Below are 138,332 nucleotides of genomic sequence, written 5' to 3' on the forward strand. Positions count from 1 at the left end.
ACTCTGAGGTCTGGGAGAGCTTGGGGTGGCATTTATGTTATCAAATAACCAGTGGCTAAAGCCATTTCTTCCAGGGTTGTCATTTGTTTCTTCCAAGCTCGTTGAGAGTCTGGCTATGCCAACAATTCTCCAACACTCCTAGACATAGCTTTGTGCTTTCCTCCAAATCTCCCTATCTTTGCATTAAGCAGCAGTGAGGTGCATGATTTAGGATGCTGTAACAAACATATCTCTTGAGATGGCTTCAGTGGACCAGCCCCACTGATCACTAGCATCTGTTCTGAAGCTCAGCCTGGCAGTAGTGACAAGATGGCATGTGACTAGGATACTCACAAGGCCAGGCGGAAACTGTGTGGTTTGGGGTCAGGAAGCCAAGTGCCTGTTGTCAGGTGCAACCCACAGTCCAGGCCCCACCATCAAGTCAGGTGTCTCTGGGTTTCATCGGCTCTAAAATTATGAGTTGACAGCCGGCTGGCACGGAAGTTTGGAAACTAAGCTATCAGCAGATCATCCAGGCTTGAATGTGGTTTAGACATCCTGAAAGGTAGCAGGTGGAAATCACATCACCAGGATGAGTTACAGTCTCTGAGTCATGTGTGTGTGTGTGGGGGGGTGGGGGGTGCAAAGAACTGATCTTTGTTCTTAATAATCTGATAAATAAAGACAGATTAACAAACAAGATGGTTTTTATAACAACTTCCTAAGAACAAAGTCTACTTAATATTTAAAACAAATTCAAGATTTTGTGTTGTTGCCCAGCAGATAGAGAACTGATTAGACTCTTTAAATGCTTATTGTGTTGAACATCCTATACTGCACACACAGTTTTGCAGTTTGTTTCTCAGAACTCTTTCATAGTAAAATATCGGCCACTGCAAAGCCAAACTCTTCCTTAACTGCCTTTCACCACCACCGTGACTTTTCCTGGAGGTAAGCATTGTAGACATTTGGTTTGAAGCCTTCTCAAAGCCTTTCGTATACCATTATAAACAAACTATTATGGTAGTTTGTATTAGTGTGAACTTGGCAAGCTCTAGAATCACCTGGGAGATGGTCCTCTGAACACACCTGTGTGCTGGAGATGTTAACTGATGTAGGAAGACCAATCTAAGTAGTGTGTAGCACCATTTCCTGAGCAGGGAATCCTCGATTGTATAAATGTGGAAATTGTCCTGATCATTAGCATACTATGCATTCATTCATTGCTGTCTTCTATGCATAATGAATTTGATGTGACCAGATGTTTCACGTTCCTGCCACCATTTTTTACCATGATGGACTTCACCTTGAACTGTGAGCCAGAAAAAAAATACTTTCTTTTTAAAGTGACTCTTGTCAGGGTACAGCAGTAGGAAAAAAAAAACCTCCAACACATATATTCCCAGACAGGTTGACTTTGCAATTGACAATGCTAGCTCATTAAGCATATGGTATGCAAGTTGTTTTGATTATTCAGAGCCATAGGGATCTTTCCATATTTGTATAAGTTGACCTTCATCATCTTGTTTACTGCTGCATGGCATTTCCACAGGATGAATGCACTATGCTGTATGTAACCCTCTCCTGGTGATATTCCATCATCAGTAACATGGGCAAGGTTGTTGTCATCCACGTGAAGCTAGTAAAATTCTGTGAGCCAACGGTTAACAACTTTACATCTTAACAGATGTTGTCATAGTCCTTCCCAATGTGGCAGGACGAATTTTCACATTCTCAGGAATAGGTGAGAGTACTTGATTTCTCACCCCCAATATTTGCTACTAAGCTCAAAACAAGTGCATATTACAAAGATGAAATATTAACCTTGTTGAACATGCATGTCTACTTTCATGATTACTACTTGTATTGCGTGTGTGATGAGTGTCTGCATGTTCACATATGTGGGTGCAGGTGTGTACCCACGTGTGTGAGTGTGGATGTGGAAGCTTAAAATTGACATGAATGTCTTGGCTACTTTTCACCTTATATATTGAGGCAGGATCCCTTATTTGAACCCAGAACTTATTGATTCAGCTAACCAGCTTACCAGATTACCCTTGGGATCTCCTGTCTCCAATTCCTGAGTCCTGAGATTATAGAAGAGCCAACACACCTCTGCCATTCACATGGTGCTGGGGATTTTATCTCAGGTCCTCACACTTACATATAAAGAGGGTTACTCACTAAGCCATCTGCCCAGCCCCACAATTATTAACCTTCAGATATTTTTCTTTTCCTGCTCAGAAACTGTTCATACTTTTGCACATTTTAAAATTTGGATATTCTTCTATTTTTTTCTTGGTGGGAACTGAGTTTCTTTTTTAATAGAAATTGTGAAAAGCAGGCAGAAACCTACTGAACTAGAAAAGTCACAAAAACATTGTTCACGTAGGAGAAAAGAAAATCTGTGGTGCATGTTTGTGCGTGTTTTGTTTTGTTTCCATAGCGTGACTTTAACACCCACACATCCTTAGCAAGTGGAATGAAGCCCCCAAGACTGCAAAGGCAAAGATGAAAGAAAAGCCAGTAAGCCTACCACATGCTTAATTACCATTGGGGCAGGTTCCTGCCTCTGAACCCCACCTTCATGTCTTGCACAAAGCTTTATTCTATTCTGAGGGGGGCTCTCCTATAGGAATATGGAGTTTGGAATTTAGGCTAGTGTTTGTCTGTTGCCTGTTTAAGGAAATGACGTAAGCTCTTGGCCCCCGCCTGAAGTTATCTGAGGGGCTCATCATGCTCTGGTACAGAGCAAAAAAGCAGCCAGGTGGTAGCGGGGGGCCCAGGGCCAGGGTGAACCACACTCAACCACAGCTCAGCTTATCTCAACATCACATCTCTCAGGGAGAAGATGAGGGCTGGGGGTTTGAGAGAATTGTAGCATGGTGCTGAGGGCCAAGGAGAAAGGATAACCATGACAGGGGAGCCATTATTTTAGTGATAATTCTGTTACATGTCGACTTGTCAACAGGGCTCTGGAGCCAATAGGGATATATGGTAGATAAAAAGATCTACGTGTGACATAGCTGCTTTAAAAATTCTGTTTTTTTTTTTTTTTTTTTTTAATTTCAGACTGGCCTAAGCAGTCTCCCGCTAGTCTAGGAAATGGATGTGACTTAGGTGATGTCTGCACCTGCATGGAAGCAGCTATCAGGCTGAGCCTATCACTGAGGAGCCCCAGGTGAGATCTGTAACATATCCACTTAGTGATAATGTAAGGGCATCACTTTCCTGCAGGGTCTGTGAAAGCCTGGGTCATCAGTGTCTGCTTGGGAATGACTGAAGCATCACAGTTCTGGCAGTCTCTAGGTGACACTTCTTTGGTTGCTGTTGACCCAGGAAACAATGTTTGAGAACTGTCAAGTAGTAACTTGCCTGAGAAACCTTTAATTCGAGAGCAAAAAGATGGTTGGAGCTCGAGAAGGCAGCTGTGCCCGTGGTCTCAGCTCTCCTGCTGTTGAGAGGAGGGAAACAGACTCAGATCAAACTCTTCAACAGCTACATTTGCAGATGAGATGAGGAGCAGTGTTTGTAGTAAAGCTGGGTGTCCTTGAAACGGCACCCTACCCTAAGCTAAGGGCCTGTTCTCTTCTCCCCTACCCTAAGCTAAGTAAGGGCCCATTCAGGAGAAGCAGATACAGTGAAGCAACTGTGGGACACACTTTATATTTCTTACATCAGAAGGCTTTTGGTCATTTTTAGACATTCTTGAGATAAAATCAATCTATTTTCTAGACTTATCTTGAACTCCAGGATTCAGGAGACTCTTCTAGCACAACCTCCCAAGAACATGGTACTACAGATAGGAACGTCCAAGCCTGGCTTGATTTTGTTACTCCTTGAGAAAACAAGAGTGAGGATCTAATTCTTACGTAGCCTCATTTCCTGTCTTTACAATGTAGTTTTTGTATTTTTATCAGTACCAATGCATAGTTTATAGTGACACTAAAGTTGTTTACTGCAGAGTCATGTAACAGGTAGTTATGAAAATTCATTACTTAAACAGCCCTTTGTTTTTCCTAGCATTTCTAATTGTTTTTCTTTTCTTTCTGCAATATTTTATTCCCCAAAGTACCATTTCTGAGACTAGAAAGATGACTCAGCCCTTAAGAGCACTGCCTGCTCTTCCAGAGCATCAGGGTTCAGTTTCTATCACCCAATGGCAGCTCACAGCCATGTGTAACTCCAGTTCCAAGGAATCTGATGTTCTTCCGGTCTTCGTAGGCACCAGGCACTCACATGGTGTATACATGCAGACAAAACACTTATACACATAAAATAAAATCTTATTTTTAAAGCTTTTTAAAAAATATCATTTCTCCCAGTCCCTGTAATACACATCTATGAAATCCTCTTTCCTTTGTAAGGATTTCTACCTCTGTTCCTGTTACATTTTCCCCCTAAATTTACTCAATCAATCAAAAACAAACAAGCAAACAAAAAAGTTCTTCCTTCTCTTTCTATTTTAAAGTTTTTAAAACTTTTTTAAACTCCTTCTCTTTTTTAAAGTTTTATTTATTTATTTTGGGCATGCAGGAGTTTTTTGCTGTAAGAACTGGATCTTTTATTATAACTTTATCCTGCCCTTTCATACCATGTTTCCTTCTCATACTTAATTCTGAGCATAAGTGTCACCTCCGCAGAAAGGCTGTCCCTGTTCTCCATCCGAAGCAGCTCTGTCCCACTTTCTGCCCACCACCCACACACCTTCTGTCATATTATCCAGTGCCATTATGTCACATCACACATTAAGGTCATTGACTCCAATTAGTAGTCTCCTTATTGTTGGAACATAACTTGAACAAGATCTGCCAGACCCTGACTAAGACACTATATTGAAACTCCAATGCAATACCTATCAGTGCCATTGACAAGCATAGTCACCTCAAATAACTCACCTCCTGATATCCAGGATAAGGTAGTTTCTAAAGATAAAATGGCCTTGTCTGACAAACTACTCCAGGAGGGAAAAACTACAGACTTGTATGTAGCCACAGCAGTTACATTCCCCAAACCTTTATAAACCCCAAGAGTCTCCTTCTCCTTTAGCAGATACCCCCAAACCCAGCTGTGTCAGTCTGCCTCTCACTGTTTAAAATTAACAGTCCCTTCTGATGAAGTCATACTGGACTTTCTGCTTCCTGTCTCTTTAAGCTGCCTCAGAAATCATCTAACACTGTTTACCTTATAATTTTCCTCTTGAGAGGTAGTCATTTCTCTCTACCTTGAATCTGGAGTAATCTCATGACTTCCACTGACCCATACCATCTGACAACAGTGATGCTGTGCCAGCTCAGAGCTCAGATATTGATTTTCTTTGTATAGTTCTACCCTCTGTATAACCTGAGTATCACTGTGTATACAAGCACAGGTTAGCAAGCTGACGGGAGACAGGTTGAATCAGAGTGAAGTCTTAAACAGTTACCACTAGTAAGCTTTGTAGCTGACCATAAACACCTGGGATAGCAAGACCAAAGGAGTCATCCAGTTGAGCCCAGCTTAGGGATCACTTACAGGATTGTAAGTAAAATAAATGATTGTTTTATCTTAAGAGGTTGTTTTGTTTTTGTAGTAGTTTGTTATGCAGCAAGGACTGATACAACTGCTTCCTTATCAGCATAATCAGAGCCCTTATCAGTATGTTATATTGCTTATTTTCCCTTTTTCCCATCATCTCTTTAAATGTGAACTTTACTAGGATCTGCTCTTCTCTGGTTTGTTCCTATGTTCTGAGAATTTAGAATAGTCGGGGCATAGTAACTTCTCAGTCAGTGTTGGGTAAATGAATGAGTGAATAAACACACTTATAAATGCCAATGTATTGCTGTGTTGGAAAGCAATGGTCTCTGACACCAAGGTGACAAAAGAGGAGTAGGGCTTTGAATTAGGTCTAGATTCTAACCTTCCACCACTTACTAGCTGTGGCTAGAGTCTTCACTTCTTCAAGTGTCACTCTCATTATCTTAAGGTGTGAGGACAAGGATGATATTGGCCTTCCAGGACTGTAGAAATTACATACTCGGGTAGATTATTTAATAAGTTGTGAGATACAGCACTAATGTTGCTTGCTGTTTCTGTTTGATCTAGAGAAGAGAGCTTTATATTCTTCTTCTCTTTGGGTCAGTGGATGAAGAAACACCCTAACATAACCATCTAAATTTGTGGAACAGTTTTCTTGAAGGGTGTGAATTACAAGTAGGAAGGAAAAGGGAAAAGAATGGGACTTCTAAAATGAGTCACACTTATATTTGAATCCAAGTTGCCACTCTTACGTGAATTAAGGAAACTCCATGGGCTGCTCAAAGGCTCCTGATCTCAATCCTGCCAGAGAACTCAGTAGGAAGTCTGCTTCATGTTTTTCTGGTTACTCTAAATGTGGTTAATATGAAAACCGGGCTATTTCTAACCCCACAAACAAGATTAATTTCATGATAAGGTCTTTCTTTCTTAAAGTATAGTTTATTTTTTGTATAATTTTTTGACTAACAATAGTTGTAGGCATTTGTGTAGTGGGATGTGATGCTTAAATATAGGAATGCATCATATACACGCAAAGATTAAATCTAACTAGTAAATACCTTACCCATTCTGATTATGTGTGTGCTGAGAACGGTTAAAATATACTCAGGAATTTTGAAATGTAGAAACATTGGTACCAGCTAAGGTCCCCATGCAGTGTGATAACTGAAAGGCTGAGGTCTGAGATCCCAATGTGTCACCTGCTAGGAAGATGCTTTTTGGTACTGTGGGCTTAGCAACCGTGAGACTGAGAGAGAATGTTCTAGAAGAGGCCTCAGCCTGCAGTCCCCACCAAGAAGCTCCACTTTGGTTTTCTTTGCAGGACTGGAGATCTTTATGTGGTTGCTTTGATGTGGCCTTTTTGAGGCCGAGGACATTTTGACACACTGTTTTGATGCTGTGGAAATTTTCTGACTTTAAAAAAAAAAAAAGACTAGCCCATTGAACTTTTAACTTTTGAGCAAATGGTCACACGCCACAAGGTTGGGTAGAGCTACAAAGGTTAGTGTAGAGGGCATGAGGTCCATGTGCTCATAGAGAGACACTAGGGAAACCAGGAATGCTCGACACAGATGCTTGTCACTTCAGGGGAAGGAGATGTTTACTTGTTTTCCACCAGGAAAGCTGGGGATGGATGTAATTTATAGCCTGGTGGTCTTTGTGATAGGTAGGGTCAGGCCTCACCTACCTAGACCTCGAGCATTGCTTCTCAGCCAATACAATCCATTCCTGTGGGAGGTGCCACTTGTACTTTATAAAAGCCTGGGTGATCTCTGTGTTATCTTAGGTAGGAACAGACCAGTTTGACACCCACAGGCTATTAGTTTTACCACTGTTATTCTTTCTAGACCCTTACCTTGAGCATTGTTTCTGAGTCAATAGAACCCACCTTATGGAAGATGCCATATGTACTTTCTAAAGAGTTTCAATATCAACATGTCTATGGGTAACATAAACTGTTCATGGTCAGACTCTAAAAGTTTGACCCGACACCAGCTAATTTAGTCACATTGAACCAGATTTCCTTCTTGCCTTACACAGATTGTTTCTGTGCCAGTACTGATGTTTGCAGAAATCCCTACAGGTTGGCACCATGGAAAAAAGGTTGAGGCTGTGGGATAGATAAGGGATGTCTAGTTTTTATTTATAGAATGTAAACAAGTATATAATTGTGCTATTTTTCATTTTTAAAAGCTCCTGAGTATTAAAAGCCTGGTAAATAATTTTAAGGTAAATTTTAAGTAATAAAGACAGTATGATGTTAGCAAAAGGACAGAAAATGTAAATCCAGGGAACAGAAACAGAGAGCCCTGTGTTAGATCTACAGAAATAGAGCCCCCTGGTCTCTGACAAAGGATTAGAGGCAGTACCAGAGAAAATATGGCCTTTTGGCACTTGGTACTAATTAATTAAATATCCATACCCACGGTGAGTTCAGAAATGGAAATTGGACCTTTCTCAAAAGTTAAAATAGATCATAAATACACATGTAAAATGCAAAACCACAAAAGTCATTTGACAGCACAGAAGAAAAGCCCGTGGCCTTGTGATTGAGACAACTCTGTAGATAGAACACCAAAGGAACTGTGCGAGAGAGAAATCACTGAGAAATTGGATCTCATTAAAATAAAAATAAAGCTGGACAGTGGTGGCGCACACCTTTAATCCCAGCACTTGAGAGGCAGAGGCAGGATGATCACTATGAGTTCGAGGCCATCCTGGTCTACACAGAGAAACCCTGTACTGAAAAACCAACCAATCAACCAACCAACCAAACAAACAAACAAATAAAAAACCTGGGCATCACTGGGAACCTGAGCAGTTTCATGGACCTCCCAAAGTTTGACAATGGCCCCAAACAAATTAAAATGGCAGAAGTCCAGGAATGTATTTCACATAGTCAGCCAAAAATCCTTCAAGGTTAAAAAAACAAGGTAAAACTACTAATATTAAGAAGATAAACAATATGAAGGTTCAAAAGTTAACAGAGTGAACAGGGCTTTTGTAAATATACAGAAGGAACTTGCAAACTTTTCAAAAGCCTTCCTTTTAAATCTATGCAGAAAGAGCGGCAGCACCATGCAAACAAACCAGTTAATATTGACAAAGCAGCAGGGCAGTGTTGAGGGAGAAAACTGTGTCAGGGAAAGACATGCCAGGATTTTCTGAAACTTTGGAAAATCTTGTCTATGAACTAAAAATTATAAATAAAATAATTTACCACACCAGATCTCACTGCACAATTAGCTTCCTCATTGTGAATGTTCCCAGCTTCCCTTGCAGCAATGCAAGCCCCTGAATACACCCATGCCTCCTCAGAGGTTCAGTGAAGGGACAGCTGCAGCCTAGGCTGCCAGTGGCATCCATGCCTTTGGGTAGCCACAAAGATCTATAATTCACCTACTTGCTTCTAGTATCTGTGGTGAAACCTGGGGGTTGTGTTTTTAATTTTCTGTTGCTTCAGACACAGCTGCCAGTGATCTACTGAAAGTGGAACAAACTCAGTACTGGGTGTGGTGGCCCATACCAGTAATCCCTGGGGAGGTGGAGGAAGAACAGTGAGTTTAAAACCATCTTTTGCTATATGGTAAGAGCTTCAAAAATTGGAAGAAGGAAGGAAATAAGGAAGAAAGGAAGGAAAGAAAGGGAAAACAAGAGAAGAAATATGATGATATCTGTTACACAAATCCCTCTTTGCCTTCTGCCTTTTTGAATAAAATTATATCCCAAGGTAGCTGACCTCATACCCTGAAGTAGTCAGCTCTTCCTGTTTCTCTGGCTCTTTCCCCTCTCTGTACCCCATATTGGTCTTTCTCATTTGCGATTTGCCAAGTTTCTCCCTCTGTTGGGAGCAGTTATTTCATTTTTCACATTAGTCAGAATTTCATGTAATTGAGGTCTTAAAAACGTCACCTCTTTAGAACTGGCTTAAATTTAAACGTGCTTGTGACCACTTAGGTAGATCATATAGGTCTAGCGGACACTAATGTGCCCACCTTAGCAACAGTCTCAATAAGCTTAGGGTGCCAACAACTCTCTGGAACAGAGAAACTGAAGAGAGCTCTTTTCCCCCCACTAGTCTCACAGCTCACCTGCTTCAAACACAAACCTGCAGTATACTAGGCTAGCACTCTTCCCCCTTATCAATATCCAGTGTTCTGTGGTGGTAGTAAGATTCAGTCAGTTGAACTCTTAACCTTTCTCACCCCCAGGGCTTCCAACACCTCAGTTAGGCCACATCCAATGCTGAGAACACCACTGTCTGCTAACCAACTTCCCTTCATGCCCATGTCCCTTCTACTAAAGGTACTAAAGGTTGCAACCTCTCAGCAATCTTGCTGTCTCTGATGAAGCACTTGCCACCCTCTGTGTCACTTAGCCACATGTTTCCAGTCCCTACAGGTTACAGATCCCACTGTTGATGTGCACGTGCACGTGCACATGTGGTTATTGCCTCTGTCTCTGGCCATTACCTCCAGCCTGGCTTCCCAACCAGAGGCTAGGCAGAACGGCTAACCCACTTGTTCTCAATTTTTTTCCTGCTAATCAAATGGCATGAGGAATTTGAAGAGTCTGGGCATTCTAGGAATGCTAGCTACTAGTGAAAGTCAGCCCCAGCTCTGACCTTTCCGGGGAAAGAGAGGCTCTCTTCAGTTTCTCTGTCCCAGAGAGAAAAGCCCTGGTTAGTTGGCACCTTAACCCTATTGAGGCTGTTGCTAAGGTGGGCACATTAGTGTTTACAAACATATCAGCTAGACCTATATGATCTACCTAAGTGGTCACAAGCATGTTTAAATTTAAACCAACTGCAATCATATATATATATATATATATATATATATATATATATATATATACACATACACACACACACACACACACGCACACACATATCTATCTATCTATCTAAAATTTTTATTTATTTATATTTGTTTTTTCCAGACAGAGTTTCTCTGTATAGCCCTGTCAGTTCTGGAACTCTGGAACTCTGTAGGTCAGGCTGACCTTCAACTCAGAGATCTGTCTGCCTCTGCCTCCTGAGTGCTGCGATTAAAGGCTTGCACTACCACACTTGGCTTAATTTTTTTTTAAAGACCAGTTTCTCAGTCCCAATAACTTCAGAGTTATTTCTTGCAACTCTATGTGGTTGCACACTGGACAGTGTGGCTTAGGGATGTGTCTACTGATGCTGAGGCATTCATAACTCTCCTCTCAATTCCTAGGACTTGCACTTGACTCCTTTTGTTTTCCCTAATATATACAGAAAATGCTTAAATTCCTGGCATGTAATTCTGGGCCACAACCATAGCCAAAGTTCTGCCTGATCTCTGTCCACTATGACCTGTAGGGACTGACGGGTCCTTTCACACTCCTTAGGAGTTTGAACTTGGGACTCTCTCTGCTACACTGAGCAGAGCTTTGCCACCGAACTGCTCTTTGCTGAATCAGTATACCTTCTTCTTTCAGGTCAGCTTAATCAGTGGAAAGGAGACAGACAACAATGTCCTTCCGAAGACCCCTATGTGCTTCTGTGGTATGACTTTCCTAATATGTGTAAATATTAAAGAAGGAGGAGAGCCAGACTGTCAGTGCATATGGAGAGGAGTGAACTGAAGCAGACTTTTCTTTTCTGCTAGAGACAACTCCAGAACACAGTTTATGAGAAGGAGCAAAAGAGGATCAGATGAGTCTATTGGCTTCAGCAGCAAGGCCAATGTCAGCTTCTGTTATAGATACTGGGACTTGTAGTTATTCCAGTTATTCACTAGAGACCATCAGTTACTGGTACAACAGCTGTCCTGGTTACTGAGGACACGGTGTTCTGCTTTCTAGAGCCCATCTTAGGCAGGATGAAAGGGGGATCACCAGCCTCCTACTGTCACCCAGTTCTGAATTCTAATGGCCAATGCAGAAGTCCAGCAAAGACACTGAAAGAATGGAGCTTTCCTTGCAAGGGATGGACCAAACTAGACAACTAAAGAGGCACCTCAGTGGCCCTGGGTTCCTTTGAGAGTCCAGAAACTCTCTCTGGGATGTCCTTGCCTTTTCCTGACTCCCCAGCCTCTTCAATATGTCCAAGAAGAGGGTTGTTGTGAGTGAGAGTAGGACCTCTTCAGAACATGTGGAGGAAGGGGTCTGACTTTTATTCCTCACTGCATCCATCTCCTTCCATCTTTGAACCACCTCTTCTGGCTTTCTGATGCACTTGCACTGGTTCCTTGCCATACTCTAACCCGGTGATGAGACAGGTCTCAGAGAAGAAAGTCTTAACAATTTTAGTCTCTTCCTCCAGAAGGCTTTACAGGCACAAGGCAAACAGCAAGTTCACTGCTATCTCTGCCTAAAGGTGGCCAGAAGGTCAGGGCCTAGAGCATGCTCTTCCTGCTGCTCCCTTCTTTTCTGTCAGTAATTGACACAGCATTGGACACTGTCAGAGACTGGTAGTACCATTGTAGACACTACTTATGCACATGAATGTGGGTTGAGGGAAGGGAATTTCTTGACTTATTCACACCATGGTTCCCTGGAGGCTGATGAATCAATTGCATCTTTCATTCTTACTACTCAGGTCTTTCAGCCTTTCCTATGCTTATTAACCTTTTGCCACTGAGATATAAATTAGGACAAATCATGAAATCTCTTTGTTCTGTACTAGGAGGGGGTGATTGCTAGGCTATATGTCTGGGAGTAACACTGCACTTAGTGCACAGGATGCTAAACACATCAAGAGGAAATTAGTCTTCTAGAATGAGCTGTGATTTGTATATTTCAAATATAAAAAGGAGTTTTAAAAATGATGACAACAGGGAATCTTTACTATAACTGTGGCCCTTTAAGAAGATATCACCTGTGAGTTTCTATAAAAAATATAACATTTGCATGTTGAGACTTTTCAAAACTTTACTGAAACACCTGTGATTCATAAAGACACTTTAGCTCTCAATGTTAATGTATGTGTAAAACTTTTCTGAATTTAAGGTGTCCTTGGTCCTTCATAATCTGTTCCAAGCTGCCTATCACATACAGAGCTTTCTGAGGTATCAGCATCCGCAGAGTGCTCTGCCATGTCATAAATGTTAGGCATCTGTACTATCCGTCATCTGTAGCAGCCATGGGTGCATGTGTTGAGTGTCACTGCAGAGGTGCTCCCCATTATAGTTTCCATTTCAGTGGGAACATTTGGCTGGTAGTTATAGAACTGGGCAACACAGGTCTCTCAAGGCCTCATCTTTATAAAGGACATATCTTGATAAACAGTATAGAGGTAGTACCTCACATATACTTGTTCTTATAAATGTCCTCTGGCCAGGACTCCCCATGTCTCTGGCTCCTGTATCAGGGGCCTAGGAAGACTCCTGTATCAGGGGCCTAGGAAGACTCTGTGTGTACATTGTCCACACTGAAGATTGTTAATCCTTAACCTTGGTGGTCCTTAGCTTTGCATTTCTGGCTGCAAATGATAGATGTGTGTTACTAGAATCTGCAGCAGGTGGCTCCCCACCCTTCTGGGTTACTCCACCAGTGACAACACAGGCAGAGGTGGCCTGGCTTCCTTTTTGGTGTGTTTTAGCGGATAGCTGTCTGCTCAGAACCCACAGAAGCCTACTCATCCCAGGCAGCTGCAGTGGTCCTCTCCCTACAGACCCAGACTCTGCACTTCCCCTCCTGGTGAGTAGATCATTCCCTTCTTCTGTGCCTTAGGCGTCACCTGTGTACTTGGCTTTATGCTGCCACCAATGCATCTATATCCCATGAGTGCACTCATCTGTTCAGATGTCATGTGTACCATGCCCTTTGCTAGAAAGTTCCAGTATGGCTCAGGTTTCTTGTAGGGTGAATGAAGAGGCTCCCTCTCGAAACACAGTGAAGGTCAAGCTCAATAGCATTGTTTGTGATTTGTACCATCAAGGGAGGAGAAACAGTGTTGGGACAGGTAGCAAGGGGCTTTCCAAAAGTCTGAGCAGGGTGACAACCTTGGGTCTGAGAGACTGCCCACAGAAAGGACTTTTATAGCAGAGAAACCTTGGGAACCAAAAACTTGACAGGAGTGCAGTAGACTATGGCTCATTAGACAATGAAGTGCTCAGTTGTTTAACTCCATGTCATAACTCTGTGCTCAGTACATGAGGTGTGGCCCAGGAAAGACAGACTAAAACATATATATTTATAAAACTATGTGTGGTGTGATTCCCTTCCCACTGGTATATGTTTATGTGCTATTAAAGGGATAGTACGAAGACATGGCTCAGAAATTTAACAATGGCTAAACTGGAAAGTGATACTTGACTTTGAATTTTTCCTCATTTATTTATAAAGAGAGAGAGAGAGAGAGAGAGTGAGTTTGAAGTTTTGGATCTTTTTGTGCATTGTGAAAATATTCTTTGTTGATCAGAAAAGAAGCCAACTTATTTTAAACGACCCATCTATAGAAAATTGGCATGCCCTTTCTTTTACAACATGTCCACATTCTTCCATTCTAAAAAAAAAATTTAAAGATTTATTATACTTTTAATTATGCATGTGCACATGTGAGAACAGGTGCTTGAAGCACTGATGACTGGTTGTGAGTCTTCTAACATAGCTGAAATTCATACTTAGGTCCTCTTCAAGACATGTATCATATCTGTTCTTAGTTGCTGAGCCATCTCTCCATGACCTCCACACTCTCATTCTTCAGTTCTTAACTAGCCTGCTCTATAGCCAGCCAGTAGGTCATGGCAACTGTTGCTGAGCTAATGATCTGGACCTGCAGGCAACCACTGCCAAGGGAATCTGTTTCTTTAGTCTCTTTGCCAAACAATTCAAAATAATGGTCATTCCAGCATTTGGAGTTCCAGAGCCATCTTCTTCCAATTTCTGTCCACTCTTATCAATACTGTAGGCTCATGCTCACAGGTCCCAGGGAAGTGAGCTCCTGACTCAGACTTTGTGAATAGGTCTGATGGTAGATGACTCAGAGTCCTAGAGCTACACACCACACACACACACACACACACACACACACACACACACACACTAAAAGATGATTCAACTCATGAGTAGCAAGTAGGACAAAGGTCAAAGTATAGACCTGGGTTCATAGCTCCTATTCACAGTGTGAGCTACTATGATTGGTAGTAGCACTGGACGTGATATAGGCAGTGACAAGCCATCTCTATCTGATTTTTCTGTTAGTTTCTTAAGGGAAACAGAATAGGAAAGTAATGGCAGAGTAAGGATAGTTTTAGACTGACCTACCTCATAGGCAGTTTTCACTTCTGTAGAACGAGCAGCTTTCCTCTGTCTCCTGGACATTATGCTTTCAGGTTTCATGTCTTAGCTGATGAGTTTTTCCTACCACAGAGCAATGTTCCTCACCTCATCCCATGATTCTACACCCTTCAGACCTCCAGGGTCAGCAAGAGTTACCTTCTTAGTGAAGCCCTTCTACTCATACCCTGGTGTTGAAGGGAGGATTCCCTTTTCCTCTTTCCCATAATCTCTCAGGACATTGCTTTTGTGCCATTTCCAGCCTTAACCTCCCCACTGAGCTTGCATGTGAGCTCCTTGGGGGTGTGAATTCTCACACATAGTGCTTACACCTAGCTAGTATGTAGCACACCTAGCCACTGCTGTGAGATGAAGGTGATCTCAGCTCTCACAAAGCCATATTCTGAACAGAGCATTTGCATAGCCTGCTTCTCCATTGTCCACGCAGTCCTGGGACCAGGAGGGACTGCCATTGCCCCTTTTCCCAACTGAGAAATCCAGGCTCTGAGAGGACACGTCTCTTGTTGCCAAGCCTCACTGACAGAAAGGATTAATCAAAGATAGAGGAGCTATGGTATCTGGTCCAGTGCTCTCCCAGTAGTCTGGCCTATCATCTAGATAGACTCTGCTGTCAGGAGGTCGTAAGGAGAGTGAAGAGCAGGTCAGTGTGGAGTTGACGCCTGCTCAGTCCTGGGAGTTTCGTGGTTCCTTCCCTCTCTGTGTGTTTTGTCATATGTGGGCTTTCCTAGTTCTTCTTCCCCTCCGGCCCCCATCCCTCCTCAAGTCGAGAAGAAAATGAAAGCTGGGTCTGTGACTAGCTGTGTAGAATACATTTGACCAGTGTCTGGACAAAGATTAAAGAGTGTAAAGTCCATGGCTGCCTGTAGTTCATGCACTACTTCAGGGAGGAGTGCGTGTTTGTTTTCTCCTTTGGTTCTCTTCAAATTTCCTGTGTGCCAGAAGTAAACTCATAATGGAAGAAAGAAGAATCTTTTAAGAAGCTAGTGCTGGATTTCCACCACAGCTGGAGCAGGCTTTAGAAGCAGATGTGTTGAGCAGAAGGACACTTGGCTGTTACGTCTTTTCCTTCCTTCTTTCTCTCTCTCTCCTCCTTTAAAAAAAACTGACAAGTTATTTTTATGATAGCTCTTACAATTTCACACACTTGATAAACATTCTAAAATGCACTACAAAATTTATAAGAAGGATCAAGTCTAATTTTTCACTGTTGATCATGGGTTAGGCTCTTTCAGAATGGCTTCTGTTCCAAGAATGGTACAAGTTCTTGTATATGTATTTTAAAGATCATAAAGCATAGTCTTGTACAATTTACATTTTAATCTAACAATTTTAGTGACTTTGTTTTTAATGGGCCTGGAGCATTTTTTCTTTTTAATTGGCTATGTATGTTTTGGAGTATGTATATCATAATGTGACCAGCTGCTATGTATTTAGGTTGTTTCCAGACTTTTGTTCTGCAAGAAAATGCTGCAGCATTGACAGAACAGCTGCTGAACAGCGGTATCCTGCCCTACACATTTTGATACTGTTTCACCCCCCCCCAAAGGCTAATAAATACCAACAGCTACACACTCTGTACCATGAAAGTTTCTTCATTCTTCTACCCATACCATTACTGTCTGTTGCTGTCTTCACCCTAAAACCTGCTGTAATCAAAACCACCTTCCTTTTCTGGCTTCTTTCTTTTGAAAAATGTATTAGGAATCATGTGCTCACTGTTCAAACTCTTCATTCAAGGAAAAGTCAAGTGACATAAGAGACTGATACTAGAAATCTATGGAATGACTTATGACTCATGCTCCTCAAAGCTGGTTGCTTAGTTAGGGGGTATTTTTCATTTAGTTCAAAAGCAATTTTTATCTCCAAAAGGTTGCTTTTTGTTGTTTTAAAAAACAAAATTCCCAGCCGTTTGATTTTACCAAATGGAGACTCAGGAGCTAGATGCTGTAATGAAAGCTGTAGCTCAGAGGCAGAGAAAGCACCCAGCTGACCTTCCTACTCTACTGACTTCCCAGAAGGAAAAATCTTTCTCTTTTGCCAAGCTGTCTTAAACACCCTTCAACTCAAAGACCTTCCTTTCTGTTTACTTATGTTCACTCCCTATCAGCTGGTTGCTTGCTCCACCTCTTGACCTATGGTTTACTCACCTCAAGTACTTGTTTACAGTAAACAGAAAGCTCTAGGGGTAAAAGCTCAGCCATAGTTAGAAACAGATTCTTACAGTTCAGTCTCAGGGATTCACAATGTGATCAAATATCCTGCAACAGCTTTTCATTTTGTGAGTGCATTCCTATCTTAAGATTGGCTTAGTTATATCTGAAATGTGACTGAACAGAAATCTATCCCCTCCAAAAGAGCAAAGAGGTTACTTTCAAACTTAAGAAGAAAGGAGAAGAGTATAATTTTTTTTTTTGAAAAGATGCATGCCTCATTTCTATCCATTCAGAAGTATTTCAAAGTAATTATAAACAGAAATTGGAGATAAGATACCAGATATCCAGAAGGAAAGCTTAAATGGTATGAGCCAGTTCCTGTTAGAAGCCATGCAGCCAGATTATTTAGGTAGGGAAGAATAAATAATAAGACAAAAATGCCATAATTTGATGAAAAGAAAAGGGATAAATAGATGTGCATATACTCACAGAAACAAAGCCGTGAAGGAAAATACATTGATATCAGTTTTTGGAGATGTAAATGTTTGGGCATTTTGCTTTTTTTCTCTCTCAACTTTTGTATATTTGCCAAATATTTAAGCATTTGAAAGATTTATAATTTGGTGTGTTTGTACCTGTGTCGTCTGTGTGGGAGTATGTACATGTGTGCAGATTCCTACAGAAATCAGAGGTATTGGCTCCTCCCAGAGTTGGAGTTACTAATGGTTGTGTGCTCCCCGATGTGAGTGCTAGGAACCAAACTCAGATCCTCTTTAAGAGTGTTATACAGCTGGTGAGATGGCTCAGTGGGTAAGAGCACCCGACTGCTCTTCTGAAGGTCTGGAGTTCAAATCCCAGCAACCACATGGTGGCTCACAACCATCCGTAATGAGATCTGGCTCCCTCTTCTGGAGGGTCTGAAGACAGCTACAGTGTACTTACATATAATAAATAAATAAATCTTAAAAAAAAAAAGAGTGTTATACAGTCTTAACCACTAAGCTATTTCTCTAGTTCCATAGAAACATATTTTTAAAAGAAAAGTAAAAACCAAAAACATTATGTTTAAAGAAAATATAAAGATTTCCTCCTAATTAAAAAAAAAAAGCAATCCCCCCCCCAAAAAAAAGATTTTTCTCAGCTACCACCAGATAGAGTAAAATCAATGAGGTTGTGACCCAAGCTGAACCCCACACTGACTCAGATTCAGGCCCCCTCCAGGCTTTCTTCTGCTTGGGGTCAATATCCAAGACATTTTTTTTCTCTATTTTTTTGTAACTTTTTCAGATCTAATTACAAACATACAGAAGACACAGAGCCGTGGTGTTTATCTGTTTATCTTCAGTATATCTATCCATTTATCTATGTAATCGAATTTTCTTTTTAGACAGGGTTTTGCTATATAGGCCAGCCTTCCCTCACAATTGGGTCCTTTCTCCAAGTGCTGGGATTACAGTGCTACATCACCACACTAGTCCTCTATTTCACTTTAAAACTGTGAATTTGTGTGGCCCCCTCACTTCCAAAGCACAGCACTAGGTAGGCAGTTCGGTGCTTTGGAGATCTGCTGTACGAAGGGCAGGAAAGGAAGTTCAGGCAGTTTGTTGTGGGTTTGCTAATAATGAAGGTGATTGATTGCTGTGCAAAAGAGAGGGAGGGAGGGAGGGAGGGAGGGAAGGAGGGAGAGGGAGGGAGGGGGAGAGAGAGAGAGAGAGAGAGAGAGAGAGAGAGAGAGAGAGAGAGAGAGAGAGAGAGAACCTTATTTTCCTTGTTACGTTGGCAACTTCTTTAAGCCCTAGTAACAATAACGACAAATAGCAAAAGGAAAAATGTGTTCTTGTACACCTATCTATCCCTGTGAAACCATCACAGCCATGGGTCTCCCTCCTCCCATTCAGACTTTCCCCCTCACCTTTGCATCCTGACTGCCCTCATGTTCTCCTCTTTCCAGGAAATCTCTGGTCTGCCTTTGCCACTGGAGGCTGGTCTGCATTATCTTGAATTTTATGTAAGTGAAAGCAAACAGTATATACTTTTAGATTTGTCTCCCTTACTCGGCATAAAATTCCTTTGAGACCAATCTGAGCTCCTGTGTGAGGTGGCCATTCATTTCTCCTGTTATGTAAATGTTCCAGCAACTTTTCCATTCATTACTAAATGTATAGTTTGGCTGTCACCAAAAAAGCTGGTGTGAAGAGTCATGTGCAAGTTGCAGTGGGACATATGGCTGCATTTTTTCCTTAGGTAATTTCTTAGGAATAGGATAATTGGTTGTATGGTAAGCATATATTTGGGTTGGGAGACATCTCAGTTGTTAAACTACTTGCTGTGGAAGCGCGAGGACTCATTTGGATCCGCAGCACCATAGAAGCCAAGTACAGTAGTGATGTCTATAAGCCCAGCTCTGAAGGGGTATAGACTGGCTGATCTCTGAGTGAGAGGTTCTGCCATAACAAAACAAACAAACAAGAAAAAAGCAAAAGCAAAGAAACAAGGTGGGTGCTAGAGAGATGACCCAGCAGTTAAAAGTATTGGTGGGTGCTCTTCCAGAGGATCTGGGTTCAATTCCAAAGCCAGGGGATCTGATGCCCTCTTCTGGTCTTTTCTGGAATTATGCACGTATCTGGTGCAGTCCTATCAATAGGCAAACACAAATATGCATTAGAGAGAGAGAGAGAGAGAGAGAGAGAGAGAGAGAGAGAGAGAGAGAGAGAGAAGAGAGAAGAGAGAAGAGAGGCTTTCTGTTGACTTTTGGCCTTCACACACACACACACACACACACACACACACACGTAATCTGACAAACTGTTTTCTAGAATTGTTGTATCTCATTCTGTGTCATGAAGTCAGGCAGTGTGAAAAGGAAAGCCACAGGAAAAGAAGCAGCAGAACACACTGGATTCATGGAGCAGGTCTTCTAGCACCGAGATGTGTAGTGCTGACTGAGGGGTGGGGTGGAGGCATTGGCCAGGCACAGAGCCCTCTTCAAAGGAGTCCAGCTCTGGGTTTCTCTCCCAGGCTGGGTGCCTAGACACTCCTCTTAAGGGAGCTCTGACCTGGTATTGCTAGCTTACCAGGCTATATTGCTCAGGCAATATAATAAAGTGGGGGTGGAGAGAGAAGGAGTCATTCTCAGACCTTACAGAAGTTGAACCAGGAAGAAATGAACTATGGCAGAAGGATGGGCTGGAGACTACCTAAGAGGTTCATCATTCACAGATGCAAGTTGTGTGAAATACCTACGTTAAAAGAAATTAAGCATTAAACCCTGTGTCTATTACAGTAAAGAAGTAAGCAGTCACTCAGGAACTGTTGCTTTCATTCTATATTTTCAATAATATTCTGATATGCTGCTACAATCCGAAAAGGAACATGCATTTTAATACATACTTTCTTGTGATTTTTATCACAAACAAGTTTAATGTTGAATCTCCACCTTTGGTTTTTGGTTCCCAAAGTGCATCTGTAAATTTTTCTTCTTTCTGATTTTTACCCTTTCTTTCTAGAAGCTGATTCGCGTCCGACCCACCATGACACCCACAGAACTTACAGTGAGTATAGTCATGACCTCAGGTGCCTCAGAACACTTACTCTCTCTCCCTGGGCCTCCCTGCATGGGGCTATGGGAAGGAATCTGCTGTGGGGATGGAGTTTCCTCCAGGCTAAGAGCTCTGTCAGGAGTTCCCATCACTGTACAGGATGTTTCTGGCTATATCTACTCTCTTTGTAAACAAAGTAAGCATTGGGAGGGGCATGCTGTAAATACAGAAAACTTAAAATTTAAATTTTATTAATAGCAGAGGAGTTTTGTGCTCTTTGACTATGATAGGCTTTGCCCCATATGTTTTCTGATGCTCACACAAAGGAAAGAGAGGACCCACTTGTTTTGTTAATAAAAGCCTTGTGGTGGAGAAGTACTTGCCTTTCTCTCATAACCACTCAGCTCTTTCAAAAGCTGATAGTGGTATTTTCCTGAGAGGCTAAGAATGGAACCAAGTTAAGCAGGTCAAAGAAATCATTGTCTGGATTCCTTTAAAACACACACACACACACACAGACACACACACACAGACACACACACACAGACACACACACACAGACACACACACAGACACACACACACAGACACACACACAGACACACACACAGACACACACACAGACACACACACACAGACACACACAGACAGACACAGACACACACAGACACACACACACACACAGACAGACAGACACACAATGCAATTAAGCATAGGCTGAATTGATTCTAGAATCAAATCTAAGCACCTTGCAATATTTGAAGGCTTTCATTTTGCTTCTGTAAAAGGGAAAATATGTTTTACGTGTAGAAAATGGAAACTAAGCCACCTCAGTGGAGCGAACAGATTTTCCTTCAAAGTACCTTGTAGGTTCCTAAGACCTACAGAATGTGGTGGCCAAATTAGGGTGTCAATAAAATTATTTATGTCACTCCAATATGTCCTTAGCATTGTCTGGGAATATTTATATGATTGTACATACTGTTAATCTGATCCTAGTAAGGCGAGGAGGCAACCTTGATTTTCTCTGCAGTAGAATTTGGCTCTTGGCCTCTGAGGCTGAGAGACCAATGTTGAGCAGGCTTCTTCTGAGATGTCTGTCTCTTGGTTTCTCATTTGCGATTTCGGAAAATAGCTAAACATGAAAAGGCAGCCTAAATAAAAGGTGTGCCTCCCAACAGTGATGACCCTCCATGGTCAGAGAAGTCCTGATGGACCACTGAAGCCAGGTGCTGCATATGCTGCCAGCCCCTGTTACTGACCAGGAAGCTGAGACTGGGAGAGGTGATGGAGGGTTCAAGGTCTGAAGCAAATTAGAGTACAAGTGAGGAATATAGGTATTTTAATCACCAAGCCATCTTTCCAGCAGGCAATGGGTCCTGTAATCCTAGCCCAATAAAAAGCCTGGCTCCCTATCCTCCTCTTCAGGCATGCTGAGATGTTTGTCATTCCTCTTTGTATTCCAGCTTCTTGCAGAAGGCATTCAGCTTTCTCTGTGTTTGTGCAGGGACCCACCTTTCCTATCTTACTCAATTGCATGGGTCCTCCAGGATGCCCACTCGCTTGCTCCTCTCACTTCTCACCAGAGACCAGAACACATCTTGAACTGACCCTTCTCTTATGCACTTTTTCCTCATCCTTCCTTCCTTCTCTTGACCCCTTACTCATAGTGCCATTAAAATCTGCACATGTCCTGGGATAATTACATTTGTGAATGTGTGTGCCCTGGAGAAATGTCCCCATGGCTTGTGTGGAGGGGTTTGCTATTTGCTTTCAAGCCTTGGGATAATTTAAGAGTCTATTAAAGTTATTTTGAAAATACTTAAAACAAACAAACAAACAAACAGAAAAGTAAGAAAACCACCCCCCCCCAAACCCTGAACAACAAAACTCCACAAAAGCAGTTTCATTTCACCTCTATGTGAACTGCTAATTATCTTTGCTCATCTTCATAGTTTAACTGACATCCCTCCAAAATGTTATCTTTCCACCTGTAAGTCTTCCAACATTCTGGTTCTGGGTCTAGGTGCTCTATAGTCTAATTCTATCCCCAAAGCTTTTCCTTCAAAGTCTACTCAGGCCCCTCATCTGACAGCTTGGCTTTCCAGGGAGCTGAGACTTTTCACCTGGTCCCATGTCCAGTGTTGGCAGGACTTTTCTGGCACCAGAAATGGTTCCTTCTGATGCTGGGCTTTCAGATGATTGCATGGATAGAGAGTAAGTCTTAATTTAAATGAAGAATTTGTGTCTCAGACCTGGGGACCAATATATTTAAAACACAGAGAAGAGCTTTGTTGAGCTTTTCACAATAATGAGCTCTTTCTTAAGGAGCCATCCCAGGACGCCCATGATGCCTCCTGCTGTTTCCTACCAGTCAGGGTCCAAGCAGGTTGGATTTAGTGGTATGAGCTTCAGAATTCTGGAGGCATTAGCCTCCTACTATGTACTACTTTTTATCAGATCATTCAGTATGTTCTGGTATCTATCTAATACACACATACATGTGTGCATACACACATACATGTGTGCATACACACATACAGAGATAATATTCCATACTCAAATAAGTAAAGGAAACATTGCTAAGGAAAAAAATTTAAGGAAATCTCAAGAGCATTTTAATGTGCCAATATGCAATTAAAATAAAAAAAAGTTTTATGGAATTCTTTCCAGAGATGAATCTGCTTCGGATAATTGTGACTTTCAAAGATGAAAATGTAATATGCAGATTCTTCAGTATTCAACAACTGCGGGGGCTGGGAAAGGTTGGTTGGCCATCAGAAGCATATGGGAATTATATAGCACAGCTAATGAAAAGTGATGGAATTTTATTATTCAATACCAATATGTATGTACATAAACTAATCAATTACCCTTACATATTTACTAATATTAACTACTTAAAGTAAAAAAAAAACACCTCACATAGATTGTCTAGTTCTAATACAGACAGGCAACTTGAAAAATTATTGCACTTGTCTCAGGGAAAAGAAATACTATGAGATTGTCCTCTCACAAAAGAAATGCAGAGAATGTGCTTCAGGGCAAGACACTGGTAACTAAGAGTCTCTGTGAAATTATAAAGCCTAAAGGAAGCCCCAAAGAGGAGATAATAGGAGGTGAGCTTATGTGGACATGGGATGGAGGCTTCAATAATGCAAGTTATCTTGCTCTGGACCTTGCACCCTCCCTCCTACACCAACTATCTACCCACTCAGGTTTCATCCATCCCCTTCTCTAGCTGTGGTACCCACAAGAAGTACATTGACACATTAGCATATATGTGTAGATATGTTTATGCATGTGTGTTTGTGTGCATGAGTGTGTAGATGAGCATGTGAGCAGGAGGGTGGGCATGCTGAGGCATATGAGAGTGTGCAATATATGTGTGCCCCATGTATGTGACTGTATGTCCCAGTCAGAACCAGTTCCCTGAGTGTGTGACAGTTGTGATCACATGGGATTCAGGTGTTTAAGAATGTTTACACTTGAATTAATGTTCACTGTCTTGAAAAATGTAATACCTTTTTCCAACAAGGGTCCTAGGAAACTCTACAGCACTCACATTTATGTGTGCAATTGAGAGTGTCACCATGTGTGTGCCGATGAGTGTTTATACTTGTGGAGCTCTCAGGACACTCAAAGGTGCTGTGACTACAGTAGATTAAGGGGCTTCTGCTGACATTTTTATATTTGCAGATGTTGAATAGTTGGGGAAAGGACTGTCACATGTCACAGTCACTCACACAGTTCAAGTAAATGCCCATTGTGGTCCAAAAGCTCTCTTTCCTATCATATCAGAATACTTGTCATCTACACTGTGAGTGTTCATTTGCTTCTCTGTATCTTATACAAATAAGTTAAGTTCTATGAAAGTAGAAACCAGACTTGATTACCTGGTATCTTTAGCAGATATTACAGTAACTACTTTCAGATGGATAGTTAACATTTACTAAATAAACATTTCTTTCATTGATTAATTTCTATTGTTTTAACCAAACACTTTACTTAGGGTTACATATAAAGAAATTTCTTCAGTTACAGCTTGGGAGGCTGAAGGTCTAAGATTGGGCAGCCTTATCTGGTCAACTTCTGGTACAGGTCTCCTGGCTACAGTATGGCAGAAAACAACAACAACAAAAAAAGAAATATATAGCCATATGGCAAGATAGGAAGTCAGAGAAATTTGAGGGCCAGGCTCCCCCTCTTTTATGACAACAGGTTATTGTAGGAACTGGGATACCAAGAAAAGTCATTAATGTCTTCTATGGGAGTGTACCATTACATAACCAACAGTAAGCCCCACTTCAAATCATGACACTGGGTGACTAGTATTTTATAAACTTTACATGCTCAAGCCAAACTATATCAGAGCACAGTCCTCCTACCAACACATATGCTCCTCTTGCTTTATCATAGAGCTTTGGGTCAGTTTATCCTATCTACCATCAGACCTGATCACTCAAAAGTTATCCTTGACTGAATGCTATCCATATTCCTTACAGAGCCTTATTCCTGGCATGTTTGATGACTTCAGCTATGACTCCACTGCTTCCACAGATGACTACATGAATTTGAATTTCAGTAGCTTCTTCTGTAAGAAAAATAATGTCAGGCAGTTTGCAAGCCATTTTCTTCCACCTCTGTACTGGCTTGTGTTCATTGTGGGCACCCTGGGCAACAGCCTGGTCATCCTTGTCTACTGGTATTGCACAAGAGTGAAGACCATGACTGACATGTTCCTTTTGAATTTAGCCATTGCTGATCTGCTCTTTCTTGCCACTCTTCCCTTCTGGGCCATTGCTGCTGCTGGTCAGTGGATGTTCCAGACCTTCATGTGCAAGGTTGTGAACAGCATGTACAAGATGAACTTCTACAGCTGTGTGCTTCTCATCATGTGCATCAGTGTGGACAGATACATTGCCATTGTACAGGCCATGAAGGCTCAGGTCTGGAGGCAGAAAAGGCTGCTATACAGCAAGATGGTCTGCATTACCATCTGGGTGATAGCAGCTGTGCTCTGCACCCCAGAAATCCTGTACAGTCAAGTCAGTGGGGAATCTGGTATTGCCACATGTACCATGGTCTACCCTAAGGATAAGAATGCCAAGCTAAAGTCAGCTGTCTTGATCCTGAAGGTCACCTTGGGGTTTTTCCTCCCCTTCATGGTCATGGCCTTCTGCTACACCATCATCATTCATACCTTGGTACAGGCCAAGAAGTCATCCAAGCACAAGGCCCTCAAGGTGACCATCACGGTCCTCACTGTCTTCATTATGTCTCAGTTCCCCTACAACTCCATTCTTGTAGTGCAGGCTGTTGATGCTTACGCCATGTTCATCTCCAACTGCACTATTTCCACCAATATTGACATCTGCTTCCAGGTTACTCAGACTATTGCATTCTTCCACAGTTGTCTGAACCCAGTTCTCTATGTTTTTGTTGGCGAGAGATTCCGAAGGGATCTGGTGAAGACCCTGAAGAACCTGGGATGCATTAGCCAGGCCCAGTGGGTTTCATTCACAAGGAGAGAGGGTAGCTTGAAGCTTTCTTCTATGCTACTGGAGACAACTTCGGGGGCTCTCTCCCTATGAGATAACTTCTCACAGGGCATATGGTCCTTTTTGGAAATAATGAGATATATAGACACAACACAGTCTAAAGAGACAGTAAATAGTAAGAAAACTGGGGGTGGGGGGCAGGAAAAACAAAACAAACAATCTGGGATGAGCCTAAACAACTTTTTATCATGTTCAGTCAGAATCTATCAAAGTTTCCAAAACTGAGCACTCCAGAAGCGCAGCAGCTGGTTTTTGGTTATAGTAACTGCAGTTCTGAGGAGGACAGCCCAGCCTTGCACATGCTGATCATCAGTGCAGCTGGGTTTTGGAGGTAGAGTTTCTTTAGTGCTCCCAGTTTCTGTTACTTTAGATCTGGTGCTACTCCTCTTTAGAGGTGACAGAACACTGGCTGCCACCATGGTCCCCCCTCACAGCCCCCCCAAAAGGCTTATTGATATCCACCTCAGGATCTTTTCTCTATAGTCCTACTGGTGAGAAGACTGTTTGTATGTCTCATTACCTACAGATTTTATTTTATTTTCTAAATCTAGAATACACTCAAACATTCTGAGGTTGAATGCCATTCTGATTGATCTCTTTGATCTCTCTTGAGCCAGGGAGAAAGAAGCACTGTCCCTAGTTTGGAGCCACCTGTCAGACAGATTGGTCAGCCAATGTACAGCTGACCACATCACATTACCTGGAGTCTTGCTCCCAATCCACTTCTGTGTCAGGCAGAAGATGCCATGTCCAAACCTAGCTGCAAGCACAAACTAGGAAAGGATCTAGCCTGTTCCCTGGTGTGGCCCTCACAGAATTAAGCTGGAGAATATGTTAGGATGGTGGGAACCTAGCCTTTGGGACTTCCTCAGGCAAGAGGCACTTGCTACAGGTTCTCCCATCTCCTTGCCAGTGACATGGCCTTTCCTTCTGAGGCTCCCTGCTACCTCCACTTTCCTTACTCTGTAGTCTCAACAGTTTACAACCTTAAATTTTAGATTAAGAAGAACTGGTGGGTTGGGCATGGTAGTGTACACCTTTAATCCCAGTACTTGGGAGGCAGAGGCAGAATGATCTCTGTGAGTTCAAGGTCAGCCTAGTCTACAAATTGAGTCCAGGACAGCCAGAGAAACATCAACAAAACAAAACAAAACAAAACAAAACAAAAAAACCCAACAACCAACCAACCAACCAATCAAGTAAAAAAACAAAGGGTCGGAGAGATGGCTCAGTGGTTAATTCTCAACCAGGGTTCAATTCCCAACACCTACATGGCAGCTCAAAACTGTCTTCAACACCAGTTCCAGAGGATCTGATAGTCTCACACAGACATACAAGCAGGCAAAACACCAATGCACATGAAATAAAAATAAAATGAAAAAGAAAAATATGTAATATAATTTACCTTCCACCTATGTTTTTAATTACTTGATAAATTTATCACATTGGAAAAAAATCATTGCTTATCTTTAAATGTGTTTTATAATGTTTAGTTACAAATGTTCTTCACTTGCTATTTGTTTTACCATTTCTCAATATTGTATTTGTGAATTGTGAACAATTAAAGATTAGATAGAAATACAGTAATTGTAAAAGGTAAGGCTGGTAAATCTTTACCCCATCAAGCCAATTAAGTTTTTTTTTCTCTTTCTGACTTCCTTCATCTTTCACATACATATTAAGACACAAAGTGAACATTTCTGGGAAGGTCAGCAGGTAGTTTAGCAGAAAGAGATAAATGAGCCCCAAATATGACATGCACGGCTTCCAAAACCAAGGTCAGTATAAGGTCAGAGACATCTGAATCTTTGACTCATTTCTAGGAGATCCAGATGTCTGCCCTGTTGAGAAACTTGGACGAATGAGCAAGAAGTATAAGCTATACTGTCTTAGTTACTGTTGTATTATTTTGAAGAAACACCATGAGAGACAACTTATAGGAAAAAGCATTTGATTAGGAGAGTCACTTGTAGTTTCAGAGAGTTAGTTCATGATCATCATTGTGGGGAGCGTGGTGGTAGGCAAGGATGACACTGAGAGCTTATGCTTGATCCACAGATATGCAGTAGAGTGAGATTGGGCCTGGTGTGGGTTTCTGAAACATCAAAACCTGCCCTCAGTGACACACCTCCTCTATCAAGGCCACACCCCCTAATCCTTACTAAGCAGTCCACCTACTGCAGACCAAGCATTTAAATATATGACTCTGTGAGGGCCATTCTCATTCAGATCCCAACAAAGACCTACCCAGCCACAGCATTGCATTACACATTCAGACTACAACACACACCTACACAGTCACAGCACTACACATTTAGACTACAACATATGCCTATAAGTCACAGCACTACACAGGTGGCATTTTGTTTGCTCTTGAATGCTCATTTGATGTAGTTCTAACGTTTTGTCCTGGAATCATAATGGTGCTGAAGGCGAGAGGCAGAGAGAGAAGCAGGGTGAACCTTCAATGTATTTGCTTAATTTATATGCTTGCCAAGAATTACTTACCTAAAGGACCCTATGACAGAGACTTAGTGGGTGTTGAAGGTAAGTGCACATTAATTAGAAAATAATTCCAAGCTTTCCCTCCTGTGGTTTGTGATGGGGAGTTTGGGAACACCACAGGAAACACAGGCTTTGTACAATATCTAATGAAATAATTGCACTTAGTTTTAAGAAGCTCTTGGAAGTCTGGGAGATGCTTAGCTCTGGATTGAGTGACAGAACCTGTTTCAAAAATTAAGGTAAAGGAGCAGAGAGCCCTTTCAGATGCTCCAGGTTCAATTCCCAGAACCCATACGGTGGTTACAGCTGTCTGTAACTCAAGTTCCAAGGGATCCAGCATCCTCTTCTGGCTTCCATGGGCACCAGACACATGTGGTACACATAAATACATACAGGAAAAACGCAATATTAAAAAAAGATAATTCAGAGAGCATTGAAGGAAGACACCTGATATCAACCTCTGGCCTCCACAGGTACACATAGACATGCACCAATGACGAGGATCTTTATGGCACAGTATTTCTTTTAGTCCTTTTGTTCCGAACTTACTGTTTCATACAGTGGGGGATGATAATGATGAAGATGAAGAGTTCCTTACCCTCACGGGAGTGCCTAAGAGTTACAGAAAATGTGAATGATCCAAGCAGCAAGCACAAGAAAATCTAGGCAAGGGAAGATTGGAGGAAGGGAACAGGACATATGCTGGGGGGTGGGATTCTCAAGGGATGGGGTCCTTGGTCATCTAAAATGAGCACCAATTTAGGAACAGTGTGGGAGTGAGCAGCTCTAACTCTCTGGGCTTGTCTCCAGCCTCCCTGCTGCTGAGCAAATGCAGCACACACTGTGGCAGGAGTGCTGTTCCTTTTCTCTGCAAAGCATCAGTGCCACACATTCTTACTCACAATGAGCTTGAGCCGTGTGTGGCTTTTTTTTTTTTTTTTTTTTTTCTGTATTATTTTGGCAGGTTGAAAAGTTTGAGTGCTCTGATGTCATGAGAGAGGTCTGGAGCCTTATGAATGGCAGAGGATGGTAAGTGGAAGGAATCACAGACTTGGACAGGTCTCAATACCTCAGAGAGGACCAGGAAGTTTGCCAGGACCTATCAGTCACACTCTTATCTGCAGGGAGGTGGGGGATGGGGTGGGGTGGGGTGGGGTGGGGGTGGGGCTTGTGAGATGTTCTGCTTCCTGCTGGGTAGCTCTGTCACTTATTTTACAACTTATTTTTGTCAGAGGAATAAAAGACAATGCTACTCCAAATGCCACAGTATTTGCTTTATTTAAAACCTGAGGTTAAAAAACATTTCCAAATGGCATAGCACACACTATTGAAGAAGTTTACTCAGGGATCCCAGTCTCATCCCTTCGTGCAGGTGAAGTGCTGGTGTTTGATGTGCTTCTGTGTAACTCTTTGGCAGGCAAGAATGAAATGGGTCCCTTGACCCATTATTATAAGGCCACATGGATCGAGGATTAATGAATTAAAGTGCACTCTAACTCTTAAGCCTTCCCACGGAGGCTCAGTATCACTGCAGTCACCAAAAGAACATTGAGATTAAACACACATCAAAAGGCTCTAAAAATGACCTTTGATCAGAGGTCTCTGGAAATTTAAAAAGTGCTTGAGAGGGAAAAGGAAATTATGAATTAACTTTCCTGTTTCCTCAGGAGAAATGAAATGAGACAAGGAAAGTGTGCTAAGATTCTACCAAGTAGTGTTCGTTTTTTGTAAATGTGAGCAGCACTCAATAGTCTTTGTATTGCACTCCCTGGTTCTGAGGAGTCAAAGATGTCTCTCCTCTGCCTCCTTTTCCAAAACCTATGAGCCAAGAATGTTTTTTTTTTCTCAGTTTAAAGAATTCTCACAGGTTGAACCACTGAGTTTGAGTTTAAAAACAAAACCCTATGATCATCAAACCATATCTACACGATTTCCTTCTTTTTGGGCCAGGAGTGGTTTGATTACCTGGGGGGGGACAATTGAAATTGTTCAGAAATAACATCTTTGTTTATATATGGCTCTTCATTTATACTTCCAAAACCATATGGAGATTTTCAGTTCCAGATTCCTGTTTGAGAATTCCTTTGCCTGTTCTTGGTCTAGGACTAGCTAGAATCCTGGGTGCTTCTGTCAGCAATACTCTCAAAGTCCACTCAGACACGGAGGGCCACTCTGTCTCAGGGTGGGTGAAGTCTCGTAGTGCTTCAGTGGTATTGGCGAGCAGGCAGCTGGCAACACTACTGACCTGACTGTTAGGAATAGGCTGAGTCATTAGAGGAGAGGCTGCCCTTAGGAAGAGACTCACCAAGATCTCAAGGATGTTTCCTTATGATCTTTGGTGTAATTAAATCCAGCTGGGCCATCATCTTCCTTAATGATTCTTCAGTTGTCAATTGCATTTTTCAAAAATTTACTCCAATGACTAAACCCCAGTAAAACTGGGGACTACTTAAAACAATAAAGCTATGTATGAAAGGACAACTGTTCTCTAGTAACCTAGTGCTCAGCAGACTGGAGCATGTACAGTACAAAGCCCATTTAGCACAAAAATAGACTATTAAAAACAGAGTTGGTATATGCCTAGTGGAGTACTATGCAGTCAGCACTGGAGCCTCTCACCTCAGGTCTGAGCTTCACAAGAACCACATGGGCCTCCTGATGAGTGACTGAGTTCAGGATGAACTCAAATGTAAGGTCTCAGGCCCCTCCCAGGCCACCAAAACAGCAGCAACTCAGTGAATGATGGCTCTTGATGAAGATGGTGGCAGTGACACCAGCAGAAGGCCATGAGTTTGGCCAGTGTCTCCAATATACCCTGGAAAATCCAAGCAATAAAAATGAGTTCCTATTTGAAAATCCAAGCAATAAAAATGAGTTCCTATTTGGTGCTGGATGCTGTTGATCTATTGAACAAGCTGGCTTCAGCATTCCATTTGCAAGAGGGTAGAAGGGTTCAAAGTTAAGATAATTTGGCTTTTAGCAATCTCAGGCCACATACAGACCTACAAGAACCCAGGGTAGTCTTCAAAGGCTCAGCTGAACATGCTGGCTTCACACTGAACAAAGTTGCCATCAAGGGTACATTCTTGGTGGAAGAAGTAAAAAGGGGCCAGAGAGAACAGGAAGCTATCTAAGCTATCTATTTGCCTGTCCTAGAAAAGGAAACAGTAAACTGTCTACAGCATCAGATGTGAGCTAACTAGCAGGAAGTAGGCAAACAGGGAGGGAGTGACTGGGAGATGGAGGGCAAATGGAAGTTATGTCCTGTTCTTCCACTATGTAGCCTCTTAAGTTATCAAAGACTTTTCTTTCACAGAAAGGTTTCAGGTATTGACAGTAGGTCTTATCCCAGCTCTGCTCATTAGTAAATAACTGTCTGCAGCTGAGGCAGAAACTCTAGTTTATAATCAAAGATGGGCTATAGGCTGACACATGAGCTTTGGTGCCACTGTAGGGAACTTAGCCTGTATTTGGACTCCTGCTGTCCATATGCAGAGCTGAAGCCTTCATGTAGTAGCTGCTTTTTCCTAGACCTCCGTTTGGTTCCTGAGTGTATGTGGTGGTGGTGATTTAGATCTGCTGAGTGGCCTTGCTGAACAAAGCCCCTGAGCAGACAAAGGCTCAGGAGAACAGCACAACTCTGGCCTCCCCAAAGTTGCTGAGTGGAAGAAACAGACCCCACTCATGGGGAAATTAACGAATGGGGGCATCTTTGACATGATGACCCTGTAGTGTTTTTCTCCTAGGACTACCCAAGGCTTTACAAAGTGGCCAGGGCAGTGGCCCTTGGCCTATAATCTTGGCTGTTGAGAGTAGATATACTATCAAGACCACGTCTGGCCTGAAAAATACCACACAGTAGATTGTTACCAACTGTGATCCCAGGTGAGGCTAATGGTGTCCCTTTGGATGAAAAGGCTGAGTCTTGTACCTTGTTCTTAGGGGCTCTGGGACCTGAGAGTAACGGCTGCATTAGAGCCAAGCACACTGTGGAGCCCAAGGCCTCTTCCAAAGCTGCAGAACTGCTGAGCTGGGGGCACAGCTGATTTTCTTTCCTTTGCTTCTAATTTTTTAATATTTAAAATTTTGTGGATGAGAGTGTGTGTTCATGTTTAATGAGATAGGTGAGGAGGAGTAGTGTTTCCTGTGGATGATGAAGAGCTAATTAAAGTTCAGGTACTGATGCTATGGGAAATCGCTTCCATCGTAGATCACAGGCCGGTCAACAGTCAGGTGGTAAACCACTTTTTTGGAGATAAATCTGAAGAAACAAAAACGGAGAATGAAGGTGTTACTTTTAGTGCAGCTTCTTTTGGGGTCTCATGTCACTGATTGTGCTTGGCTGGGTGTAGGAGCCAAAGTCTCGAAGGAACCAGCCTTTGGGGACTGGACAACTTATGGATCACTTTAGTGTTTCTTGTTTCCCTATCCCATCATCTGCCCATCTAGTCTGGTACAGTTCTCTCTCTTCAGAAGGTCCCAGTACTCTCACTATGGGCTTCTTGGGGTTTGAGTGAAGAGTGGGGCCGCAAATCTCTGCCCTCACTTGTCTAGCTGCTCTGAGGTGCCAGTGGTCAGGACTGCAGGGGGAAATGAAGTAGGTGCTATGGGATGTCTCAGCAGAGGCCAGAATGTACAGGATGTTTGTATTGGGTCTAATCTTCATGTGCCAGGGGCAGAGTTCATTCTCCAGCGCACTATACTACCCAGGTATCCCAGGAGCCTGTGGGAGGCTTGCATGCTGCCCTTCACTTCTCTCTCTCTCTCCCCAGATCGAGGCTCAGTGAGACACTGACAAGTAGCTAGAGCTGCAGCAGGAAAAACAGGGCTAGATGGACCCTGACCCTTTCCTAACCCTGCCCCTCACTGCTAAGTGACTCCGCAGACAACTTCCTGAAAAGGCTGGCCGTACTCCATAAAGCCCTGCATATTCAGGCAGAGAATTCTAGTACCCAGGGCAACACAGGACAAGTGGGAAGGTCACTTCCAGCCTCTTGGGTAGTAGACAACCCTGTTCACAGGCCTGAGAGTTCAAGGCCTGAGGAGCTGAGGTAGTGTATGGGAATAATTTTTGCCTAGAGTATCCTATCAAGTTACTCTGCTAAAAGCCAAATGCCTGTGAGGGAGGCAGACAGTCACAGGCGAGACAGGTTTGTTTCAAGAGACAGCCCCAGTGAAGAAGGTGTCTGGAAACCAGAAGCTCGTGCTAGGGACAAATGTCTCAACTTATGTACAGGACAGATGCTGTTTATATGGGTGCTCTGTCTTGGTCCCTTTTCTAGCCACCTGCCTATCATTCCCTTTTATTGTTTCATGCTGACCATTCCTGAGATCACACCCTTGAGCCTGCAGCTGAGCCTCAGTACTGCCTGAAGCAACTGGGCAGCTCAAGATGGCAAAGGCTGCTCCTGTGACATACAACAAAGCCTAGAGGGTTTGTCCTTTTTTTGTCTCATTTTTTTCTTTTATACTCAGGTGCCCTTGGCTTTTCCTGGATTTCTCAAAGCCCTTCTATGGCGGGTGTGGCATTAGGAATCAACCTGAGAGAGGTGAGCACAACTAGGGTGAGGCTAGCTTAGAGCCAGGTGCTTGGTGCAGCTCTGGCACCTCCATTAGCCATGTGACCTAGAGCATCACTATTCTACCATTCAGTTCTTAGCTCTCTAGAAGAGGACAACGCTGAATGGCAGAAGTGGGTGGCTGGTATATGGTAAGACCTGTAAGTGTTGGCCTACTACTGGAAAGGAATGAAAAAAAGTCCCTTATAGGCTCACATATTTAAACACTTGGTGTCTGACTGGGGGCAATGTTTGGGGAGGAGGTCAAGCTTTGATGAAAGAATTATGTCACTGGGGATGAGCTTTGAGAATTTATAGCCTCGCCCTGCTTCCAGTTTGCTCTCTTTGTTTCCTGCATTTGAATACAGACTTGATCTGTCTGATTCCTGCTGGCTGCCTGCTGCCATTATGGACTCTGCCTCTGAAACTAAAATTGCTTCTTTTTTTAGTTGCCTTTAATTGTGGTGTTTTATCACAGCAACAGAAAAGTAACTTGACAGACTTGCTTTCATAAAATATACCATGAGCAGTGAACAGAGCAGAGGGGTCTAAATTACAGAATCACTAACAAAAAACTTTGACTCTTGATTCTGAGTATCTATCTCAATGCTAGAGAATAGAGGCAGCGATACATAGACAGGTGGACACATGATAGACAGGTGGACGCATGAGATGCCATGTCTAACTGAGGTACCCACCTGGAAAAGGTGTTGTCAAAGATGAGCAAGTAGATGCCAGGGATTCGGACCTTCAGCTGGCCCCGGATGTTCTCCTTGTGGGAATTGCATCGGGTGGTGGGAATGAGGACCTGGCAGGGAGAGCAATGAGAAGGTATCACAGAAGCTGAGGACCTGTGAGTCCTCTAGGTAGGCTAGTACTCTGAATGAGGTCATAGCTGTATAGGGCTGGGACTAGAACTTGGCTCCAGCAAGGGTGGGCTGTCACTGTAGAAGAATGGTGGGTATGAGTTTCTTCTTGAGTCATGAACTAGTCACCAACATCCCTGACTGTGTTGGTGTCAAGCTGCTCCACCACCTGAAGAAACAGAACTTCTATGCTTCAGGAAGTCAGGGCTAACTCTATATGTCCATTTGACCAGATGCTTCGAGTGGGCCCTAGTGCTGTCCTTGGTACTCATAGGACACTGAGTCCTTCTTCCATATTGACATCCAGGCTCTCTATAAAGCTCCTGGGTTCATTTTCCTCTGGGAAAGACAGCTATGGCTCCACCCCAGGCCTCTCACATGGCATCACCATGGAACCCTTCTTTTGTCTGGTCCTGGCTGGTCCATGCAATTTTTATCTTTCCAATCCTGAGTCTTAGCCTCCTGTTTATTCTCTCAGAATCACAAATTTGTTCCCAGAGGGCAAATCTGCACATACAGTGTGTGGAATAGGGCTAATTCTTGGATGGTCAACTTTATCGCCACTGGGACAAGGTCTTCTACCTGAGTATCAGCTAAAGCACAGGCCTAATCTTAGAACTGAAGTTATATGGGCTAGCAAAGTGGATCAGTAGGTAAAAGAGCTTGTCTTACAAGTCTGACAATTTGGAAACCATGTACAAAGGTGAAAGGAGGGAATTGATTCTATAAAGTTATTCTCTGTACATGCCATGAGTGTATCCCTTTTTTCCCCAATAATAAATAAAGAGAAACAAATAAAGCTGAAGATGTGACAGGAAGAGATACCAGTGTTCTAATTTGATAGCCCATCAAGTGCTCTCTCTCTCTCTCAGGTCCTTTGAGCTCCTAACATAGCAAATGATGTCAGAAATGACTATTTTTATTCAACCCCCTTAACTTGCAATGAGACAGTCTTAGTCAGTGTGGCCTTCACTGTAGGCACAGGGGTTTCCCCTTCCCTGGTCAGTATTCCCTTCCAGGTGTACCTATAATGCTTACCTATCCATATTGTGATTTCTACCTGAAATCACGGTGTTGATTTTTTTCAGGCCTCTGTCTGTCTGTCTGTCTGTCTGTCTGTTAATACTTAGAACAGATTTGGGTGTTATCCCATATCTCTCTGTCCCCAGCAGACTCCACAGAATCTGGGATACAGTAAGAGTCAATTAGTTGTCCAAGGACCCAACAAGGTTCCTATATGTTGTTATGAGATTTGTGTACAGCCATCTATTTTCTGAAAGGCCTAGGCTGTTCAAGGGCATGTGAGAAGTCCCCTGAATAGGTACTAAAGATGTAGACTAGGAAATAGGCTATCTAGGCTCATGACTTTTCGGGGGACCATAGGCAGTAAAAATAGTATCTTCTGTAGCTGACTGGTCAACTAGGCCTGGAAGGGCATAGGAACAGTTAAGTATTCTAGACATGTGCTTTCTATGCCCCCTTGTGTTCACTGCGGGAAAGGACAGTGGTGTCCATTAAACCCAAGAAGGACATCTTGGAAGTCTGAGACAAGGCTGGCTGAACCAGGTCCCTAAGATTCATCTGTCATGATGATTGGTGGGTAGATAACAGGGCAAGGGAGAAGCCCGTAGCTCAGAGACACTTAGACAGCTAAGGGCCTGGCACCAGAGGTCTGCAGGAGGACTATGACAGAAGACAGTGTCACTTGGTACTGCCTTATCTCCCTACTGCTGCCAAACACAGAGAAATGAAAATTAGCCCTGAAGAGCCTATTGCCTACCCATAATTGATTTCTATCCAAGTAGATCAAAAAGCCTCTGCCAGTTGACTATGTAGGACATCAACTGCCTATAACTCACTTTTTGTTCCAGCTCAATGTGTCTGATAGGCTTTACCACTCTTTTTTCTCAAGATTCAAATTTAACTTGCATTTCTACTCTTCATTATTCCTCTCTGTCTTATAAACATGGGAACTAAGATGCTTGGCATGGAAATTCCTCTTCCTCAACCCACAGTGAACCAGCACCCCCTAAGCTCTATCCAGCTCTTTTGTGCCTCTGAACTACTCAATTTGGGCTGCTCATTGGAGTTGCTGAAGGTTGGCTGCATACCCTGATTTAGTAGTTTCAGCTTTGGCCTAAGCATTAGGGTTTAAAGGCTCTCCATGGGTTTCCAGTGTACAGCCACATGGTTAAGTACTGCAGTCCTGCACTGTCAACATTTTACACCTAGAATAGTTTGGGTTTTATCAAGCTCAACTGCCCAAGTCATAGTGGGGCTTCCTTTGCTGTTGACCTTGTAGGTGACACATGGAACATTCAATAAAACAGGGGATGGAGCTCATACCTCCCAAAGCATCCCGATCCTGCTCTGTAGAGCTCTGTGAGAAAGTTATCACTAAACAGAATCCTATATCTTGCATGTCTCTGAGATTTACCTACAGCTCTATCTGAAGGTCAAACGGAACACATGAGGCACAGAGGTAACCTCCAGCTGTGTGAAGACAGCTCTCCTGAACTTGACTTCTGGGTCATCTTTCTCCAAGGTAGTCAAGCTTTAGGTGCTTTGCCTGCTCTGGGTAAGGTCTGCCCAGGCACCTGGAAGTTAGGGAGCCTGGCCTACCTTGCACTGGTCGAGTGGCGTGTCTTCTGTCTCTTGGAAGACCACACTGAAGGAGATGCTCTTGGGATCAGAAGAGAAGACCCAGCTGATGGTAAGGCCAGGCTCAGCCACGGTGATGGTAATCAGGCTGTAGGTACTGGACCTCACAAACAGCTCCCTGTTGCCCTCCCCAAAGCTGGTGATCTCCTCTACTGTGAGGGGTAATTTGATCCTAAAATAAAAGTTCAAAGACAGACCTGGTTTAATGGATTATCTGAGGCAACCAGAGATTTGAGACTCTTGGTAGATTAGGCCTGGCTATTCCTGACTAACATGCTTAGGAGATGTTCAGCTCAGACAAAAGGTTTAGTTTGAGTGCTTATCATTCAGTTAGCATAGTTTCTGACACTGAATCAAGGCTGTGAAAGATACAGGACAGCCTTGCCCACATGGAGCTGAAAGCTCACAGAAACTGGGGAGGGGGGTGGGCAGCGCAGGGCAGCCTGATTTACTCTGAGTCCCTTTTGGGCAGGGTTTGAGTTCGATGATATAGTCCTATTACACCTGTGAGGTTGCCCCACAGCTCAGCCACCCTCTTTCTCCCTTTAAGTTCTGCCTCTTCTAACTAGACATACCTCCCACAATCTCTCTTTGCAGATTTATGTGCAAGGGGTTGAAAGGCCAAACCTGAGAGAGTGTGGGTCAGATTTCACAACTGTTTTGAGTTTTATTTTCCAAGTCTGTAAAATGGGAACAACCATGTTTTCTTCACATGGCCATTGCAGTAACCCTGATGTCAATGCTCCTGACTTCAGAGTCATCTCTCCAGGATTCTTATGCAATCTTCCCCACAAAACAGGCCTCACTGTTTCTGCCTTGGCTGCTCCATGTCTTCCTTATACAACAACCAACCAACATAATCCTTTTTTCAAATGTAAATCAAGTGACTCTTCAGCTCCAAATATGATCTTTGGATTCCTGTTCCCCTCATATTAAAACCCAAGTCTTTATAATGGCTAATAAGGCCCCACTGATATGAACTTCTGTTAATTTTGGATCCTGTCTTCCTTATCCTCTGCTTCAACTTACACTGGTTCTTTTTCATACTCTTGTTAAGAAATATCAAATATGTGTCTTTTCTATCAAATACGATAAAACTTGTATTTAGGACATTGCCTTTAGGGCTTTTATCTCCTCCATCTTAAGACTTTTATGCAAATTTTACTCATCTTCTCCTAATAATACTTTTGCTTTGTTTACACAAAGGTTAACTGCTATATTCCAGAAATTTGATGGCCAGGAACAGGGACCCTTCTCTTCGAAAAGGGACCTCTTTCTCCTTCTTCCTTTATTTGCTGTGTAAGACTAGCCAATTGAATTAAGCCAATAGGGAAAGGACACAGTCTTTACCTGTATTATAATAAATACCAAACACACTTCCTGTCTCTTGTGTGTTTGCTCTTTCAAGCACACTCTCTTCATCAAGAATAAAGTTTGCCTTGTCCAGACACTTCATTTGGTGTGGTGGTCTCTTTCTATTTCTTTGCATTCCAGAACTTACTGCTTACACCTTTAACTTAGTAGGCAATATCTTTTTTTTAAAGGCTTTGTCCTGGCTGTTCCTTCTGCCTGAAATACTATTCCCTCAGGTGACTCTCTGGCAACTTCTTTACATCCTCCAAGTCATACCATTGTAATGCAGTCTACAAGAAACTGCAAATCCCTCCCTCTTTCTTCTAATCCTACTCTTCAGTTACATTCTTCTTTTTCAAACATCACATTTTATTTTCTTGTTTGCTTATTTTCCCTGTTCATTGTCTGTCATTACTCAGCACAACATGAAATTTTCCCCCAGAAGGGGTCTTTTGTCTTCTTTGTGTCCTAATGTGCTTGACGTAGTAATGAATAATGTTAGCAGAAGAGTGAATGGTTCTTTTCAGCAATGACAGTACAGCCACTGGAACTATCACCGGAAAAAAAGATTACCAGTATATATGTCTATAAAAGAAGATAGATGGCCATGGTGAAAGAAGTGAGAGTCATTTCAGTGCTGTGCCCCTCCCCCAGCCTCTCCTGCCCTTACTTGCTCTATCTTTAAGTAGAGGGTGAGATCTAATTCTGATTCTTACAGAGATTCCCATCCACTGCAAGTTTTTCTACCCTAAATAAAAAGCCTGCACTGTACTATACTAATAATACTAATAGCCCTGGCGTCACTTTTAGCCGAAACTTTTCTTTGGAAAGCGAAGCAGCAGGTCATAGAAGAGGAAACCTAATTCTTATGACGCCTGCTCTAAGAGCTAGCACAGAAGCCTTCTACAACTACAGAGTTTCACAAAAGGCCCCTGCAATCGCACATAACAGAACATACCTCTGCAAGGCCGTGCAGCTAACGGTGGACTGACACCACCCTTGTTCTGGAGCACGGTAGCTAAGGCTTCAAAACAGCCCTCTTGTTTCTCTAACAACATTCATTTGTCACACAGATTATTAGGTATTGATTCCCATTGTAGTGTTACTCCCAAATAAAGCCAGTTTCTGTTTGGTATTTAGGTAGATCAAAATAGTTTGGTTATTTTTATTTTCTACAACAAAAATTCATTGCTCTTATAATAAAATCAACAACAACCAAACAACAAAATGGGGCTGGAGAGGCTGCTTAGCAGGATTCTATTCCCAGACTCTACATCATAGCTCACAACTGCCTAATTTCAATCTCAGGGGATCCGATGATGCCTTCTTCTGGTCTCTGTGGGCACCAGTCAGGTTTGCATGTAGGTAAAACACCCATATGCGTGTGTGTGTGTGTGTGTGTGTGTGTGTAAAACAAACCAAAAAGCTACCACTGACAACACAAAAAGTATTATTAAAAAAAAAAAGGATAGAGGCAGAGAAGAAAGATTATTAAGAGGCACAGGGAACTTTTTAGTGACAGACTTGATTTCTTAGTCATGTTTTTTATGATATTACATTATTTATTAAAAATCTAACCATTGTACACTTTAAAGGACAAGCTTAATGTATGTAAATTATGCTTTAAAAATAAAAAGTACAAACTGAAGCCCCTGATGCAGTTAAAATGGATATCAGGGTTCAGCCCTAAAACACCTAGGAAGGAGAAAACAAGAGCTTACAGCTGGGTATGAGATAGCCAAGCTGAGCACATAAGAGGAAGGATGGGGCTCTGGGGAAAAGCCAGTGTCTATATGATCTGGTGTGATCTGGCTCTGGCTGGTTTCCACTTCCACGAAGGGATATGCACAAGACACTGGCTGGTTCCCACTCCACAACAGCCCTACTGAGAACATATACATGTCTCTGGCTGGTTCCCACTTCCACAAAGGCCCTAACAAGGCGCTGTTGCCCTTTCACATATTCTTGCTTCTAATTCAGCTAACTCCAACAGACGAAACTGTGGGTAAGAGCAGCTCCTAACATGAATCTTCCACGTGGTAAGAAAGGGTACAGGAAGAAATCTTATTCAATTTTGTAGACAAAGAGATGGACATGAGGCAATACAGAAAAACCATAGCCATATCTTAGTTGGTGTGACAGGAGTTGGTGTTAGCTCTCCACAAACAAGTATAAGAGTCCATGGTAAAACTATAAGCCAGTGGGGTTGGGATGTAGCTCGGTGTTAGAGAACCTGTCTCATGAGACTGAGTTCAAGTCCAAGCACTGTCTAAATCAAAAAAAAATGAAATAAGCCCTACAAACTGGCCACATATAAGTATGAACAATGAGAGGAGTCTAATGAACTACTAATAGACTCCATCAAGCTCTGAGACCAGCAACACCTGTAAAATCAACAGCTAGAGAGCTAGCAGCCAGCAGTCAGGACTAACAGCTGGCAAAACTAGTCAGAGATGAGCAGGAAGCTTCAAAACGTGATTACTTCCCCAGGTAAGCAGCACATGAAGAACACACAATTATCTCCACGGTTGGGTGAAGAAAGTATACAGAATGTGTGATTCTTCAATTTGCTTGGCTTGTGATATGCAATTTGCTTGGCTTGTGATAGAGAACTAGCCCATGTCAACAGAAGTCACCTCAGACTTTGTCTCACCCAGCTACAAGTCTTGCCTCCAGAAAATAGCTCAATGTTTTTTCCTGTCTTATAATTCTTCTCAATTTCTTTAAATTTTCTCACTTTTTGTTAACTTTTTCTTAATAAAGCCCGCTTTTGCTTTATTTACTCCCATATGTGTCTGTGTCTTTAATCGCTATCACTTGGCCTGATGTCTGTCCTTTGGTTAGTGATTGTCTGGTATCTGAGTGTTTGAGTCACATACATCTAGGCTAAAAAATGCCCTGTTACCCTCAAAGATCTGCATCATTCCACTGGGCGGGGCCAGCTCTGGCTCTGATAGGACAAATGTCCCTTCTCCAGACTCCATTCCCTGGGACTTCTGCACTGGCACAAGAGGCCCACTTAGCAGCTTGCCACTTACATCAGCTCTCCTGACTTCAGTAAGCAGATTTCAGCATCTTGCCCCATAGGCATGTCTTCAGTGTCTTCAGGGGTTAATGAGTTTGATGTGGTGTCCCTGAAACATCACAAAGGAGAACAGGCCATTAGCTATCAGCACTTGAAGTCCTATTGCCCGAGGTCTACACTGTGGTCTGCAATGAAGCAAGGAATTCAGTGGGGACAAAAGTGATGACAACAGGGCTGTAAGAGACTGCATGGAAGGAGTGTGAGTGCACACAAACACCAATGGGTCACTCTCCTCTTCCCACACCAGCAAATCCTCTACGGGGCACAATGGGGATGACAACAGAATCATTGCCTCCTTCCTTCTTGGTATTGGCCCCAGGGCACAAGAACCAACCCTTGCAGAGTTGGTTCCAGAATCAGACACCCCTTATAGCTCAGTCAGTAAAACAATAAGTCTAGGCAGAGATGAAACAGAGCCAAATATTAAAGAGGGTAGAGTGAATACCTACCTCCTCTTTCCTTCCTCATGTACCATCAGGAGTACAGAAGGAGCTGCCTTGGCACTGGGGCTGTTCCAGTTTCCAAAGTGTACTGTGTGGACCACCAAAACCCAGGGAGTGAGTGTTGTATACAACATCTCCCTCTTAGAAAGTTATTTTAGGCAGTTGTCTAGCTGCTTCCCCATTCAAACATTCTCTCTTTGATAGAGGAAATCACTCTTAAGACTCAGTATGCTAAAGTCAGAAGTGCATTATAGGACTCAGTTTGCCTGGTATGGTGGTACATGCCTTTAGCACTTGGGAAGCTGAGGCAGATGGATCTTTATAAGTTCCAGGCCTGCCTGGTTGACTTAAGAGTGTCCCAGGACATTCAGGGCAAGCTACATACATAGACCCTGTCTCAAAGAAAGAAGGAAAGAAGGAAAGAAGAAAGGAAGAAAGAAAGAAAGGAAGGAAGGGAAGAAGGGAGAAAGGAAAGAAGCAAGCAAGAAGGAAGGAAAGAAGAGGGAGGAAGGAAGGAAGGAAGGAAGGAAGGAAGGAAGGAAGGAAGGAAGGAAGGAAAGACGACGCCAAGTCCCATCCCCTGACCCCTCCACCCAAGTTTTAAAAGCAGCAAACGATTGCTGGAGAGAGGAGACCCTTCATGGAGCAATCTGAAAGCTGTATAGAGAACTCCAGAGATGTAGCTTTTACTAGTTCTTACCTATTCTAGTGTGGGCTTTTTGTGAGGCAACTCCCCACGTTACCCATATTCCTGTAAGGAACAGCACTAAAGTCACTGATTCATCAAGCTAGATTTGGGTGGAAGTTTCTTTGGCTGTTAGTGCCCTATCTGGTATGTTCTTGTATTTATCTGACCATGGAACATTGTGAACATCTGCCAAAATTACTGACCCTCAAAATACATTGGCAGATAGATAAAAGTTCCTAGATGGGGACATGAGCCACAACTGTTTCTCCAAGGCAGGGCTGGTGCCACAATCAGATGCTCTGACTGCAATTCAGTATGTTCCCACTCAGGGCTCTATGCTCAGTCTGGCTAGTAGCTTTCAGAAGTCTCATAATCCAACCAACAATTGACAGCTATGTTGACAACTATGCCCAGGAAGGCATAGGCCCAAAAGAAAATGGTCTGCTCCCATGTGAAGGCCTTAGTTAGAAGGTCTCCTGCCCAGCATGACTTCTCCAGATGTTATAACCCTTTTCAAGGGTTGTAGAGGATTCTTTCAAAATGCCCCAGGGCTATGGTCAGTATGTCTCAAACTTTCCTCTCACCAAAGGCTCTTGCCTGCCTGGACACCAGGCACATTCACTCCATCTTTACATGCTGGTTTGCAGCATTTTTGGGGGGAACTTTGGCCTTTCCTAGGTAGTCATGTAAATGCATTAAGGGACAAAACAAGTTTGAGAATGGCAGGAAACACAAGCAGGACCACTAGAGGACACTCTATCTCCTTCTATAGCTATGTTCTTTCTTTCCTGTTGACCTGGTTTTCTCAGCCTAGAAAAATCAGTGTTCTCAAGTGACCTTTTCCCTTTCCTTGCTCCAGCAGTAGGCCTACCTTTAGCTTTTCTGGCTTCTTAGGGTGACATGGCCACCAGTCTATTGCTGCGCTCTTCTCTCTAGGGCAGTGGATCTCAAGCTTCCTAATGCTATGACCCTGTAATACAGTTCTTCATGTTGTGTTGACCCCCAACCATAGAATTACTTCATTGCTACTTCATAACTGTAATTTTGCTACTGTTGTTAATTGTAATGTAAATATTTGATGTGACCCCCCCCCCAAAGGGGTTAAGACCCACAGGTTGAGAACCTCTGCTCTAAAGTAATGATCTCAGTGTTCCTAGGATTCCCATTGCATACACAGTCTATGTTTAACAAATGTCTGCATTATAAGCCTCAGTGTAAGGGACTTTTATACCCCAGATGCCCATGCAATCAATACTTCAGTTTACTAAAGAATAAAGAATGGGTCAAAGGTTCGGAGTATTTGCTATTCTTCCAGAGGACCCAACTTCAGTTTCCAGCACCCATATTAGATGGCTCACAACTGTTTGCAACTCCAGTTCTAAGAGATCTAATACCCTGCCCTCTTTTGGGTTCTTTAGCAGTCACATGCACATACACACACACACACAGATGTACAGAGGATGCAGGTTTGGATCTCAGTGCCCACATAGTGGTTTACAACTGTCTGTAACTCCAGTTTCAGGGATCTGACACTCTCTTCTGGCCCCCACAGGCACTACATGCATATGGTGCACATATAAATAGTCAGGCAAAATATCTGCACAGATAAAGTCAAAGTCTTAAGAGAAAAAGAATAAAGAGGCACAGAAACAAGAGGCTAAGGGTCCTACCCCTGAAGCTCATACCGCTCTGGGTCATGAGACACCTGGGTACTTCTAGTTAGGCCTCTAGCATTCCTTTGCCACAATTCCAAATATTGTAATTTGTTTCTCATTTTATTAGTAGATTACAATTCTCTAGGCTGCCAAGAACAGAAGCTCCACCTGAGAAATGCCCAGCAGCCTGTGATGTCTTGCTTATGGTCTTCCTCGGAGGTTTCTTTCCATTTTGTCACTTGCTCTACTGAATGCCAGGCTCCAGGAGAGGACTGGGAATCTTCAGTTCAGATTGCACTTCCCAACAGTGATCACTAGCCACAAGTTCCCATATAAACTTACATTAATTAGGATCAAATAAACTAAGAATTCAGCTCCTAGTTTGCAGTAGCAAAGGCTTCAAGGGTTCAGTCACCACACAGGCTGGTGTTGCACAGAGTGGCACAGAACACATTCACCGTGGTAATTGACATCCTTTCTGTTTAACAGACAAGCAAAAAGCAGCACTTCTAAGACCTTGGCTTCTGAACACTTGGTTTTTATGGTCTGATCAGAATACACAAACCTACCTACGGTGCCAATAAACAAGCCATTTCTAGCTCATTTGCAAATAGCTGGCTATTTCCTCAAGGACATTCAGCCACAAATTTGTCCTCCACAACTCTGCCACTCATCAGTGCCCTGTGCTAACTTCTCCTCCCCGAAGTAGCAGAAAATATAGAACAAAACAAAAACAAAAACAAAACAAACAAACAAACAAAAAACCAAAACCAAGTCTTGGAATTGATATCCTAATAGTTCTGACTTAAGAATGCCAAGTTTCTAGAAAAGATGATAGATCAGAACAACTGACTTCCAAGATAAGACTGAAGCAATAGTGCCTACCATGTCCAATGTCTTCTCAATTCTATTTTAGATTTCAAGTATTTCTGAGGAAATGCAAGACACAGGCAACAGGGTACTCACTCTTGAGAAGTTTAGATCTTTGAGTCAAAAAAACTTACGGAGCAATGCACACTACACATGTGAATGGTAAAAGGCTATTTATTTATGTGAAGTGGTCCCAAGTGGACTAGTTCCTTGAATTTACTTGCAAATCTTTTATTTTACACAGAACTTTCCATTGTAGCATAGCTATGACAAAAGTACCATACATTTTTAAATCTACACATGTAATCTCCCCACAGTCACCTATGCATGTGCCTTAGAAGTTCATGCATAATCATAGAGCATTGAGATGGGCCTCTCTGTTCTCCTTGTGGAAGACAAATAATTTTGAGAAGAGTACAGCAATGCTTGACAAATCTCAGGCCATTCTAGTACTATCCTATAAATGTAGTAAAACTGAAGGCTGTCTTGTCCTAAAAGGTATCTTTAAAATAGTTTTAGACTTATTTTATGTGCTTTGCTCATAGATATGAACTGAAGTCATGCATGGTTGTATGCTGCCATCTGGGTGCCGGTAATCGAATCTGTGTCTTTTGCAAGAACAGGAAGTGCTCTTAACTGCTGAGCCATCTTTCTAGCACCCAAAGGGTTCTTTTAAAAGGAGAGGTGTTTCAACTATCTCCCGCTCAGTATTTAATGCAGCCTATGCATCTGTTCATTTGTTCATTGTTCATTGCATCCATGGGTAGGTGAGTAAAACCCAACAGTTGTAAATGGAAGCCTCCATATAATACCGGTCTTACAATAAAATCAAATACTAGTTTTTAGATTCTGGTCCTGCTCCAAGTTCCTGACTTCCAGGCTAATTTTCCTGGAAGTCAGCAATGCTAGCTCATGGAAAGTAATATCCAGACTGCATTAAGATCATAGTGTCTATCAGATAGAGGAAAGTCCAGAAGGGTAACCTCAGGCAGTTCTAGCAAAGCCAAGCATGGTAGGTGGGCACTGCCTGCCAGAGGCCTGTGGGGGGGCAGAGTGTAGGGCTATACCAGGTCCTCCAGCACAACCAATCACCTAGAAGCAACCTGGTCCATTGGTCTGGGAATGATCAGAAACCTGAGCTTGTAGCTCTGAATTCATCAGTTATTTTGGTTCTGTTTCCTACATTCTCATCTGTAAATGGAGATAATACCTGGCCCTCAGCAATGTTTTAAGACATCTGTGGTAAATCCTGGATCTACATTCAACAGAGCCTAAGCCATAGCATGGGCTTTGTTGTTGGCCTAGAACCAAAATGTTCCAAAGACATGTGTGACCAGTAAACAAATTGATTTTCACTAACAAAGTCCACCATCTTCAGTGGACTGATAAAAGTCAAGTCTACTTTCTGCTCCCCTTTAGGAGAGCAGTAATGGAAATCCTATTAGTTTTTAACAGCAGAAAATGTGCCAAGCCAAGAAGAAGGGAGTATGAAGCATCAGAATCATGCTTCATCTTTGACTCTCAAATTAAGTGGGCAGGTTTGTCAAGCTTGTCATGTGGATTCTGCCTATGGGATAGAGACGGGGGCAGGTCTCTAGCTGAAGGCTCTTAAGTATTTGACGGAAACACAGACCACATCACAGAGAACCAGAGGCAGACCTTTAGTGAGCACACTTCACTCTGGAACAAAGCTACTGGGCTTCTCTTCTGGTGAGTCATTTGCTTTCTTTTGTTGCATCTCTCAGATTCCTGTCTGCAGCAGGACCTGTGTATATGGTGCAAGCTACTGAATTCAGCTACTCATGGCTCCCATCCCTCACTGCCATGGTGGCTGTAAGGGTTAGAGAAATGTGAGAAGTACTTCATTGGTTCTGGAATATAGCAAGTGGTTATAAAAGGATGGGGAAGGTGGTAATGGTATAATCAGACCCACCTAGGAATACAGAGCAGTCTAGTCACTGGTCTTCTATTTTTAATCAATCTTTTTCTATTTTGTATCTTAAAAAAGTTCTTCTGTATCTTAAAAAACAAGCTATAATCCACAATAACTATCTACTTTTTTCAATATAAATCAACGCACAACTGTAGACATTATAGACTACAAATAAGTAAATAAACAAAACAGATGAAATAAGTAATTTGTAATTTTGCCAAAGGCCAATGCTGACAGAATTTGGTCCTTTAAGACTATAGAGTCAAAATTACAAATGTTATTAAAGGGTTTTTAAACAAGAGCCTATAGAATATGTGGTTCACGAAGCCTTAGAATTATAGCTGTATGGACATTATTTCTCAGAGAAGGTCTACAGCTTCAATGAGATTCTCAAAGAGGTTTGTGATCACAAAAGGTTAAGTGCCAGGTGTGGCAGCAATCGCAGCCCTTTGGAGGTGGAAGCAGGAAGATCAGAAGTATCATCTATTTGTTGTAATAGTAATAGCCCATGGTGTTTTTTTTTTTTTTTTTTTTTTGTGTGTGTGGGTTTTTCTCATATTTTTTCATATTTTTAAATATATTGAAACTTCCAAAATAATTAGAAGTACTTCTTAAATATTTGGGTTACATTTTATGCTTTACATACAATTATAATTTGCTATTGGGCTTCTTAAAAAATATCAAAAGTTTCATTACTGTTTCATTTTCCTAAATCAATATTTCAATTATAAAGAAATGTTAACTTCTTGTATAAGAGACAGTGATTCTGTGTGCTTATGGTTGTAAAGCAAGCATTCTACTGACAGTCATCTCCCCAATCTAGTGAATTTCAATATTCTGTTTGTATAGTCTAGTCCCTATCTACTAACATAACAGTGAATACAGATTTGTACATGTTCTGAAGAGCCATGCTAAGGTTGGATTCAGAAAAGAATAGGACAACAAAAAAGCAAATACCAGTGAGATAACAACAGAGAACTGGAGGTAACTCTTGGGAAAGCAAAGGTGTTTCATATTTTAAAGGGTGAAAAAGAAATCATCCCCATGTGAGTCAATACAATACACACAAATACCTGACACTACTTTAGCACCTCAGAAGGCTATGGGGCAGGATGCCTACCATCAGCTTATCAAGACCAGAGATCTAGCCTGAGGTCCGGGTGTGGGGACTAGTTACTGAGTAGCCTAGTTTTAAAGGCAAGGTCCTTCCTTGATGGTGAGAAAAGGCATTATGGCTCTAGGGAAGGTATAAGTTCCAGAAGTGTTAGGGTGGACACTATTTCCGCTTAGGACTCAATTTTAGAGCAAGAAATGACCACATGGATTAAAAGGAGAGGTCTTCAACTTTTACATATCCTCATTTGACCAGGTAATATTTTGTCTTGGTAAATCTTACAGAAGTTTTGCCCAAACACTTCTTAAGGCATCTTTTAGAACCCTCACTGGCAGGATATGAATCTAGGACACTGGCAAGGTTGGCCTGGCACTCTCGGGCCAAACGCTGTCATAGTTGCCCATACAATCAGGCCACAGGTTATATTACCCCATGTCCTGCTTATGGTCCTTGGTAGTCACAGGGCAAAGCAGGGTCAGAAACACAACAACCATGGAGGATCAAGTCCTGGACAAGAAAGGCAGGCATGTGGCCTCTGCAGCAAACGTATTCAGCAGCCACCCCACCTCATGTGCCATTCTAACTGGCCTTCCATTTTGAGACTTTTAGGTCCTGAATGGCTAAAGGAAGTTAAAGCCATGCCTCCTTATGGGGACATAAACCTTCCTAGAGATTCCCCAAAATACAGGGATGTCCAGAATCTGAGGTTCCAACATAGATGCTGGGAACTGTTAAGAGGTGAAAAATGGAAAAGTTTAGTTTGGGGCGTCAGGGCAGTACCTTAATTCCCTGGTAACAAAGCCAGCTCTGTCAATGTTCTGGGCACATGGTTTTCCACGAGACAATTGCTCTTTTTACACTATACAGCTGAGGAGAAGCGTAAACAGGAAGTACTCCCCAGTCACACGCAGTCCTTATCATCCTCCAAGCCCCTGAGGATAACAGTAAGGACGCTTTTTCTAGAAGAGGCACTTGATTTGGCTCTTATGACTTTTTAACAATGAATAGGGCTTAGTTAGGGTTTCTAATGTGATAAAATACCAGACCAAAAGCAACTTGGGGACGAAAGGGCTTATTTTATCTCACGTGTCCTGATCACAGTTCATTAAGGGTAGGAGCTGAGAGAAGGAACTGAGCAGAGGCCATGGAGGAGTGCTGCTTATTTGGCTTGCTCCTTTCTAGCTTGAGTATTCTGTTTTGTTCTGTTTGGTTTGGTTTTGTTTTGTGCTTTTTAATAGCCCAGAGGTGTCCCCACCCAAAATGGGCTGGGCCATTGCACATCAATTACTCATTAAGAAAACACACTACAGACCTGCCTATAGGCCAATCATATGGAGACATTTTGTCAAGTGAGAGCCCTTCTTCTTAAATAACTATAGCTTATGCCACGTTGACATAAAACTGACCAGCATAGGGCATAGTGTGGTAGGCACGGCTATGATTCCCCAAGTAGATAGGGACAGACCTTCCTGATAGATAGCAGTCCTATGTTTCCAAACAGGTTTTGTGGACCTGGAGAGAGGTCAGCAGTTAAGAGGACTAGACAGTCTCCAGAGAATCTGGGCTTGATTTCTAGCATTGCACAGTAGCTCACAACCGTATGTAACTCCAGTCCCAGGCAGTCAAATGCCCTTTTCTGGCTTTGGTGAGCACTGCTCACACACAATTCAGACATACGTCCATACACAGGCAAAATATCCATATACATAAAATACATAAAAACGTAAAATACAAAACAAAAATAAGACAAACAAACCAAAAATGAAGGGCTACGGTGTCCACATGACTGACTCCATGTTACCTTTTTTTTTTTTTTTTTTAAACAATTGAGCATTTTATGGGACGACACAGGAGGAACCTGAGATTTTTAGGGTTATTGAAGAATCCCTCACTCTGGCTGGGCGGGTTTCCCCTGGGACAGGGCCATCTTCAGCATACTGCTATGACTAAGCATGATACTGAATGGGGTTAGAGATAATTTGCTTTCTATGTGGAGTTAATAAGGACAGTGGGAAGAAAGAACGTCACTCAGACATACCCAAATATAACTTTTAGGTTCTGACTCACAGATGTTTGCCCCAACAGATGCCATGGATGATGGGCATCAAGAGTCAGCTCTGTACGATGGGCACTACGAGGGAGATTTCTGGCTCTTCAACAATTCCAGTGATAACAGCCAGGAGAACAAACGCTTCCTAAAGTTCAAGGAGGTCTTTTTGCCCTGTGTGTACCTGGTAGTGTTTGTCTTTGGACTGCTAGGGAACTCTCTGGTTCTGATTATATACATTTTCTACCAGAAGCTGAGGACTCTGACAGATGTGTTTCTGCTGAACTTGCCCCTGGCTGACCTGGTGTTTGTCTGTACTCTGCCCTTTTGGGCCTATGCAGGCACCTATGAGTGGGTCTTTGGCACAGTCATGTGCAAAACTCTTCGAGGCATGTATACAATGAACTTCTACGTGTCCATGCTCACTCTCACCTGCATCACAGTGGATCGTTTCATTGTAGTGGTCCAGGCTACCAAGGCCTTCAACCGGCAGGCTAAGTGGAAGATCTGGGGCCAAGTCATTTGCTTGCTCATTTGGGTGGTCTCCCTGTTGGTTTCTTTGCCACAGATCATCTATGGCAATGTCGAAGATATTGACAAGCTTATCTGTCAGTACCACAATGAGGAGATATCCACTATGGTTCTTGTTATACAGATGACTCTGGGGTTCTTCCTGCCATTGCTCACTATGATTCTGTGCTACTCAGGCATTATCAAGACCTTGCTTCAAGCTCGAAACTTCCAGAAGCACAAATCTCTAAAGATCATCTTCCTTGTAGTGGCTGTGTTCCTGCTGACCCAGACACCCTTCAACCTTGCCATGTTAATCCAAAGTACAAGCTGGGAGTACTATACCATAACCAGCTTTAAGTATGCCATCGTAGTGACAGAGGCTATAGCATACTTTCGGGCTTGCCTTAACCCTGTACTTTATGCCTTTGTTGGCTTAAAGTTCCGGAAGAACGTCTGGAAACTTGTGAAGGATATCGGCTGCCTCTCTCACCTGGGAGTCTCAAGTCAATGGAAGTCTTCTGAGGACAGTTCCAAGACTTGTTCTGCCTCCCACAATGTAGAGACCACCAGTATGTTCCAATTGTAGTAGGCCTTGCCACACTTAGAGAAGTTAATAACAGAATTCTAGGAGCATGGCTGTATCATTTGGATGCAACAAGAAAAGCTTTGCTTATAGCATGTGGAGTATCATGGAGAAGTCACTGAACACCATGGCTGGTACACAAAACTTCTCAGATATAAATATATCCTATTCTTAATATCTAAGCCTAATGCTCAAAGGAGAATGAATATCTTGAGATTTTGAAGCACTTTCTCTCTTTCATCCTCAAGAATGCTGAAATCAAGGTTATGACGGTTAACTCTAGAGATCTCAAGTTCTCTTTTACCAAGTTTGGGCCTAAAAGTTGAAGAGCTGCATCAACAAAGATGTTGCTGGCAGATAACGTACAGGGCTCTTGAGTTCAGAAGACTCTTCAGTGGGCAAGCAGTTGAGAATTGAGAAGGCCCCACACAAATGCTGCTTGAATGAGACCAGGCTCTGACTCATCCAGGGGTCTGTCTGACTTTTTTATGGGTGGATGCTTATGTTTTACTGGAATTGTCTTGTAAAGTGCAGCAATATGGGACTGGAAACAGGCCAGAATAAATTAGCTGAATTTCAGTGGTCCATGTAATGCTAGAAAAATATATAAAACAGAGCATAAGACTATAACAAATACAAGAGGACTCTGGTGGCTTTGCTCATCTAAAAAAAAATGAAAGAAATTGTGACACATAATATGTACACACAAATATATCATGCATTTTGAGTTTCATTGCTAAGAAATAAAACCTTTTAAATGTTTTCAAACTGCTTTCATCTTTAGGTACGTTCTACTTAAATTTGGTATGCTTGAGACACAAAACAAAATAAACCTTCACAATCTGCACAAAAACAACCCAGTTAACTTCTAGGCCTAGAATAAAGGAAATAATTTAAAATGAAACTTTGGGGGCAGTGGTCTATGAAGGAAATAGATTACACCAATGGTAACAATCCTGCTTTCATGGTGGTTTCCTGCTCCTGCTCGAGATGTGAGTGAGGTGCAATTGTTCAACTCTGTAATACTGCTCCAGGACGAGGTGAGTTTACGTGCCAGACTAGACTGATGCTGACTAGATTCTGGCAACCACGTGAATAGGACTACAGGCGCTTGTTGGGTATTTGTACCACCAAATCATTCACCTAAATAAGAACATCTACCCAAAAAGGCTGAGAGAATGCCCAGGAGACTAGGTAAGCCTGGGCTTAGGGCCTGGAGAGAGCAGGCTAGGACTGCCCCCCTGCTATTCACTAGGTATGACCTCAATGAAACAAATAAATCTCCACCTCTCAACATGCTTGCACTCATGGTTCTAAGCCCTTCCCTTTCTCTCTCCTTCCTTCCTTACTATACAGTCATGGCCAATCTGGAACTTGCTATACAGACCAGCCTGGTCTTGAACTCACAGAGATCCACTGCCTCTGACTCAAGTGTGGGGTTGAAGACATATGCTAGGATACTTGGCCTGAACAAATCTCTTAGCCTTCAGCCATTTCTTTTTAGTGAGAAAGCACAAGTCTCTCAGTTGATTTGAGGAGGACTTGAGATAATACATATCAAACACAGCACTGGCTGAGGTGGTTGCTCAGTTGGTAGACACTTGCCAAGCAGCATGGAGTTCTGAGTTTGAACCCCAGTACTAGGTGTAACATACCTACTATCTCAGTATTTGGGCGGTAAAGGAAGGAGGATCAAAAGTTTAAGATTATTCTCAGCTAGAGAAAGTTTAAGACCAACTTAGGCTACACAAGACCCTGTCTCAAAACAAACCAAATAAAGAACAACAATCTCTTTTGTGGGTGAAAGATCTTCAAACTGGTAGAAATTGTTTCTTAGAAGATATAGTAGAGGTTCCTTATGCTATCTCTAAGGGCGGGTGCAGTGATACAGGCTGTTGTGTGTGTTTTTTCTTCCTGGACATGTAGGGCATGCCATATGGATTCTGGCTCAAAAAATTTGACCACGCCTTGGAGTACAGTCATGGCCCATGATCCCATGCACCATTTTATCAAACACACAATCAAGAGCTGTAGTCTTCTTCCTTGCTATGTGCAAGTGACATACAACACCAAGTGCTTACTCAAAACAACTAGGCTGCTTTATGCAGGGTGATAAGGTTAACCTTCAGTGCATTCATCTTTATTTGCAACATTGCTGATGGAGAAGGGCTGAGTCCCCTTCCTTCATATTTGACTTCCCTAACATCCCAGCTTAGGAAATGTAGGCTCTTAATGAGAAGAAGGATAAGTCAGGTGATAGGGCCCTGTAACTATCTACACAGGTATTCTAGAGGTATGGCTGGACACTTAGCACTTAGAGATAGTACTACCCTAGGTCAATCCAAGAAAGCCTTTTCCAAGGTCTGGCTCATCAATTCACACTGCTAGGTGACAATGCTCTCTGGGTTATTTCTAACCAGCTGTCTATCCAATGAAGAAATCAGATGAGATGGGAGAACTTTTGGATCATGCTCTCTTTCAGGCTCCCCACAGAAATGTTTATGCTGGCCTTTATGCAATTTAGAGAAGCTTGTTTGTCTGTTGCCAAGAAAATACAGCAATAGAACCTTCCTTCTCTCTGCCTCCTAAGCCACTATTCACCCCATTCTCTGGGTATCTTATTATACCTAGGGCAGATTACTATCTCCTCCTGTACCTATACCATCATTAGCAATAAATACACATGCATACCAAACCAAACCAAACCAAACCAAACCAAACCAAATCAAACCAAACCAAACCAAACCAAACCCGCAAAACCCAGCATGTTAGTTAGAGAGCTTGTGTCTGGCCTGCAGGCTACCTGCGCAAAGGCTGTTGCTGCAGGCTACATTCCTTCAGAGGTATTAGAGGTCTCAAGCACTCGCCATCTCTTTCTCCCACCTTTGGCTCTCCTTGCTCATAGCAGGAGATTATATCAAAGGACAGGCTGCTACGTGGAGTGCAGGTTGGAGCCAGATAAACATGGACCCTGCTTGAATCCAGACTGTTCTAGATGTGTTTCAGAGCCTGAGAACAAAGACTGTGTGTTCCCCTCTCACTGGGCTCCTCATTACTGAGGATAGTGGAAGTGCTTATGGGTTCTGGTTCCAGTTAAGACATATGAAGGCCAGACAATAGCTATGTTTTCAGAGAGGTGAATGCATGGTGACTCCCTTCTGGGGACCATCTGATTACCCAGGAATTCTTGGTGACTGGGATGAGGAGATAGTGCGACAAGACAGAAAAGGAAGCACAGAATACAGAAGCTGTAAGTCACCCTACCTTCCACAGGGCTTACAAAGTGGCATTTTGGACAGGTGCCCAGTTCTTCAGGTCCATAGTTACTAGTGCTGTTTTATAGGCAGCTTGGTACTATCACTTGGACCTTGTTAGCAGCCTCTCTGCTCCTAAACACTAGCCACAGAGCTTTCAGGTAGGTGTTATACCACACAAAGGGTCTGACAACTCTGTACTCCTCTATAGTTACAGGTTTTAGGTTAATACAGGCATAAGGTGGCTTTTGAACTTTAACCAAGATTACCATATCCTGTCCTTGTTTTGTTTCTAAGATAGCAGGCATCAAATCTCTTGGCTGGTGACCACAGTTTTCCTGTTAAGCATTCTGGCCACAAAGCCCTGGTTTTGAAGTGATTGGCAAGCAGGCTCTGAGGGAAGGTTTTAGATCATTTAGTGTAATCTGGGTACCTGAGGAGGAAGGCTTTTTTTTTTTTTGATGATAAGGCTACAAGTTGAAGATGCTGAGGAGCATGTGTACATAGTAGACATCCACAGCACAGGCTGACATCAAAATTCAACATCAACATCATAGAAAATCACATCTCTCCAGAAGAGGTTCTGGCTCAGGCACTGTCTCTGTCTTAAGGAAGGGTAAGGTATTCTAGCCTCCCTTGTACAACTTAAAGGTGCTGCATTGAGAGGCTGTATTTGCCACGGCCATGGGGCCTGAATGCTTATTTGGGTCTGGAGTTTATGCTCTTCACCCTGAATGGCCTATGTGTCTGGCACCTTGAGAGCCGGCCAGGTGTGGGAGGCTTTGGCTGTGTGTGGGCTGGGCAGAGGCCAAGGGAGCCAACTATCTATTACCTCAGTTCTGAGAACTGGAAATCTGGGTAGTGCTATCTAGGACACTGAAGGAGAGGGTACAGGCATGACTGAAAGGTACTACAGGTGAGGGCTGTGCTCCTTCGAAGTGTCACCATTCAAGATAAGCCAGAATGGGGAAAGGTTAGCAGTCAACAGGAGAGCCTGTTAGGCTTCTCTGGGAGGCTGAAGCTGGACTTGGAGACTTTTTCTTGTTCCATCATTTCCAGGAAGAGTCCAAGCTTAATTCCTCTAGGATCACTTTGTTCCTCAGATTGTTGACCTTCCTCTCTAAGTTTCCTGCAAGGGATGGTGGTGCAAGTCTAGGGCTCTCCTTCCCATACTTTGCCAGACTCTTGATGTCTTTGACTGAGTTTTAGGCATGGGAGAAAAGGAAGGCAAGGAAAAGCTCCCATACATGCCAAGACACAATCAAGAGTGTAGAAAGGTGGCTCTTTAATCAGTCAATCCCAGAGGATCTGCGCTGGCCAGGCCAGAGTGATGGCAGTTTCCTTTCTCTGGTATAGTTCCTAATTTCCAAAGACCAGAAACTATACATACTGGTCAGCAGTCTGGCAGCTTTCTGTTTCTGTTCCTACTAGGAAAGAGGAAGGTGAAAGATGGGGGAGGAAGCTAGAGAACAGTCACCTCATACAGTTACAGGTGTCTGTGAGAAGACACTTTAAAATCAATGGCATCCTCTTGGGACTCCTGGCACTTGGTCTACTTACACAGCTATCCATGCATCTTGCTAAGCACCAACAGCAGAATGTAGCTGACTGCTAAAAGGAAGAGAAAAAAATCCTGGAGACCTCCTGGGTCATGGGGGTCAGAGTGAATACTGATGACTACTGACCAAGTATGTGTCAAAGAAGTGTTTCAGAAAGGAGAGAATTGGTCCAAAGTCACAGAAGTAACAGTAAACAGGAGCTATCTTATGTTTGGTAATGAAATGCTGTGTCCATGAGTGAATTCAGTGTTATCAGAAAACAAACAAGTGTGGTGATGTATTTAAGCCTAAAATCTAGGCTAGCACCCTCATGAAGATTAAGTGCAGCCCCTCCCATGTGGCAAAAATTGGCACGATAAAGGTGACAGGTGACTCCTGGTCCTATTTTGGATTCTGGGCTGGTCAGAGACCTCACTGTGAGTCATCATGAGCTCAGAGAAGTCCTTTACCACAAGAAGAGTTGGGCTTTTGACACGTATTTGTAAGGAAGGATTTATTGTACCAGTCCCTCATAGCAGGGAAGGCATGGCAGTGCAGTCATCTAGACTTATTTACACAGCATTGGACTTGGAAGCAGAGAACTCATGCTGGAATCAGAAGTAGGTAAAATTTCTTCTGGTCTCTACTTCTGTCAGTCAGGCCACACCTTCTAAATGATCCACGGCCTTCAAAATAGTGCCATAAGCCTTGGACTAAGCATTTAAAACAAACTTGTTAGGGGCATTTTAGATTCAAAATATAACATTTAGCCCTTGACCTCAAAGGCTCATTACCATCTCACAATACAAATGCATTTAGTTCAGGTTCAAAGAAAGCCCTGTAGTCTTAACAGTGTCAACAGTGTCTGAAAGTTCAGTCTCTTTTGAGACTTAAGACTTGTTCAGTTGTGAGATCTTGTAAAATAAAAATTTAAATTATATATTTCTAGTATATAAAATCATTCCCATTCTAAAAGGGAGTAATGAGGGTCGAGCAAAGAAAGACATGACATCTTAACAGTGAAAACATTAAATCCTAGTTTCATGTCTGGCATGTAGGAAACATTTGGTATTAGCTCTACCCTTAATGGGCCTTCTTGCTTATCACACGTACAGGCTCTCTACTGGATTAGTTCTACTAGGTGCTTAAATTCTCATGCATAGTCCACTCATGCACTACCAGAGAATCAAACCCTATTATATACCGCCTGGCTGTCCACGGTTTTCTCTAGAACCTTAGTGCAAAACTCCATGCCCTGCAACTCTTTTTTTTTTTTTTTTTGGTTTTTTGAGACAGGGTTTCTCTGTACAGCCCTGGCTGTCCTGGAACTCACTTTGTAGACCAGGCTGGCCTCAAACTCAGAAATCCGCCTGCCTCTGCCTCCCGAGTGCTGGGATTAAAGGCGTGCACCACCACGCCCGGCCACCCTGCAACTCTTGCATTCTACAGTGCTCACAAAGCCAGCACCATGTGGATAATGTCAAGTTCTGCTGCCAGCTTGATATGTGGCTGAGTCTTCTTGGACCACAGATGAAGTAGCAGAGTGTCTGTGTAGCTACACCTGGAAAAACACTTCCTAGATGATCATTTTTAGAGAAGATGAGTCTTGAATCTCTTCATTCTCCTTTAAAAGAATAGCCAAATGCATTTCCATCTTTATACTCTGAAGCCTTCAATGAGGGGTTCTTGCCCTTAGGTCCCTTTCTTTCCTACTGTCCCAGTGCAAAGCAGCTGTTTCCTTTTAATGGCATTAATCTCTAGTGGTTTTAGTTACTTCATCCACATTTTCTTTGTTCACAATTTTAAATATAATTGCATTTATTCCTTGCCAACCTAAATACTTTTATGTCTTGCTGATCTGCTTTTTTTTCCCCCAATGCTTATAAACTGGGTTAAAATTAGAGAGTAGTAACTATGCTACACATATATGTTATGCTGACAGGAGTATGAAGTGAGAGGTTGATGCTTGTTCATATGGCATGGATCAGGAAGCAAAGAGCACAGGCCAGAATATAAGTAAAACTAATTTGTTTTCTTAATGTATATGTGTGTATACTGCATGAGGTTATATGTATCATATGTGTGCAGGTGCCCATAGTAGCCAGAGGGTATCTTATACTCTGGAACTAGAGTTACAGATGGTTATCTGGTGTCTGATGGGAGTGCTGGGCACCTGGGTCCTTTACAAGAGCAGTCAGTCCTCTAAACTGCTGAGCCACCTCTCCAGTCCATAACCTATTATTTTTAAGTTCAGCATCACTCAAAGTTTCAGGACACACGTAACACATAGCTAATTTTTTTAGCTAGAATGTAACATAAATGACCTCTATTCTAATTCCTGATAGAGTCCTTGTTCCCAACTAAAACTTTATGGCACAGTCTATACTGTACACATTTCTAGTGGCATTCTGGTCTTGAGAATAACCACCAAAACAGCTCATTAAGCTCTGCTTACCGCTGGGGCTTTGCTGGCTGGCATCTCAAAACCTTTCCACATCCTTTCTCAAAGGCCATAAACCACAGTCAAATTTAGTCACAATGACCCTGATTTTCCATGATAGCTGCTGTTTTTATTGCAAAATACTTGGAAGGAGTAATTTAAGTGAGGAAGGGTTTATTTTGGCTCATGGATTCATAGGGTATCAGTATATTATAGTGTACTGCTCAAGGAAGAGAAGATACCCTGGGTTACGGGGTCAGCATGAACACTGAAGATTACTGACCAGGATGTTGTCAGAGAAGTGTTTCAGAAAGGAGAGAATTGGCCCAAAATCATAGAAGCAACAGTGAATAGGAGCTATCTTAGGTTTGGCAATGAGAAGCATTGATTTTAAGTTATTTAAATTAAATTTATTAGATTTATTTATATAAAATCATACCTATGATTTTAATTACTATAGGGATGATGTTAATTACAAAGGGCTTTAAGGAGGTAGTTAAATTAAAAAAAATACCAGTGCCCTGGCATGAAATGGAGATTAAGGGACACAGAAGTATATATACAGGATGACCACATAAAGATGCCTGTATTTTGATCTTTGATATCCAGCCTCCTGAATGGTATTAAGCTACATGTCCATAGTTTAATTCATTCAACCTGTGGTCTCTCCTGTGCAGCCTGTGCTGACTAATACAATTGCCCTAGCCAAAGTCTGGCCTAAGTTAAGATGTTGAATCAGGGCACCACACACACTTCCCCGGAACTTTCTTACACAGCACCTCCCTGACTGTTTCCCAAGCACCGTTACTTTTCAAGAGCCATTCTACTATGAACACTGTTCTGAGGCATCTTCCCTCAGCAGAGACAGCTAATCCTGGTTCTGGTATTTCATTTTCCTGGTCCTTTGACAAGACAGCAAAAGGGATAGGCACTTAATGAGTACTTCAGAAATGGAAGCGACATCTACTCACTGTTCAGCCATATTTGGGTCCATTGAATCAGTTTCAGTGGGTGTTTCAGGCAAGGAGGAGCCAGATTCTTGGATCTGGCACAGTTCTTCATCAGTGATGATGTCAAACACAGCATCATCTGGTGGTCTGCAGGCAGGAATACCTGCAGGGTAGAGGCAAAGCAGGAGAGAAAAAGATATATGTACCCATTATGCATAGAACCAGGGATAATATAGGAAATGAAGGGTGCTGCTATGGAGAACAAGCTGATAGAATACATTGTAATTGGTCTCTTAACTAACTGCTATTCTATGTAGGTATGAGAGAAAGACTACTGGGACATCCCTGGAAAACATGGAATACAGAAGATTTTGAATGTATAGCCTCAAGACCTCTCTTAAATGCTGGGTATTAGTTTCAACTACTTCTACACCCTCTAGGACCCTATTTAGAAGGGAAAACAATCTATCAAAACTATATCAGGAAAGAAACAAATAAAGAAAATACACTAATCCAACAAGACCTTGCTCTATAAGACACAGGCAGAAATAATTTGAAGCAGATTACCTGACATCCATTCCCTCCCCCTTCCAGTCCACTGTTGAGTAGAACAGAACGTCTCTCTATTCCAAGGAATTGCAGAAGGCACTGGGTCTTGTGTTTGACCTTGACCACTCAATTGGCAGGACACCATGCCAGTCACCTACCCACAACCATGTATCATGGAAATGTAGCTGAGGTAGCAGCAGTGGAGGAGGAGGAAGAGGCAGAGGAGGAAGAGGAGGAAGAAGAAGAAAGGAGGAGGAGGAGAAGGAGGAGGAAGAAGAAGAGGATAATGATGATGAGGAGGAGGAGAAGAAAAAAGACCAGATAAGAAATGATAGAAATCAAAAGAAGCAACTTCAACACTCTACCACAGCGTCACTCTGTCATTGCTGAACTCCTCCTAGTGAGATAGGGCAAGAGATTTTAGGCTTCTTAGCAAGAGCAGTGTAGCTGTCTTTTGCTTTACAGGTAGTATTTTTCCTCCCAAGTTTCTGTAACAGAACTAGAAGAACAACCTGATAATAAGGACTCAGTTACGCTTCTGAATCTGTCTTCTGAGGCTGACAAAGCAATGGGGAAGGGCAAGAGAGAGAGAAAGAAAGAGAATTCTCATCAAGAGAATAAAAAGGACCTAGAGAAATGGAAGCTATACCAAGTTCATGGATTGAAATGGTCAATACCTTAAGATACCAAATCTCTCCAAACTGATCTCCACATCCAATCCAATGAAATCCCAATGAAAACCTTATCATGATTTAGTTTTAGAAACTAAGGAACTCATTCTAAAATTTCTTCGTTTAATAAAGAACAAAATTGGAGGGCTTCTTTCTTTCTTTCTTTTTTTTTTTGTATGATATACTAAGATTCTATAGTAACCACCTGGATACATGTCTTTAATACCAGTAGGAGGCAGAAGTAGGTGGATCTCTGTGAGTTTGAGGCTAGCTGGTCTATACAGTGAGTTCCAGAATAACCAAGGATACATAAAGAAATCAATGCTATCTCAAGCAAGCAAAAATACCAAAAACCAACCAACCAACCAACCAACCGATCAACCAACCAACCACCACCACAAACAATAATAGCCAATCTATGGTAACAACAACATCCAATCTACGGTAACCACAATCACAACGGCAACAACAACAACAACCTCCAATCTATGGTAATTATACAGTAAGGAATTGGTGGGAAAAAAAAGCACACAGATGAAGGGAATGGAACAAAGTCTAGATACAGATCCAAATATATGAGGCCAGGTTTCTTGTTGTTGCTGTTTTTCATTTTTGTTTTCAATTGGCTTTTGATAAATATACAAAACTCTGTGTGCCTGCGTGTGTAGCAGTGGTGGTAGGGGGCACTGGAGAATCAATCTAGTGCTTTGTGCATGCTAAGAAATTGCTCTACCTTTGAGCCACACCTCCAGCTCCAATAGAAAGGCAATTCTGAGGGGGAAAAATAGAGTTTAAGTAATGGTATTGGAATCTTTGACCAAAAATGCAGGAAAATCCAAAACTACCCAACACTCAATGTATATAGTATCACCATTCCTCAAATGAACTCAACACACACACACACACACACACACACACACACACACACACACGTAAACACTAGAAGAATCCAGGTGTGGTAGCACACACCTTTAATCTTAACAATCAGGGAGCAGAGGCAGGCAGATTTCTGAGTGTGAGTCTAGCCCAGTCTACACAAAATTTCTGGACAGCTTGGCTACAAAGTGAGCCCCTATCACAAAAAAACTACCTATCCAATCACCCAACTAACCCCAAAACCCTAAACTCAAAACTTTTAGAAGAAAAAAGAAGTTCTGAATACAGGGTTAAGCAAAGTTGGATACATGTAAAAAACAAAACCCTGATATATAAAACATGATACATTTTGCTTTATCAAAACTACAACTTCTCTTAAAAAAGAAAATTAAAAGACAAGCTGTAAATTGGGAAAAACATTTATAAAACATATCTGATAAAGAACTCATATTTAGACTATGAAGAGCACTTGCAAGTTTCAGTTTTTAAAAGACTGAGAAAAGATTTGAAGCCATCCCAGAGTGTCAAAGCCTACTGATTCACTTAAACAAGAAAGGAGCAGGATTTCGAAGGCTTCTTAGCTTGCATCCAGGCTATCAAAGGAGAGTTCACAAGGACTACATGCAGCCAGCAGTGATGCCTGAACAGAGAAAAGCCCCATCCCTGCTCTGCCTCCTTAAGGTCCAGTGTCCAGTAGGCAGCCTGGGTCACCTTTTAAGGTGATTTGAATTCAGGACTCAAACCCTGAGTCTGTTTCTTGGCTGAGTTGGAGGACACAAACAATATATCTTTCTTGGTCATTAAGAGAAAGGGAAAAAGATATTGACTACTAAATGTATAATTGAGGGTCTTAGGTCACCACAGATAATGAATATTATGAAAGAGTCCCTGGAGGACAGACTCCTCAATGTATGGGCTATATTCCACTGGTAATATATGTGTATGCGTGTACACACACACACACACACACACACACACACACACACACACAAACTTCATACTAAATCACACTTAATCATGTCAGGAAAAAGTTACTTCCTTATCAACCCCAGTAATCTAATAAAGTTTTAGGTTGGTGGTAGTATATATTTAGCATCTCTTAGACACCTAAGTTTGGGAAACACCGAATAAAGCTTGTTCAAGCTCATTGGCCATAGTAAGTGACATCTATGAAATCTGGAGGCAGGGGCCTGACCTTGGCTTCCTATGGACTGGGGACCTGCTTCATTTGGTGACACCATGGGGCTGGGCTCTCCTTGGCTAGTGCCTGAACCACTGCTATCATTGGATCCAGAGCCTTCACCGAACTTCCGGAAGCAGGCTCGGCAGCAGCGTTCCTTCTTGCCATTGGGCTTAGTCACAGCATAGTTATTACAGCAGTAGTAACAGAAGACAAGGCCACATATCCTGGGAATGAAACAAACACAGGCTGTGAGAATGATACATAATGGATTGCTTGAGATCTGCTAAGCACCAGAACAGTTGTTGGTGCTCTGTGTTGGGTTCCTGTCAGCCCACAACTCTTCAAACCTAGCTCTGCCTCCAATGTAAAGTGTGCTGTAAGCCATTTTACAAGATTCCAACAAAACTATCATGGTAAGCATAGTCGAGAATAGTTTACTTCCTTAGGTCCTGAAGGCAGGGAGAAAAGGTATGACTGACATCAGGCTACAGGTGTGTATTCCACACTTATTATGGGGAGGGCTAAGTCTCTAAAAGCACATCCAACTCCAAATCTGCCCTTTCTCTTTATCTATCCTTCCTAGACCCTGAAGGATCTGTGCTCTCTGTCACCATCAGTATTGGCTCAAGGACAGCTAAAGAGTTGCTAGTCTCCAAGTATATCATATACCTGTGAGTCCCCTTAACTCCACTCACATTTCCTTTCAGGGGCTTGAGCGTCCTACTAGGATCCCAACTAATACATACTCTTCTTCTGCTTCTCTTGGTAAAGAAGCAAAGTGCTTTTCCTAGATAGATAGTTATGGTACCCACACTTATCTCAGATCCCTCATGCAGAGCCATCTGTCCTGATTCCAGTCTGGTGAGTTGCTTGCTGCTAACCTGCAGTGGTGCCGTCGCACTATCCAGCTGAACTCCCGCTTGCAGTCATGGCAGTGGTTGACTTCCATGTCCCCAAGACATTTCTCTTCAGCACTGAGCTTCTGCTGGAATTCCAGTGCATCGGACTTTTGCCAGAGAGCATCTTTGTCCCTGTAATAATCTCATAATTTAAGAATCCACAAGAAAACAGAGAATAACCCCTGCTTCATTTCAGAAAGCTGATATCAAATGTTCCAAGCCATGAAAGCTAAATCACTTTCCTTGTAAATGCCCTCTTCCCAACTTGAGGCTTCCGAAACATAGGCTCTCTGATGTGGCCTCTAAAGGCACCCCAACACATTGATTCTTTGACCCCATTGTAGGTGAGAGCATGTAAGAGACACATGATATATACAGAAAGCTGGGTCAACAGCAATGAACTATTAGCATTGATGCATCACTTGGGTATCTAGGGTATCTAATGCTAAAGCAAGCCCCTAAGTTGATAATAGGCTATGAGTGTACAGGCAATCCACAACATGCCTGCACATATGTCTGTGTACCATGCAATAAGCAATTAGCCTGAATATATGTCTGTGTATTATGCATGTTTAGTTCCTGTGAAGTGTGAGGAGGGTATCAGATCCCCTATGATTATAGTTTAAAAATAGTTGTGAGCTGCCTTGTGGGTGCTGAAATTGAATCCAGGTCCTCTAGAAGTGGTTAGGGGTAAGGGCTAGGAACACAGAGATAGCTGGCTTTTTTCCAAGGATATGTAAATTGTTAGAAGACAGGCAGACTCATCCTCTGGGCCAGCTTGTTCTTCCAGCTGGTCCACAGCATCTGACCTCTAGGTTTCTGGAAGCCAGATTACTTGTATCCTGGAATGTGAGAAGCTATTTGGTTTCTCTAGCACATTCCTCAAGAAGACACCTGGAATTCTAATGAGTGAGTACATCTAGGCACAGCACATTCATGACTGCTCCACCACAAATGGAAGTGAGTCAGATCTTTTCTGCCTCAGGTTTTATCAAGTTTTCATTTTTCATTCAGTTTTCAAGGTGTAGATGAGTAAGAGCTATTGTCTTGAAAGCTGGGTGTGGCAGCATATTTAATCTCGGCACTTGGAAGGCATAGGCAGGTAGAGCTCTGTGAGTTTGAAGCCAGCCTCATCTACATTGCAAATCTCAGGTCAGTCACAGCTATATAGTAAGACCTGTCTCAAAACACAACACAGTAAAACAAAGCAAAAAGTTTGTTTGGCTTGGAAGGTTTGCTATGGAGTGTTCATATGTGAAACTTTGAGTTTGAAATAACTCCTCATGTGTTTGATTTCTTGGCCCTCCAAAACTAGTGGTGCTATTTGAGGAGGCTAAGGAACTTCTGGGATGGAAGGCATGGCTGGTGAAGGTGGATCACTGAGAGTCTCTGCTTCTTCATCTGCTAAGACATGCAGTATTACTAACACTTAAGTTTCTACTGCCATGAACTGAACTAATCCCATTGTCATGTCTTACCTGTCAGGACTGCCTGAAACTATCTGAACACTGAGCCAAAACATGCCATGTATTTGTCACAGAAAGAGAGAAAGAAAGAAAGAAAGAAAGAAAGAGAGAGAGAAAGAGAGAGGAAAAGAGAGAAAGAGAGAAAGAGAGAAAGAGAGAGAAAGAGAGAAAGAGAGAAAGAGAGAGAGAGAGAGAAAGAGAGAAAGAGAGAAAGAGAGAAAGAGAGAAAGAGAGAAAGAGAGAAAGAGAGAAAGAGAGAAAGAGAGAAAGAGAGAGAGAAAGAGAGAGAGAAAGAAAGAAAGAAAGAAAGAAAGAAAGAAAGAAAGAAAGAAAGAAAGAAAGAAAGAGAGAGAGGAAGGAAGGAAGAAGGAAGGGAGGGAGGGAGGGAGGAAGGTAGGCAGGCAGGCGGGTGGGTGAGTGGGAGGGACAGACAGAGAGAGGGAGAGAGGAAGGAAGGGATAGAGGGAAGGAAGAGTAGCTACAGTATTTTATATTTCAGATTTGATTCCTTTAAGAAAAAGTTGAAAGTTGCAACCATTTAACAATCAGAATATGTCATATAAATTATAGCTTCCCAATCTCTCTTGGCAAGTAAGGCACCATACAGTGGCTACTCTTAAGTGGCACGAGTGGAACATGCTGGGTCCCTCAGAGCCCCTTCTAGTTTGGTTCCCACATGGACACTGCTACTGGGTCCCTCTAGGTAGCCCTAACCAAAGGAAAGTGAGACAACAAAAGAAAAGAAGGCTCACTGGAAACAGGCAAGAGATAAGGAAACAACCAGTTACTAAATGCCATTCTATTATCATTTTTAGCCAGGCACCCAGAGTTTGAACATAATCCTGCATCCAAACAAAAACCCAAACCCAAATGAACACTGGTGTGACCAGCCTTCAAGACTGCCAAAGTCTGTAGGATCCTGTAGACATGTGGCTCTTTGATAGCCCACCACTGGGCAGAACTTGAGGAGAAGGGCCCATTTCCACTGAACTGTCATTTCCATAAATTTTTAAAAAGAAAAGCCAATCCTGGACAGGGTCCCCAACTGACCCCACTCACCTGAGCAGCTCTATCAGCCGCTCCTCAAGGTATTTCTTGGTTCTGTTCAGGTCATCGAGGTCTGCAAGCATCTTCTGGTCATTCCTTTCCCTGTTTGTCACCTCTTGGCAGAGTTTGTTGTAATATTCTTGAATTTTGGATGTAGCCTTTTCAAGTTCCTTCTGTGTTCTGGGAGGAAAGAAATCATTTTCCCTGGTTACCTGTGATATTCAGCTTCCTAGAATTTCTGGGCTCTCTTGGCCTTCAATGAAAGGTCCGGCTGCCTTCTTGGCTTTTCCCTCTCTTGGTGAGGCATGGTCTGCTTACCGTGAGTTATGCATTATCCCAAATAATAATCCCAAATAATCTCTCTACCTCCACTTCTAACATGAAGGGGTAATTCTGGGATGGCAGCGATACTCCAGGATGCTAACATACTCAAAGAGAGTAGGACATAGCATTTTTGTAAGGATTCCTGGACAGGATCTTTGGGATACTGGGAAGAGCCAGATGGAAAAGAGACTTATGGAGCAGTGATGGAGGACAAGCAGGAGAGAAGAGTTAGAACATAAAAGAGAGGTGTGATCTCTCAGAGGCGGCTACAAAAAGGGACAGTGTTCTCTGCTGTTTTGGGGACTTTCTGCCTTGGGGAGGGTGCTGGGGCCCTTAGTAGGCCTTAGTAAGTCTTCTATGCTCCTGAACCAGGCAGGGAGGCCTGGTGGAGCTAGATGAGTAGCTGAGGGACTGCCTCAGAAACAGGGTAGCAGCTTTATATTATACAGATGTCTCCATGTCTTTATTATTGAACCCCAAGATAGACTCCCCAAAAGCTCTTGCAAAAATGTGTGCCTTGCTGAAGGTAAAAAGCTGACCCAGATGAAAAGCACCCTGTCTCCTATTGCAGGAGATGGCCAACTTTTCCATGGCAAGCTTCTGGCTCCTGTGTTTTCTGGTGGCATGACTTTTGCAGTACTTCCTCATCTAGTACAAGTGGCCGATTTTCTAAAATGAGTAAACCTACCCACTCCCTGAAACTACCAGCAGCTGTATGGGTATTCCAGTGACTGACCTTTCTAGGCTGGTTTGAAGCATAGTTCTTTCTTCATCTTTGTGCAGCAAAGTGACCTGGCACTCTGCAAGGTGGCTACTGGTGCAATTCAGCTTCTCCTCCATGGCTGCCTTGGTGATCTAGAATAAGACATCAGGGGAAAACACAAAGCTTAAAGCTTACCCTCCATGGAGGAAGAGATTGGTATGCTATTCACAGTGCCTGGCAAGGCCTCTTTGTGCTGAAGCTCACGAGGCCAGAAACCTTTGTTATATATCTGTGAGGCATGACCTCCTCTACAGTGGGGTGCCAGAGTGCAGGTGGCACAGAATGTGGTTACTGGTGGGACAAGTGCCAGTTATTTACACGAGAGAATGCCAACAGAGGTGACTAAGAACAATTTCCTTTTAGCCCAAAGTCCAGGGAATGGAAGGGCATTATGGCATAGACTTGTGATATTGTCTGAATCAATGACTGTCTTAGTTTGACAACTGGCAGCATTGTGAGAAACATCTTTCAACAATCCAGTGAAAGCAGACCAGATCCCCTTTCCTTGAAGCACACCTGCCAGGCTCACCTCCAGTTCCTGCACAGCCTCCTTAGTCATTTGCAGCTGCTGGCCTTGTTCTTCTAGCTGGGCCCTGAGACGCTCACACTCTTCATTGGCTGTCTGGAAAGGATAAGAAAGGCATCATGAGAGAGGTTCTTGCTCTGAGACTCCTTCACTTTTATCACCCAAATGGTTTCTAAAAATAAGACTGCCTTGCTTCTTAAAGTGTCCCAACAAGTTTCTTCTCTACTGGTAACAAAATACTTGCAAGTTTACTAGGAAAAGAGGCTCAGCTTGTTCCTCAAACAATTTCTGCAAGTGGAATAGTGGCCCATGAGCCTCATGGGGTTGGGAGGGCACATTTAGGAAAGAGTAGGAGAGCGTGTAGAAGGCTGGGAGTAGAGGCCTGACCCACTAGTGATACACACTAGAAATCAAAGTAGTGTGGCTGCTTATATTCTCATTTATCATTCTTTAGTATCTTTTCTTCATGAAGTATCCAAGGCTCATGGTCTACTGGGGCTTCACAGATCTGTCTGCTTTAAGGGTCTTGCGTCAGCCATCAGGATCGTACCCAGAGAAGCTGATTATTACAGTAAGGACCAGAGCCAGGACTCAAGAGCTGTCACAGACGGTGACCCTATGGAGGATGGGGCTCCAAAGGAAAAGACAGAGCTAAAGGCTGAAACTTATGTGCGGAATGGGCACACAACAGGGGAAGCAGCAGAAGACTATGTGCACTCTTTGAGCACTATTGCCTTGTGGGGATTTGCAAATGGGCTATTAGATCCGCCGAGAATTCAAAAGAAACCACAAAACTGATTTTGTGTATATCCTGCTCTGTCAATATTGACTTCTAATTTTAAAAAAGTTCTGTGTGGGCCAACATATGCCACAGCTAAGTGGAGGCTCCATGAGAAGGCACTGCTGCCCATGCTCTGCCTCATGTATTTACCTCATGTAAAGAGGTGTGAGCTACTACAATTGAATGGAACTAGGGTACTCTTTGGTTTTCGCCTTTTCTTGCTGTAGGGCCAGCTAATTATGTTGCCTCAAGGTATACCTTGAGAGATGGCTAAAACTGAACTTACCTTTAATCGGTTCTGGTGGTCCATAATCTCAGCACTTAGTTGGAACTTGAGGGCATCTTGTTCCTGGTGTGCAGTCTCTTGGAGGCTCTGGGCTAGCTGCTCAGCCTGGGCCAGCTGTGCCTGCAGACCAGAGAATGAACTGGCTGCCTCCTCAGCTGCCTTCACCTTTTCCTGCAACTTCTCCTTCTCTTGCTGAAGTTGCATCACTTGGAGCTCCAAACCCTTTCGTTCCTGTAGTGCTGCTTCTTTGGAGTCCTGGAGCTCCTGGGCTAGACTGGCCAGGGCCCCCTCCATTCGATCCTTCTCAGCTGTCAGTGCACAAACCTGTATGCCAAGCTCAGCTGTGTCTGTGTTGGCTCGGTGCAGCTGGTCCTGCAGCTCTGCATGTTCCAGGTGGGCTCCCTCAGAGCTGCACCTCACCTGTGACAGCTCTGCCTGCAGGGCTCGTAGCTCTTGTTCCTGCTTCTGGGCCTTGTAGATGCTCTCCTCTTGTAGTATCCCCTCTCTCTCCGAGCACTGAAGCAGCTCCTGAACATGGGCCCTGTTGAGGGCTTCATTCTGCTCTTTCAGTTGTTGCACCAGGGTCTTGTGCTCCCTTAGAACGGTCTCAGCCACACCCAGCTGGCTCTGTAACTTGTCTCGATCACCTAGGGCCACCTGGAGCTTGGCCTGGAGGTCCACCACCTCATTCTGTAACCGCTGGGCTTCCCCCTGGTGAATTTCCAGCTGTGCTTGAGACAGGGCCAGTTGGTCTGTGTTGACTTGGGGCAGGCTGAGACCCTGTTGGCCTTTTTCTGCAGAGAGGACCTCAATCAGCTGAATCTGCTGCTGGCACTGGTTCTCAAGAGCTCTGAGCTCTTGGGCCTGGGCCTCTGCCTGAAGCCGGCGCTGATCTGCCTCTTCCTGCAGCCTCTGGCACTCACTCTCCTTACTCTGCAGGGCAGCCTCCTTCTCTGCTACCTGGGCTTTCATAGTCTCTTTGGCTTTCTTCACAGCCAGGAGGCTTGCTTCCATCTGGTTTCCCAGATGCCGGATGCTAGCCTGTTCAGCTTCCAGGGAGGCTAAAGAGCCCTGGATTGCTGCCTCTCGCTGCTGCAGTGCCTTATAGTCAGTTTGCAAGGCCTGCAGTTTGCCTTCTAGAAGCTGGTTGCGGTCAACCATGTTCTGCAGCTCCTTCTGTAGCTCCTGGTTGACCTTCTGCAACTCCTCCTGGTCTGCCTCTGACACTGTGGTACTATTTACCTGTTGTTCCTGGAGGCACTGCTGCCCCTTTTCTGGAATCTCCGCAGACTGTGGAGGGCCATGCGCCTTGGCTAGCTGCTCCAGTGTGCCCACTCTCTGGCTGAGATGATCTCTGTCCTGCATGAGCTGCTTCTTCTGCTCCTCCAGGTCACTCACAAGCTGACTCACCTGTCCTAGCTGGGTCTCTAGGAGCTGCAGCTGCCATGTCAGAGACTTGGCTTCCTGCTCCAGGAGCTGCTTTTCTTCTCGATGCTGCTTTTCCTGCTGCCTGGCTTCAGCCAGCTCCTCCTCCACAGAGCTCAAGTGGGCCAGGGATTCCTGAAGCTGTCGCCGGAGCTGAGCTGACTCTTGCTTCTTTCCAGACAGCTCTTCCTGAAGTGGGACCATATCCTTCACTAAGTGTGCTAGGCTAGCCCGGGCATCCTCCTTCAGCTGTAGTTCCTTGGCCAGTTGCTCTAGCTTGATACTCTGCTGCCTGTTTAGCTCCTGGGCCTTGGTGTTCTCTCCTTCTAGGGCTTGAAGTTTTCCCTTCAGCTCCTGGAACTTGAGCACCAGATCTGTAGGAACTGGCTCTTGATGAAGCTCTGTGTCTGGAGGTGGCTTTTCCCCTTTCTCTGCCCTAGCGAGGCGCTCTGCAAGGCTGGCCAGAAGCTGGTTCTCCCTACCCAAGGAGCCTCTCACAGTGTCAAGCTCCTTCGCCATGTCCTCAAGCTGCAAGGCTGAGGGGCTGTACTCTTTCTTGTCTACATTTAGCTCCAGGGCCTGCAGACATGTCTGTAGCTTCTTCACTGTGGCCTGGGTGACGTCCCCCTGCTTCTGGAGCTCTGCTACCAGGCTCACAAGGCCACTGCTGTCCTCGACTGCAAGGTACCCCATCTCCTTCTCTACCTGAAGCTGCCCCCCTTGCCTGCTGACCATCATTCGCAGTGCTTGGTTCTCCCTGTCTAGCTGCTGTACACGTTCTTGTAGCTGTTTCTCCCGAACCTCCAACTGGTCCAGCTCCAGCCGCATCTCATCGAAGCTTTCTAGTGCTTCATTGTTTAGAGAACAATTCAGGTCAAGACTGGAGGCCATCTCCTGAGTCTACAAGAAAGCAAAAGACAGGAGCTTTGGGATGATACTGTCCAGCTATTTGGATAAGTCTTTGTATTCAATGAAAGTAGAATAAAAACAAAGGAATTACCTAACCTAAGGTAAATTTTTAGAGCTAGTCCAAGGACCAGAACACCTATGTTCAAAGCACCTTCCAAAAGGTCAGAGCACATTCAAGGTCCCACAAACCCCACTGATAAGCAGACTCACATCTCTATCTAGCCTCCATCAGCTTTATGAGTTTAAAGGATATTGGCTCTTACAGAATCTAAACTCAGTTACACTAAAATTTTGATTAACCCACTGAATTATACTCACATCACCACGGCATGATAAAAATCACAAAATGAGGCCAAAGAGTAGTCTTTTATATTTTTAATGTTCTTTATGTATAATGAGTATTTCTGTACTGCAAATAAATTGCTATTATGTAGTTATAATAGGTTCACATTTCTGAAAAAGTTAGCATTTCCTGATCCATTGTTCTTAAGTACTCTTTCACTTGCTCTTCCACTTAGGACCAGGAAGATTTTATTAATCTCTCTTATAGAAGAAAGACTTGAAGCTTCAAAGTTAGGTAATTTCCCCTTAGTTGGATACAGTAGGTGACAGAGTCAATTCAAACTTCAGTGCTAAACTACATCCTGTAAGATATTTTAAATATTTTAAGAGTTCAGTTTTAAAAGGATCTCAATTTTATCTGGCTGTAAAAATCCAAATTCCAGGACATATAGGATTTGGTTTGAGGGGTTATAGTACTCTGCTTAGAACAACAAGTATTTGAGAAGATTACCCTGGTCACCCTAACAGCCTACTAATCCCAGCCTTCCTGACATTACCTGCAAGTAGTTGCTCACTAAACTACTCATGCTGGAGCTTCGGCTGGGGGGTTTCCACATGTAAGCAGACGTGCTGGTGGCTAGCGTCCTCCTGTGGGGCCACAGAACAGACACACTTGTATTCAGATAAACAAACTCAGGTACATACATATACGCAAACATACACGTAGGCAGTGGTGTTGACAGCTACTAGGTGTACTGGCTGGTTTTGTGTGTCAACACGAGCTAGAGTCACGAGAAAGAAAGGAATCTCAGTTGAGGAAATGTCTCCATCAGATCCAGTTGTAAGGCATTTTCTCAATTAGTGATCAATAGGGGAGGGCTTAGTCCACTCTGGGTGGTGCCATCTCTGGGCTCTTAGTCCTGGGTTCTATAAGAAAGCCATGTGAAGCAAGCCAGTAAGCACTATTACTCCATGTCTTCTGGATCAGCTCTCGACTCTAGGTTCCTGCCCTGTTTAAGTTTCTATACTAACTTTCTTTAATAAAGAACAGGAATATGGGAGTATAGGTCTTCCATACTGGAAGATGGTCCTTAAAGTGGTGGTACAGACAGATAGTGGAACCTTTAAGAAGTATGGCTAATATAAGTCCTTAGATCAACTTGGGGTTATGCAGTTGGAAGGCACTATGGGACTCTAACCTCTGGCTTACTATTTTGGACATGTGATCTCTTACTTCTGCATAGAATACACCCCATCTCCTTTCCACATGCGACCTATTCTGAAATGATAGTCAAAGGGATCTCTTGCCAGAGGCTGGACCATGTTGCTTAGGCCTTCAGCCTCTAAAACTATGAGATAAACAAGTCATCTCCCTTTTACTTTCCTGAAAGGAAGAGTTTCAGACTCTTCTTAAATTTAAAGATTTATTTTTATGTGTGGTGTATGTATGGGGGGTGGGGATGGGGGTGGGGTGTCTGTGGAGGCCAGAAGAGGATGAAAGATGGAAGGAAACTCTTGATACATTATCACTGTGGAAAGGTGGAACTAGCCTAACTCCACCAGAGGGTGTCACACCTGGTTATGGTTACATATGTAGTAGAATATTCTACATTGTGGGTTTGCTAGGCTGTGAATATTTTGAGCTTGTGAAATATGTGGTCTATATCACAACTATTCCTGCATGAAAGCTGTCACAGAATAGGTAAAGATATGGATGGGCAAAGTTGCTTTACATACTGCTATGGCTTGCTTCTACCTCAAAGCCATAGAACCACAAGCATATGCACAAGTTAAACTAAACAATGTGAAATAAAAAGGCAAGTATGAAATAATAGTTTTCTTATGATGTACAAAATTTTGAAAATATATACTACATAGAACATATAAATAGAACATATACATAGAACATTATAAAATATTTATGGATAAATGTACATATAATGAAAAAAAAACCTTGCTATTAATATGCCTCAACTGTGGCGCTGTGTTTACTTCTGGAAATAAAGGAGAAAGACAGCAGCAGAGTGGGGCCTTAGTTATATCTACATTATTTTATTTCTTAAAAAAAGAATCTATCAGACAGAAGAAAGAAACCCCACAAGTATTAGCCTGAAAGGTCTCCCATTGGACAAATATGGGCAAGTTAAGCTACCAAATAATGATAGAATGTAAGCTACTGAATAACAACAAAACAAGTCCCTCAAACCAAAACCCTCCACTACCCAAAAAGCCCAAGAATAATCGGGAAGGCAGAAAAAAATAGTTGTGAAGCTATATATAATTTTCTGAGCAAGCAAAATGGCTGTGCAGATGTCTTCAAAAGGCTGAGCATCCCTTCCCTTAACTTCTAAAAGAAAGCAGTTCCCCAAAGTACCTGGCAAATGTTGGCCAGGCGGCATCCAAGTCATAGCCTCTTGATGCTAGATCAAACTGAACCTCAGTCAGCTCATACAGTTGACCCACAATGTCAGAGCTCAGCTTTGGCTTCAGAAAGGGGCTTCTTGCATAATACCAGTCACTGCAGAAAACAAAATACTATGTGAACTGAATAGTAACAAGGATAAGCAAAGAATGAATCTACTGAAGACTGTCCTGTGTGGTTCTGCTTCATCAAATCCAGTGACTCATGTTACTAAATCAAAAACCAAGCAAATTATTTTATCTTTTACTGCCAGACCATGGATTCTCAATAAACATTCTTTACTTCAAAGAAACTGTTACAATGATCCGGATGCTCACTATTTATATAATATCTGTTTTCTTCCAAAGAATTTGAGATATTCAAATCTCTGTGACTCGCCAGGAAAGGGCAACTGCAAAAGACAGGATACTTCCTTTTGGGAAGATAACCTCAGCTTTCACAGAATGCAATGTGACACACTGGACTCATTTCTAATTTGTATTCAGACATCAAATTAAAAGCCAAAGAACAAATGTCTATTTAGAAATATATGCACATTTATTCACTTGACATGAAGCAGTAAGAAGTTAAAAAGATAGTACTGATGAGTTAAAAGAACTACCAGGCTGATATATGTGGTCTGTGATACTCAACTACTTATGGCAGTCTTTATCAAATACCTAGAGCAATATACTCTTCAAATCAAATGTACAAATATTTTTTTTTAACTCACACATCTGTCACAGGTATAAGAACTATTCCTTTATGTAAATCAACCTTAAAGGTGACAAAATAAAGCTAAAGATTTTTCCTGTTAGTTTTTAATTCAAAAGTGCTTTCTTTCATTAACTCAAATATCTAGGGAGAAGCAGAGTAGAACTAGAAAAGGAATGCTGGGCAAGCCAAAGATGTCTGTCCTCTTGGCCCCAGATCTACATCTTTATCTGATGCCCTCTTACCTTTATCTACTCAGGTCCACCTCTCTCCTTCCTTTACTGTTTCCTGGTGAGGCCATCACACTTAAGAGGTACAAAGGCTGACAAGTGGGCAACCTAGATTCACAGCAGTTGCTCTTTAGTCTCCAAGGAGCCCTGATATGCTGATGGGTACTGACTCTGTGGTAGGTGGAGGCTTAGGTAAGTGAAGGAAAACCTGACAGGTAATTCTTCTGGGAGGCAAAGGAACACTGGCCCCAGTGAGCTACTACCCACCAGGGAAAGACACATGGCATTAGGAGTTAAGAGATCTGGCTCTAAGCTCTACTGTCATAGTTGAGCACATGAGAGAACTAGAGAAAGATAGTCTTCCCCTCTTCCTCACTTTTGCCTACATGTTCAAAGACGGCTAAGAAGTACAAAGAATAATGGATGTAGAAAGAAACTAGAGGCACCTGCCACTAACATTCTGGTTTGGCTGACACAATTTCTGTTTATCAGTGCTACGAGGTTAAGTCCAGCACAGACTTGCAATTACCTGGTCACTTTAGTGTTCATGAAGCACTGCTGCAAGGTGTCTGCCAACCTCTGGTGCACCAAAGAGTAGCGAATGAAGGCTCTTCCTTTTCCCAGAGATGTTCGGAGCTGAAAACACATTATATCGAGATAAACACCTGCCTCATGGAGGATTAGCAAAGGCCACATACAGGACAAAACATGCCATTCAATCCTATTCTGATAGTAGCAGCCCTCACACCCCTCAAAGGACACAAATCATTTGGCATTATCACCCTAGCGTGAAGCCTGAAGTGGGGCTGCTTATCCCAGGACATCTGAAAATAGTCTATAGCAAACAGATGAAGAAAGATATCAAGGCAACTCAAACACCTGAATATTTGATGGAGTCACTCTTGCTCCTCTTTCCATCAGAATCTGAGTCAGACAGGAAACTCCTTGATTAAATCTGGAGTAAGGAGTGAAATCTGGAGGGAGCTGAATGGCTTCTTACATAGGAGCTACAGGAGAAAGGGATGTTAAGATTTTCTGGTACTGGTCTTAACATACTGGGGAGGGGGGACTGGGATAGGGCAAGCTCAGGGAGAGAGGCCTCAGAGGTCTGTTGGAATGTACAGAAAGGGGAAGAACAGAAAAGAGTGGAGTTGTATAAGGGGAGCTTTGCAAAGGTATTGCCAGATGAATAACAGCCTCTTTTTGTCTCTATTATTGAGATAAAACCATCAACCTCCCCATGTATCTATCCATACTTTCCTAATTGGGCTTGTTTCTTTTCAGATAAGCCAACTCATTGCTCATAGTCAGTGTGCTATGGATGAGAATAGTGCTTTCCATGAAGTCTTGTCACCTATGAGTAGATGTCATAGAAAAGCCCAAGTGTCCATAACTCTACAAGGACTACGATGACAAACCATAAAGGCATAAAGGGATCCATCTAAGGTTTAGTCACTTATAACATGTTGTTGGGCAGACACTGCAATGAGGCTACAATGCAGGGCCCTACTAGCTATGGGCACATGGCAGTCAGGACAAGTGGATTAAATGGAACTGCCATAGAAGACAAGTGAGACAGGTTTGCAAATTAATCAGTCATAGATGCAGCCAGGCACTCAAAACATTCTGATTTACCACAGATATCTGTTGATACAAGTAGACAAGGCAGGGCCAACACTCTCTTACCCCTTTAAAGGTCAAACATGGTAGGAGAGGAATGATAGTAGTTTAGTCACAAAAGTGTCTTACTATTCTCTGCTATCAAGATGCCCTGGATTCAGACAGGAAGTATGTGGCATACCACTAAGGCACTAATGATGCTGTAAACATCCCAGTAGCAGTTAACACCTTTAACTCAGAAGTATTTATCTTCTTACTGATGACTCAAGGAAATAATGTAACATGAAGTGGTTCTAAAAGGCACAAAACCTCATGAACTACAGAATGCAGAAGACATTTCTCCATGCCCATATTGTACATAGTCATAATGGCTGAAGTGGAGGTGGGCAGCAGATTGACTTGATACAAAACACTATGCTACCAAATAGTTATCTCAACAGATGCTTAGAGGACAAACAGCCTTGAGGTCACACCCATGTCCAAATACTTTCTCCTCTGATGCATGAGTTGAGAACAAAGTGCTCAGTGGGAACAACATTTGAGCAGCCAAGAACAGCTACGCAAGGTGCACATCCACATTCTCAAAAACTGGAGTAGTGGTGGAATTTAATGAGACCTCTGCCCACAAAACCACTCTTGTCTGCAAGCTCCCAGAGCAGGAGTAAGTCATTATTCCTCCTTCATGGCAGTAAAACTTTTTATATGGTAACATTTGAGCTCATTAGTTGAAGAGATGATTATACAAAGGGAGCTAGCTACTTACTTAAAGGTATACTTCCTATGTACTGCAAATAAAATTAACTATATATCCCTTAAAAAAATTGTTTTAGATTTTGGGTCAGCTTTCATTTCCAGTTTTCTTAGCATCTAATCAGACCAATATAAACAACACTGAAAAGACATATAACAGCAGCACAGGCCAGGAGATCTTCAAGAAACATGGGCTGCTTCTGTTTTAAAGTAGACCATTGTGCTATGCTCCTGGAGCAGAGCTGGCCTCCACATACTTCAGGGAAACACAATCCTGAAAGATCCCATTTTGAGCCTCCAGAAGTGGCTTACTAGAGCACTCACATATCTTAGTCCAAATGGTTATCTCCTGCTCAAAAGGTGCTGCAGAGTCCTATAAAATCTTCTGACCTATTAAATTCACATTACACTTGAAGACCCAAAGGGTACACGAGTACTAAGGTACTGAATATCCAGCAGTTTTCCCACCTAGTGACATTCCAAGACAGAGGACAGAGCTTTCACATATAATTAAACTGGGTCCCACAGGAAATTGTCACTAAAACCTGTGTGAGTACACTGGAAGTCAGCACACAGCTTCCTTAACTTCTTTAATATTTGCCTGCATGGCCTCAAAGGTCTGAATTCTTTATGAGGAGAGGAGGAAAACAGCTGAAAAGCAGACTCTTAGTAATCACTTCATGACCCTAGGAATGAAAACTAACTTACTGTAAGAGCTCACCTGTCCAAGGTCAGAGACTGACGGCTTCAGTGCTGATGCAATGTGTGAGGAATGGGACACAAGAGTGAAGAGGGAATGGAACGCCTCTAGATTCCTGATACATTAAACATTGCTCTACATCATGGGCTTGAATTTTTCACCAATCTCACAAGACCAACTCATACTACACTGACATTAAAGATACATGCAGGATAAACATTTCAGAGCTGCCATCTTTCCTTGCATGCCCAGACTCTGAGGGTGAAGCTGGTAAAAAAAAATTGAGCTTTTGATGTCAGTGTGCTTAATACTGTTCCCATCTACAAGAAGAAACACCCTAGCTCTATGCCTGGGAGTATTAATGTTAGAACATCCAACACTCCAACACTGTGGCCTCTGAGGCCAGCCAAAGAGCCTATGTGCTGATTTTAGAGTGATTCCATACTTGTCAGAGATGCTGACAAGAAAAAATGCACACACTTTTTCAACCTCTTTCCCAAAATTTCAGGGTCCACTTGCTTCTCATATATGTACACTTTACTTCTGGGTTGACTGGGATGATGAGAGTGGAAGGGAGTTATTGGTGATGGGGATGGGAATGGGCTTGGGAGACAGGAATGAAGGAGATCATCTGAGGTCTAGTTACTCACAATATGGTGTGGTGAGCAAACTCTTTTATGGGTTTCAACATAGGGCCTTCTAGGTTCTGGTACAAGGCAGCCAAGACAAATCAACTAAAGAAACTGCCACAGAGGTCTTGAAACAGGATTGCAAATTAGAAGGGTGTGTAGTGTGGTGTATTTTTTTTTTTTTTGAATTTTGTAATTAAGACAAAGCCAGGGCATTCAGCCCTTTCTTAAGGGCCCAACTGGATGTAGAAACTTACTTAGCAGCCCTGCATGATTCAAAATATCTTTGAGACTCTACCTTATTCTCCTCACTTCAAATCTAAGTTTCCTAAGCAAACTGCTGACAAGATAGCCTAGCAATTTAAAAAAAATTGCTATCCATTCATTCATTGTGTGTGTGTGCATGCCAGTGTCACTGCACATGGGGGAAGGTCTTTTCTCTTTACCATGTGAGTTCTAGAGATGAAACTTGGGTCATTAGGCTTGGTGGGCAATGCCTTTACCTAATGAGTTGTCTGGCTTAGCAACTCTAAAGAAAATGATTCTTTTAATTTTGAAAAAGGAAGTGGTGCTACACACTTCCAAAGGGTTCCATGAACAGAGACTTCCAATGTGAACAGTCCAGGTAGGAAGCGAAATTTAGGACCTGGCTCATTTCTGCTTAATCTACATTCAGATAGTTTCCATGAGCTTGAACCATATAACAGGTACCCAGTATGCCTGGACTAGATTTCTTGGCTTCTTAATCACCCACAGAGTTCATGGTATACCTAGCTACGTGTATAAAAGTATTCACAAAGCTTTAGGCAGGCCAGTGGAAGATAGGTGGCCCTTACCTTCATAGCATGGCTTACCTCAGAGATGGACCTGACAAATCGAATCCCATCATTTGCTCCTTTCACCTTGGCTAGGCACGCACAGAAGTAATCCCAGTAGTCTTTCTTGCTACCCAGGAGGCTAGCCTTCTCCTTCTGATCAAACTGTGCAGAGAAAGGAACAAGCAGGAAGTCTGAGACTACTGCTGTACATGCCCCCTAATGTGAGAAATATCACTAGCTTCCTAGGGACAAGCACTGGGGCAGGCCTCTTGATGATTTTATTTTGATTATTGGCAACTCAGAGTATGCTAATCTTAAAACAAGAGAGTATTAATGCACAAACTTCAGATGTGGAAGAGGCTACTAAACACCAGCTCAAGGTCATATCACTAATGATTTAGAAATAATAGTTATTCCAAAAGATTTTTCTATTGGTACTTTTCTAGCATATAGAAAGCCGAAATTATAGTTCCAGTGTAGCAAGCTAGATAGATGACTGACTGATTAATAAAAAAAAAAGCAAGCAAAGGATGTAGGAAAGGAGGGAGAAAGAAAGGCAAGAAGGAGAAAAGGAAAGTAATGAAAGGGGGAAAAAAAGGAGAGAAAGATTTATCCTCTTAAGGGTTACCAGCATAGTTTGGTGGGAAACCTCCAATAATGATAAGGAAATTCAATTGAAGAGTCTTATGTTAACATTCAAAGCGTTGACTGTATTGTAACTCAGAGAACCCAGGCAATGGCTTCTTATCCATGCCTTAACTCTCAAGTGTCAACACTGTTTTAAAGTACATGAAAAACCAAAATGAGTATCAGTGCTGAGTACTTTCAAATCCAAAACCAAAATGGGCTTATCTGGGAAAGAGAACAAACAAGGCAAACCCTCATAATCTGCTAGTGTCAAACAAAGAACCAGCAGGAGGCATAAGGTGAGTATTTCTATGCCTGGCATTACTTCTAGCAGCTCTCACCCTATGTTCTTTGGCGGCATGTGACACTGTAAGGTATGGTAGGTATCTCTATTAAATTTATAGCACTTACCCCTGGTTATGGAGGCATGATTCATGTTTGCAATTATCAAATCTAGATAACACAGAACAAAATCCAGATACACCTCATACAATTTTGGTAAAATGACCGCAGGTCCATTTTTTTTCCTCCCTATTTCAAAAGCACATGCTTCCCAAATCAGCAGAGTTGTCTAGGTCAAACTAACCACACACAAAAGTTATACCATGAAAATGTTAAAAGACTGTTTGCTTGACTAACCCTGATTCAGAAATAGCCAGCCCCATGGTAAACACAAAAGTTATACCATGAAAATGTTAAAAAGACTGTTTGCTTGACTAACCCTGATTCAGAAATAGCCAGCCCCATGGTAACCATACTTGAGGAACAAGGCTCTGAAATGGGCCTTGAATAATCTTCGAGAGGCTGCAGTCTTGGAAACTGCCTTTATACTTGGCTATATACATATATCATGTCTGTAAGAGAGAAACACTACAGGGTTCAACAAGCTCTTAAAGGGTGTAATGCTGGAAAGGCCTGTGACTTGCCTTACGATGGCTTAAGTCTCAGAAGAATGTTTTCAGTTCCCAGAACATCCTGACTCACGTGGAAGGACTGAGCTCCTGGGACTGCTTTGACTCTTAGTCTCACCACAAGGGCTTAACTGCTTCACTGTGCTTTCTGAACCACATCCTGGAAACTGCTAACAGTCACTCAAATGGGGAAGGAGAGACAACTCTGACAAAACCAGTGCATGACGGGGGCCACTTACTTGCAGAAGATACTCAAGTTTATAAGAAAACTTGTGCAAGCTGGTGCTGTCATCTGTGATTGGTTCTCCGCCTTCCTTAAATTCATTGCTTAGTTCTGTCACTGCATCTTTAAGACAACAAATAGGAACACGTAACTAGAGAGACACATTTGTCTACTTCACATTTTAAGAGCCCTAGAATTGACAAGCATCTTAGATGTACTGAAAAGTAAGTCTGAGAAAGAAGTAGAAATAACACCAAGAAGCAGAAGGAGTAAGTGTCAGCTTGGAAACACACAGGACATGCAACTATTCAGGTGATACAACTTCAGGTAGGAGAGTCAAGTGTACTAAGTCCCCATAGACACTGAAACAGCTTGCTGATTGGGCACGGTGGGTTTTTGTTTGTTTGTTTGTTTGTTTGTTTTTTAAAAATTCATCCCTGTGTAACCACCACCAACCTAGCACTATGTACATACAGCAAGTCAACAAATAGTTGGTATGTGGATTAGTCAACTGTAGAATCACAAACCAAAGCAGACTTAGGACAGTGAAAGGCAAAAAATTAAATAAATAAATAAATAAATAAATAGGCCAGGATAGAGTGGTCATGACTCAATCACTGGTCATCACCAGACTCTAAAAGGTCCCATTTCTTTTCAACAGTGGGAGCCTTAAATCCAGGTTTTAGAGCACCCACCGAGTGTACATAACAGTAACAATGATAACAATATCTGCGTCTGTTGACTGGGTGCCCAGGAAGGGTCAGACCTTTACATGTACTTTCCATTAAATGGAGTGTCTGCCTTATTTCAATAAGCCTGAGACACTATGTAATATGCATTCTATTTTTAGCACCAAGAATAGATGAAAAAATATATACAACATGGAATCTAGGAATCTCTTATTATCAACATCCCCACTTCCTCATTTTACAGACAAGGATACAGGGGTCAGAGACTCCGCTTAAGATCCTGTTGGCAAACAGCAGAGCTCTAAGCAGACATTGGTCTCTACCTCTCCAGTGTGTAGTTTGCTCCCCTTATTTGTTGGTTGAGTTTGAGGACAGGATGTAGGTTTTAAGACTATTGAATCAACTCTGAGATTTCTGTGAGGGTAATATGGTACAGAAGGCTGTCCTTGAAAACTAGCCACTGTGACACAGAAAAGACTACTTTGTAGTAAAACTTTTAAAGGTAAACACAGATTTACCCAAATGGCCACTTATTTTTCTCTGTATATCTGTATAAATTAAAACAAAACAAAAAATACTAAACATTTTAGCTGAAAGTCTAATGTGGTTGTGAGCTAAGACTGGTGCTGTATAACTCCAAGCTTTGTTCCACAGTGATTCTATGATAATAGCTAAGTCAGATACACTACTGTGCACTGCAAAGAGCAAATCTGAGGAAGTGGGTTGGACCTTGTTGGCTTTGGATCTAAGATTCGGACTGTGGACTGCACTGAGGCTATCCTGGACCAACAACCTTTACTGCAAGATTTCTAGTGTTTGTTCAGCCCTAGCAGTCAGGAACCCAGATTTTAGGCTGTCAGGGAAGTGTCACTGAGACAGCTGCGGGCACAGATCTATGGCAAATGTGCTGGAGCTCCAGAGGCTTATAAAATCAAGTCTGGCAGTAGTAGGGTTGTGAGATGTACTAAAATCTGGTCCTTGGGAAGTCATTTAGAAGAGTAAAACTCGGACTCCCACAGTCCACAGAAATGTTGTTATTCTGTCAAGGTCTAGCTGTAGACCTTTCTTACCTTTCTCCAATGGTTACAAAAATCCAAGTGGCTCCCCCAGGAAGCAAGGAGGTAAGCAGAACTAGGACTAAAATGCATGGGGAAATGGCCACCAGTGGCTGGGGCTGGTGCAACATGAAACCTCCAAGTTTTTCACCTTCCTGTTTAAAAAGAGGAGAATGTTTCTCTCCTTAAAACCCAAGCTCAGGGGCTGGTGAGATGGCTCAGCAAGTAAGAGCACTGACTGTTCTTCCAAAGGTCCTGCATTCAAATCCCAACAACCACATGGTGGCTCACAACCACCTGTAATGAGATCTGATATCCTCTTCTGGTGCATCTTAAGACAGCTATAGTGTACTTATTTATAATAATAAATAAATCTTTGGGCTGGAGTGAGCAGGGACTGAGTGAGCGGGGTTGACTGGAGCAAGCAGAGGTCATGTCCTAAATTCAATTCCCCAGATGAAGGCTCACAACTATCTGTACAGCTACTGTGTATACTCATATACGTAAAATAAATAAATAAAAAAACCAAAAACCAAAGCAAAACCCAAGCTCACCAAAGCCTGGCAAGGGGTGAGATGGGGTGATTCCATAAAAGGCACCGAGGCAGCTTAAAGCACACATACCAACTGAAACCAGCCCTCTTAATGGTATTTGATTTTGTTCACAAACTACCTATGTTGTTCTGAGAGGTGTGTGAGGTAAGCCTTCCCATTTGCACAGAGACTGGATATCTGAAAACCAAATATTTCAATATGATGTGTCCCCGAGGGCTCGAATTACTCTGTGTGAGTGAACAAGGAAAGGGCTTAATTCTGACTATCAACAGGCAAGGCACAAGCCCAAGTTCCTTACAACTAGCCATTCAACCAGACCTTGTAGATCACGGATGATCCTCTGGAGCTGGGTCTCAGTGCTGCTAGAAGCCATGGTTTTCCTCTTTCTTAGATGTGTAGGTCCAAGCAGGCTATCACTTCAGTGCTGTGTGGCTGCCGGTCAGCAATGGTCAGACTCCATGGTAGCACCTGTACAGGGAATAGGCCACAGTTTATAGAGTGTAGAGGACCTTCACTCTGGGTATAAGGACTCATCAGGTATCTTTCCTTAAGGAGATGGCTTGATCTTTCTGTGTGAATCTTGTTAGCAGGTACTCTCAGGTTTGCTTCTGATATACTTATATTCTGACATCATGACTTGATTCTAGACTGTTCTGTGTTTGTTTTGTCTTTTTTTTGTATTTTTTTAATTTGTTTTTGTTGTTGTTGTTGTTGTTGTTGTTGTTTTGGTCAACTTGACACAGGCTAAAATTACTGAAGAAGGAACCACGGGTGAGAAAATGCCCTTTAGATTGGCCTGTGGACAAGTCTCTGGGGGCATTTTTTAGATGAGTTATTGATACAGGAAGGCTCCTCCCACTGTGGTTAGTGCTACCTGTGTAGGTGTTTCTGGATGGTATAAGAGAAAAGGCTGAGCAAGTCACGAGGAGCAAGTTGGTCAGCAGCACAGTTCCACGGCTTCTGTTCCTGCTCTTGCCTCCAGGTTCCTGCCTGGCTTTCCTCAGTGACAAAGTACGACTGGAGAATGTTAAGATAAAATAAACTCTTTCCTCCCCACGCTGCTTTTGGTCACATTCTTTATCAGTAACAGAACAGTAACAGAAACCCTAACTAAAGTATATGTAAAAAGAAGCAAGATCAACTTAAAATCAAAGCTGTTTTTTTTCCCAAGCTACTCTTCCTGTCTCTTGGGACAAAACTGCCTCATATTTAATCCTCAGAAAAGTCTCCAGTGGCTCCTTCACGTTTTCCCACAGAGGTCAGACGTGCTTATCTCAGATTCTGACACCTCTAAACCCTGTGGAGCCAGATCTGCTCAGAGCCATTTTTCTTATACTTCTTTCTAAGGAATAGTCAGAAAACTTATAGCAGTCAGGGTTTGGGGGTCCAAGAAGCAGGGGATACATACCCTAGGGCTTCTGACAGGAACAGCCTGGTGTGCCTAGTAAAAGGTAGCTCTTCCATTATCAGATCTGAGCCTCTTCTACCTAAGCCTGAGAATGAAAATGTTCCCTGACATGGGCCTACATAGCCCTCCCATCAGACCAGAGACAAGGTATTATTTTAAGCTCAGTCATAGTTTTCCCCAGTTGGAGAGTCTACAGCTGGTACTTCTTGGGCAGTTGTTAATGTCATTTAAGGTCACAATATGTTTGAAGACGAACAAAAAGAGATGTGAGCACCCACCTGGAAGAGAGTTCTGACCATGCACTTGGACATCAAGGCCTTTAGGAAGCTTTAATTTGCCCTTTAGGTATTCTGTGCAAAGGCACAATGTCTGCTGTAAGGACAATAGCAGCCATATTCCTGAGAGCTGGTACATATTTTACACAGAGCACTTCTCACAATCATCATGGTAGGGTAAACACCTTTCCTGTTTACAAAGGAAAAGCTGATGATCTGTAACCCAAGGCCCAGGGTCAATGAATAGAAGTGGCTTAATTATTCTTCTATGTGATTTCAAACCTGGGGTTTTCTCAGTAAATCCTGCTGTGCCCTTAAGACAGCACAATCACCACTACAGAAAATGACAACACTTCTCCTGGCTCCTAGGAACTATCTTGAATTTCAGCAGTTCATAGTAACATGTCACCTTGAATCTGTCTAACATGTGCCAGCTCTCTCTCACTCAGTGCTATGGCCCCCTTCAGGTTTCAGGAGGTGGGGCAAGGAAGCCCTGGAAAGGAAATGACAACTAAGCCATAAGTGACTCCAAATATTTATTTCTACGCAGTAGAGTAACTGGTCAGGTCAGCAAATAGATGCCTAGGGTCTATTTTTAACACACAAGCCAGCACAGCTGTGACTCAGTGAAAACACAGAGAGCTTCTCAGCTTCTCAGGCCCAGGAAGAAAGAGCCAGGCACTCAGACAGACCACAGTCTTACTAACCATTCCCTATAAAGGCCCCTAACAAGTACTGATGCCACTCATCAAGGATAATAGACTAGACACAGGAGCAGTTTATGAGGAGTCTTTCTCCAGGTAGAGGGGCTCACAAGGCACAGTCTAGCTTTACTAAAGCTGAGTTACTGTACTCACTAGTTTATGTCAATTTGACACAAGCTAGAGTCATCTGAGAGGAGGGGGTCTCAATTGAAAAAATGTTTCCATAGATTAGGCTGTAGGCAAGCCTATTGCATTTTCTTTTTTTTTTTTTTTTTTTCATACATTCTATTATGTCAAGAGAATGTTTTTGTCCTGTTGTCCACGCTGAGTAAATTCAAACAGCAATGGTTCTGAATCACATGATAATATATGCCACTCATTTTGATCTAATCGCTACTAACAGAACTCTAACAAATGCTAATTTGCCATCCCTGCCCCTCCTTTTTTTAATTTTTAATATTTTTATTACATATTTTCCTCAGTTACATTTCCAATGCTATCCCAAAAGTCCCCCATAGCGCCCCCCCACTTCCCTACCCACCCATTCCCATTCTTTTGGCCCTGGCATTCCCCTATATTGGGGCATATAAAGTTTGCAAGTCCAATGGGCCTCTCTTTCCAGTGATGGCCGACTAGGCCATCTTTCGATACATATGCAGCTAGAGACAAGAGCTCCGGGGTTCTGGTTAGTACATCATGTTGTTCCAACAATAGGGTTGCAGATCCCTTTAGCTCCTTGGGTACTTTCTCTAGCTTCTCCATTGGGAGCCCTGTGATACATCCAATAGCTGACTGTGAACATCCACTCCTGTGTTTGCTAGGCCCCGGCATCGTCTCACAAGAGACAGCTATATTTGGGTCCTTTCAGCAAAATCTTGCTAGTGTATGCAATGGTGTCAGCGTTTAGAAGCTGCTTATGGGATGGATCCCTGGATACGGCAGTCTCTAAATGGTCCATCCTTTCATCACAGCTACGAACTTTGTCTCTGTAACTCCTTCCCTGGGTGTTTTGTTCCCAATTCTAAGAAGGGGCACAGTGTCCACACTTTGGTCTTCATTCTTCTTGAGTTTCATGCGTTTAGCAAATTGTATCTTATATCTTGGGTATCCTAAGTTTTGGGCTAATATCCACTTATCAGTGAATACATATTGTGTGAGTTCTTTTGTGATTGTGTTACTTCACTCAAGATGATGCCCTCCAGGTCCATCCATTTGGCTAGGAATTTCATAAATTCATTCTTTTTAATAGCTGAGTAGTACTCCATTGTATAAATGTACCATAATTTCTGTATCCATTCCTCTGTTGAGGGACATCTGGGTTCTTTCCAGCTTCTGGCTATTATAAATAGGGCTGCTATGAACATAGTGGAGCATGTGTCCTTCTTACCGGTTGGAACATCTTCTGGATATATGCCCAGGAGAGGTATTGCGGGATCCTCTAGTAGTACCATTTTCTTAATTAGTAACTTATATGAAATGGCCCAGCCCATTGTGGGGCCTTTTGGAGGAGCCCAGAAGATGGTGAGTGGGTTCTAGACCATGGACACTGAGTTATGTATAGAATTGGAATTTGGTTTTGCTTGTTCAGATTTTGACTGTGCTCTGGCTCTTCTCTCTTAAAGTAAGAATGTATTTAACTTATTTTTGACTTTACATGAGCCTGCAGTTGAGAGACTTCAGTATTTTTTAAAAAAGAGACTGAACTTTTAAAGTATTAGAATTTGTAAGATGGTTAGACTTTTTAAGTTTGTAAAATGTTTTATATTGTGATGTTGATATTAATCTGTAATATTGCAGCTGAACAAGGAAAGGAAAGGAAAGGTTGCAGCTTAACACTGATGTGTTGTGTGTCAAGTTGATAAGGGGTCAATTGTGCTGGCCAGTTTTATATCAATTTGACACAAGGTGAGAGAAGGGAACCTCAACTGAGAAAATGCCTCCATAAAGATGAGGCTGTAGGCAAGTATGTAGGGCATTTCCTTAATTAGTGATTAATGTGGGAGGGCCCCAGCCATAGTGGATGGGGCCACTTAAGGGCTGGAGTCCTGGGTTCTATAAGAAAACAGGCTGAGCCGGGCGTGGTGGCACACGCCTTTAGTCCCAGCACTCGGGAGGCAGAGGCAGGAGGATTTCTGAGTTCGAGGCCAGCCTGGTCTACAAAGTGAGTGCCAGGACAGCCAGGGCTACACAGAGAAACCCTGTCTCGAAAAACCAAAAAAAAGAAAACAGGCTGAGCAAGCCATGAAGAGCAAGCAAGCCAACAAGCAGTATTCCTCTATGGCCTATGCATTAGCTCCTGCCTCTAGCAGGAGCTATTTGAATTCCTACCATAACGTCCTTCAGTAATGGACTATGATGTGAAAGAATAAGTCTACAAAACCCTTTCCTCAAAAGGCTTCATCAAGAGGTATTTCTCACAGCAACAGTACCCCTATCTAAGAAGCTCACTACCAAGGAGAACAAGAGAAAAACATCTGGTATCCAGATAGAGTATAAGTGGCCCAGGCAGGGCTATAGATAACAACTCCTGGATACTTGGCAATAAAGAGGAATACATCACAGACATATTCAACCAGGCATTGAGCCTTCAAGGTGTTGTCCTGAGTTAAAGAAAACCCTAGAAAGACTATATACTTTATGCTTATGTTAACACAATGTTTTTGAATAGGTAACATTGGAAGAAAAATCAGAATACTTGATACAGAAAATGAGGAAACAGATGGGTATAACTTCAAAAGGGCATGTAGTTGTACTGGAACTGGAACAATTATATTCCATGTCTTGTTTATGGTAGCATTTGTCAAAGTTCACATAATGAGCTGGACTTGGTAGTATACACTCATAATCCCAGCAGTTGGGAGGCTGAGACAAGAGGATTGTTGTGAGCTCAAACATGTTGTATATAAATAGCTAGGGTATATGGCAAGACTCTATCTCAAAACAAAAAAAAAGGGCTGGGGATATGACTCTACTGGTAGTGCTTACCTAGGATGCTCAAAGCCATGGATTCAAGCCCCAGTACTTAAAAAAAAAATTCCTAAACAAACAAATAAAAAAAAAACAGAAAAACAACACAAACACAAATCTTAATAGTAATAAACAGAAACTTACCTAACTAAATTGTATCTCCTCTCAAAGCAGTAGTGTGATTTTTTTTTAAATGTGAAGGGAGCTCAAAAAGGGAAAATTTACTTCTGTATGCTGAAAGGAGAGATTGATAGGTTCTCTGTAATGACCATTGAGCTTCCAGGATGTCCCTGAAAAGTGGTAGATAGAAGTGAGGCCACATGGATAGTGAAGACAAAGGACACAGCTTTACTCATTCCACTGCTGCCAACCCAGGGCTCGTGGCTTCCAGATGTAATCATGAAAGGAGATGAATGCACGCTTAATCCATGAAGCCCATAGCTGTATATGTATAGGCAATATGATGTTTACAAAGAAGGGAGGTACATGTTTCTGGGGTGGGGAACTTGGGAAAGAGGTAAGAACAACTGACTGTAGCTAACATCCAGTCTGGGGATGGGACCTTGTGTGTATCATACAACCCACTAAATTTCCTGGATTCTAGCTATCTGGAGTCTGACCTTAAGGAAAAGATGTATGCCAATCAAAGCAAGGTCTTGGCACAAGGAGGCTGGACACAGACAAAAATGGGTTCCTTTAAGACTTTGTGGCTGAGCTGTGTGTGGTGGTGAACACCTTTAGTCCCAGCATTCAAGAGGTATATCTCTGTGAGTTATAGACTAGTCCAGCCTGGTCTTTATAGCAAGTTCTGGGCCAGCCAGTAAGACCCTGCTTTAAACAAACAAACAAACAAACAAACAATAACAACAACAACAAAACTTTGCGTGCTCGAGAACTACTGCTTATTTTTCATGGCATAACAGCATGTTCATGGTACTCTCTTTGAGACCTGACTTAGGTTGTACTTGGCTGGTATCAAGTTCTCAGGTCACAAAGTGAGCTCTTCCCTGTCACTGATTCCACATGTGATTTTCCAGAGTCTATGACAGTGGTTCTCAAGCTTCCTAATTCTGTGACCATTTAATAACAGTGGTTTTTAACCTTCGTAATGCTGCAACCCTTTAATACAGTTCCTCATGTTTGATAACCCCCAACCATAAAATTATTTTTGTTGCTAATTCATAACTGTAATTTTGCTAGTTACAAATTGTAATGTAAATATCTGTTTTCTGATGGTCTTAGGTGATCCCTGTGAAAGTGTAGGTTGACCCCACAAGGTGTTACAACCCATAGGTTAAGAACCATTGCTTTAATACAGTTCTTGTTGTGGTGAACCCAACCATAAAATTATTTCACTGTGATTTCATAACTGTAATTTTGCTACTGTAACAGGCTATACTTTGGGCAGTCACCTCACAGGAAGAACACCAAAGCCCCCTGGAGAGAACATGGCCATCTAGAAGATACTGTTTCCATGGACTCTGAATTCTATAACCTTGATCTGGGAAGGAAAGACATAGAAAGAGGCACTTTTACTCTCCACACCACGATCAACTTCCTTCTTATGTTGCTGCATAACTTCTAGAATGATGAAGTCTTCCCTGACACCTACAACTCTTGAGAAGACTACTCCCCTAATTCAGAAAATATTGGAGCTTCCATACATGTAGCTATCGTCTTTCTTGCCAAGAATTCAATATTATGTTTAAGCTCATTCAAATGTCTTAAGCCATTCAACTTCCTGGCAAAGAAGAAAAGATATTATACACATCATTTTTATAAAAGTATTATTTTTATCTAGAACCAAATGCTGAGTACCGAGTCATGGCCAAAGTATTCTTATGGAGGTCACAGATGTTTTCTGATATCCAAATTAACTCTATACCTGCCCAGATGTCCTACATGCTATACATAACATATACAATATATTAATTCCAAAGAAAGAAACAAAGACACTCTGCCTATAGCAAACTTACACCATGGTTCAAATGACTAGTATTCACAATGTTATCTACAAACTGGCTCAGGCATGAAAAACAGTGCCTGAAGAGTCACACCAGGAAGAATCATAAGGGTAGGAAGCTGGCGTGTGGAAGTCAACCTTGCCATACTTTTCTAACAACAACTAAGAACTGACTCAGAGAGGACAGGGTATATCTGGATTCCTCCCTAGTTCCAAACAAAGTGAAACAATTGTAAATCCTACCCTGATCAAAAGAAATACATGATGTTAAAAATCAGAAGGCCTTTCTGGAAGTGTAAATAGGCTTGACCTGGTTCAACACACCCAGCAATGTAGATCTGGTTTCAAACAACAGAGATGCATGCTTTTGATGGGTATTTTTAGCTTTGAAGACCATGAGGTCCCACTGGCTTGAATGTGAAAAATGTTGGTAAGCAGGCAAGCCACCTTCACCAGAACTTCATTAAGTGACTGTGATACTCTGTAGAGGTTTCCAGAGCCCAGGGCAGGTATTTCAGCACATCTGAGCAAAGGCTCATTAGGTGACCCAACTCCTTGAATCTACAATTAAAGTACTTCCCACTTGCATGTCCAGGTCATCTTTTCTGAACACCACCTACCCCCACAACTATCTTTTAAAGAGAATAAGAATTTATGATATGGCTATTGTTTCTTGAACCTCTTCTTGGCCCCCTCCCTCTTTCTTAGTCATTTCCCTAGAACACAAACAAAATCAGCCACAATTCCGCCCATGGATCCAGAACAGGGTCAGAAAGATCTGAGCCCAGGACAGTTGCTCTGGATTTGAGAGAATATAGGTGTCTTTTAAAGAAAATAGACAGTGGCTCCATGGCTCCAAAGAACAAGTTTCATGTCTGTTCCTGGGGCTAGAGCCATAGTTCTACTGCTGCAAAGCCCAGAGAAACATCTAGGAGGTAAGGATGAGGCATGACTCCAGAACAACTACCTCAACAATAAAGAATGAACAGGCCCCCAATAGAGATACATGATACCCAGGTGAGAAAGTGGCAGATGGCAAAGGCATATATCCTCCAATCTCTTTGCTGAACTGAAATGTTAATGGGTCAGTGTAGCTAACTATGATTTAAGAACTGGGTCTTTAATAGAATATGACATAGTCCCTTGTAAGTCGTTTCCTCATTACTACTAGAAGACACTTGACCAAACAAACCTAAGGGAAGATTTTTTTTTTTCTGGCTTACAGTTCAAATAGATATATTCCATCATAGCAAGAAAGGCAAGGCAGTATATGTTCTGAAGGCCACTGGCCAGCATTTAGAAAGAAGTGTGAAAAGGAATTGGGACACCCCAAGGCCTGTCTCAGGTAATCTCCTTCCTCTAGTAAGCCTCCACCTCTCAAAGGATTCACAACCTTCCCAACAGCCCTGCCAACTAGAGCTATGAGTTCAAACACATGAGGCTATAGTGGTACATTTTATATCCAAATCACAACAGTCACGATGCATGGCCTTGAGAAAGCTCAGATAATCTCTGGTGCTAACAAGCTGATAGCCAGACAAGATGTATTTTTAGCACCATTATTAAGGAAGAAGATCTCATTCAAGATTGAGAGTGTCACAACTCTGAACAATGCTGGTGGTGAGGAGCTCTGACATTTAAGGAGCTTAACACCATGGGAAAAACAGACATGTCTCCAATAAAGTTGTAAATGAGAAAAATCATTTAAGGCCGGATAAAACACCAACTGTCCAGTACTTATAATTCTAAGCTTTTGTTACAGAGTCTCATACCTCCTATGGCTCTTGGGCATTTTATATTATGGTACTGTTTTCTTCTACTTGTTCTATAACTCCATTACTGTTCATATTTCCCCAGCACCTAGTACTGTTCAGGTATATGAAGAATCCTCAGTAAGTTACTTGCCAAAAGAATGGGACAGAATATAGATCCTTAGTACACAAACCAAACAAAACCTTGAGGAATTAAAGTATGCCAAAAAGGTAAATAATAAAAATCTTTCAAATAGTGGAAACATGGGTAAACTTTCAGCAATCTAAATATTTGTTCTTATACTTACAGATATGAGTAGTCTTCACTCCTCATAAAGGAAACTTTTCTTTATAACAGATGGAGACCACTACAGAAAACCCCAACTAATAAAAAGGTAAACTGGTGGATCTCAGTCCCAGTGGATTCACTTACAAAACAACTCCTAAATGTAAGGCTCAGAGTACATTGGAAAGATTCTAAGAGACAGGGGATTCAGGAGTTTGCTGTGAGACTTGCTATGTCTCCTAGTGATGGAGAAGCTACAATAGTCTTACCAACATGTCTGCCTAACTGTGGGCTGAACAAGGACAACAACAAAAAAACATGTCAAAGTGGACATGGTAAAGTCCATGAATCCTCAACTTTACACAAAGAACTACAAGCAACCAGAGAATGCTTAGAATGGGAAAAAAAATAAAGTCTTCCCCAGGGGAGAGCACACCAATTCATTCAATATCAAATGGTCAGCCCTGAAAACATTCATGAGTAACAATTATTCATACTGAGCAGGTTATATTTAGGAACATATATATGATGTAACAACACTTAGTGAAAAAAGTGGCCATGAATTTGAAAGAGAGCAAAGAGGAGTATAGAAGATTTGGAGGGAGGAAAGGGAAGGGAGAAATGTTGTAATTATAATCTCAAAAATAAAATATAACATTGGGAAAAGTTCTATTTCTTCAATTTAAAAATGTTTCTTCATTGAGCACAAACTATATGCATTAAAAAAATGTAACTGTGAAGATTATATTGTCATTATTGTGAGACTCTTGCAGAGGTACAATTCCAAGAGTAAGTGGAATAACATGATTCAGCAATGAATGAGGAATATGTCCTCTACCCTAGACTGTATGAACAGATCTGCAGTGTTCTTAGTGTTCAGGAGATTTCTATAAGACCTGTTGTTCACATCTTAGTCTGTTACATAAGGTCCCATTTTCTGGGGTGACAGAACTGTCATTAATCCTTTCTTAGTTGTGTTTGTATGGACTACCATGGAATAGCCAAGGCTCTGGTTCCAGGCTTCAGTGTTTTGTGTCCTTTATCAAGACCAAATTCTGTGTTATGCTTCCCAAACCTTCCCCTGACTAATTTGTTCCTCTAGTCTTTCAGGTCTTATTTTGGGCAGAAAGAAGTGTGTATCAGTTTTTTCTCTAGGGAAGTCTTGCTCATAAATCTTCATTTGATCCAGAATAATAATCAATACACCTGCCACTAGCTTTCAGTAACCAAACCTTTTTGTTAGGGGCAGTGTTATGTCTACCTCTTGGTCTTAGGTTGAAGCCTTAACCTCCACATCTCAGAACATGATTGTATTTAAAGACAGGGTCTTTAGTAGAAAGATATCTGAGATTAAATGAAGTTTTGATGATAGGTCCTCATCCAATCTGATCTGTGTTTCTGTAAGGGGAACTATAAAGACACAAAACAGTATGGATAAGTGAATGTAGTGAGAAAGCATACAGATGCAAGTGAACAGAGGCCTCAGGACCAGCCTAACCTTTATCTAGGACTTTAGAATTATGGAAAATACGTTTCTGTTGCTTAAGCTTAATTTGTGGCATTTTCTTGTGGTGGTCTAACAGGCAACACATTTCCCCAGTCAGTTTCCATTCCCAGATGTGTGGATCTGACAATATCAACCAGGCAAACTGGGTGGGGTGGTATCTGGAGTCTGGGTTCTGGTGCCCCTGGGAAGAAGCATGATAGAAACAGAATAAGGCCAAGATCCAGGGTGACTGAAGCTTGAGCTAGGAGGAATGGACAAGACACTTTTCCTTATTAGGTGAGTTCTGTCAATTTGTACCCTGTTCAGGCTTTAAGACTGCTATATATGTACATTATTATTCAAGAAATAATGTGATGAGGATCATGGTATGACTAGATGTACATTTAGCTCTCTTTAAGTTACTGACCACTTTCCATCTTGTTTTTCAGGTGCAGTGTGGGGGAGGTGAATCTTTATCTTCCTTCACATGAAGATTAAGAATTGTGGTTGGAAAAAGGAGGGAGGGAAAAACAGATATTCTCAATGGCTAAAATGGCTAAGAAAGTATCTTTTCCATGTTCTTGACTAAGTCTTTGGTTATCCTGGATAAAATATCCAGGGCTATAGCTTCAGCAAATTCATTATAGTTTCATTTCACTTGACCCTCTCGGGTTAAACTGTCCAGACTTACACTGAATCTCTCTAGGAACTCATTCTTGGCTTAGCTCTAAGCATATGAAAAGTTTGCTTGGATGGTTCTTTTGGTCCAAGTTTTTTGGATGCTAAGAAATCACAAATGTGATGTCCTACACCTCAGGCCAAAGGTGCAGTACCTCAGGCTACTGGTTGGTTAGGTCAGCCCACAGATACTGAAACCAACCACTAGCCTACTCCATAAGTACTGTAACCAATTACCAGGCCACAGCATAGTCTTCAAAACCACAGATTCTCCTACACCTTTCTGCTAAACCATAATGTGCAAATATCCTCTTCTTGACACTGAAACCTGGACCAAAGGAAAATAGGCCTTTGGTGCTGTTCAAATGCCAGAGAGTCTTATGAACAACAAGGACTGCTGGTGGCCACAATAACTAGGCTAATTAAATATGGCTCCAATGTCAGAAAGTGGATGATAATATTCTTCTTGCCCAACTGTGCATGGTCAGAGCTATGCTCCTAGGATGGTACAGACACTTCAGTTAATTCTAGTGATACATCAAAAGGTAACTAGAAAGTAGGCAGTGTTTTTCCATGTGTAAGCTCACAGAAACATCCCAGTTTCTACCCCACAATAACTATTCAAATTAAGGTTCAAATGCTGCTAGAGAGAAGCAGGAACACAAAGTCACTCAGATGTCAACATGGTCACAAACAACTGGCCTCTGCTTACAGGTACCTCTAAGGTTAAAAACCTTAGTTATGACCCTTTCTGCTGCATGGGAGATGCTTGTAATGAATGTGGCCCCTAACTCTTTCGTTCCCAGTGGTTCTTGGCATGAGATAGATCATAGGTAGTCAACACACTTCCTCTAGCTCACACTGCTACACCAGTCTTGAGTTTTATCTTGTTTTTGGAATCTCCAGAAATCAGGTGACCTGTCAGCTAACCATTCCCTGCAAAGGGAAGCTAGGACTAAGGACTGACATTTCTTGAGTACTCTGTGTTCTGGAGGCAGCAGGCCTCCAGTCTCAAGGACTAACATAAAACAAGACCACTGGATGTTTGTTATTGATGATTTTGCTATTACAAGTGGTGTCTTTTATCTCACTCCACAGGACTGGGCTAAACACTTGGCACTTAGCCATGCTGGCTAAGGGGCAAAGGAACCTGAGACCATTTCCAAGTTCTAAACCAATTACAAAAAATAAAGTAAAATATTAAGAACACACACACGCGGTACTGCAGGACTCTGTATACATTATCTATTTTCTTAATAAAATAAACAATTTTCAAGAAGTGATACACAAATATGAACATTAAACAAACAGATAAATTCTGTCTCCTAAAGCTATAGTTTTTTCAGATCCTTTTAGTGAAAGGAGGCTGACAGTCAGCCCTGTGCTGATTCCCAGGATGATAACAATCCTGGCTCATAATCAGTATTCTGCATTTCAACACAGCAGAACTGGTTGTCATAGACCGAGAGTGTCGGGGCAGCCAGAAGGTTGCAAAACTAAAAGTAGAAACCCACAGCTCCCTTCCCCCAATCCAGCAACAGCAGCAAGCAGATGGCAGAGGAATTAACCTGCTTCAGACCACCATTGCTGAGAGAGGCTGTAAGTAGATTAAGTCCTGAGCCTCTGCCTCTAAAAGCCCCTGACCCATTTCTGTCTGGAAAGGAAACCACTTGTGTTAAGTCAAACAATCATAGGGACAGAAAGAAACAAGTGCTGTTTTTCTGCAGGAAGACAGCCCAGCCGTGGGAACTTTGCAGAGTGACACAAAGAATCATAGCATTAATAGGAAGCTACTTGGCTTAAGTGTCAACTACATGTTCTCTTCTTTTATGAAAATAGGATGTCGCCCCGCCCCGCCCTCCATCCGCAGCCCAAGCCTGGGTGCCAACAGGACAAGCTACCACACCAGATACATTAAGTTGTCCTACAAGTGTTTCCAGAAACTTTACCGCAGAGCTACCTTGAACTATCTGAGCACAAGAGCAGTGGGTAAGGTCAGCCAAGACACAAAAGGAACAAACTGTGTTTCCTGGACCGAAGGGGCGTCAGGAGTCATGCAGAGAGGAGGTTTTGGCTTTCTGGGGATTAAGTCCCAATGCCCGCGAGAACTTTGGGGTTTGGCTGCTGTGCCAGGGGTTTGTGGAGAACTGCCGAAGCTCCGCCTCACAGGGCGGCTTCACCATAAGGTTCCACAGGGTGGCCCCCTTCTGCCGGCTTAGATCTTGGAACAGTATTGAGGGTCTTTCTACGACCCCACAGACAGCCTAAGTATTGGAGCCAACCCCTCTGGAGAGAGGGTTCTCCCGAGGCGGCAGGCGCCCTGTGTGGGAGGGGACAGCCTCAGCAACAGGTGACGACCCACGCCCCCACGAAGCCTCCGCGCCGGCGTCCAGAACGGCCCCAGTGTCCCCGATGTCTGTCCGGGCGCCTGCGGCACTTACACGCTCGTGGGTCCACCGCTGGGCAGAAACGAAACTTTCTAGGGCCGAGCGGAAGAGTAGGCAAGCACAGAGCCGACTGCCATGAAGCGCCCAGTAGACCCAGAGCGCGCGCGGACTACGACTCCCGATATGCTCCACAGATGGCCTACAACTCCCATAGGGTGCAACTGGCCGGTGGACACTAACTACGACTCCCGGCATGCCTCACGACAGACGTCACTTCCTGAAACTCGAACAGGTTTTTGGATACCCGGAAGTCGTGTTTGGAATCCTGATTGAGTGTTGTTTGCTGTTGTTAAGCTCTTGCAATGTGACTGATTGGCTTTGAACTGTGCATGAGCCGTAAATATAAAATAATGTGCCCGATTCAGAACCCCCCCAAACAATGTGAAAATAATCTCATTAGTATTTTTGTACTATTATGTTTTATTTATGAAGCTAAAAATATGAACTTAGTATGTACTGGTGGACCTAAGTTCTCAGTTTTTGTTTCGCCTCATTAACAGAGACTTAAAAATCAGTGTTTGAAATATGTGCTAAAGAACTACCATGTTTAGCTTTCTCAGCCCTGTGTTTGCTTGTTGCTGAGTTGCAAAGCACCCTGAAGCCTGGTGCAATAGAATACTGCATTCCAAGTTCAGTATCGATAAACATGCTAAAGACAAGGGACAGTACATAGGAGTGTCAGCCCGTGATTAGGTTCGCTTCTTAGCTATGGCTGGCTCCTCACGCTGCCTTATTTTCATCATATTAGCTAGAAATGCTTGTGTACCTTACAGTACTTAGCTAATAGTGGCATCTGCCAGACTTCAGCATTTCAGGTTCTCAGGATAAATTCATACAGGAAGGAAAATAAACCTTTTTAGTTAATTTCATATTTTATCCTGGAGGTATATGAGACAACATATTAACTTGATGGAGTTGTCAGTTTGTGGATGGGGATAAAAAACCTCATGAAGAGAAATGGTTCCCCTTTCTGTTAACAAAGGAAAACAAAAAAAGGGAAAAAGTGGGAGGAAATAACATCAGAAATAAAGATTTATCAATAGAGTGAACTAAGAAAAATTTGCTCTAACTAGTCTGAACAGCTTTGGGATATTAAGGATGAGAGTGTGGGGCATGTGAAAGACAACCTTGTGAAGGAATATGTGGGATGGAGAGCACTGTGCCACAGACTCCTGTGACTACTTGAAGAGTCCTGATCTGCTGTACATGGTGTCAGATCTAAGATGGCTCCGGGGACACCAGTGAGACAGCAAAAAGGAACTAAGTCCAAGACAGTGACTGCTTCTGAGTCTTCACAAAAGTCCCAACAGGTGACAATGCTCGCCACACCCCTTCTCTCTGAGTTACCTCATCATTCACAGCTTTTATTGGGGCATGGTGAGATGAGGTAAGTTATGCTTGGCCAAGGATTTAGGGGCTTGGGATTGGCTCAAACACTGTATATAAGCTTATGTGCTTGGCAATAAATGCAGATCTGCACACTGATGCTGATCTCTGGAGTTTTATTTACCAGGAGTTGTCACGTGACTCTGTCACCTCTAAATGCCCATCCTAAGTCCTGTTCCCACAAAAGGGATTCCAAACACCCTTGTTTGAAACTTAGACCCCAAATAAATTTACAGAGAAGAGGAAGACAGGCCCCAAACAATCATGAGTTATTTAAGGGCAATGGTGTATTTTGAGAATTTCATAGACAATTCATCTAGAGTATAGTTAGATAAATTAAGATGACTATGACATCACTAGATGATTTAGTCTTAAGGGACCACAGTGATATGTGGTCCAACATTGACCAAAATATTGTGCAGTAGATGATTGTATATATTAAAAACCTAATATGTCATACCTTAACCAAAAGCCTATATAACGTTATGTTTAAAACTCAACACAGCTCTATGCTATAGGTAGGGTTCATTTCTGTACTTCAAAGATGAGATTGAGGCTTGGAATTTCAAGGAATGTCAAGCCCACCTGGCTAATGGGCAGAGATATAAACTAGGATGAAGTGGAAGGTTCCTGAGGCATCTCTAACAAACACATTGTCAGATATATGAAATGTTCATCTTCGTGTACAAAGGAAAGGAGGTCAGAAGAGGACAACGGATTCCCTTGGAACTGCAGTTAAAAATGGTTGTGAGATACCATGTGGGCTTTGGGACTGAATTTAGGCCCTCTGGAGGAGTAGCCAGTGCTCTTAACTGCTGAGCCATCCCTCTATCCACTTGAACGTTACTTCTTCTAGGGAAACCATAACTATTTTATGGCTTTTAATTTTTCATTAATTCTTTAAAATCTACTGTTATATGTTTTTATATATTTATTTTTGGTTGAAAGAACAGGATCTGAGTTCTGTCTTTGGCCTGGATGCAGATAATAGCAGTCTAAACTGACCCAAAGATAATAATGTTACCTGAAATTCTGGAGCATTCTGATGGAGTCACCTTATATTACCAGGGAAATCTGGGCCCTCTTTCGTGTTACTAGTTTTATTAATAAAAGAATTTAAGAAGTAACTCAGAAGGGAGCTTGAGGACAATTTTATTAAAGCTTCAAGGATAAACTCCAGGCAGAGGAGCTGTAAAATAAAAGATAAATCTCAGGCAGGCAGCTTCCTGAAGGAGGGAGATGTAACAGAGAAAAAAAAGAAGCAAAAGGAAGACACTATGGAACAGAGGGCACTATAAAGATGAAGTCATGGGTATGTGCTCATAAGCTGGAGAGATGCTGGGAAGGCAGAATCCATGGGACCTGTCTCTGTGAAAGGGAATGTGGTGCATGAGGAGAATTTAGCTCTGGAGAATGGTTACGAGGGGGATGCTGGCACTATTATCCACATGTAAGGAAGTCATCTTTCTCTCAATCTGAAGAGATGAAATGACAGAGGAATATTCAGCTTGAATGCCTCTGTTAAGTGAACTTTTCTTATCTGGACCTTCTTGGATGGATTGGTGTCAACTGGAAGTTAGCAGCAATATCCTATTCATCTTTGTATTGCCCAAATAATTACTTAGTGCAGACAGTAGCACATATTGTATTTATTCCTTCAGTTATGAGCTAAATATTTAAAAGCCAGCTTATGTGTTAACAGCTGTTGCCAGAATACAGAACCATATTCATTTTAGTGGGATTTTATGGTATAGATTTCATTGTGACTGTACTTATTTAAAGATGTGATTATTCTTGTCCTGAAGACAGGTTTTTTTTTTCCAGTAGCTGCTAAGAACCACAGAGTCAGCCATCACCAAGGTGAAAAAAAAATAGTTTGGGGCAACCTTATGTACCAGCAACATCACTGCAGTTAGCACATACTATTAACTTCAAGCCCTTCCAAAGTCTAGAAATCCTTCCATTTAGGATCTTCTGACCATCACTAATAAGCAATCTATGTCTAAGTAAGAAAATAAATGATGAACTGAGTGCAGGAAGTGTTGCTTTGGATTGCCCAGCTGGAAGCCACTTTCCCATAGGTATCATGTCTTTCCTCCACACCTCTGCAGTATCTTCACTGTTATATTTTCCTTCCCGATCCACTTCTCCCTGTCTTTCTTCACCTCCTCTAGTCATCTCCATGTGCCCAACCTCTCCTCTCAGTAGAAGGAGGGTCCCTCATATGTAAAGGTACCAGGGGAGCAGGGAACAGCACTGGATGTCTTCCGGCACAGCCAGACTTGCTGGAGGAGATGTTTTAGGTGTCTGCGGAACTTGACCCCAACAAAGACATAAAGCACTGGGTTGAAACAGCAATGAGAGAAGGCCAAATGGCGACAGATGATCATAGCTATGTCCAGCTGCTGAATGCTCTCACAGCTCTGCTGGATGATTCCAGTTTTCAGGAAGAGAATGAGGTTGTAGGGAGCCCAGCTGAGAAAGTATGCTACCACGACGGTGAAGATGAGCCTGACTGTTCGGTGTCTCTGTCTGGACCTTGAGCGAAATAAAGTCCTGAGAATCTGTACATAACAGAATAGGATGATTCCCATGGAGAGGAGGAAGAAGATGTTGTGCTGGTAGACTGAGGCCAAGAACCCATGATGTTCAGAATATTTACAATGTAAGGAAATCACTTTGTGGAAGACAGCATCAGGGATGGAGAACAGAATGCTGGCTGCCCACACACATGATGTCACCAGCACACGGCAGCGGAGGGTATGGATACCCAGAGTAGAGATGGGGCTCACTACAGACAGGTATCGGTGGATGGTCATGATGGTTAGGAAGAAGATGCTGCTGTAGAGGCTGATGCCGAAGATCATGTTGAAGAACTTGCAGAAGAAGTCACCTAGAAACCAACTCCATTGTGCTGAGATCAACACAGGCAGTAGACAGGAGAACATCATGTCTGAGAGACACAGGTTGAGGATGAAGATATTGGTGAGTGACTCTAGATTCTCATACTTCACCAAGACCCACAAAACCAGGCTGTTACCCACAAGGCTGAGGAGAAATACCAGAGAGTACAGGACAATGGTAGAGATGGTGGAAAAGAAGATGACATTGTTCTCACATAGAAGACTCGATTTATCATGATAATCATAAAAGGCTGTAGAGGACTCCATCTGGACCCAGGATGCAGGGATACTGAGAGCATCTGAAATGATAGACATGTTGGGTTTAAATCCACATAGTTGGAATAGGGATCATTATTATCCCTGCTGCAAAAAAGTAAAGTCTGTGGGCCAGATTTCACTAGTGAACTATTTTTAACAAGATTGAGAATTGGGCTACTACATAAAGTCATTAAGGAACATTTTTTTTCCTGTAGAAAGACTTTTCTTGATTAAGGACACACAACATTGATTTACATCTGTCACAAGCCCCATTTCTCCTGGTAAATTGGCACTGAGAAGTCTTAAGATAGGCTCACAGTAAATGTAGGAGAAAAGAGAAGTGGAACTAGATTGAAAGGCTTGAAATCAAAGTGGACCCCACTATTGTGCCCTTGTGCAAAATTTTTAACCTTTCTTAGCCTTAGTTTCTTATTGACAAAAGGGCTCAAGTTCCCAGATTCATTTGTTCAGTTATTCAATAAATGTCTAGAGAATGTTTTGTCTTCCCTGTCTCTCTTTCCCCTCCCTTTCTGTCTATCACTTTCTCTATTCTCTCTTATTTTCTCTTCATAAACTGCATAGATCATCACAGCAGGCTTTCATTGAAAAAAATTTCATAGGATAGGAGGATGGTGGTTCAGTCTAGTGAAAATACTTTTCAGCTTTATAAAACCAGGAAGTTGAACATCTAAGACTGCAATGCAAAATTCTATACTCTTGTATTTTGAGGAAATTAATTAGAGAAATCGCCTGAGCTTCTCAAATATTATAATTGAAATAAGCTGGGGGTGGTAGTAAATGCCTATGATTTGGCTACTGGGGAACTGTGTTAGGAATATCATGAGTTTGAAGTCAGCCAGGGTTTTCTGTTTTGTTCTTTATTTAAAAAATGTGTTGTGTCATAATGAAACAGCATGGTTGTGGCAAAAAAAAAAAAAAAGACATGCAGATTAGCAGGATAGATAAAGAACCCACACAGCTATAGCTACCTACTAGATTTTTGACAAAAGTAGCAAAACATATGTGTTAAAAAGTCAGCCTTTTCAACAAATTGTGCTGGGAAAACTGGTTATCTACATATAGAAAAATAAACTAAACCCCAATATAAAACAGTTCAAAGTGGATTAAAGACTTTAATGTATGACATGAATTTCTGAAAATTTTAGAGGAAAACGAAAGATTTTTCAAGATTTGGCATAGGAGCCCTTTTAGAAAATGACTCCAGTAGCTCAGAAAATAATACAAGAATAGGTAAGTGGGATAGATTGAAATTAAAAAGCCTCTGCATAGCAATGGAAGCAATCAGACAAAGAGATGGTCTATAGAATGGGAGAAAAAAAATCTTTGCTAGTTATACATTTGACAGAAGATTAATAATAGAATATACAAAGAATTTTTAGTAATTAAAATTTAAAACTCAAGCAATTAAATCAATAAATAGGCTAATGAAATGAAAGACAGTTCTCAAAAGATGAAGTACAAATGACCAAGACCATAAAGAATATTTAACATCTTTAGGGATCAGAGAAATGAAAATTAAAACCATATTAATATTTTATCCCTCAAGTCAGAATGCCTGTTATTATAAAAACAACAAATGGTGGTGAGGGTATGGGAAAAGAGGCACCTTTATCACTGCTTGTGGGATGTAAAGTGGTTTAGCACTATGGAAATCATTATAGAGGTTCTTCTACCACATGACGATTTCCTGTGTATATACCCAAAGGTCTCTCAGTCTATGATACAGAGATACTTGAACATCTATGTTTCTTATAACACTGTTCAGAATAAGCCAACAATTATCTGTCAACTGATGAACTGATAAAGAAAAACAGTGGCTTGTATACTGTGGTGGTTTGAATGAGAGTAGCCCTAGAGGGTCATATATTTGAATGCTTAGACACCAGTTAGTGGAAGAGTTTCAAAGAATTAGGAGGTGTGGTCTTATTGGAGTTGGTGTGTCACTGGGAGCAGGGTTTGAGTTTTCAAAAGCACAAATTAGGCCCAGTCTCTCAGTCTCTCTGTCATTGTCTTTGTCTCTTTCTGTCTGTCTGTCTCTGTGTATCTGTCTCTGTCTCTCTCTCTCTCTCCTCCCCCTCTCTGAGTGATGCCTGTAAATCAAAATGTAAAACTCTCAGTTATTACTCCAATATCATGTCTACTTCCTGGCCATCTCTCTGGCCTCAGTAATATATTTTAGAACATAGTATAACATGACCAAATAAGTTTGTCCTGGAAATGTGAAGTTGCTTAAATATTGGAATGTTAAGCAATTTAGGTCACCTTATTAACAGATTAAAAAAAATAAAACCTACATTATCTTTTTTGTTAAATGCACAAAAGTATTTGACAAAGTTTAACATCCATTCTCAATACAAGCTTTCAACAAGTTAGAATCAAAAATGACATTTTATATCCACTAAACCAGTCCATTTTCATGGAAAATTTGGAGGTAATCCTGTTTTGTGCTAGGAAAACTTGGGATTCTAAGGAGAGAGGTGGCAAATTACAGTTCCCTAAGTAGTGAACTGAACTTCTCTGTGTATTGGAGCCTAATGACTCTTTGTCCTTGGATTACTAGGGTTTTGTGATTGTGGCAAGATGGAATGTTGCAAATAAGAGCCAAAGTTAACTGTTGTGTTGTAATAGCCATTTTCTATTAACATCTATATTTGACGTAATAGCTCAACCTGGATTGAGCATTTATGTTATGCTGAGAGAAGGTCACACCATCTCAGTCAGATATGTATAGGAAATCCCTATGTCCTTCTGTAGCTGCCTACCTGAACATATAGCCGTATATTTAGTCAAGACCTTAGTTTATGGCACTCTTTTGTTCTGTGACTGTAAAAGTTCATGTAAAAGCTTGATGTATTGGCATATTCCAGGAGAATTAAGAGCTCAAGGCCAGCCTCAGCAACACAGTGAATTTGAGGTCAATCTGGGTTATGTGAGACTTTGTCTCAAAAAGTAAAATATTATCTATCTTTGTCCCCAGGACATCAGGTCTTTCAGGATAACTTGACTCCACGCACTGGGTCATGGTCACTCATATTTGGCACAAAGAAAAAGGCTTGTATTCTTTAAAATGAAGTTATTTTATGTTAACATATTTTAGGATTTTGGCTTCCATTTTTTCCTGTCCTCTATCCTCACCAGCCCCATGATTTAACTCTAGGGGAGTGAATTTAGTTTTTGGCCCATGAGATAATTTAGGTTGAAAACTATACTTTTAAGTTATTCAGCCATCAAAAATAATAACTTACATAGCAACTTGGAATCAAACACTTCCATTTCTTTCAACAAAGAAAACATATAACTATTCTATTCAAAGAAAGGTACCTAGATTGCCTTCTCTAAAAGTACAAATCCTTGGGAAAGCTCAGATAAAAGGAATCTGAGACTCAGAGGCAAGCCTCGGAACTCTTAAGGTTTATGAGCCTGCTAAGTGGTTCCAGTGACCACCAAAGTTTCAGAACACTGATGCTGGCTATTAAAAGAAGAAAAAAATTTATAAGTTTAAAATGTATGCAAAGGAACTCACCTGAGTCTGAGTCCATGTCACTGTTTCACGTCTGTACGCTTTGTGCTTCCTTTGATCTCTTCCAGTGCTAGAGTTTCACATAGGTAACAACCCTATGATTGATAAAGGTTCTATTAAATTGTCTAGGCTGGCCTCAAACTTCCCCTTCATTAAGGATGAAATTTTGGAGCTAAAGATTTTTTTTTAAATGTTTCCTTATGTTTGGTTTCAATATGAGCTGCATACAGGATCTCTAGTCTAAACTATAAAGCTCTAAAACACTGTTTAGTTATGGATTGGGGATCTTTTTGGTCTAACTAACTTCAACAAGATACGTGACTCTGGCCGGGCATGGTGGTGGCACATGCCTTTAATTCTAGCACTCGGGAGACAGAGGCAGGCGGATTTCTGAGTTCAAGGTCAGCCTGGTCTATAAAGTGAGTTCCAGGACAGCCAGGGCTACTCAGAGAAACCCTGACTCGAAAAAACCAAAAAAAAAAAAAAAAAAAAAAAAAGAGAAAGATACGTGACTCTGTGCAGCAATCCTGTGCAAAATGAGACCAGATGTGGCCATATTGTCACATCAAAGGCAGTGCTGCTTTCTAGGTGTGGTGGGTGGTACATTCCTAGTAATCTCAAAATTTAGGAGATAAAGGTAAGAGGACCAGAATTTAAGGTAAGCCTATCTATACAGTAAACTGAAGGCCAGACTGGGCTACAAGGAGACTTTGTCTAAACATCCAGACAAATAACCCCCAAATAAAGGTACTGCTCTGGTGTTGGGAGCTCCAGGAGCAGCATTTAGGCCTGACTTTGTGGTGAATTCACAGGGGTCTCTGGCTTCCAGATTGCTGTCTGCATGATACAAAGGAACTTACCAAAATGTGTCAACTCAAGTACTACAACACCTGTCTGGGCCTCTACCAAAGGACAACTGTAAGAGAAACTGCTTCTAGTGTGCAGAACTTGAAGCATTGCACCAGATTGTTTATTACTTGTGAAAAATTAATGGATACCCAGACTCTCAGCTGTGATTCTTGAGTTTAAGCCTTCAGATTTTGCTGGAGAGATGGCTTAGAGCTCTGGTTGCCCTCCTGAGGACCTGGTTCAATTCCCAGCATCACATGACAGCTCACAACTGTCTGTAACTCCAGTTCTGTGGAATCTGGCACCCTCACACAGATATACAAGCAAGCCAAAATTATCAATGCACATAAGAATACATAAATCTTAAAAAAAAACCCAAACCCTCTAGATTTCAATCTGTACACATTGAATTTGACGTTTGATTTAAGAAAATCTTAGCTCTCAATGTCCAGGATCAGAGCTAGGTAGGTAAAGGACTTTCATAGTGACTTTAATATCACATAGTATGCAGTGCGAACATACTATTTCCTATTTCTTATGGCAAAAGAGGAACGGGCCCCTAGCTTCTTTTCACTTCCCTCTGGACATTCTCACTTTCTCTCTCTAAAGATTCCTGTACCCTACCCTGCAGCTGCTTGCCAACTGTTATTGCTGAGGCTGCCTGCTTTCCTGATCTTTAACTCAAATAGCATGGCTTTTTGAGTCCCTGGAAGCTACAATTCTGCTGCCCTGCTGTTTTTTCTCTCAAATCCTAAAACTGTTCTCAAGTTTTCTTAAGTTCTTTTATCAATGAAGCTAAAAACTAGCAAAAGGGACCTACATTTTCTGCTAACACTGCCTCTCTCTCCTCCATGCTGGTATTATAGGGGTAATGCCACTGTCTTAGTTAGGGTTATCATTGCTGTGACCAAAAGCAAGCTAGGGAAGAAACAGTTTATTTGACTTACACTTTCACTTGATAGTCCATCATTGAAGGAAGTCAGAACAGAAACCTGGAGACAGGGGCTGATGCAAAGGCCATGGAGGGGTACTGCTTACTGACTTGCTTCTTCTGACTTGCTCAGCCTGCTTCCTTTATAGAACCCAGGACCCAAGCCCAGGGATGGCACCAACCACAGTGGGCTGGGTCTTTTCCCATCCATCAATAATTAAGAAAATGTCCTATAGGTCTGCATGCAGCCAGATTTTATGGAGGCATTTTTTTCTCAGCTGAGGTTCCATCCTCCAAGATGACTATAACTTGTATCAAGTTGATATAAAACTAGACAGCAAAGCCACTGGCTGAGTTTATGGCAAAGTTTGTATATGAGTCATAGCCAACATTTTTGAGTTCTTATTATATGCCAGGCAGAATGTAACTATTTTAGACTACTCTTTCTATGAGATACTGTTCATGAAGTTGTCTTACTCATTTCTCCTCTCTGCCCTCTGTGTGTGTGTATGCATGTCTTTATTGCATAGGACCATAGATGGCACATATTTTCAAGAACTCAACACAAATGTGTAGAGTAAAAATCTCACAGTAACACATGGGCTTCCTTGCTACACTACACTGTAGGAAATTCAACATGGCAAGATCTTTAAAAATCTTTGCTATTTTTTATTGCATCTGTGTATGCATATGTGTGTGTGTGCATGTGCATGCATGTGTGTGCACATGTATGTCATATGGTATATGTGTAAAAATTAAAGGGCAACTTGTAGAAGTCTATTCTTTTCTTCTGCCCTGTGGGACCCAAGGATTGACATCAGGCTTGGTTGTAAATTCCTTTATCTACTGTGATGTCTTGTTGCCCCATGGTTGGAAATTCTTTACCACCCCTCCATTGAGATACAAGATTTAATTCCACTGCCCTGGAATCTGAGCTGTTTACAATGCTTTGCTTTTCCAATAGTCTGTAAGAGAGACATTCTGAGAGTTCTAGGTTATAAAAAGCATTACAGTTTCTATCTGGATTCTCTTGGTGCTCTAAACCATCAGTTATGAATTTATCTACTTGATGCCACTATGTATGTGAGGCCAGTGTTGACACAAAGCATAGACCTCACTTCAAAGAGAATGAAAAATATTTTATTTTGGAGATTAATATGAGTAACTATAGACTGGGAACATAGATATCAGGTTATACCAGTGTGATAACAGTGTCATGAAGTTTTTATAATAAGAGAACAAAGAATATTATAAATAAAGACACCTTTCAAATGAATTGGTGAAAACAGCAAAGTAGAGAAGTCTCTGCTATAGGCTATAGCTGCTATCTGATTGCATTCTTAGCCTTTGAGTTGCTGGAAGCTAGGGGTCTGTCAGTACATTCCAAAAATAATTTTCTAATAGTTGTAAGGATAGCTGTTAGGACAAACACAAAGGGAGGCAATGAATGACTATTAAGAGTAGCAAAGTAGCTTAAGATAATTTAGACCTAGACTTGGTAATTTTTCTCTCCAATCACAGATGTTCTAATCAATCAATTAATCAATCAATCAAATAGCAAACCAACCAACCAGTCAATCAATCAGTCTTGAGGAATCTTTACACAGGTATGGTGTTCCCCCAATCCCCCGCCCCCTGGAAACTTCAGTTCACACTGCTATGCTGATGAAGCCATGGCTGTTTGAGAGTCTGAGTCCAGATCCTCAGCTTTCTCTGCTGAACCAGACACAAGAAGGAAGCTGTTTGGACTACCTCATTTTCTATCTCAGTGGAACCAAGGAACTTCTGATGGAACATATTATTATCACATAATAATAGATAAAACAAGAAATGTCAATTAGGGGAATAGCCTCAATCTGCGTCTACCTTCCCCCACTCTGCATCTCAGTTGCTCACAGAGGATTGCCTCCAACAAGCCTTGCTGATTCCAGAAACTTGCCTTTGGCATGGCTGTAAGAGAGGTGAATTTCCTTAGTTTGGCTTTCATTAGAGTAAGCCTACCTGTTTTATAGCTAAGGTCTGGCAATTTAGGGTCATCCACCAGAGTGCCACAAGTCACCCCCTCAATCTTGGTTTCCAACAAAATTTCTCTTTCTCTCTGCCCTTTCTCTCTCCTTCTCTTCTTCCCTTTCTCCTCTCTTTTATTGACTAAGTTATTTATTCACTCTATATTCTGAACACAGCTCCCCCTCCCTCCATCCCTGGCATATCAAGCTGTAGCAAGACTAGGCACATCCTCTTCCACTGAGGGTAAAGACAGGCAACATACTCAGAGACAGTCCCTGCTACTGCTTTAGGCGTACCATATGAAGACCAGCTGCACTATGCTACATATATGCAGAGGTCCCAGGTCTGTCCCGTTTATGCTCTCAGGTAGGCAGTTCAGTCTCTATGAGCCTCCATGGACCCAGATTAGTTGACTCTAAGTTTTCTTGTGGTCCTTGACCCCTCTAGCGCCCACAGGATTCCCACAAGCTCTATTCAACATTTGGCTGTGGGTCTCTGCACCAGCTTCCAACAGTTGCTGGGGGGAAACCTTCTGACAATATTCATGCTAGGTGATTATAGGAGAATATCATCAATAGTGTCAACAGTGAGATCCCTCTCATAACATGAGTCTCAAGCTAGGCCACTCATTGGTTGGCCCTTCCCTTAAATTCTGCTCCACCCTTGCACATCCTGTAGGCAGGACAAATTGTGTGTCTAAGGTTTTGTAGCTGGGTTGGTATTCCAATCCCTCCACTATTGGAAGTCTTGCCTGGTTACAGTAGATGACTGGATCATGCTTCATACCCTCATTTCTAGGAATCCTAGCTAGGGTTACCTTCATAGATTCCTGGGAATCTTCATTGTCCTAGGTCTCTAGCTCATCTGTTGCACAGGGTAATTTTTGTGGTATTTCTTGCCAAGATACTCTTTCATTGTAAAATCCTCCTGGATTTCACTAAGCCCTGTGGGTGCTCTGGATAGAGTTATTTATTTATTTATTTATTTATTTATTTATTTATTTATTCAACGACTTCAAACAGGGCTTTAATTTCAAATAAACCACAGTACCCAGGAGAAAGTAGAACTAAAGCTGATGTGCTGACCAGGGCTGGCAGTGTCGAGGGGAGAATTCTGGAAGCTTTTGACCCACTGCTCTATCTGACTAGGCCTTCTGATGAGCAACTTCATGCGGACAGGACAGGCTCTTCGTTGTTTTGCGCTTCCAGGCACCACAGTCCTTGGTCTATGAGCAGAGCGGTGACACAGGTGAACAGCACTTGGCAGGCATGGGCTGGGTGGGTGGAATTCGGTGACACTGAGTGCCCAAGGCAGGTCTGGGTTCTCAAAGCACCCCAACAAGGGCTACGGATGCTATCCTCCAACCCTAGGATTTTCAGAGGGATAAGATTTAAAAGTCTTCATCCTCAGATTCAAAGAACCTCTCCAGTCTCTCTACATCAGAAGAGTCTAGGGACAGGTTCAGGATATCCTGGCAGGCCAGATGAGAAGGCTGCTGTTCCACCAACTCAAACATAGACAGGGCACCTCAAAGCTGAGATAGCTTTTTGACTTGCTGACACCAGTCGTTAAAGTCTTCCTCAGTCTTACAGAAAAATTCCATGGCAATGGATGGGTCAAGCTCTCCAATGTCCATCTTAAAGGGAGGGTATTGGCAGTGGAAGCTCTCAGGGTTAAAGCAGCTGTCAGTCAGATCCACTGCAGGCTGGATCTGCAGGCATTGGGGTCCAGACAGATGAGCTCCTCACCAATGTAGCCAATAAAGCAGTGGGCACTGTTGGGCTTCCTTCCAATAACACCCAGGGACTGGGGCATCATGAAACAGTGCTTCAGTGTCTCCACATAGGCCTCATTGATATCTGTCAGTCCCACGCAGAGAGGGATGAGAAGCACTAGTGGTTTCCAAGCCAATGGCCTGTTCATGACTTCAGCTCCAGTAGGGAACCCATTACAGTACCTCTTTGAATTCGTATGAAGTACAGCAGTCCCAGCAGAGAGAGGGCTGGCCCTGCATAACCTTCTGATTTCCTCCATCACCACAGTGTTGTCCACTGCTGCTATGTGAACAGCCAAGGAACTCCATGTGTCGAATATAGCAAATTTCTTGAGGACCTGGGCAACAGTGTTCAGCCCCCACACTTGCCTTTGCCAACTCCCACTTGTGCGATCTGGTGGATGGAACAGTGGAATAGTAGCTGCCGTTCCTGTCGAGGAAAGCATTGAGGACATTGAAGTATTTGTCAGGCTGTCTCTTCCACTGAGCCCATCGCCAATATCAAACTAAGTGCTGGCATACCAGGGCCCAGGCAAAGATCATCTGTCCACACTGAAGCTTGCAAACCCAGCCTGTGTCTGAAGTAGGCCAGTTCCCCCAAGAGCCGGCAAGTTTCTCCGTATGTAAACTAAAGTCTGGATGCATCATCAGACAAGATTTCACCCTTCTCTGTGAAAATGCTGTATTTTCTGCCCAGAATCCAAACAGGCTCTGAGGTTTCAGGGAAATCTTCAAATTCAGCAAACCGGAGAGTATCATATGTTGTCATATGTCTGTGTCCATCTTCCCTGTCTGGTTGCCGACTGACTGTGCTGTTGCTCTGACAGTATATTTGAGTATTTATGTTTTATGATAGCAGCAAAACTAAGCAGACATTTGAGAAGCATAAGGCCTCTCCTGGTGCAGGAACTCTAGAAGAGATAATATGAACATCTGCTAAAGTTGTCCTGAGACTATGGTTCAGTGGCAGTAGCTCACTTCTTTTTCTGCCATTGCTCCTCAAGCACATATGGATGGGTGGAAGAAAAATGGCAACAGGATTCCTGGAAGAGGATTGATTTGAAATCAAGTATAGGGCATGTCTGTGATACAGAGACAAGTATAGGCCAATTGAGATAGAAAATGGAGAGCTACAGTCACACTTGGATCATCTTGTGGTATAGTCATCACTTGTCACTACATGAGGCTATGACAGAGTCACGGGCCCAATCCAGATCCAAGAGAAGAGAAAGTGTGGGAGAAAGAAGCCAAACAAAAGAGAGTTAAGGGCACATATTTAGAGTTAATTCTCAAAAGGTTAAGCACAGACTCCAGGACTCTGTGCTTATGTAATTTTGGCAATTCAGTTTGTCTGAACTAAAGGTAATGACAGCACCAATCTCACGGAGTTGTGAGGATTAAACAAATCAGTACGTCAATGAGTTGGAAAACTGCCTAGTGAGTGCACAGTCCTACTTGCATCATGGTAGATGCAAAGCAGGAAGTTGAGGGTGGAAAGTAGGACAAAGACTGAGGTCAAAATTAGCATAAAAAAAGCCAGGAGGCAGAGAGGAAAACTAACTGCTCCCCAATAAAGTTGACATAAGCTGCATGCCCAGAAAAAAATTACACTATGTGAACAACCCAAAAGCTGATTATATTGGGGTGTAAGTATGCCAATCCTTTGGACAGCAATTTTCACTGGTCCTCTGACCTTTTCCCCAGCATTGGCACTCTTTATTCCTTGGAAGTTCCCCTTTTTTCTTTTCTTTTCTTTTCTTTTCTTTTCTTTTCTTTTCTTTTCTTTTCTTTTCTTTTCTTTTCTTTTCTTTTCTTTTCTTTTCTCTTTCCTTTCCTTTCGTTTTTTGAGACAGGGTTTCTCTGTGTAGCCCTGGCTGTCCTGAACTCACTCTGTAGACCAGGCTGGCCTTGAACTCCGAAATCCGCCTGCCTCTGCCTCCCAAGTGCTGGGATTAAAGGCATGCACCACCACTGCCCGGCAGTTCCCTTTTTCTTAATAAATGTTCTCTTCTACCACTATCCATGTGTCCTTGGTTTAAATACAAATATACGGTGGTTCAAAAGGATAGAACAGGGGTCTTATCCTTATGTTGCTCACAGGCTCACTGGTGTGGAAGCAGAACGTTCAGGACCAGTGTGTTAAGTGCTATAAGAGGCCTTGGAGAAACAGGGTAAACGTCTTGGTGTGAGGCTTATACTAAAGGACCATCAAAAGACAAGTGAATGGAAGAGGGGAAAAATGACAAGTGTGGAGGTCACTCTTGCACGAAGGTTTGCTCTGGGCCACAAAGTGGTTCCGAGTGGGTGAAGCATGGGGTATAAGAGGCACAGGCACTAGGGTTGTGACTGGAAAGAGAAGCAACATCTCCTGACTTAGGAGAGTTGGGCTGGTTCAATCCTGGTCTGCTCAATTTATGACTGCATTGGTTCAGAACAGTCCTACAGTTGTGAACTGCTTTGATGCCCAAGAGTATGAAATGTCACAGAGGCCACATTCCTAATTGAAGAGTGAGTATTATGACCTCTCTTGGTGGAGTATTTTCCAGTTTGGATACTGCTACATAGATGTTCAGAGAACACGTACTGCATGGACTGTATTGAAAAGCAGGTAGGAGGAACTAGGAGGAAGAGGAGGAAGAATTGAGGAAAAGTCTAGGCTATTCCAAAGGACTCTGTACTTCATGAGGTTTTCTGAATGGTAGTGGAGAATAAAGCAGAGTGCTGTTAAACTGAAAAAAATGACAAATGAAAATTACCAAAATGCCAACATTCCTGGGTTGAGGAATCTTGGTCTAAACTGATCTAGTGCTCTAAGTTTAAATGGGAAGTGAAGTTCTCTTCTATATATTTGGAGCACACAGATCTAGTATCCTATTTCAGCTAATGCTAAGGGACATTAGACATAACTAGGGATATGAGTGAATCTTTTACAAAGATATGGCCTTGTGATGTTCCAGATTATGATAGTTAACTTTGATTGTTAACTTGACTGGTTTTGGAATTACTTTGGAGACACACCTTTAGGTGTGTCTGAAGCTGTTTCTAGAGAGGTACCTGGGGGCGGTGTGGGGGGGAGAAGATTAAATCTGAATGTGAGTGGTGATATTCCACTTGGATTGAAAAAGAAAAAAAAAAGAAGAAAGCAAACTGAGTACCAGCATCCCCCTCTCTGCGCTTCCTTGACTGTGGATATAATGTTGCTAGTTGTCTCCTGCTCCAGCAGGAATGCCTTCCCTTCCATGGTGTGCTACATCACACCATGATGTAGCCAGGAGCCCAAATAAAGCCTACCTTTCTTAAGGAACCAATACGCAGCTAAATAAAAGTCAAACAAATAAAAACAAAAACAAAACCCAAACCAGAACACATTCATAATTAATAGATGAAAGAAGAAAGATCATAAGAGTTTATATATGTTGCATGTACCATCTGAGAAGGGCAATGCTATTATCAGCTACTATGTAATATCCAGTTTTCTTTCTTATTTTTCCCCTCATCCTCCTCTTTTTTTCTTAAAACACCATTTGTTCCTACACGTTTCACTTTACTCTGGTATTAAATGAGGGGTCTTTTTTCCTTTTCAGACTTTACAAGTAGGGTTAATTTGATTAACTTTGTTCAGATGAGGTGGTAGTGGTGGGAAGTGGTTTCAAGATAGGCTTAGCAGGTAGTGCTGTCAACTTAAATTCAGTGTATTTGCCAAACCAGATACTGACACACCGTCTCCGATATTTCCTCTGCAAGTTTTGGTTTGGCCCAATTCTTCTAAAGATTAAACGCACTTGGTGCTTCCCCCGACCCCAAACAGCTTCCTTTTCCCGTTTCTCATATACCATAGTGTTAGCTATCAGGTTTGTGTTTGAGAAATGAGCATTTGAGTTCTGGTTAGGTGTGAATACTATGTGTGAAGGGACTCTAGCCAGCCCAATTATGGAAAACATGGCTCTTACAGGCCTTGCCCTTCTCTCCCATTCTCTCTGCCTTGATAACAACCATTAGATTATATTCCTAAAGCTAGTCACCAAGAGATTTATTCCCTTATTTGGCCACTTCCTCCTCCTGAGGCTGAGTATAAGGTCCAGCTATCAAAGTATTGAAGTCCAGCAATCGAAAGCCCCATTTTGCTTGTCTAACATGCCCAATTAAAATAAAAAAACCCATCACAACCCAGGGTTTTTCTCTTTTGCCTTTATAAACCTCCATTTGCCTATGGGTCACATCTGTCTCTTATATCCAGAGGCAGTCCTCTGCTGTTGTCCCCCAACCCCACTGGACAAACATCCCTTCCTTCTCTACCATGTTCTCTTCCCCTTCTTCCTCTTCCTCTAGCCCCTGTCTTGTCTCTTATTCCCCGACCTTTGTCTCTCTGGGGCAAATAAGTCTTATTTGTATTGCGAACATGATCTTGGGGTGTCTTGAGCTGACTCTGAGCTTCCCTACAGTGGGCATATATATGTGGGTATGTGTGGACATATGTATGTGCTGGAGTGTGTGCACATGGATGCACAGTTCATGCTTTTCATGTTAACACATATACTTATATATATATGTGTGCTAAATTAACCCCCTCTCATTCATATGTTATAGCATATTATATGCATGTATTCATATGCGTTTGTTATAGCATAACAATCTATATCATCAATATCTATCTTAATTTTCTTGAAAATATGCATCAAGTCTTACTAGTAAGCATGCCTGTATAGCATCCAAGACTATGGGGGTCTTGGTGAGGGGGTGGGTTAAAAAGGACAGTAGATGGAATAAACTTGAATTGCAGCACATCAAGTTCTGTGGGATATAGGTGAGCCATGTGGATAGAGAAATTACTGCACTAAATGCTTACATTAGAAAAGAGAAAGTGTTCTACTTGTAATCAAAGTCCTATCTGAAGCGTCTAGAAAAAGAAGAGCAAAATAAAGTAAGCCAAGTATAAGAAAGAAAAGAAAAAAAAGGGGGGGTGACCAAGCCAGCGCTGTCAGTCAACAGCATCTCAATGTAGGGAGTGAGGATTAAAGAAAGAAAAGACAATTAGACAACATTATAGTATAATCCCATCAAGTGCTAAGGTGGGTTTAATTTCTCCCAGTCTTCTTTTATATCATTCTAGATACATGCAAAGAATATAGCCAGTTCTAAAGTATAAATAAAATAGTCAAGGAACAAACAAAAAGCATAAACAAAGACCCTAAGGTCACTATTTCTAAGAACTTATCAAGATGATCAAAATACAGGAACACATTCCTTGGCTGTATTTTCTTGAGCTTACTTCCTTGTCCTAGTCCAATGTCAAATATACTGGCCAAATTTCTAGAAGTGTCCCTAAGACCTTTCCACAATGGGCAGAATTAATATAAAGGCAAAAGAAACAAAACAAAATTTTGTTCTTTAAATATGAAACAATGTGATAAATCTGTACAAAGGCTGTCAAAATGAAGGAGGATAGAAAAATGCTCAGTAATAGGATTAAAACAGGTTTTTACTACAGACCCCTTAGAAATCAAAGGTTATTTAAGTCTATACATAAAATTCCAACAACTTATATAGGACCAGTGAATTCATAAAAAAAAATCACAGACTACCTGCTATGAACCAGAGCACTTGAATAGGCTAACAGCATTAAGGAAATGGAATTAATAATTGAAGTCTCCCAAGAAAGACATTTCCAAACCAACATAGCTCAGCTAGCAAGTTATTTCAAAAGTTTAAATAGATGATACCAATTTTACATGTTCCTTCCAGACAATATGAGATGAACACTTCCACACTCATTTTAAAAGGCTAGTATTACGTTAGTGCCCAAATTAGTACAGAAAGTTAATAAATATATATAAAAGACAATTTTTTGATAACTAAATATGGAAAGGTTTTTAACAAAATTTCGGTAAAAAGAGCCAGTGATGTAAGGTTGGTTCTATAATTGAGGTCAACCAACATAGTATACTAATCTAAAGAAGAAAAATCACATGATCATACCACCTGATAAAGGAAAGATATTTAATAAAAAACTCTGCTCATGAAAAAAACTAAATGGAGATATTCAGGAATTGCCTCAGTCTTATATTTACAAAAGTCATAAGAATTTTACAACTGCCGTTGTACAATGAAAGATACATTGTTTCCATGTAAGACAGCGGAGTGAGAGAGAAGTATTGCTCTTTCTACTCTTATTCAATATGTACTGGAAGTCCTAGCCAGCACAATAAGGAGGGAAAAGGCAATTAAGGGGACATAGATTAGAACAAAGGTGATAAAACTACTTGTTTGCGGATGATATGATGGTTTACATGGAAAATGCCAAGGAATCTCCAAAAAGAGTAAGAAATAGAACAACCCTTAAAATAAATAACTATAGTGATGTTTCAAGATAAAAGTTGAACAGGTGAAAATTAGCTCTGTAAGTTTGAAATTAGTACTTGCTAATTACATTAAATATACCTTTTATAATATCTCAAAAAAAGAAATACTTAGGTAGCTATCAGTTTTCAAACTCATACACGTCATGTATACTGCCACTTACAAAATGCTGAATTAAATCAGAGAAAATAGAAATGAATAGTGAGATGCCATGTTCATGAGTTGTAAGATCACCATACCAAAAATGTCATTTTTTTTTCCACAAACCAGATGTTAGCTTCTGGTTAGTTCTGGTTAAAGAACTTTTGCAGATATAGATGAGCTTGTTTTAAAATTACATTCAAAAGCAAAAGAGCAAGAATCACTAAAGTGCTTTGAGAAAGAAGAGTGAAGACAAAAGCACCATCCAACCTGATTTATAAGTTTCTTTTTTCTGTTTAATTTTAGCTTGTGCAAGCTGGTAGGAGGATAGACACAGAGACTAATGGAAGAGACCAGAAAACCCAGATGTCATTTACACAGGATGATAGGCAACCGAGGTTGCTATGCTAGTACCTTCAACTGTGACCTAAGGTATAGATAAACAACTTCAGAAATTGGTGGTTTTGTACTTAGTACAATACAATTCAACTTTGTTGTTAGACAAGAATTAAGTAATCAAGTTAGGCATTAATAGTTTCAAAGACACTAAATTATCTGTACTTGGTGTGTCCTATGCAATACCATTGCTTTTTAAAAATGTCACTTGCAGTAAGTTGATAATAATGAAATACATTTGATTTTATATTAAAAATGGTGATAGAAGTCAGGCAGTGTTGGCTATCACACAGATCCAGGACTCATGCCCTAGGACAACAGTTCTCAACCTGTGGGTTACCTTTGGGGGTCAAGTGATCCTTTCAGAGGGGTCACCTAAAACTATCAGAAAGCACAGATACTTATATTATGATTCATAACAGTAGCAAAGTTATAGTTACGAAGTAGCAACAAAATAATTTTATGATTGGGGCTACCACAGCAGGAGGAACTGTATTAAAGGACTGCATCATTAAGAAGACTGAGAATAATTGTCCTAGGACACTGGTTTCCAGGGAAATGAAATCTTAGTCTTACACGAACACTTATAATAGCAGATTTATTCTCAGCAGCCTGGAGATAGAAACAACAAAAAAATCTCTAAACAGATGAATAATCAAATGAGATAATGCTTAGAAACAATAAAAATTAAAATTTTCCAACATAATATTTTTATTGATTATTTGGAAATTATACATTCAAAAACCCCTGTCATGCTCACTTCCAGGCCTTCCATGTTCACTTTCCCTCTCTTGTGACCTCCCTGCCAAAAAGAAAAAGAAGGGACAGGGAGGAAAAACAAACAACAACAAAAAACCAGGTCCATTTTGTGTTGTCTCAGTAGCCAGCTCCCCGTACTCCCAAGGAAATCTGAGCCCTTCTCTACCTGCATCCCAACCAGAAGTCATCAATAGTGGAAATCTACACTTTAACATTCCTATCACATTTTTAAAAGAGTTCTCTTTAATGGCTCCCCCTTTAGGCTGTTACTTTTGGGGGGATTGGGCTTGGGGTGGAGATAGGGGTTGTCACAGAAGCCTTCTCTGTTCCTCTTTCTCAACTGTGCATCTGAAGTCATCAGTACCACTGCTAGAGTATCTTCATTTCTCTTTACAGTCAGGAGCATGGATCCTGGGCTTCTACATGGTTTCTGGCAGAAGCTCAGATTAAGACATCTACATGGTCTCTAGCATCAGGAGGTGCTAAGGACCTCTGCTTGGTCTCTGGTGGCAGTGCCACCTACAGACATTAACATGGCCCTCTGCGGAGGCATGGGCCATGGACCAGCATGGCCTCTGGCAGAAGTATGGACCATGGAGTTCTTTCAAGGAGTTCCAATCCAGTAAATGGACCATTCTTCATCTTGAACATCCAGTTACTGTGCAGAGCCAAGGTGCTCGTGTGCCTGGGCAACTTGTTCAGAGGCTGAGTATGTGGGAGGATGAATGCACATTTTGGATGAAACTTGAGGAAACAGGTGTATCAGTGATTGCTTGGGCAGGTCATTATCTTAGAAAGTGGGTAATTATAAGGGGACTTTGGGGAATCATGAACATATTTCTAATTTAATTAATTAGAAATATTATTTATTAATTAATTTAATTCTAATTTAGATTGTGGTATTTATATTGATCTGTACTCATGTGTCTGCAAAAAAAAAATGTCTTCCCATTCCCCAAGTGATGCTATATACAGACAAGATTGAGAGCTTGGATTTTATATATAGAACAGTGGGAAATTTGAAAGATACTTAGATCTCATCTTCCTCAATTGCAGAACAGAAATGATGTTCATCTCTCAGTGGGGAGAGATTAGGGGTGATGCCAGGTAGCCACTGAAGCTTGTAAGAGTGCAAAAATGTTAGTCATTGTCTTACGAAAAAAAATAGGAGATCATGGAAAAGTGGGCAGGAGAGTTACAAGCTAGATCTGTGAGTCCTGAGCAAATGAATGCCTTATTCCCATGGGAAGGAAGTAAAATAAGGATCAAGACTTCTCAGTTGCAAACTGTCTCTAAGGTCGGCCAGGTAGTTCTGATTAGAAGGTGCTAGAGAAATGTGGTGTTGACTACTAATCTCTATTGAAATTACGTTGCCCCTTTTGTAGAGAGAATAGCAACTCAGGGTGTTCTTGCACTTGAACTCTGAGGAAAAGCTGACCTCTTGTGAGCACTTACAGAAAATGCTGCTTTCTTAAGGGATTCCTGTGGTAGTGTATAAAGGCTAAGAGCTGGGATTCTCACTGTCCTAAGTATGTGGCATTTTGTTAAAGAACAACTAACTATCACCACAAACAATACATCACACTGCACATGCAAGGAACGAGTGCTATTAAGATCTTTGCTATATTGGTGAGGAAACTGAAGCACAATAAAGCTAGATGCTTGCCCGAGTCACACAGCCAGGAAGTGAAAAAGCTAGCTGCAGGGTCCTTACCAGCCCAGCACACACGATAGTATCTTCCCATACATAGTATCTTCCCTTGTGATCAAGACAATCATTCTACAGCCTGTATTATTGTCCAAGCATTTTATTTCCTCCACTGGGATAATTTCAACAATGCCAAGGAGACTGATACCCACACCCTTTTTCTGTGGTTCCTAAACACTTATTGTCGTGCTTGCAAGGAGTAGAAACTCAATGTGGCAACAGTGGCTGTGGCAATAGCAACAGCAGCAGGATGTGGGGTAGGAAAAGTATTTACCATGCCAGAAATGACTAAAGTTTCTATAAAGTATAAACACTGTAGACAGAAACACAGTAGGTGAATGCTCAGATAGAATTCTATCCCCAAGGAGAAGTGGGGTTCTTTTATACCAGTTAAGGGAAGTTATGGTAAGTTACCTGGGCTATTTGTGTGGCATTGTATTTGAATAGATAAGAGGTAGGCAGTTCACTATCTTGTTAGGTAGTAAATTTTAGAATGTCATTTTCTCTTCCTTGGACTGGTCATCTGGGTGAGGCACTGGTGGTCATTAAAAGTTGGGCTATTTGGTAACCATGACTAGGGAGGTCATAGACCCTTGGGGAAAATCTACTAATATTAGTTTGTTAAATGGACATAGTATCAAAATGCCTTCTAAATAATAACCTTTATACCCATAGATTAGTATTTCTCTTGCCTTCATTAGAGAACTTCGTTTGGCAGCGGACAGCAGTTAATATAGGGACTCAAAACTAAGTAAGTGACTATGGAGTGCTCATCCCCAAATACACACACACACACACACACACACACACACACACACACACACTCAGCTCAGGGAACACTGCACTGTGGGAGAGGTAGGGGAAAGACTGTGGAAACCGGAGTTTATGGAAGACTGCTTCAAACTATTTTCTGGAGATGACAGGATCGTTGCAGTCATAAGCTATCTAGCATGGATGGGGAGGGGTACATGAGGCCCCATCCCAAGGTGAGGAGCTCTTGGCAGTTGATGACTGCTGGCAATTGGTGTGTGTGTGTGTGTGTGTGTGTGTGTTCCTTGGTAAAATTTCCATACCAATGCATATACAGACATCACTAACTCTACTCAGTAGGTTATTAAAAATAAAAGAGGATATGATGTTGTAAGGGGTATATGAGAAGGTCTAGGAGAAGCTGGAGGATAGAAGGGAAGTGAATATAATCAAAATATTTTGTATAGGTTTATGAAAATTTTGAAGAATAAAATAAAAAATTAGGTTCTGGTTTTAAATGTCTTCAAGATTTACTTTATTACTCATGCATATGCGCTTGGAAGGCTTCTCTGCCTTCCAGCATTTTGCTCTTTGGAGTCCTTTGTTCATTCCTGCGATTTCTGTTTTTTCCACCAGAGGGAGACTGTCTCTTTTTAAAGGAAAATTCCTTTTCACATGTCAAGCACACAGCTCTGAGAGAAGTTGTGCATTGTTAGTAGGTTGATCTTAACTACAGTGTGTTTAAGTACAAACTATACACCAGGTTTTGAAGATAGTAGAATAAAAATGCAGACTGTCTTTTTAGTATATATAATAAACTAATTACATGTTAAAATATTTTAGGTATGTTAAATATAGCATTAATTTAACTTATTCCCCACATCTACTCCCCTCCCCTCATTTCCCAGAGATTGAACCTAGGACCTTGCACATACTTGCAAACACCATTGAGTTACATCCTTTATTTTTAGATGTTTAACAATAGTGTGTCTATAAAAGGATTTAAAAGTACATATGTGACTAATTTAATATTTCTATTAGATAGTGGTTTTTCCCAGTGTCAAACCCCAAAGTAACTCTGAAGAACATCAAGGATCCAAAGAATCAGTTTGAAAAGGAGCAGGTTGAGGAGACTGGGATGGAGACTGAGATGGAGACTGGCTAGCAACACAACCCTACTTAACCCACAATGGGCTCTGGAGTTTTCTTTACAACCAGGTGTCTTATACCTTGCTTGTTATTTCTTTCTCTTCGGTGCTGGAATTCTTGGATTCCACAGAAGGATCTAGGCTTTACTTTATCAGCAAGGTTCACTATCCCAGGTCTCTCTTGACTAGAGACCTTGAAGATTGGCAGTGGGCTACTTAGAACTTTTGGCTTCCTTTTCTAAAACCCTTTGACTTGCTCAATTTACTTGTGCCTAGGGATTACAGTGACTCTTAATGGAATGTGTTCAAGGATGAAAAGACAGAAACAGTAGGACTGGCTGGTTGTTAGTCAGTAGCCATCACATTCTGCTTCCTCCTGAGAGCTCAATTAGCCCATACCCCTGCCTATGCAGGGGTGATTGAAATTCATATGACCAGTGAGTAAATGGATATCATGTGCATTTCAAAAGCTCCCTTAGCAACTATTCAAAAGTAACCCTGTGAATCAACAATGGGGGGACCTGTGAAGCAAGGTCAAAGTTGTAGGCAGTGATCTTAGGTGCAAGGCCTGCCTCACAACCCTCCTTGGGCACAGCTGGCAGCACTATAGCTGTGAGAGTCAGTGGTCATTCCTTGTGTGGCACCAGTGGAGGTCCAGTGGCACAGGTACTTGAGTCAATTATTTTGTTTAGGTGGAGAGAACTCTGCATATGGAGGCACCAAGCAAGGGAACAAAAGAATCTGGGTCACCTTCTGTTACCAGAGATTGCCAGTTAGAGGAGCTGAGCTGGTGGCCCATCTTGCTTGAGAATGGGTGCGGGTACCCCCAGCCTTACCTCTCTCACCTGTAGTCAATTGAAGGGCTGATGAACCATTGGACTTTGAGAAATCCCAAGCTGATATGCTCTGGGATCACACTGTGCCACCTCTGTTGCTGTTTCTGAGCTTACTTTTCATTTGTATGACGAGCATATTACATATAGATAGTAAAAATTACCATAGGTCATCAGGACTTAAACAAGAAACATGTATTGTATCATACAGTTTTGTGTGTTGGGAATTTGAGACATCTTAGTGGGGTAGTTTTACTACAGTCTTTCTTGGGTGAGGGAGAATGTCTACTCCATCATTAGATTTGGTTGGAGGTGGAGCTTAATTGCTTTCAGGTGTTCATCCCTCTGGCTGCTAGCAGAGACCTCACTTCCTCATCTCATGAGTCTCCAGCTACTGCCTCAGAGTCCTGTGACATGACCGCAAGCTACAACAACATAAGACAGCAAGACAGAAAACTTCTTTCTATACTCTAAGGTCAGCCTGATTCAAGGAAATGACTACCAGGAAGTCTAAGCTACCATGGACCATCATGAACGCTGTGAACACAGTGGACTAATATCAGTTCTGTTCATTTGATCCCAATGTTTTTCATTTGTTTGTTTTGAGACAGGGTATCATAGGCTGGCTTCAAACTGCTACTGCTTCCTGAGTGCTGGAATTAAATCATGCCTGGTTTGTGCAGTGCTGAGGATGGAACTTAGGGCTCTGCTGGTAATAGACAAAACACTCTACCAATTGAATTACATCAACAGTCCCCTTGTGAGGCTTTGTATATATACTCTGTGTTAGACTTCTCCCCCGCCCCACTATGACAAATAGTGAAATTTGTTCTGAGACGAACAAATTAAAGAGAGAATTTATTTTGGGTCATAGTTTCAGATCCTTAGTTCTTGACCCTTTGCTGTGTTTCTAGATCTTCAGTGAGGTGGAACACCAGGGTGGCAGGAGTATGCGGCAGATACTGTTCACCCCATAGTGGCCAGAAGTCAAAGAAGGAGACAGGAAGGACACAAAGGGGAAGGGGTAAAAGATACATCCTTCAGGGGCACACCCTAAATGACCTGCTTCCTGTATCTGGGTTCCACTTCTTATTTTGGCTGTCTCCTAATAATGCTATCATATGAATCTACCAAGGAATGAGTCCAGGATCTGAAGGATCCAATTACTTCTCATATGCCCATTGGCTTGACACCTAAGATTCTGTAGTGTCTATTTGTGGAAGACATTTCATATTAAAACCTTAAAGCCACTGCAGAGAAAACCCACAGTCAGAGGGTGCGGTTGCTAAAAACAGCTGCTAAGGGGACTGCTGGAGCTGGTCTCTGAAACAACAGAGGAAGTACCACAAAGGGCTCAGGGACAGACAACTAGGAAGTTTCGAAGCTAGTGTCCTCTAGCTTTCTTTGCTGTTTCCATATGAACAAATTAAAGTGACTTAGAAAATCTTCCCATCACACTTGAGTGCACACCAAAGGCTAGTTTTGATAATTCATTAGTGTTCTCTCTAAATTTCAGGCATTCTAAAAGGTCTGGTCCAAGATGGAGACTGACTTATGTATTAGCACTGAGCTCTGAGACTCCAAAGGGATTGAGTGCACTTTGTGAATGTCAACAGGTTCCATTATCAAGACTTTGCAAGACACCATGTAATTTCTCAAATCTTGTATTGATTCCTTAAAATAGTCACACAGAGGAAGTTTTATGAATTTGTGATGTTTTTGTAATTATAAAGTACTTTTTAAAAATAGAAAATGGGGTTTCTTTTTTGTAGCCCTGGACATCTGGAACTTACTATGTATATCAGGCTAGAATATGCATAAAATTTGATTTTGAGTTTTTCCTGGTTAATTTTTGCATACTCTTCTATAGTAATGTACTGATTATCCCAGCTGTGTAGTAAATTACTCCACATAATAGATATAATAGCACCCATTCTATTCTAATTATGGTTTTATAGGATAGGATTCAGGAAAGCTGGGCTGTTTACCTGTGGGATTTCCCTCTCCTTTCTGTCCTTTCTCTTGCGTCCCCTTTCCTTTTCTTCCTTTCCTGCCCTTTCCTTTCTCTCTCTCTCTCTCTCTCTCTCTCTCTCTCTCTCTCTCTCTCTCTCTCTTTCTTTCTTTCTTTCTTTCTCTCTTCCTGGCAAAAGTCTTATTGTATAGCCCAGGTTGGCATGAAACTTTTCATGTAGCTCAGGTTGGCCCTGAACTTATCTTCCTGTTTCAATCTCCCTGCATAAGTATGCTCCTGCCAATTTCATCCATCTGTGGGTTTTCTCACATAGTTACAGTAGAATGTCAACTGAATCATCATTATCTGCCAGCAAGAGTGAATTAGATGTACAAATTGGCATACTTCCAGGCTACCAGGGACCTTTGTCAGAATGACTATCATTAAGAAAACAAATAACAACAGATGCTGGTGAAAAGGTGGGGAAAGAGAGTTGCATACATTTTTAGTGGGAGTGTTATCATTAAGAAAACAGCAGATGACCCAGAGGCTCACCCACCATGATCCACTATGATATACAAATATGTAGTGTAAAGATGGGAAAGAAAGAGACTTAGAATGGTTTGAGCAGTTTGAAGAGAGACAGAACTGGAGATGTGAGGGTGGAGTGGAATAACCTAACGTGTGTAGTCTGTCTTGCTACCTGAGGCCATGATAAAGCCCTGGCCTATGTTACTGCTGCTGAGGGCCATGTCTAGCTCCATGACCAGGCAGCAGCCAGGGTCTCTGTTGATTTCTGTGGTTCATTTTACAACCAAAGTCTATGCAGAGGACCCTGGTCTGGCTACTGCCTGGGACCATGCTGATATTAAAGGGCTATGAAGAGATGGCCTCACTTGTTGCAGCATTTGGGATAGCAGGCCCTGAATCATGCCTAGGCAGCATAGTAGAACTAGCCCTGGTGGCAGGAGCTTGGGTGAGCTGCTTGGAGAGTGTGTGGGTACAGGAGAAATGTTCCCACCTCAGGCAGATTGAAGAGCTGTCTCTGGGGTCTTGACAGTGGGATAGCTGGCCCCACCCCTCTCTGGCTACAGCACTCAGGAGAGTGGGCTTTGTACCTCACCTGAGCAGCATAGAACAGTTGACTCTAGTGACATGGGTGAGGGCATGAGAGCAGTAGAGCTGGCCCTGCCCCTTGTCAGTTATGGCATTGGGTGATATAGCTAGGGCAGTGATGGAGAGTTCACTTTAGTGGTGAAGGTTTGGGAGAGCTAGAGGGCTGAGTTGGTACTCAGCTACTACCCAGACCCAGATCCAGGGCTTTGAGTTGGCCCATCCCAACATCTACCCCATCTATGAACTGGTGGAAAGCATAAAGGGATTGGTTATACAGATCCAAAGCTGCAGGATCTCTATGACACAGGGAACTAGAGGATATCTGAGAGGGAGTCCTGGTAAGGATCCAGTATTGATGGTGCAGCAGAAGTCAGAGTTGTTAAACAAGACCGATGACTCATTGCAATGAACATTTCCAAGTAAATATGTATGAACAAAATGGTATACTGTGAGACACACTGTGACACACCACAGCTTCCATGATATTTGTTTTTTATTTTCTTTTGGGGAGGTTGCAAGGGTGGATATGAAGGGACAGGGAGATGAGTGGGTTGGGGTGCATGATGTGAAATTCACAAAGAATTAATAAAAAGTTTTTTAAAAAAATAAACTAGAAGGAGGAGGAGGAGAAGAAGAAGAAAAATAACTTAGTGAGGATGTGGGAGAAAGGGAACTCTTATGCATTTTTAGTGGAATGTAAATTTGTCCAGACACTACAAAAATCAGCATGAAAGGTCCTCAGAAAGTAAAAAACAGAACTACTACATGATCCAGCTATTTCATTTCTGGGAATATTTTCAAAATATTCTGAGAAAAGATGACACAGAAAATGTGTACATCCATGTTTACTGCAATACTATTCACAATAACCAGTTTTAGGAAGCAGCCTGGTGTCTGCCAACAGATGAATACATAAAACAAAATATATACCCAATAGCCTTTTATTCAGTCATAAAAATGAATGAAATTATGTCATTTGAAGGAAAATGGATGGAACCAGATAGATCTTCATAATGTCACTTTTTCTCTCAATTCCATCATGAGATTGAAAGCATGACTTGGAGAATGAAGGAAACTAGAGGAAGAAGGTAGAAAGCAAAGGGCAAAGGCCAAATATACTCAATGTACATGACTTACTGTTTACACTGAACATATACCAATCAAGTTTTTTGAAAAAAAAAAAAGATGACCTTGTTTAGATGTTCATTGTGGCTAATATACTCAGGGACCCTGATGTGCAGCCATTTCCACATCCAAGCTCAGCACAGTGAGTGGCATTTGCTATTGGCCTGCAGAAGACTCATTTTCTCAGTCATCCTGAGAGAGGAAGAGTCAAAGCAATCGTTGAAAAGCAGAGCTGGGGGAGAGGGATGAAGCTAAGCAAGGCACACTCTGTTGAGCTCCCATTTTGTGACTCAATAATTCCTTTACTGTTTAAGCCACTTGAAGTTAGTTTTCTGAAAATGCTGATGGAAGTGCTCCTACTTCTGGGATTAATTCTGACTTTGAGAGGGAACATTTAAGGGGGCTTAGTTTAATATTTTAGGCCTAATCTTCAGATATTACATATGTGACCCTGACTTAAGTCTGGTTTCTCACACCTGGGATTTCCTCTCAGTTTCTCTATTATTTTGGGGAGTGACTGAGTCTCCCTAGAACCTGCTGTTTTTATTCATGTCACTTGCAATGCTTACTGATGGCTGGAGTCTTAATCTCTTCTAAAGTGTCATCTCAGTGGTTATAGCCCCACCACGGGCCACGTCTCAGATGTCTTCCCACCTGTTACCCATCTTCCTGGGTTTGAGAGACTGGATGCTTTCCTAGGAGTCTTATTTAATTATTTCAATTTTCATCCATGGCTAGGTAGACCCCAGTGCCTGCTCATCTGGTTTTGACCTGTTATTGTATGATGAAGATTCCAAACACCTGGTCCTGCATACTAGACCATTATCTTCCTGGTGCTTGCACCTGGATGGATGAACTCTGCCTCACTCACAATTACCCTGTTCCTCCTTGAAGGCATTTTGGTGTGGAGTTTCCTGGTAAAAACCTTACATACCTTATATAGAAATGTTTGGTTTAGGAGACACAAAATCTACCTCCATTTGTAATGTTTGTGTTTTTACTGGACAAAGAGTCATCTCTATGCTCCTTACTGCATATGTCTCAGTATGCACTCAGGGGTCAGACTTGATCTTTTGGGTGAGTAGATTACAAATGGATTTTGAAAGCAAAAATAGTAGACCCCACTTCCTATAAGTATCCAACTGTAATACCAATTGTATATGAATAAATAGGTTTAAATCAGTTATGTCAGTTACCACTAGTGTGTGTTCACATCTTTGCTTTCTGTCTTTTAAGAACTCCCTACCCCAGTGTCTTCTAGAGCTTTAAGGCATTGTCTGCTTGTTAACAGCTATCTGTATTTGGGGCAGGATTCATTCTGAGACTTGTGTTTGAGGTAACCTAAAGTAGAGCTTCAGGGTGATGGGTAGACTTCAACTTTTTAACTATTTGCAACTTTTGATATTTACTTAAAGGAACTACAACATCCTACATGCCCAGAGAGGTCCAGGTTAGTTCTAATATCTTGGGAGCAGGAAGTGAGTGCATACAAGCGAACAGCGCAAGTTTTCTAAAGATTTCAGTAAGGTGACCCGGGGAGAACAATTCTCATCTCTGAGTCCCAGAAACTCCTTGAAATATTTCTGACTACAGCAGGATCTCCTGTGCCCTTTTACATGCAACACTGGCTCTGTCCACTCCCTTGCAGTGGAAAAAAAAATGTTCCTTTCTTCAGCAGAAAATCTGAGGGCAGACCAAAGTCCAGTCTTGTAGTGCCTTTCAGGGAGTGGATTTCCCAGGGACCTTTCACAGATGTTTTTGTCATAGGCTTGTAATAACCTTGAAATGCTGATTATTATAAGAGAACAATGATGATAGCTCAGGGTTTTTGATTAAGGCCTACCCCAAGTTTTAAACTCTCAGCATTTCTTCACGCCGGTTCTGTGTGCTACCAGCATGGGTGGAAGGCTGTTAGGCTTGGTTGGCTTCCTGTTTCTGTAACCTCCTTATCACTGTCATGAATGCTGTTTTCTTGTCTGTGGCTTATGAAACCCCATCCCAGAGCTGAGGCTTACATCGATGGAAGTCCCTAGCAGCTTCTGTTTCAGATTATGTTCCTCTGTTTCTAAGCCCTTGTTTTCTCTCCTGGACCCTCTTCTTTCTGTTCCTCTTGGAAACTGCTGATTCCCAGCACTCTGTAAGAATGGACTCTTCCTTGAACTTTAAACCATTTTGCCTCACATTCTGTCCCAGTGATTGGGACACTGTATTCTGACAGCTGACAGGACCTTTTGATAAAAGCTGCTGATACTGTAAACTTTCAAGGCTACCTCCTACTTCTCAGTTTAGTCAGTGTGAGGGGCCCTTTCTGTTAACACTAGCAGATACCATTAGTCACAGAAGGGCAAGGCCAGCTTTTGTTAGTGACTTCACTCTAGCTGCAACAGCTAGATCAGACTGAATTATTCCTATAGGCTAGACATTGATGAGCAAGCAGGCACAAATCTGCTCCCATCTGCAAGACGAAAGAGAACCCTTACCCTGAACCAAACTTGCCATCCTTTTTTCCTGCCTCTGGAACTCTGGGAAATTAATGTCTGTGGTGGAGGCCACCAAGTCTATGGCACTTTGAAATACGAGTCTGAGCTGGTGAAGATGTAGGTACACAGAGAGAAAGTCCTGAAAAATATTTGAATCTCTAAATTCATTTGTCTCTGAGTCCAGCTGCATCTTTAAATTCTTTGTGGTTCGATTATGTAACCCATAAATTCCCTTTTTTTGATCAAGTAGGTTTGAGTTGAGTTTCTGAAAAGTTTGTTTACTATCAGTAGTTGTTTTACAGGGCTGACTTTTCAGTCATTGCTGAAGCCCTGTTCTGTTGTCACTTTAGTCAAGAACCACTGTAACCCACACCCTGGCCTCTTTTCTCCTGATGCTGCCTGACATGTTTAATCTTTACCTGAGGGCTGTCTAGGAGCATTAGTGTTCTGGTACAATATGTTTCTGGCCTGGAAGATGCCCATTCTTTTTTTTTTAATATTTTTTTATTACGTATTTTCCTCAATTACATTTCCAATGCTATCCCAAAAGTCCCCCATACCCTCCCCACCACTTCCCTACCCACCCATTCTCATTTTTTTGGCCCTGGCTGAAGATGCCCATTCTTAAGTTTAGCAGAGAGTCTATATCCCTGAGCTTGCTGAGTACTGGCTCATGCATATTACAAATCTGATAAAGTCTATTAAGTGATTGTGGATTTTTATTTTCAAACAGGTCCCTGATTTGATCAACTAACTATTGCTGGCCAAGAAGTATTGTTAGTCATATCCTTCAGAAACCATTTTTGCCTCCCAAAAGGATTTTTTCTCAGCAATCTTCGTTCATGTGTCAGGTTCTGGCTTCAATTCCCAGATTATCCCACAGTGTGACTTTCTATTGGGCTGAGAACTTCAACAGTCCTCTAACACAGGGAGCCTCAGTGAAGCTGTGTAACTGGCTATGCTGTACACAGTGAAAAACCCTGCCCCTGTAGCTCATCTATTGAGGTATTATTATGGACCACACATCCTGAGCTTGTGGTCTTAGTCAGAGAACCCTCCTGAGATCTATCTGCATCTTCTACATAGAGGAAACTAGATAACATCTCTCACTGATAGTTCGTTCCTATTCCACTAAGCAAGGGCCAAAAGCAACAGATCCGGATGTAATTTTTCTTCATTGATTAAGGTCAAATGCCCGGAGATAGGTGACAAAGCAGTTAAGGTTCAGTTTCCCCATCTATAGAAGGCACCACTGGCCAGTAGGACTGAATTTTTTAGATGCAGCAGAGACTTCTGGCAATTGTGGCCTCTAAGATTGGGGGTAGGATGCCCACTGGTAAAAGCATTGGTGTTTGGTCTCACAGGATGTTGGGGCCTATTCATGGTCTCCTTCCTACTAAACCTACAGCTGTAGTGCTTTCTGTATGACATCCATCTTTCTTTTTCTGCAAGACATCCAGTCTAATTTCTCCAGGAAAAAAAAAAAACAACTAGAAACATTCTCTGTCATTTTCTCCCTCTCAGAGTAACAAAGTTCTGATTTTAAGTTAGTCACACAGCTTCCTAGAACAGGATTAACACTTCCATGTTGTTACTTCTAACTTCTTGTATTGGTCAATAGAATTTGGCTGACTTCCAGGTGATACCTTTAGAGGGTAAGAACTTGTCCACATCATCTTCCCTACTTGCTGCAATGTGAATATGCCGAGACATGGTTGACAATGTAGATGAGGACAGCACTGGAATTGTCAGTGCAAGAGGCAAATAATCTGAAATTCTGGCACTTTTGTAAAATGGAGCTGTCGTTCCAGCTTAGATTTTATATGAGAAAAAAGTCAGCATATGTGTTCCTAGAGGTTTGATTATGGTGGCTGAATCATTGTGGCATTTAGGAAATCATAATTGTCTTCAAGACAGCAGCCTAAATTGAAAATATTATGACTGAGCTCCTTTGGACTGATGCTCAACATTGGCCTGTTCAATGTTATCTTTCTACAGAAGGCAGGAGAAAGATACTCCTTTCCTAGGTTTGGACTTCCCTATGTTAGTCAGGAATGGATAAATAGCACAGCAGGCACCAAATAAGCATGGACGAAACACACACATTGTGGGTCCCACACATTGGTTCATGATATGAATAGGATAGAATAGCTATGATCTTTTCTGATTATTGTAGGGAGATAGAAAAGCCATAGAAGGAGTTTGGGGGAGACATGAGTTTGAGGTCAATCTGGACTTATAACAGGATGCTGTCTCAAGTGGAAAAGAGGAGTTTGTGGCACTATTGATCTATTTGTTGTAAGCTTACAATGTGCCTCTTTTTTTTTAATACTGTTCCTAACAAGCAAATGTTTCCCTATGACTTTTTGCCACATTCCATGGTGAGAGACTCCAGTTATCTTAATGTGTTAATCTGTTTATCTTGCTATAAAAAATACCCAAGATTTGATACTTCATAAAGAAAAGAGATTTATTTAGGTCATTGTTCTGGAGGCTGACGATGGCGTTGCTCTCTGGTGCCCCTTAGGTGGTCAACACAATGGAGAGGTCACAGGGAGAGAGAGGAGGTAGGGCTTGCTTTTTAAAAAAAAAAAAAAAAAAACCCTCTTCCAAGAATGAACCAGATCTCCAAGAAAATCTCATTAGTTCCTTCCAGAGATTGATGGCCACCTCCTTCTGACCTAACTACTTAGAGCTACCTTTTAAAGGTTTTGTTTTCTTCCACATCACATCATAATAGACCAAGCCTCTAACACATGAATCTCTAGGGCACATACTTAAACCATATCTAAACCATAGATAGCACTTAGTTGATGCTGCCACCTGGATTGGACAACTCCCTTTGTACTAGTAGCTTATAATAGATAATTCCTTGTCACATCAATGATTTTCCCCCAAAGTTATCCCAGAACGTCTTTCTTAGGTGAGAAGATAGAAAGCTGTAATACAGATATTAAACACAGGAGAAAATTAGCTAAAGCATCAGGGAGTGTACAGCAGACTTTGCTAGTGGTTCAGCCTTAGCACTCTTGAGATTCTATTGAAAGTCGAAGGGACCCAGGGATTCATGAAGAAAAGTGGAGTAAGTACAAACATTATCAAGTCTTTGGGTTGAGAAAGAGGAGCAGGCAGTCTAGCCAGAATATTGCAGAGGATGATTCCCTTCTGTGCACCAAAAGAAGCTCCTAGGCCCAGGGGAAAAGGCCTACTCTTTGAAGCACAAGATGGGTCTCAGATCTTAGAAGCAAGACCAAGGCCAGTTTTCAAAGCAAGGCCTAAAGACTTCCAGTTTGTCTGGTTCTAACAGAAGAGGCCATCCTCTGCTCTGTTCGCTGTCAGCAGTTTTTCACCTACTTTTATTCTGACTCCAAGCTGTAGCTCTTGGGTGATGTAGATGATGACAGCAGAGCCCAGATTTTTCCTTCTCAAAACATTGGAGAGAAGCTGCCAAAGCCACACTCCCTCTGGTAGGTGGCACAAACCTGAAGCAGCAGGATATAAGAATGAAGTTGACATTGCAACTTTACAGTTTTAAAGCTGAGCACATTGGTTCCAGAGAAAACTTAACCTTTCTTAGTCTCTCCAAGCTTCCTTGGTGGGCAAATGATGGAGTAGCAGGTAGAGAACTACTACAAAAGTAAACTCTGAAGGAGCTGCTATGGTTTGTAGAATATTACCTCCCTCTCTTGCGTTGTGTTGCCTCTTTCTTCTGGCTTGGAGCATGGGTGTTCTGGCTTTCCAGGAGCCATCTTGGTTCACAAGGTGATCTTAAGTATGGAAATCATAGGATAAAGACAGGGAAGCAGAAGCCAGAATTCCCATCTTTGATGCCACTTATCATGACATAATCTTCATGTTTCCAGCAGGGTCAGACTTTAGGGTTCTTGTACCTAAGTGAGGAATAAACATGTGTCTTAATTAAGCCTTCCTTCAATGTGCAGTGTGCTGAGAACATCAACTTGGGCTTTGGTGGGTGCTTCTTAGAGATTCCAAACCTCAGAGCCAACCCAGACCTTTAGTATCAGAGTACTAATTTTGATAAGATCCTCAGGTGTCTCATTAACATATGATGACTCGGGAAGCACTAGTTTACCATTACTTTCAAATATTATTAGACTTTTCTGTTTTTTAGCTCTTTTTTTTTTTTTTTTGAGTCTGGATCTCATGTGTCCAAGACTGGTCTCAAGCTCATTATATAGTCAAAGATGACAGTGAACTTCCAGTCTTCTGCCTCCTGAGTGTTGGGAGTACAGAATCTCACCATTATGTTCAGTTTCTTTGGTTCTCAGAATCAAATTTTGGACTTTGCACCTCCTGGGCAAACACTCTACCAGCTGAGCTATACTATAAGTCTGCTGAGCCTGAACCTATTTATTGCAGATAGAATATGTGATATGCATGTGGGGTTCCTGAAAGCATAGGGCTAGAGGAGGGATTGTCGAGAAGCTCACTACCGGGTATTCCCATATCTCATTTCCCTTCAAGTATGCAAGGCTTTCTAGTAAGGTTTCTGAGTATGGTGATGCTTAGCTTGGAGGAGGCAGACAAGGGGGCTTCCTAGTCATTCCGAAACTCAATACACTCTTTTCAGTTCACCATAGCTTCTGTTTCAAAACAGGCCTTTCTAGGCTAGACTGTCACATCTACCCCACCTGTGACTCATAACTGATTGCTTAAGTGGCTCAAATGTTCTGTTACAAAACCCCAGGAAATGACCCTTCCACCATTCCAGCACACCTACACCCACCCAGAGGAGTCATGCAGGGAGTGGGCAAAGAAGCATCTCTCTCCTACAGATGACATTCTTAAAAAAATGTTCTTGACATGCTTCCAACTGCTTTTGATTAATCAAATGAAACATTCCACCCGAGAGGCAGCTATTCATAATAGACAAAAGCATAAATGGGAATTTCAAGGTTAGCTCTCAAGTCCTTGACATTGAACTTAAAAAATATTTATGATCTGTGTAAGTATATATGTATGTACATGTATGTGCATTACCGTTTCACGTGTGTAGAGGTCAGAGGACAGCTTTTGGTAATCAGTTTTCTCATCCCACTGTGTGATTCAGGAATGAAAGTCAGGCTGTTAGGGTTGTAGGGCAAATATTTTTGCTCACCAAATCATCTTGTTGACCTGACCTTGAACTTCTGATCTTGAAGCTTAAGTTTTTACAATGTGCTATTGACCTTTGAATAAACAGTCTTTCTGACATTAAACTAGGTTTTCTCAGATGAATGCTTAAAATCACATCTTCCTGGGGACTTTATTCTAGGCTCAAGTATGACAGCAGTTTGGGTTGTGAATAAATGTGCTGGGTCTTCAGGTCTTCCACACCAATCCCTCTGAGACGTCAGTTTCCTGATATCACTTGGAGGCTTTGAGAATAGGGTGGTGCTGGATTTGCTTGGATAAATGCTTCTTCATGATGTTTCTGATGTGGCTTGGAGGCTCCTTCTCCACACAGTAGACCTGTGGACTCCCCTAACAACTTATGGATACTGTGTAGTTTTTAAACCCCTTATCTTCAAATTTTGATCTAACACTTTAGATAATGAACTACTATTTACTATACTGTTTCACCACAGTGCATCTTATTTTTGTAGAAGTGAGGTGTAGGGGTTCTTTGCTTTTTTTTTCTGTAATAAATTGCTAAACATAAAACTCCATTTTGGATTATCAGTGGTTCTCAACCTTCTTAATGCAGCAATCCTTTAATAGTACAATTCTTTATGTTGAAGTGACCCCCCCCCAACCATAAAATTATTTTGTTTTGCTACTTCATAACTGCAATTTTGCTACTGGTTTGAATTTAATGTTGGTATGCAACTCCTGAAGGATCATGACCTACAGGTTGAGAGCCACTGGATTAGATGATTACTCTACAGGCCATGAGATTTGGTTCTGAGTCCTTGATGGTAAGTGCTATCCTCATATTTAGAGGAAATCTCTTAGCCTGATGTGGTAGTTTTGCTGTGGTTATGACTTTCAACATATTTCCTGCTTTGCTTGCAAAACATTGACTGCTTACCTCTTTGTGGGAAGCCATAGCCCCAAAGCTTGCAAGTTTCTTAAAGGTGCATCACTGTCCTTCAGTGTGTTGGGTCTAAGTATATCAAAGTTAATATGAGTGTATTTTAGAGTAAATGATTACAATGCTGTTAGAGAAATATGAGTTGTGCAGCACCTCACAGCCTTGACTTTTCACCCTCTCAAAAAATGAAAGTAGGACTTAGGTATTCATGTAGCCAGGGTGGTCTGGGTTGAATTATATTAGTGGTAATACTCACACTTGACAGAAATGCAGATTCAAATTTGTAAGCTGTTAGAACTGAACAGGGCCCAAGAACTCTAAACCTCATTCGGATATATACACCTACACACAGAGGCACACACACAGAAGCATGGGCACATATGTTTATAGCTTATGGTTTTGGGGAACCTTTTGATTAGAAGATTTATAATAGAAGAACACATCTTTATAACATTACAAATACCTTTCAGGTCTTGAATTGTATAATTTATTAAGACTCAGCAATGTCCTAATCTGTGCTGAGGTTGATCGTTTATCTGTACTGCTATTTCTTTTTGATGCCTTTCTAGTCTGGTTAATTCTTTTTCTCTTTTAATAAATTCTTTTTGTACAATATATTTTGCTCACATTCTTTCCTCTTCCCTAAATCCTCCCAGATCTTCCTCACCTCCCTACCCATCCAACTCCATGTTTTTTTTTAAACAAACCCCCAAACAAACAAAAACCAGTAAGACAAAAATTACCAAACCAAACCAACCAAGCAAACAGAAAACAAAAAGTGCACAAAAATATACAGTCCATTTTTGTGTTAGTCAGCTACTCCTGGACATGGAGCCTGCCCTGGAGTGTGGTTGATATACCCAGTGATAGTCCATTGGAGAAAACTAATTTTACCTTTCCCAGAAGCTATCATTTTCAAATAGCTTCTTAGTTGGGGATGGGACTATGTGCCTATTTCTCCTTCTTGGTGGAATTTTCTTTGGTTTGAATTTGTGCATGTTTTGTGTATGGAGTCATAGTCTCTGTTCGTTAGCCCTGTATGTATTAGCCATGTTGTGTCATTTTAAGCTTGCATATCTACTTAATTTAGGGGTAGTATATCATCAAAAATTTTATCTTCAAAAAGAAATGCAAGGGAGTCTATTCACTGAATTTTTTGAGTGCCAGATAAATATTTTTTCTCTTCCATATTGGACTGATAGCTAGGTAAGACTTCAGATGACATCCTCTTATAAAAGTGAAGGCTCCATGGTCATCAAGACTTGGGTACACCTGACAAGCATTTCTCTGTGTAGCCCTGACTATCTATCTGCTATCTATCTACTAATCTATCTACTAATTTATCTATCTACTAATCTATCTATCTATCTATCTATCTATCTATCTATCTATCTATCTATCATCTATATTTCTTTCTATCTATCTCATCATCTATCTCTTTATCTCTATCTTCATCATCTCTGTCTACTAGAACTTTGTTGGTGTAGTTTCTCACATTCCTAAGAGACAGTATCTTATAGTAAAATCACTGTTCCTCTGGATCTTTCTGATCCCTCTTCTGCAATGATCTCTGAGTCTTAGGTTCAGGAATTATACTGTAGATGTATCAGTTGATACTGGGCTCCACAACTCTGCATTTTAATTGTTTTTTATTTTCTGTAATGATCTCTTTTTGTTGCAAAGAGAAGTTTCCTTTGTGAGAGGTGAGGACTACACTTGTGTGTAGAAGGACAAATATTTATATTAGGGTTTATGCTGGTTTAGTAAGGTTGCAGTTGTAGATTTTCCTTTGAGATCCATGGCTTCAATAGCCCTGGGTAGTTGGCTAGTTTTTCAGTACCAAGTATGACTTCTCTACTGTTATAAAGAGTTATTGGTTATTGCCAACATATGTGTGCTAAATTTTCTATTTTTAATGTGTGCTCTCTTTGAATG

The 138,332-nt window shown here is 41.9% G+C and overlaps 4 protein-coding genes and 2 pseudogenes across 7 annotated transcripts; 3 read left to right on the plus strand and 3 right to left on the minus strand.

Moving 5' to 3' along the window:
- Positions 1-8,346: 8,346 nt before the first annotated feature.
- LOC110302458 (ribosomal biogenesis factor pseudogene) lies at positions 8,347-8,624 on the plus strand (annotated as a pseudogene).
- An 11,828-nt stretch (positions 8,625-20,452) lies between these two features.
- On the plus strand, positions 20,453-26,054 carry Ccr9 (C-C motif chemokine receptor 9). Its single transcript, XM_021171719.2, has 2 exons — positions 20,453-20,473; positions 24,966-26,054. The coding sequence occupies exons 1-2, from the start codon at positions 20,453-20,455 to the stop codon at positions 26,052-26,054; spliced, it is 1,110 nt and encodes a 369-aa protein (XP_021027378.1).
- A 4,359-nt stretch (positions 26,055-30,413) lies between these two features.
- On the minus strand, positions 30,414-98,090 carry Fyco1 (FYVE and coiled-coil domain autophagy adaptor 1). Of its 4 annotated transcripts, none has more exons than XM_021171508.3 (18): positions 97,945-98,090; positions 84,304-84,453; positions 81,704-81,810; positions 79,963-80,088; positions 75,939-76,045; positions 74,439-74,582; positions 72,622-72,712; positions 69,449-71,773; positions 68,385-68,477; positions 67,829-67,947; positions 66,781-66,948; positions 64,238-64,387; positions 63,369-63,580; positions 60,099-60,240; positions 42,003-42,098; positions 37,573-37,783; positions 34,783-34,892; positions 30,414-32,787 (listed from the first exon to the last, which is right to left on the minus strand). In XM_021171508.3, exons 2-18 carry the CDS (start codon positions 84,356-84,358, stop codon positions 32,712-32,714), a joined length of 4,332 nt encoding a protein of 1,443 aa, XP_021027167.1. In that variant the 5' UTR covers positions 84,359-84,453; positions 97,945-98,090; the 3' UTR covers positions 30,414-32,711. The 4 variants fall into 4 exon arrangements, 3 of the variants coding, with proteins under 3 accessions (XP_021027167.1, XP_021027168.1, XP_029337100.1); XM_021171509.3 differs by lacking the exon at positions 97,945-98,090 and adding an exon at positions 97,464-97,766; XM_029481240.2 differs by lacking the exon at positions 97,945-98,090 and adding an exon at positions 89,484-89,629.
- Positions 47,366-52,657, plus strand: Cxcr6 (C-X-C motif chemokine receptor 6). Its single transcript, XM_021171511.2, has 2 exons — positions 47,366-47,415; positions 50,838-52,657. Exon 2 carries the CDS (start codon positions 50,843-50,845, stop codon positions 51,896-51,898), a length of 1,056 nt encoding a protein of 351 aa, XP_021027170.1. The 5' UTR covers positions 47,366-47,415; positions 50,838-50,842; the 3' UTR covers positions 51,899-52,657.
- A 3,187-nt stretch (positions 98,091-101,277) lies between the features above and the next one.
- Positions 101,278-106,120, minus strand: Xcr1 (X-C motif chemokine receptor 1). The gene is made up of 2 exons (XM_021171209.3): positions 106,042-106,120; positions 101,278-102,538 (listed from the first exon to the last, which is right to left on the minus strand). The coding sequence occupies exons 1-2, from the start codon at positions 106,055-106,057 to the stop codon at positions 101,538-101,540; spliced, it is 1,017 nt and encodes a 338-aa protein (XP_021026868.1). The 5' UTR covers positions 106,058-106,120; the 3' UTR covers positions 101,278-101,537.
- Positions 106,121-111,200: 5,080 nt separating this feature from the next.
- On the minus strand, positions 111,201-112,409 carry LOC110302459 (cysteine protease ATG4B pseudogene; annotated as a pseudogene).
- Between the last annotated feature and the right edge of the window lie 25,923 nt (positions 112,410-138,332).

The sequence above is a fragment of the Mus caroli genome, unplaced genomic scaffold (genome assembly GCF_978045245.1).
Source record: "Mus caroli unplaced genomic scaffold, Mus_caroli_1 scaffold_11, whole genome shotgun sequence".
Taxonomy (NCBI): domain Eukaryota; kingdom Metazoa; phylum Chordata; class Mammalia; order Rodentia; family Muridae; genus Mus; species Mus caroli.

What these genes read in the sequence shown, in the direction of transcription:
- Ccr9 (XM_021171719.2), top strand. Translation starts at nt 20,453, where the DNA reads ATGACACCCACAGAACTTACA. An exon ending in TGACACCCACAGAACTTACA is followed by an intron (nt 20,474 to 24,965) that starts GTGAGTATAGTC and finishes TATTCCTTACAG; the next exon opens with AGCCTTATTCCTGGCATGTT.
- Cxcr6 (XM_021171511.2), top strand. Translation starts at nt 50,843, where the DNA reads ATGGATGATGGGCATCAAGAGTCAGCTCTGTACGATGGGCACTACGAG.
- Fyco1 (XM_021171508.3), bottom strand. Translation starts at nt 84,358, where the DNA reads ATGGCTTCTAGCAGCACTGAGACCCAGCTCCAGAGGATCATCCGTGAT. An exon ending in AGGCTGTGCAGGAACTGGAG is followed by an intron (nt 67,948 to 68,384) that starts GTGAGCCTGGCA and finishes GTCTTATTCTAG; the next exon opens with ATCACCAAGGCAGCCATGGA. An exon ending in CTTCAAACCAGCCTAGAAAG is followed by an intron (nt 66,949 to 67,828) that starts GTCAGTCACTGG and finishes CTTTCCTCCCAG; the next exon opens with AACACAGAAGGAACTTGAAA.